Genomic DNA, 140,224 nt, shown 5'->3' with positions numbered 1-140,224 from the left:
GCACCAGGCAAAGTGGCTGGGCGCCCCTGAGGGCAGAGTCAGAGTGCTGGCTCAGCACCCCAAGACGTGCAGGGTGGGGCTCAGGGAGAAGCCTGCACCCAGTCTCACCCCCACCCCCCCCCCCCGCAATAGGACCAAGGCAACAGGGTCCATGGAGCACAGGTTCTGTTCCAGGCCCCTCCCCCTGCCAACCTCCGGGCAGCAGGTGCAGCAGGCGGGCGGCTGAGCGGAGATGCTCACGAATACTTGGTCTATCCCCACCCAGTACCCAGCTGCTCCTGGTAGCACAGACCCGGCCTCACACAATCTCTTCTTTCATTCAACACACACATCTCAAGGCTCCTCCAAGTGCTGTGTCTCTGCTCTCCGACGGTGGGCAGAGCAACATCCCCCCACTCCCATCCCCAGCCCCCGATGGGGGATGATGACTTCCAGATCCCGGAGCCTGTGTGGGTTATTCTATATAGCAACAGGGGCTTTGCAGATGAGGGTCAGTTGAGAACGGTGAGCTGGGGAGACGGTCCTGGGTTATCCAGGAGGGGCTGGTGTTGTCGTGGGGTCCTCACGAGAGGGATGCGACAGAGACAGAACCGGCTCCAGTGATGGGATCGCTGGGAGAGCACAGGAGGAGCTCGTAGAGGCCAGAAAAGGCAGGGAAAGGATCCTGCCTGGAGTCTCCAGGAGGAACCCGCTCCCACTGACGCCTTGATCTTAACCCAGTGAGACCCAGTCCAGACCGACCCCAAGACGTCTAAGAGAACTTGCTCCCACCGCCGGCGCTCTTCCCTCTGGCTCTCCCTCCTCCCGCTGATGGCCCTGCCGTCCCTCCTGCTGGCTCTGCCTTCCTTCCTTGCCCCTTCAGCCTCCCGGACTCACTGTCCTGGTTCTGAGAATGGACACCCCAGGTCTGACCTACGAGCCCCTGCTCTAACCGGCTGGGTTTCTAGCGGGGACTTCCATCCCCGCACCTGCATACCGGTAAGTTCCCTAAGGTCTGCCTTCAAGGTCTAGGGCAGGAAACCAGGCCCCACCCGCGTGTGGAGAGGAGGCCTGCGCCCCTTGGGGTGCACTTCCCCTCTGGCCGAGACTCACGAGTATAGACGAGGCTGTTCAAGCCTTCCGGACCCTGAAAGTCACCTGTTCTCTGCAAACACCCCACCCCGGCTGGGGGACCACGCAGCAGACATTACTTCTCCCCCCGTCTGTAGGCTGAGAGTCCAAAGTCGAGGTGTCCTAGGATCGCTTCTTCCCCTCCACGTGATGTTTGCAAAGTTCATCCACGCTGCAGCGGCTGTCAGGGCTCCGATTCCTTTTTACGGCCAAATAATATTCCCGGGTAGGGAGAGACCCCAGTGCACGTATCTGCTGGTTGATGACACTCGGGCTGTACCCACTTCCTGCCTGTCATGCATAAAGCTGTGGCTGCAGACGTGTTCCCAGGCCGGTGTTGTGTGGACCTTTCATTTGTCTTGGGTGCGCGTCCAGGGGCGGATCTTCTGAGTGACACGGTGCGGTAGTAGCTACTGCTCTGCCCTGCGGTTTTCCAAGGCAGTGACCCCATCCCGCCCCCGCCGGTATCCAAGCCCCCTTCCTCATCCCTGCCGGTGTTCTCTCCCTCCGACAGGTGCACAGTCATACCTCCTGTGGTTTTGACTTGCGTTTCCCCTTACGACGAATGAGGCTGAACATTCCCTCGTGGGCTTATGGGCCATCTTTATAACTTCTTTGGGGAAAGCAAGAACAATTTTGAAAAGGATCAGGTGGTCCTGGAGACAGCAGGGTGTGGGAGAATCTTTGGGGTTTTAGAGGCTGGACTCCCGGGTTTGAACGGGTCCGCCGACCTGGCTGTGTGGTTGGGAGTCAAACATGACCCCCTCCGAGCTTCCTGGTGCGTAAACCAGAACAACACTAAACTCCCGGGAGGTAGACGGGTTAGAGGTAACGTAGATCTAGAATCTGGTGCTAAATAAATCGGTATTTATTATTATGAAGCAGATGGGGGCCAAGGAGCAGATGAGGAGGGTGTTTGTGTCCTAAGTTGTCAGCCACGGCTCGATTTGCTTCCAAAAGATGCCGAGATCAGAGACCTTCACTGCTGTGTGACAGACCAGCACAGACCAGCAGCTCAGAATGGCACCTGCTTACTTGCACCCAGCTCTGCAGCCCAGCGTGGCTCCTCTCCCCTCCCCCCACCAAGTGGGGCACAGTTTGGCAACAGCCCGGCCCAGAGAAGAACCCATCTCCAAGTTCACCCAGACCCTGGGGCTGCAGGACTGAGGTCCCCGTGTCCTTGCTGGCCACCCTCGGGGCCACTCTCGGCTCCCGGCGGCCACCCACATTCCATTATGCCTGGGCCCTCCGTCTTCTCGGCCAGCAGTGGGAACGCCCCCTTGTACTGATCGTTCTCACGCTTCAAATCTCTGACTTCTCTTCTCCTGACCCCTGGACCCAGACCCAGAGCGCTCACGTGATTCTATCCGACCACTGGGTAATCTCCTGGTAGGGCCCACCGATCCGGGACCTTAATTACACCTGCAAAGCCCCTCATGGCAGCACCGAGGTCAGTCCGCTGTCGGCACAGCTGGAGAAGGTGTGTGCGTCCCCGGGACCAGAAGCCACAGGGGCCACTTCAGAATTCTGGCCCGCTCGCCTTCCACCCGGCCCCCGTCCCGCAGATCCGTCCCGAGAATGTGCAGTGGGCTGGGCTCCCTCCTGCACCAGGCACATCACAAGAAGGTAGAAAGGTAGCTGCCACTCCTGCCTACACTCCACGTCCGGTGTAGACAAGACACCATGCGGGGTCAAAAGTCGATTCCCAAGAGGTTGGGTGTGCGCTTCGAGTTCCGGAGGGTTGGAATTTCAGGAAGCCCCACACACCCACGCGCGTGCACATGCACACACACCACCTTCCCTCCCCCTTCTCGGTGCATGTGAAAGTTCATTATCCGAACGCCTACTCAGAGCAACCTGCATGAAAATCCCTTGCCCCAGCGCACGCCCTGGGCCGCCACCCTCTCCTTCTCTGCCTGGCCACCCACAAGCCCTGCCACTGAGTACACCCAGCTGCTGGCACCTGCCAGGAGGGAGAACGCTCGTCTCCCGGTGGGAGGTGCCCCCTTTATGGGGTTCTCTGGTGCTTTGGGGGAGAGATGTCCCAGGAGACATCTCTGGGTCCTTCGATGCAGACACGTGGGAAAGCATGATCAGGGGACGAAGGGCATCCTCCTACGGGGTCCAAGACAGGGACATGACACGCCTGGGTGTGGGCCGGGGAGGCTTCCTGGAGAAAGTGGCCATGCCGGTCCAGGAGGAAGGGCGGGTGGGGCTGCGGGCCAGGCCAGATGTACTGGGAGGAGGGGACCAGCACGAGGCTGCTGGACCCCCGGGGGCAGGGCTGGAGGTCTGGGATGGTGACCAGCAGTGGGGCTGGGGACGGGTTAGAGGGGAGGGGGCCCTTCATGGGGCAAAGAGGCTGCTGAAGGATTTGCGGGGGCCTCAGGCCTGGGGGTGAGTCTATTTCCCTCACTTAGTTCCCTGCGAGGGGGCAGGCCCAGGAGGATGAGACGGATGGACGCCAGGAGCCCCTGAGCCTCTCAGAGAGATTGTCCCGGCCTTGTCCTCACTTAACCCCAGGAGCTGGTCGTGCTCACCAGAAGGGAGAGACCGAAGTTCCCGCAGGCCTGAAGCAGACGCCCCTGGCCAGCGGCTGACGGGAGGCCAGCGCTCACTGTGGGCCCATGGCCTTTGCACTTGGCGCCCAGAGCCCGTGGAGTCCTGCCAGCCCCCTCGTGTGTTCTGCCCCCTCCTAACCCTCCTGGCCGCTCTCAGCCCATCGGCATGTGGCCGCGCTTGGCCCTGGTGCCCTGTCCCTGTGCTCCGTGCGCTCCCAGGGCTCGCCACGGGGCCGGCAGCCTCCGCCCCCTGGGGTCGCGTCTTCCTGGACCCCATCACATGGGCAGCACCCCAAAGTCCTTGGCCTGTGGTGGCCAACACAAGGACTAGCCATTAAGGGACTTCGTTTTTTTGTGTTTTTTTTTAAGATTTTATTTATTTATTTGACAGAGAGACAGAGAGAGAGAGGAGGGGCAGAGGCAGAGGGAGAAGCAGACGCCCCGCTGAGCAGAGAGCCCGACGCGGGGCTCGAACCCAGGATCCTGAAGTCATGACCTGAGCCGAAGGCAGAGGCTTTAACCACTGAGCCACCCAGGCAACCCAGGACTTAACATTGTGAAGAGACCCAATCCGTCCGTTTTATTTCCGCTTTTGCAAATAACAACGAATGTATTCTACATAAATGAGGTAATAAAACGTCTTCAGTAACAGTTACGGGATGTGCCGGTTATGGCGAAGCCTGTAGAATGAACTTACTTGGGAGAAATCCAAATTCTGGAGCATTTAAAAACAAAGGTTTACACTTTTCAAATAACTAAGCATTGTTAGGAACATGTTATAAAAGCAAGATTGCCAAATACAATACAAGGCACGCAGTTAAACGTGAACTTCGGATGAAAAACAATTTTAGCATAAGCATTTATAAATAATAAAGTACAAGTATAAATTATAAATATTCAGACTTTTATAAATATTCATAAACTATTTATCAACTTTTATAAGTCCCATGCAATATTTGAGATAGCCTTACATTTAAAATTATGCATCATTTTTTTTTTAAGATTTTATTTATTTATTTGACAGAGATCACAAGTAGGCAGAGAGGCAGGCAGAGAGGAGGAAGCAGGCTCCCCGCTGAGCAGAGAGCCTGATGTGAGGCTCGATTCCAGGACCCTGGGATCATGACCTGAGCTGAAGGCAGACGCTTAACCCACTGAGCCACCCAGGCGCCCCTTATGCATCATTTTTAGAACCAATTTCAAACACAATGTTAGTAAAAAGGAGTTTGAAGTTTTAATAAAAATTGATAAACTGTATTATGCATAACTTTTTCCTATTGCCTTATGCAATATTTGGGACATACTTTAAAAAATGATTCATTGTTTGTGGGAAATTCAGGCGGAACCGGGCACCCCATCTTCTTTCTCGTCTGGTGTTTTTATTTGCTAAGCCTGCGAGGAGTTTTAACGAGCCTGTGATGCCTGGGGACGGGCCTGCCCTTTGTAAGGACCGGCTGTGTCTGGCCACCACCAGCAGCTCACACATTCCCGGGGGCTGCCCGGGACAAGCCAACGTCCACACGCTGGACAAGGCCATCCGAGAGGGGTGGGGGCCGTGGCAGGTGCCCTGAGCCCCGCCCCTGCTCTGGACCTTGGGCTTCAGCCCTAGCCCGCTCTGGTCTTAATCTTACCACCTGTGAAGCAGGAGCACCAGGTCCCTCCCAGGCTTGCTCCCCACACTCCCATCCGCGTTTCTCACATGCAGATCGGTCAGGCACGATTCCAGTGGGAGAAGGTGAAGCCGTGCCCCCCAACGGGACACAGTCCAGGACGTGCCAAGCCTCGATGTTGGGGAGACACCGGCGATCCTGTCCCTTGGGGGCACTTCCCTCCATGAGCGAGGGTCTAGCATCACAACAATCTGGATGTTTTCCACCCAAGCCCCCTTCTCGTGACGCATGCCGGTCTCCTTTCTGGAGGGTTCTGGAGCTTTTCGCAGTTTCCCTAAAAGCCCACGTTGACCTGGCCAAGTCAGAGGCATTGTGGAGGATGGCGTGGGGTGGGGGGGTCTCACAGCCCAGGGCTTCTGGGCCAGCGCTGGGTCTCGGGCCTCTATGGGCCTCCCTCCCCACTTCCCCGTCTCCCTGCCACCCTGAGCCGGGCTGCTCCCGGGGGGCTGGCTGGACCCTCCCCGGGGAAATCGCTTCCTTCCCCGGGTGCAGAGGGGCCGCCGCCTGAGACCAGAGCTGGGAGCCAGGCCGACCCGCTGTGATGGCGGAATAACATTCAATCCCCTAAAATGCGTGGAGTGCAATGGCCTTGTAGGGGGTCTGGGACTCTTACTTTCCCCTCTCCCCCCCCCTTCCCGCTCCCTGCCTCGCTTCTGCCGCTTCTGTGATGCTCTTCCTTCCTTCCTTCCTTCCTCCTTCCTTCCTAAGGTAACCACAACCAGAAGGAAGCAGAAGCAAATCCCACGCCACAGAGAAGTGCTGCTAATCGAGGACAACGAGGACATCCTCTGCCGGGACAGAGGGGCTGGGGCCATTTCTTGGGGGACGTGGCAGGTGGCCTGAGGGGCAGGCAGCGTGTCCCAAGAGGGAAAAGCAAGAGCCAAGGTGGGGCAGGGAGGAAGATACTTCCTGGGAGCCGATGTGCCCCCTTCCTGGGAGCCGATGTGCCCCCTCCCTGGGGACTGGAGGCTGGAAGGCCAGCTGGGCTGGGGCACAGTGCCCTGAGCCTGCTGAGGTCTCCCTCACCCACTGGAGGACGTGACAGTCCCTGGTGGTGTCCCAGAAACCGCTCTAGACCTTGGGCAAAGGCCAGGCAGAAAGCAGAGGGCTAGTTCTAAAAGCTAAGCATCAGAGAGGCAGGAGGGCAAGGCTGAGGGATACTGCAGGAGTCCTAGCCCAGATGGCTGCAGGACACTGGTGCCCGCAGTAGAGACAGGGAAAGAAAAGGCAGGTGCGGGGGGAAAGGGAGGTGGGAGAGACTAACCCTTACGGGTGGTGGCCCTCAGGGGTCCCATGTGCCAGGCACTGCAGTCACCTGGGAGTCAGCCCCAGGTCTCCCCGACACCCAGACCTCATGCCCTTGACCATAATTCTCGCTGTATGTGAGCACCCAAGGCCGAGGCTCCCACTGCTGTCCCCGGGCCCTGACACACACTCAGGGTCCTCGGTTGGGACAGACAGGAAGCCCACCCCCTCCTTATCCCTCGAAAGTGGTGGCATCGGCTTCAGTTTTAGGGAACAAAGTCAGGGCAAGCTGGCCCCTGGCCGTGATGCCCAGACCCCGGCCAGCCCTCAGAAGCTTCCCTCCAAGGCGAGGTGGGACCCAAGGGAGCCCTTCCCGTGGGTGGACAATGCAGGGAGGCTGGCTGTGAGGACAGTGGGGAGGCCGCCAGAAGGTGGAGGCCGGCTGCCCCGGGAAGGCCTTGCTGGGACAGGTCCCGACAGGCCACCGCCAGCTTTGATAAACAAGACAAAAATGTGCCCAGATAAGTAGAAGCGGTTCTGGTGACTTTCCTCCCCGGCAGCTGTGTGGTGACTGGCTCACCCCTCCCACCCGATGCTCTTCTCCAGAGGGGAAGCACGGCCCAGCACCAAGTGGGGCCCCCAGGCCACACCGTGTCCTTAGGGAAGCTGGTCCCCTCGGTCCCCTGAGCTCACCTGGATGCCAAGCAAGGACAGGGACACCCATCCAGTGGCAGGGGGCCCAGGAGGAGCCTGGGTTGAATATTTAGCAAACTCAGGTCACCCTTAGTGCCCAGGGCTGCTCGTAAGGGTCCGGAGAATGTGGCCATTCATTTTATGTGTCAGTTCGGCTGGGCCAGAGTCCCCAAGCATTTGGTCAAACATTAATTCTGGATGTTACTATGAGGTGTTTAAGGATAAGGTTAACATTTAAATCTATGGACTTGGAATCAAGCAGATTGCCCTCCGTAATGTGAGTGGGCCTCATCCAATCAGTTAAAGGACCCAACAGAACAAAAAACTGACTTCCCCCGAAGCAGAGGGTGTGCTGCCCGCGGGCGACCTGCAGACTCAAACTGTGACACCGGCTCTTCCGTGGGTCTCCAGCCTGCTGGCTCACCCTGCAGCTTTGGGCCACGCGAGCCACCATAATTGGGTGAGCTGATTCCTTAAAATAAACCCCTCGATATTTATACATCCGTCCCCTCTTGCTGTGTTTCTCTGGAAAGCCCTGACGAACGGGGTGTAGCAGGCCCGCTGAGCCGCTCCTTCCCCCACAACCAGGAAGAAGGTCAAGCCGTTGGAAGTGTTGGTGACAAGCCTCAGACCCCCAGCTCCCCAGGCTCGGCCAGGGATGACCTTTCGGCCTTCTGAATGGGTCAGATTTGAACCAAATCACCTGGAAGACCCCTCCCCCACTGACTACGCCAGCCCCCCCCCCCACCCTCAACATCCCCACGGCCGGAGTGGAGACCGTCACCTCCATGACTGTCACTGCTAATAAACACCAAGCCTTTGTGGCTGCACAGCGCTTCACACCCCACGAGCTCTGCGTCCACCTCCTCTGCCTTCTGTTTTGCTGTTTTAGAAGCACTCCCACCAATGCTGCGGCTTGGCGCGGATCGCGGGGTTTGCCTGGGGAGGAACGCTTGCAGGCAGGGAGGAGGGTGGGGACGGGGAGAGCCAAACAGCCACCTTGGTGGGAGCCCGCCCTCCAGCCCAGAGGAGCGGGGCCCCAAGAGTTTATCGACCTGCTGGGGAAAGACCAGAAGGGGCTGGGAGGCTCACCCCTCATTAGCAGCTCGCTCCAGAAAGGTCCAGAATTCACTCTGGGGGTGGCCCCAGGATGCTCCCTGTCTTTACAATGCCCATTTCCCACCAGAGTCCAGGTGAGTCCCGGCGGCCCAACCCCGACAACCCCCAGCATGCTGGCCTCTAGGCCCGTGGCCCAGCGGCCACACGGAGGCTCACTCCTCAGACTGGGGATCTCTGGGCTTCTTCCCTTCGCTCTCCCCGAGGCCAGCTCTCTCCATCACCCGCCGTCCTTCAGAAGGTGAACAGAGTGACAGGGGAGGCGGTGGGCTCGTTATAAACGAGAGGAGAGGACATGATCCACGGTGCTTGGCGGGAACGTGGTCCTGGGAGGTAACCCTTCGTCTGGCTTCTTCATCTTGCACAGCTGGGTTCCATGACTTCAATGCACCTGTAAAAGCAACTGGGCAAATCATAAAACAATCATAGAGTTGATGCAAGGTATGGGAGCACCCGGGCTCAGTTCCCGGAGCGCCGCTCCGACACCCGCCTTGTTCGCAAGAGGGACTCGAGCCACAGCCACCGGCTCGTGCTCTTCGGGTTCCGGCTTGTCGTCCGACTGGCTTCTGTTGAGGAGTCAAGATACACTTGTTTAGTGTATTGACATGAAGTGCACATGACATACAGGAAGCCATTTCCAAGTGAAAATCGGGGGCAGCACGTTCACAACGTTGTGCAACCACGGCTCTGTCCAGCTTCTGCATCTCCGTCCTCCAACATGACCCCCTTGACCCATCCCGCCATTTCTCCTCTTTCCCCATCCTCCGGCACCCACTGACCACCCACCTGTCTCGCGGATCTGCCCGTTCTGGACATCTCACGTACGTCGAATCGTATGATATGTGACCTTCCATCGGGACTCCGCTCTTTTTATAGCTGACAACATGCCGGCGACTGGATAGAGCACACCTGTCTATCCATGCATCCACTCGTGGGCATTTGGTTGTTTCCCTGTTTGGTGCCATGAGCACGGTGAATGTGAACATATTTGCATCCCTACTTGCAATTCTTTTGAGGTACGTACCACCTGTGGTGTTCCACTGGGCATAAAACTTTCGATCTGCTCTGTTTTCAGGCATCAAGGCTTGACCGAGGACACCAGGTCAGGACAGGCAGGGCCAGGACTGGGACTGAGGTGTCCTGACCCAGTACTGTGTTCTCTCTCCACGGCAGCCGCCGTCATGATAAAGGTCCCCGTGCAAGGCAATGGGAGGTGTGTTTTACTCACTAACGCCCACCAGGTGGGCCACGGGCGGTGTTGGCAAAGGAGGGGCCCCACGGCCTTCCAGCACCCACCGAGGCCACGTGAAGTAGATGGGTTTGCCCTGGTTGGGGCCCGAGAGCAGGATCCCACGGTCCGAGGCAAAGGCTTTTGCTTCCTTGGGAGGCTAATCTGGAGTCTGGGTGGAGGGAGGAGAGCAGGAGGAACGAGCTCGGAAGGGAAGCCCCACCCAGTTACTCAGAGCCAAGTAAACATCTGTGATTCCCACCCGGGGCAAAAGGGATGAGAAGAAAAGTTCCCTGGTCATGCTGCCTTCCCAGGAAGCCACCACAGCCTTTGCGGTGTCTCTGCAGGGAGGGGAGAGCTGCTGTGGACTAATCACAGAGCCAGGCGACCAGGTCTAAATCAGTGGGGCAGGTCTTGGGGTCAGCTGGGATGTACAAAGGGGACATCACTGCTACGCACATTCCCTTTTCCTGCGTGAGAGTCCCGAAATTCTCCACACCTGCCCCGGTCGCCGGCCACGGGAGATGCTGAAGAAAGTTTGTTGTGTGGATGGTGAAAGTCACGGCAGCTGCCCTAAAAACTGAAAGCAGATCCCCTTGACCTGGGTACTTCAGCACCCCACAGGGAGAAGGTGTCCCCTGCTCACGGCTGGCCCACCCCGGGCTCACTCTCCCATGCAGGCAGCCCGTGTTCAAATCTTGTCACCCTCTCTTCTCGCGCTCGCCCATCACACGCTTACCTGCCATTGGTTTGCCTCTTCTGTTTGGTATTTTAGGAATTAATTTCTGGCTATGGAAGATGAAGATTTAGCTTGTTCACAACAACCCTGCCCACGCCCATAGCCACTCAGTGAGTCATGCCACCACTTACACTGTTTCTACACCCCTGTGATGGTCAATAGGATGAGACCCGCCCCTTGCCTGTATGGGCTCAGATGAGAACTTCCCTACCACACAGCCAGGAAGGTCGGATAAAATGTGGGACTCCCCTTAAACGACCAGCTAAAGTAAAGGGGCGAAACGTCCAGTGACCAAAAGAGACAAGAGACGTAAAGGCCAGCGCCATCTCTGCACTCGGAGGCTTGTGTGATACCCTTGAAGGGCCCGCAAGGGACCACGCCCGCCTACCAGCAAAGGGAAAACACCCAAAAGCATGTGGATCTTGGCCTCTGCTGCAAATGGAAAAAAACATGGCCCTTGGGAAGTGACAGTGTTGGCCCCTTCCTGGCCCTGGAATCCTCACAGGGGTGATCACAGGCTGGCAGGGCAACCCCAAGTCTGAGCACCACGAATCCTCAGCCCGGGCACGGCAGAGTCCCATGGGCACGGCCCCACTGAACATGAGCTCGCAATCCAAAATTATGATGCACAAGGAAGACAACTCGGCAGCAGACCCGACAAAGACAGAATGAGATTCCAGAGAATCTCAGGTAGTAAGATGCTCGGATAACGGCCTCAAGCAAACACACTGACAGTTACTACAGATGCAAACCACAGAGCTGAACACCAGACCCTGCTGAGGAAAGCGAGGCATTTTGGAAGGAATGAAGTAGAACTTTTGGAAACGAAATGCACAGCGACTGAGGGAAACACGCCCGTGGCCGGGCTGACTTCAGATGGGACGCAGGCTCCTCGCGGCTGAGTCAGCTCCACTCAGCAGCGGCGAGAAGCTCTGGTTCCTGCGTGGCAGCCGGTGGTGCAGAGAGTGGCACAGGGAGAGGGGAGTGTGGGCGGGATGCGGAGACTGGAGAACATCAGAGCGCTTTGCTCAGCATGTCCACGGCGCTGTTGTCTGTCCTCCAGCTTCTCCTTTGCTGTCTCGAAGTCCGAGACTGTGGATGGCTGCCCCAACCCTGGGAGCTCTCAAGACAGCCTCTGAGCCCCATCCTGCTGTTCCAGGGCACTGCTGTCTGGGCACGCGCTGCCGCCGCCACCGCAGGCCCCTGTCCTTCGGCTCGGGGATGCCTCCTCCCTCTGTTGCCTGGACTCCTGCCATGGGGTGTCTGCGCCACCTGGAATGTTCTTACCGTCCTTCTCTTAAGACTTTTATTTCTCGGAGCACCCGGGTGGCCCGGTCGGTGAAGCCTCTGCCTTCGGCTCGGGTCATGATCCCTGGGCCCAGGGCTCAAGTCCCGCATCGGGCTCTTTGCTCGTGGGGAGCCTGCTTCTACCTCTCCCTCGGCTTGCCTCTGCCTGCTTGTGCCGCTCTCTCTCTCTCTGTCTTTCATGTAAATAAATAAATAATCTTTTTTTAAAAAAGAGGTTTATTTCATTACACTCCCAAATTTTTCGATTTCTATTCTCTAAATGTCCACGCACACGTGCACACACACACGCACACGCTCCCCTTCTGCTTGCCATTTATTTAAAATGTCCTGTTTCTCTCTGAAAGAATTGTAGATTATAAAAACTTTTCTCGGGACCCTTTGTCCCCACTTTCTCTTTGTTCCCTGCTTGCTGGTGGGTTGGGGTGCTGTCTCGGCCCCCTCACGGGGAGTCTAGTGGGATCCCTGATGACTTTCCAGACACGAGTTAGTAACTGATGTTTGCAGACCCCGTGTGCACGGGGTGCTGGTTGGCAGGGGAGGGTCTCCCTGGGATGATGGGGGTGGGCGGGGCTCTGCCTGTCAGGGCAGTAGATCTCCTCCCCGAGAGGAGCTGGGTGCTGAGACAGGGGTGAGGGCTGGAGCGCGGGGCTGGCCCGGTCCTCACCCTCAAAGACGTGGACTCGACTGGATCTCCTCCACGGAGCCCCTTCCCCAGCCCCACTCCCCCCGTGCCAGAGTCACGGGACCCAGGGACACCCAAGTCAAGCTGGTCCTGTCTTTGGAGCGGGGCGGGGAGAGGGCCTGCGGCGGTGCAGGGCCGGGTGGGGAGAGCCGTGGTCTAACTGCTCCGGGAAACCCCATCAGCGGTCCCCCCCTCGGCCCCATGCTTCTCCTTGCCCTCCGGAGGCTGCGGCTTCACCCCTGACGGCTGATAGTGTTCTCGCCGGGTTCAGCGGTCATGACATGACTCTGTCCGAGGGCGCTACGTTTTCTAAATGCTCATTCTCAGGCTCTGGGCTTCTCTCTCCGTGGAGCGGGGAGGAGGAGTTCGCAGACCACGCAGCCAGCAGGCAGCCTGACTCACGCCATCTCCGGGGTCCCCCAGCCCGTGGCCATCCAGACAAGGCTGGGACTCGCTTCCCCAGGTGGACCAGGTGGGCTCCTTGAGACACACAGGTGTCTGGTCTTGAGAGCGCGTCCGGTGTTTGCACGCTCCTCCCTTGAGATGCGTCTATGGATGCCTGCCGGATCCTTCCCTCGGAAGGGAGGGCTCTGCTCCTCTGTCCGCCCCTTCCTCCACCCTGGAAAGACCCGCTCAGCCAGCTGCTGTCTCCCCACTCTGGGCTCACAGAGCCAGAGTCTGGGGGCCACACTGCCCTCCACGCCTCTGCATCAGTCCCCCCTCCCTCACCTCTCCCTCCCGCACTGCCACTACCCTGCGGGCAGGGACGGGGAGGGTGTCTCCTGCTGCTCGGAGCCCTCCCAAGGACAGAGCCCGGCAGCCCTCACAAAGCAGGGGCCTTCTCCTCGCCTGGCTTTGTTCCTGGGAGGCAGTGGAGAGACGGAGGCAGGGGAAATTCTCTCCTGGTGTGAAAGCCTGGGCTTTCACCGTTCACAGCCTCTTCCCCCAGCCACCCAGGAAAGACAAAAAATCGAGGTCCCGTGGCCACAGCCACCCAAGGGCCACCCCCACCCTCCGCCGACCCCACTCAGTTTCCTCCACCTGCCACCTCCCCTGGTCTCGTTTTTCCAGTAGCACAGTTGGTCCAGGAGGAAGAAAGTCACCTGCGGGGAGACCTCATTCTTGTTAGTTGCCAGAGGGACTGAGGCTTGGTGCAACCTCTGGGCTCCGTTCCAAGCAGCAGGGTCTGACCCAGATGCTGTCATATAAAAAGGGGGGGCCCACGCCCCGGGTCCCCAGTCTCTGGGGCGGCACCACTCACACTTGGGGAAGGACGACACAAGCTCTGCATGTATTGTTTTAACTGCGCCTTCCCCTGCGTGGGGAGCGGTGAGCAGAGAGCAGCCCCGTCCCACAGCCTGCTTGCCCCCGTCCCCAGGGCATTTTCTCTTCCTCGCCAGCATCGAAACACACTCCTCAAATCTGAGTGCCCTTCTTTAAGTGCACACCATTTTTCATCTCGGTCTTGGCACTTTGGCTCGGCCAGAAAGACAACTTCCTCTATGTTAGGCTCTTCGTCATCATGGCCCACAGCAGCTACCCACCTGGGAGGTTCCAGAACGTTCCTTCCCTCCTGCACGCAACAGAGCAGCTACCCCGAGCAAGGGGGCTGTTCCTACAGCCTCTCCCCCTTAGTCTGTACCTTCGTCCCCTCACTTAGGTGGGTGGTCTCTCAGGTGCCGTTGGGGTTAGGAACGCGGCCCCCGACCCATCCCCTGAGCAGAGACGCCCGCCCTGTGCCTTCCCATCCAGGCAGAGCTCCGTGGCTAAAGATAACTCTCCTCCTCATTCTAGATGTCATTTGGGGGCTCCACTTAGCACTGGTGTCTGGGTCTCCTCTCTGATGCTTCTAGGAGGTAGTCCCCAGATTGTCTCTCTGCCCTACCTGCTTCACTTCCAAAGCCACTGGGCAGTGTCTCTGCTCTTGGGCTTCTAGCAACACCTTTCCAGAACATGTGATGCCCTTCTCCCAGGGTCCCGAGAGGGGGCCCTCTGGATCAGAGAGCCTACTGTTTTCCTGAGAAAATGCAAAGACACACCATCCGCCCAACTCCAAGTCACTCACAGGGGGCTCCAAGTGCTCTGTGGGCTCTCCACAGAGGGTCCCCCATGTGAGGATACCTGTGGCCGTCACCACCCAGCCCCTGGTCCACCTTTTCCATTAAGAACATTCAGATTTTCCTCTAGCAAACTACCAGCCCCACCTTCAGAGGTGAGATCAATCAGCCTGACCCAGCCTGGTTGACCAGAACATTCTCTTCCCCTGGCTGTCATGATGGGTTTCAGGGATGGGCACAGACAGGCAGAGGGGCCACCATATTGCAAAACTCCTGAGATACCATGAACTATAAAAATGTACCATTATCTTAAGCACTGCCAAAGGAGAAAATATGCTACGAATTTCACTTGTAAGATGCCATCAACTCTCTCATAGCTGTTAAAACGTGAAGGTGGCAGGGGAAGGGGGTCTAAGAATCTATGAATTATGTTTAACTTGGGGTTTGGGGAAATGGCTGGATCCAGCCATTCCTGACACTGGCCTTTCATGAGGTAGTACACCATCTTTGTCAATGCGCCTAAATCAGTGACTAGCATCATTTCATGGAAGAGAATCCCTACCCAGTGCCTCTCCCCATGTAATAATTGCTGTGGATGCCTGAATCCACCTGATCTCAGATGTTAGGGCACGGGCATGGCAGGAGGCCTAGAGCTCTCCCCCCAGGAGTGTCTAGTACAGGGCCCATGTGTCCAGCACAGGGCCACTTCACAGGATAATTAATAATAAAGGGAGGTAGAGAGGTAGGGAGGGAAGGAAGGAAGGAGGGGGAGGGGAGGAAAACTCATCCAGGGTTAAGAGTCTCTTTTTCCAAGATACGACCACCAAAGTGTGACCTTAGGGGCAGTACTTCTCTCTCTGAACGTCAACTTCTACAAATGCCTGCTCCCTTTTAGCTGCAGGGTCAACAGGAGGCCTTAAATCCATGGGCTGCCACACCCACGCTTTTGAAATAAGCAGTTAGAGGACTCAGCACCGCGAACTGCCTCCAGCAGAGTCCCAAAGAACTGGATTGAGGTTTGATGGCCTGGATAAAGATGGTGACTCTTGGCTCATCAGATCTTGGATGGGGCAGTCAGGTGGTGAACCAGTTGTCTGCTAAGGAAGCCAGGTGGCCAGGCTCTCTCTGGCTTCAGGTGTACATCTAGGAAGGAGACGTACTTGCCTGTAGAGTCACGACGCACCTGAGCCCAGGGCCCACATCTCTCACTGCAATGGAGGTGAGCGGAGATGAGCATCGGAAGAAAGTAGTGCTCAGACTTGGGTCCTCCGTGCCTGGCTCTATGGAGTGTGAACCGTAGCAGGTCTGAACCAGAGGCTGCGGTTGAGACCTTGGCCACTTGCCAGGTCGTCCCCAAACTGGACATCATGGTCATTAACAAGAAAATGTTTGGTGCCATGTCCCCTCCTGGTTCTGACATCATCCTGGGCTGCTGTGGGCGGCAGTCTGTGAACCTAAATGCCGGAGCAGGAGGGCGTTGCTCTTTACCTGCTCCAGCCAGGGCTGAACCACTTCTTTTCTAGAATCTACCATCTCCACATCTCAGAGCTGCTGAAGAAGGGCTGGTATGCCTCTCTGCTGCTGCTCAGGGGTAGGGCCCAGGAGGGATGAGCTGGGGGTGTCCTAAGGGACCCTCAGCCCTAGAGCAACAGCACAACACATGAAATATAAGACTCACTTTTGTTTCCTCCCAGGAAAAAAGGGTCAAAGAGCAGAGGGTCTAAGAAAAGCTCATGCAGTCCTTAAATCAAAAGATGCTTCTAAAACACAAAAGCATGGAATGGGGATCAGGGGGAAAAGAGGGGGAAATGCCCAAGTTTTCTGAGAAGTGAAGAAGGAGAAATGTAATGTTAAACTATCGCTACCTCAAGACAGGAAGTAAAATGAGGTGGGTACCTAGTGCAAAAAAAAAAGAAGAAAGTTAAGCCAAGCAGCAGAGTCTTAGTAAGAAAAGGTTCACACGTCTTTATCCTGGTGTGAAATGCTTTTAAAAGGAATCCTCATTCCGCAGGGCTGGGGGACTTGGCTGGTACACAAAGGAGCACAAGGCTAAGTGAACCCTGGCTGGCTCAGCCCATGTGAAGGGACACAGGCTGAGCCAGCAGCCAGCAAGGCAGGGAGGTCTGTCACACACGCAGGGGCTGAGCAAAGGTGCACTTATGTTTGGGACGATGGGGACTAACCTCACCACCAGAGGAAGTAGACACAAATATGGACACGCCAGATGAAGCCCCAGGGTGTTGGACTGAAATGGAGGGCATTGGTGTGAAACTATGCTTCCTGATAAGATACGGAGATCTGCATGTGTATTACATGTCAACTACATGGATCTCTTGCAGGTCTGTCAGCTGAAGCCTGGAGGGAATGACACCCCGGGACAGTGAGCACATCTAAGCCACAGATCTTGGTGTCTAAATACCATTCCTCACAAAAAGAAACCACTTTCCTTAGAGAACTCGGGGTATCTGAGGCTGGGTTCGTGAAGGAAGGACAAGACGAGTGTGGACTCCCCTTGTGTCAGGAAGCAAGACAGGGACACATCAAAGGGACATGAGCACTGGCATGACAGGGACACATCAAAGGGACATGAGCACTGGCATGACAGGGACACATCAAAGGGACATGAGTGCTGGCATGAAGACACTGGAATTGGTCAAATTGGGGATAATTTGAACATGAAAATCAATGACAATAATGGAGTAGAGCCCACTGACTAAACGGGAATCCACAACTGCAGACCAATATAAATAAAGTATTGAAAAGGGAGAAGGGAAAGCTATGCTTTATGACCCTATCACATCGGTGGTGTTTGTGCCAAAAATACTGAAGGAAAGGAAATGGTGAAAATTAAGACAAACCTATATTGAAGACAGTCTACAAAATAACCGACTGTAATCCCCAAAAGAGGCAAAGTTGTAAAAGTTAAGGGAAGACTGGGGAGCAGAGGACTGAATACTCGGGGGGGGGGGGTGTCAGGACAACAAAGTATGGTGGGGTCCTGAGCCAGAAAGGGGGAAGGAAGATTTGCTGGTCGTTCCCATTGGTTGTTTTTCCTACGGAGAACTTTTTTGAGACTGTCAACAAAATCTGAAAGGGATTTATGGATGAGATGGTATCGTATCAATGTTGATTTCCTGCTTTGGATGGATACACTGTGGTTATGTAGTAGAAAGTCCTTGTTTTTGGAAAATACATATTAAAGTATTTAGGGGTGATGGGACACACTCTTTGCAACCTTAGACAGATGGATAGATGGTTGGGCAGACGGACGGATGGTTGGTTGGATGGGCAGGTGGATGGATGGATGCATGCATGGACGGGCAAGTCAATGGGTGCATGTATGGGTAAACGGGCAGGTGAATGGATGGGAGCAGGTGGGCAGGTGGATGGACAGATGGATGGGTAGGCGGGAGGACGGACGGATAGAGAAACAGGTGCACGGGTGGGTGAGCAGGAGATGAGAAAGCAAAGAGAATGATGGGGCTAATGAGGGAAACGTAAATGGACGGGATTCCAGGTGTCAGGTGCCATGTATGTATGTAACTTTCCTGTAACTTGAAACTATTTCAAAATATAAGTTTGACAAACAAAAATAAGAATCGTAAAGACTTATAAAGACATCAAAACACTGGTGTGAGGAGCTTCCTCTGCTAAGGTCAGAGCATCTCTCTGCCGGGTCACACGTGAGGATGGACCTCGCTAAGGAGGCAGGAAGCCTGGGGCCACCCTCCCCTCCCGTCACAGGTTGATTCAGTGCGCCCAGACTACCCTTCTAGAACGTCATCTCCAACCACAGGACTGCCTGAGACGTCTGGTTTTCAGAGATCAGACGATTCGCGCTCTTTTATAAGAGGAAGAAGTCTCATGGACGCTGGAACAATTAGAAGATTGTTTTGTTTTATTGCCAAATGGTTTGTCGTCCACACTTCCTACATCCTACTGTAGCGCACCGTTGTGAAAGCGTGAGGCGTACTAAAACACAGCCCGCTCTGGGCAGAGCAGATGTTTCCTGTCACAGAAAAGCATCCCGTGCACAGGTTCACATTAACACACACGGTACATTAACATCCATCCGTACTGTATCCCAGGCCACGGGCACGTCTGCCCACAGGGCCACGCCCCGCAGCCAACCTCTGGGCTTCCGACCAGAAAGCCAAGGCTCCGGCACGGCGTAGGCATTCGTCCGGCAGCTCCCACTCCCCACGAGGCCCCAAGACGGTAGCAGTCCACACAAACCGCCACCGCACCAGACATCAGTAAGCCGGTGGCCCATCTAGCTGGTCACCCCGACGGTCGTCGCAAACCAGAACAGCAGCGCTCTAGGCGACCCGCAACGAGCAAATCGCACCATCAGGGCACGTGTGCGGCCACCCACGAGGACCGACACGTTTGGATGGAAAGGAGCAGGTCACGTGACCGTTGGCTCGCATTTAAAAACCAACCTTATTACTTTACATCCTTCACGGACCAGACAACCCAAGGACGGGAGCATTTTTAACAAGTTTCAGGCAACAGTTAATACCATGTCCGTTTCTCGAACACAGTCTGTAAGACAAGGATTCCACCAAAACTTCCTGAAACAGGCTTTTTTGCCCGCTGCGGGGTCTGCGGATCCAAGACACAGCTCCTCCCGGCTCCTCCCGCACCTGCTCCCCGCCGCAGCTTGCCACCCCGGGGCCCCGCGGGGAGCGAGGAGCACAGAGAAATGATTCCGACCCATCGTCCGGCTGACGGCGGGCGTGCGACCGGGGGAGGGGCCGACAGCCCAGCGCGCTTCAGCCGACAGCCCTGGGAGGGGGACACGCCCGAGCGGATGTCCCTCGAGACCCGGAGTCGGCAGCCGCCTGCCTCTCGCTGGCCCTCCCGGTCAGGGTTCCGCCGGGCCGCAGACGTGGCGAGCGGCGCCGACCGGCACAGCGTCCTTCCGTCCCCGCGGTGAGCACGGCAACGGGACAGGAAGCCCACGGGGGCCCCCGGCGTCCGGGGCGGCCGGCTAGGTCTTGCTCCGTCGGAGGAGCGTGGCAGCGGGGCCGCGGCCGCCCTGGAACTTGAGGCTCTGCAGGTTGACGAGCGCGCCGTGCTTCAGCAGCGTCTCCACCGTCTTGGCGTGTCTGCCCTGCGCGGCCAGGTGCAGCGCGCTCAGCCCCTGCGCGTCGGCCAGGTTGAGCACGTCGGCGCTGACCAGCTCCTCCACCACCTCCGCGTGCCCGGCAGCGGCCGCCAGGTGCAGCGCCGTCTGGCGGTGGGGCCCCCGGGCCAGCACGTCCGCCTTCTCCTCCACGAGCAGCTTGACAGTGGCCAGGTGCCCGTGCCGGGAGGCCAGGTGCAGGGCCGTGCAGCCCTCCGCCGTGGCCGCCTCCTTGTCGGCCCCCCGGTGCAGGAGCAGCCGGGCGGTGCTGGTGTGGCCCGTCTCCGCGGCGACGTGCAAGGGCGTCTGCGACAGCACGCTGCGGACGTTGACGTCGGAGTGCAGGTCGATGAGGACGCGGGCCACGCGGTAGTGGCCTCGCTGGGCGGCCAGGTGCAGCGGCGTCCTCCCGTCCAGCGTCTGCGCGTTCACGCTCACGCCCGGCTGCCTGGCCAGCAGCTTGACGATGGGCAGGTGGCCCTGCCAGGCGGCGTAGTGCAGCGGCACCCAGGCGTCCTTCCCCGGCAGACTCACATCGACGCCTCGGCGCAGCAGGATACGCACGATGCTCTCCTGGCCGTGCTGGCAGGCCACGTGCATGGGCGTCCGGCCCTCGCAGTCCACCTCGTGGACGGACGCGTTCTTCTCCAGCAGCAGCCGAGTGCTGCACTCGTCCCCGTTCTGGGCCGCGAAGTGCAGCGCCGTCCACTGGTCCTCGTCCGCGGCATTGACGCTGATCTTACGCGCCAGCAGGAGCTCCACGACCCCACGCACCCTCTTCTCCACGGCCACGTGCAGTGGGGTGGAGCCCTTCCTGTTGGTCAAGTTGGGGTTGGCGTTACTGAGCAGAAGCCACTTGACGCACTCCTCCTGTCCGGCCTCCACGGCCAGGTGCAGCAGGCTGGCGCCGCCGTCCAGCACCAGGTCCACGTCCTGGGGCTGCAGGATCTTCATCAGTCTGCTGGTGTCCCCGTTCACGACGGCATCCACCAGCTTCCTCTTCTGGACGTCGGTCGTGCCGAGATCTGCGGGGAGAGAGAGGCGAGGCTCAGGCTGCCAGCCACTCCCGGGGCCTGGCTGGCACCCGGACGTGGCCCCCAGGTCGCCGTGCGGCCGGAATCACTCAAGAGCCCGTGGGGCCGTGTTACTAGGTTTCAGACGCAGCAGGGAGACACATTTGCAAAGTGAAAGTCATGCTACCGACCTACAGGGTCGTTGTGAGATAAGGATGCCTCGGCCTCTGTGTATTCAGAAGCGGCCGTGATCGCTACGCTTCCTTCATCAGGAAGAGAAGAGGGAAAGAAAGGACGTATGCCCTGAGTCTACTGGAGCTCCGAGGCCGGGGGCACCTTCCCAGGCCGCCGGCGGCCTCCAAATGCAGCGTCTCACCCAGGAGACGTCGGAAGGTTTCCTAAAATAATCCTCCAAGGACTGAGTCCTCCCATTCCGAAAGGACCGTTATTCATGATGAAAAGGTTAATCCTACTACAGTGTCTGCGCTCTCATTCGCAGGGCGCAAGATCCCCTCCCCGCCTCTCTCCAGGGGACCTGCAGGGGGCGGGGGTTGAGGGGGACGACGGACAGGCTGGAATTCAAGAAAATACAGCCCACGCAGTCCGCCCAGTCTGGACTAGCGTCTCTGCACCGGCTTCGGAGCCCAGCCAGGAACGGATCCTCCGAGAGCGTCGGACCCAGAGAGAGCTCTAGGACCCGTTTCTCCCCCCGAGACAGGGAGTCTCTTGCCTGGTCCGTCTCTCATCACCCAGTCAAGCTGTCTGGACCCTGCCCACAGATGTGTCTCTGTAAGGCATTTCCTCAACCCAGAATGCCCTCTTTTGCCCCAGAGTCCACTCTAAAAATCCCAGGAGGCTCCCGGCATGCGGGAAAAGCCCTTCCTTCCAGGAAGGCCCTGATCCACCGGGAGAAACTGACTTCCCCTCCTGCCGGGCTCCGCACCCTCCCCACGGCCCCCAGGCACTTGGCCGCCCCCACACCACTGTCCTCTGACCACGACCATCCGTATTTGCCTGGTGGGGCCGCAGCACCCTGAGGGCAGGACAGGGCTGTGTCTTCCCCTCCCCATGTCGGGGGAGACAGCCCCTGCGCCCAGGGACCAGCATTTGGGCCAGAGGCAGGGAAAAACCCCTTTTGAAGGAAAAACCCATCAGAATTAACATAAAAATATAAGATGACCTAACTGGGAAGGACCCTATCCTAACAGGTAGTATAGGACGGGACCAACATGTTAACACCTCTAGGAGCGACTCACCCATTATAACTCATGGTTAAAATGAACAGGGGGTTACAGACATTGGGGAGGGTGTGTGCTATGGTGACTGCTGTGAAGTGTGTAAACCTGGAGATTCACAGACCTGTACCCCTAGGGATAAAAATACATTATATGTTTATAAAAAAATAAATAAAATTTAATAAAAATGAAAAAAAAAAAAGAACAGGGAGGCTCACAAATAAGAAAGTAAAGGGGTTTCAGGAAAAGGGGGGACAAGGCTGCCCTCTACAAGAGAGAGCTCTCCGGGTGTGGGGTTTCATCCTCCGCTGGCCTCACTTAACAGGACTCAGGGTTCTACAAAGCTGAGGTCAGACCCTACACCTGGGGTCGGCACAGGTACGACCCGCACAGCCCAGGGGACGGCCCGCTCCCTCTGCTCTGAAGTGACAGCCCGCAGAGCCGCTCGGCCTGCCCTCAGCCAGCACGGCTCTCCGGATTTGGGCTCGGTGCGCTAACTACGCGCTGATGCCCCCGACAGTCGGTTACAGATACAGACGCGGACAGCAGCTCCAGAAGCTGGTGCCCGGCGCTTTCCGAGGCACACGGGCTCCTACACACACTGCCCGCCCGCGGCCCCATCATTCTGCACGTTACTTCCCAGGAAACAGGGTCCTCGCTTACCGCCCGCTGAAGGCTCCCGCTCAAACGACAAGGACAGGGACCCTCTGGAGGAGAAGGCGGAGTCGACGGAAGACACCCCCGAGAGCCTCTTGCCGCTGCTGGCCGACGGCAGCCGGGACTCGGAGCAGCTGCGGCTGAGCTCCTCCGGGCCGTCGAGGGTCTGAGAGGTGCCCGAGTCCAGCTGGGACAGGAGCTCAGACAGGCTGTAGTCGCTGTCGAAGGTCGGCGCGGACGCTCGCTTGAGAGGCGTGCACACGGGCTTCTGCGAACCAGGCAGAGGGGGTGGATGACAGCCGCCCAGGACACAGGCAGTGCCGCCGGAGAGGGAAGGGGCACCGGGTCCCCGGGCAGCCACACAGGGTGCTCTGCCCGTGGCCACGTGCACAGGCGCGGGGAAGCCCGAGGACCGTACGCGGGGCCCGCCGGGTGCAGACACACTGCGAGCACAGACAGATCAGACGGACACGGGAAGCCCCTCGAGCCAGGCAGGGAGTGATGCGCAGGGAGTGTGGGAAGCCCGAGTGCTGGGCTGTGCCCACCTGGCCGGCCAGCGTGGGTAAGGAAGGACGGACTCGGGACAGGGGCTGGGAGCCCCTCACTGACAACCACCCGTGCCCCCTCCTCCGAGTCCCGTGAGTGGGGCTGGGGGGCGGCGTGGGGGCAAGTGCACGGGGCAGGCCCGGCTCCAGCAACAGCAGGGCCAAGCTAGTCCACGTGCACCAACGGGGCCTTTTCGAGGGTGTCCCGGGCAGGCCTCCAGAAAGGCAGATTTCTGGGGAGGGATTAAGCCCAAGGGCGGCTTCCGACCCCTCCTGGTTCAAGCCCACCGGTCCCCGGTCCTCCCTCTCCTGGGGACCCGCAGATCCACTCTGACCCACTGGCTCAGTGCGCAGTCGCGCCCTCCAGCCGGGGGCCCTCTTCCTTATCAGTGGTGAGGTCACCGCCCCCAGGCACCTTTGCTCCCCAACCTCACACACACGCCCCTTTATGCTGAGACAAGGGCACACCTTGAATGCTTGCTTATCTCCTGGCCTTGCACGGACAGCCTGGCCTGCATCGACGGACACCAGGCTTCCCCCAACACGTCTCCCACGCCCTCGCCACCCCCAGGCCCAGCGAGCCCTTAGTCGTCCTCGCACCTCGCTCAACCCACGTGGCTCTCCGGGAAGGAGCCAGTTACAAGCAGCGGACACAACGGGGCCAGAGTTCCAAGCCAGGGGGCAGAGACAGCAGAGCCCAGACCCCCTACCCCAATGGGGCCTACACGGGCCTTCTGTTCCCCGGCTCAGAGAGCATCCGGCCAGTAGCCCTCCAGTGCCAAGAGCAGGCCCGCACTGTCCACTCTGAACCACAGACAGGAGGTGGGGACGGGAGCAGCTCGGCAGGAACAGCACCCGGGGCTGCCAGGCCGGGGTGACCCGCCTGAGACCTGCCTGAGACCCGCCGTCCTGCTCCTGAATGTGGGACCCCAGGTGCTGGGTGAGCTGGGGGACCAGTCCAGGCCGGCAAGGGAGACTGCAGAAAGGAGGGGGGCCCTGAGAAATGACATCCAGGAAGGGGGCCATTACCGGGCTCTCGGGCTCCAGTGGCTGCTTCGTGTCCAGACCCTGGGCCGGCTCCTTCACGGCCCCGTCCGGCTTCTCACACAGCTCTTCGGTTTCACAAGTGATTTCTATTGGGGAGGAAAGAAAACCGGGCGTGTCACTCGGACAATGGCTTCCATATTCACTACAGAAGCGCGTGACCTCGGGCGGGGACAGAAGAGGCAACGGCTGGGGCCCCTCAGCCTCCCGGGCCGTTGGCCCCGCAGACCTCCCAAGCTAGCCCCCGCAGCCTCTGCATGGGCCCCTTTGGGGCCTCCCATTAGCCATCACTAGCAGGGTCTGCCAGACCCCAAGTAGGACCCACGGCGTCCCAGGTTCCCAAAAAGGCTTGCCCCGGGGGAGGCCCGTCTAGCAGAGCCAACAGCCCGCATGCCCACGAAGGCCAGGGCAGCCGACGCCCGGCAAGGGAGGCCCCTGTAACCCCCTGGTGTGTTCCCAATGTAAGGACCAACCCGAGTTACATAAGAATCACTTTCCTGCCGCAAGATACGCCCATCCCAGGGGCACAAGACCCCGGGAGAAAGACAAAGAAAGCCTCAGGTGAGTGGTCTCACCAGTCCCCTAAGACGCACCGCCAAACCTGAACTTGCAGCACTGACTGCGGGCCCCTCCGGGCAACAAGCCAGCCACGGGCTGGAGCTGGGGTGGACGGCCACGACCGTCCCCAGTGCCAGACGCCCCGACCCAGCCCCAGGTGCTGCAGGGCCCCGGGCCAGTGGCCAGCCTGTCCGCACACCTGTGTCTGCTCCCCTCCCCCTCCTGCCCATCTCCTCCCTCCCAGGTCCCGGGGCAGGTCCCAGGGAGCCCTGGGGCACTCACCCTGGAAGGTGGGCCGCTCGCGGGGGTCCCCGTGCCAGCACCTCTCCATGAGGCGCAGGAGGGCCCTGCAGGCCCGCGGCCGGGCTCTGCACACGGGCGGCAGCTCCGGGCGGTGGCCCTTCACCACTTTCACCATGATGTGCAGAATGTTCTTCTCATCTGCGAAGGAGAAGCGGGCAAGTCAGGGCAGCTCCGGGCCGGGGGCCCCGGGCTTCCCCTTCAGGAGGCGGGACGCGCATCACCAACACCGTCCGCCGGCCCCACGACGGCACCCAGAGGCCACTTCATGTCCTTTGCGAAGCACAGAGAGCTCGCTATGCCTTGCCTTCCAGCGCGAGTCTGCGCTCCCCCTTCCAGCCTTTAGAAACTCCCTACGACGTTCCAGATGGAACCGGGGCCCGTATCACAGGGAACATCTTCCTGGGCATCCAACTCAAAGGAAAACGGGGTTCAAAGAAGAAAACTATCTGATGAGACATGTTCCAAAGTGGCCCGGGCATGCCAAAGGGAGGCAACGTTCACAAGTCATGAAGTCACCTGGTCCAGCCTCCACGTGAACCCGGATCTCCCTGTGATGATGCAACACCCTTCCTAAGCTCTGATTTCTACGCCAAAGCGCAGGCCCCGGGGGGCCCCGTGCACGGAGCCGGCCAGAGCGACACTGGCCAGGACGCCTGGCCTCCCCCAAGCATGCTCGGGTCTGGAGAGTGTGAACAGGGGCCTTTCCCCACGGTATGTAACGTGGGGCCCACCCGCCCTCCTCTGCAACCTCCCTGAGCACAGCAGACTCGTCACTGTCACTATCCCTTTGGTCACAGACCAGGGAGCCCAAGGTGACCCTCGGTGAGCCAGACTTTTTTCTCTGCTCAGCCTAAAATCACAACGCCCATCAGACGGGACCCCAAGCTCCCTGCTCCCAGAGCCCCTCTGCCCACCCCCCCTCCCAGCTCCCAGCACACCTGCAGCAGGGAGCTCTGCCCAGGCAGCAGACGTGCGTCGGCAGGTGTGGAAAACTGGCCCCAAGTCCCCGCCGCTGGCCGGGGTCCCACTCTGACCCTCGGGGCCGCCTTCCCATCGAATCCCGTACAACAGCTCTCTCCAGCAGCTACACATTATTGCCACGACGCACCCGCCAAACCCCAGCAGGGCCCCCAGACAAAACCGGGGTAAAGACCTAGAAGACTTGCTGCCGCCGAACGGACGGAAAGTTCCAGAAACGCCTTTCGCTCCCGTACCGTGAACTCCCCTACGTCCCAAGCAATAAAGCACACAGGCCTTGGCTCCCGACCTTCGTGTCGTGCACCTGGCCTTGGATGGCGTGTCAGACAGTCACGGGCCAGAGCGGCGCGCCGCCAGACCACACGGCCTCACGCCACGGCCGCCACGGAGGAGGAGGCGCAGGGAGGCAGGCGACAGGCACACAAGCCCGCACACAAGCCCGCACTAGCGCTCCCGGACCTGCGGCCCACGCTGACGCTGCTCTGAACTTCCAGACCGTTTTCGTCCAGTTGCAAAGTAGCATGAATGACCCACGTTCACCCGTAGAGGAAAGTGATGAGGGTAAAAAGTCCTCGATTTTTCTAACGCGTCAAGGCACGAGCACCTGGAGGACAGACATCGGAGTGGCTGCCTGAAGGGGGACGAGATGTCGCAGCCCTCAAGGGGGACGTCAGGGACCTGGGTGCACCCAGCGGTGCCAAATCCACCCAGCTGCCCTGGAGACTGGTCGCCCCGCAGCGGCCGCGCCTCATACCACTCCATGACACACTTAAAGGTGGCTAAGGTGGTAGAGTTTACATGTATTTTGCCATGTTTAAATTAAAGAAAAGGACTGGCTGGAAATATCCACAGCTGGCAAATCCAGAGAGACAGAAAGCCGCTGGGCAGTTGTCAGGGGCTGGGGGGGGGGGGGGGGGGGTGTGGCCTGTGGCCTGGACTGGGGGTGGGGGGAGGGTCCCTTCAGGGGGGTGAGAATGTTCTGGTTCTAGGCTGTGGGGGCGTCTATGCAGCGGCAAATGTACTTGATGTCCCCGAATCAGACACTTTAAAGGGATAAAAGGCTGTTTATGTCACGTGTATCACGTCGTGTGCACACGCACAAGCATGCATGCGCACACACGCACACACACACAGGGGAACGAGCTGGTACAAACAGAAACCCGCCGAACAGAGCCCCTCGGGTGGCAGCCTTCCCTGGCCCGCGAACCGCAGTGTGACCGTGCTCGTCTCCACACAGAGAGGCCTGCAGCGCGGGCTGTGAGGTTCTGCAGGACATGCTGGGTGGGATGGACCAGCGCCCCCACGGTGCCCCCAGGACAGTCCCGCCGGCCCCGTGGCCCTGAGCCACCCCCCATCCCCTGGGAGCGTGGGTCGCAGGCACAGCTTCAACGGAGACAGGACCACACATGGCGCGCCCTCCGCTGTCCCGGGACAGACGGAAGCACGGCCCCCAGAGCCGAGCCCACTCACCTGCGAAGGGCTTCTTCTGTGTCAGCACGCCCCAGATCACGATGGCGAAGCTGGAAGGAAAATCGGCCAGGTCAGTCTCTGCGGGCCAGAGGCTCACCCACACGGCAACGAGCCAGAAGGGAAGCGCTCCAGCGCCTTCAAGAGCGAGGCAGTGGGAGAGGCGAGGGGGAGAAGGGACACCGAGACCTTTTCCACGGGTTCGTGCAACGGGGGCTCGCCCCACGGAGCCCGTCGGGGTGGTGGCTCCGACGTCAGATGCTGCCTGACGGACACACGTGGCCTCCTGCTGCCCCAACACCGTGCGCCGGGGGCGGGGTTGGGGGGCGGCAAAAGGAAAGGAACGCCGCTCTGTGGCTGGCCAGTTGGCTCCGGGGCAGAAGGGCCTGTGTCTGCTTAGTTGCCCTCCATCTTCCGGCGGGCACCGGGCACGAGGTGCCGATGCCCGCTCCGGACGGGGCGAGGAGGCTGTTCGCTGAGACGTCACACGGGGCTGGGCAGAGAGTGGGGAACGCGAGAGCCGGGCCGGCTGACCTTGCTCGGGCCCTTCCTGCGTTGGTGGAAATCACATCCACACTCACTCACTCTCTGTATACATACACAGTATACAAAATTACTCTGACTTGGAGCGCCTGGGTGGCTCAGTGGGTTAAAGCCTTTGCCTTCGGCTCAGGTCATGATCCCAGGGTCCTGGGATCAAGCCCTGCATCGGGCTCTCTGCTCAGCGGGGAGCCTGCTTCCCCACCCCCGCCTGTCTCTCTGCCTGCTTGCGATCTCTGTCAAATAAATAAATAAAATCTTTAAAAAAAAATTACTCTGACTATACCCTCCAAAAAGCACAATCTAATATATTAAAATTTCAATAAGTAAATAAAACAAGGAGCCCAGACACCGAGCTAGCACCCTGCCCTGAGCAGAGAGCAGCTACCAACAGAGAGGCCCAGAATTCTCCACTGAAAAGTAACAGAAGTCTCAACGTTTCAACGAAGTTGAAACACTCACCTCCAAAACAAATGCAGAACCTTATCGTCCCCAAACTCTACGAGCTGGGACAGGCCCCCACCATGCCACCGACAACAGGCGGACAGCTCAGAGACCGGCAGAGCACGCACACAAGGGCGACGGTCAAACCAGTCTGCCAGGACCCCAGGCACAGGCCACGTCACGAAGGCAAAGCTTCGTGCTCGGGGGCTCAGGATCACAGTCACCATGCGGAAGGCCCATGCTGAGGGGCTTGGGCGCGCCCTCCCACCCTCCCTCTTTTCTCCTCCAACAGGTCTGGGTGAGTAAGACCTTTGCAATTTGGAAAAGGCAGGTAACAACGGCGTGGGGATTATGCTCGAGGACCTCAATCCCACGGACGCTGGTTTGTGGACAACCCCCAGCAAGCCTGCGTTCCTCCGTCAATGCTAAGTGACATTAGAAGTGTAAGCTGCTGGGCCGGAGGGAGGGGCCCGGGTAGGAGCCCACGTCCTCGCACGTAGAGACACACAGAGCACCGAGGGCAGCCGGCTCCTCCAGCAGACCAGCTAGAGGAACCCACACTTCACGAGAACACCACCGCTCTCCCAGTGCGGGAGCCTGTCGTGTTGCTAGCGGTCTCTAACTGGCACCAAGCATGAGCACTCCCCACCCCCGCTGGCAGCACTCGCAGGGGACAGCGGTGTCGCACGTCTGGGGCAGCCTGGACCCCCAGCTAAAAACCCCAAACCTCTGACTGGCACTGAACCTCGGATCTGACTGCAGCTCCCGGGAAAGCCAGCCCTCGGTGCCCGAGGAATCGAGGTGCGGAGTCCCAGCTGGGGCCACTCACACGTCTGCCACGCACCTGTACACGTCGTGCTTGGTGTCAAAGAGCCGGCTCTTCTCCCGGATGCGCTCCGGAGGGAGGTAGGCGATGGTGCCGAACAGGCCGTCCATGCTGAGGTCGTGGGAGTGGGACAGCCCGTTGCACTTGGCCAGCCCAAAGTCAGAAATCTGCAACACAGCGAGGAGACAGCGCTCAGCGAGCTTCATGGGGCCCCCCGGGGAGGCGCTGGGGTTTTCCCAACCCCTCCCCTCTGCAGGGCCCCACGGCTCCGTCCCACGCTGCGGTGTCGGCACGTTCGGGAGCCCACAGCGGAGCGCAGGCCTCCGGCTCCTCCAGGGATGGCACAGCCCGGCTTTGGAGGAACCGCGTCCCGGCCACTGGGAGCTCGACGCGCAGGAAGAGATTACGCTTTAAGGAAAGAATTCACTGAGAGACAGAACCCTCGGAGATTACAATCCTACGCCTGCCACCGGGGACGGCCCGAGTCGGCCTAAAGGAGAAGAGCGACCCTCTGGGTTTTCGGGGTTTCAGATGACCCGGGAGAGCAAGGCCCGGTGCTGAGGCCGCGAGCCATGCCGCAGCCGCCGGTCATGCCGCAGCCCGGCTGGGGAGGCGGGCAGGCCTCGGCACGATCTTTAAAGGGAACTGGGCCTTCAGACGCCCTTTAAAGCAAACAAGACACACACCACGCAGCCTCGAGCAGGCCTTCTGCCCTCCAGCCGGAAGGAACGGCCTGCGATCAGCAGACACTCGCGGTCTCCTTCCCCAAACGCAAGGCATCCACATAAAAGGCGTGACACACCTCTCCTCCCAGTGCGGGGCCCACCCCCCTGAAGGAGCGCCCGGACCCCAGCTACGCAGGCCCCACACCTCCGCCTTCCCTCTCCTTTGGGACAAGGTGTCCGGAGAGTTCAGGAAGCTCGGGGGACCCCACGGTGAGAGGGAAGGCGTCACCGGCTCAGGCCCCGCTTGCGTACGTCGGGACCCTTGGACCCCGGCTGAAGCTCTGTGCGTGGGCTCAGGTCTCACTCCCTGACACAAAGGGACTGGGGATCCACATGGAAAACTGCCCCTTTACGGTCTCTTCCAAGGCCTACGAATTATTGTGAAGCCTTCCAGTGAACTCCAGGGCCCCTCCTCAAACACGCAGAGGGAGGGAGAGGGAATGGGACTGAGCTGGGCCTGACTTCTGGGCTCGTGTGCCCTGGAGGGGAGCCCAAGCCTGGCGTCAGCACCGCTGAACACAGGGAGAACGTACCCCCGGTCACCCGGTCCTGCAAGGGCGCTGGGACCACACCAGCAGGGAGCGGCTGGACAGAACGGGAGCGGGACGGGGCCCAGCGGGACCGCATGGGGCCATGCCAGGAGGGTCAGCCTGGCTGTTGCTGGGCCCCCCGCTGCTTGCTGCCCATGTCGGCCTTCCAGAAACTCCCGCCCACCGCCCTGCCCTGCACGTCCACAGAGCTGCTCAGGGCCGAGACAGAGCCGGCCCGGGACCTCTCCAAGTTCACAGTGCGGATGTCTCAGTTCGAACTCTCAGCCACTTCAACGTTTCAGGTTCAGAAGTGGAGACCGACTGGGGTCCGGGGTCCAACCCCGTGCCTCCTGTCCTGCTCGAGCCCTTACCCTTCCTTTCTGCATTTCCGCTGTCCACCTCAGAACGTCCTCGGTGTGAGAAAATAAGCATAAATTTCACGTAAAAGCTACGGCACCAAAATGCAGATCAGAAATCTGAATTCTCTCCCCTGACCTCCCGCGCCGCCTCCCCCCACCCCCCACCGGGTATCTCCTCGCCCCCTTCCTGCCCTGTCCTGCCCAGGGCCTGTCTGTCCTGATCCGGGACACTGGGGCCCAGGCCATCCCAGTGTCTATCGTGTATACAGCAGGTGCCCTATAATTTGCAAACACACTTTCACATGCAGCACCCGCCTTAGTACTGCTTAGTACTTAGTACTGCTTAGTACAGGCCCCCAGGACATGGCCCTGCTCCTTCCGGGCCCAGCTGGACGAGACCAAGGAAGGGTCTGGCCAGGGCTGTGCTGGCTTACGGAGCCCACAGGAGCACAGGACCCTCAGGGTCCCCCTGCATACGGTCTGGTCTGGGCCGACTGGACCAGAGAAGCCTGCGATTTTAAACTAAACCATTTCAGGGGCCGCCTGGCCCGCTGAGTGGGTGTGGTACGGGACTCTGCATCTCGGCCATGAGTTCAAGCCCCACACTGGGTGTGGAGCCTGTTTTAAAAAGAGAGAAAATACAGTAACAATGTATTAAAATGAAAAATGTAAAAGTAAAGGAAAAGTAAAAACGAAGCTTTTTCTTTTCAGCTTGAGATGGGCTTGCTTCCCTGGTATTTCACGCAGTTCACACTAACGAACATGTTAAATCAACATTAAGTCTCTGCACCGCACTCTGCGAAGTAGGCGTTTGCTCCGAAACCGTGACCTCTAGCCACCCCTGCTGCGTACAGAAAGGCAGTCTTGAGGGGCCCAAAGGGAGGAGGGAGGCTGACGACTTGGTCTCATTTCAGGATTCCAGATTCAAGTCTTCTCATCCAGATCATCCCAGACCACAGGCCGCCCCGAAATCTGGGGGCCCGTCCCTTGATACAGAAGCTCAAACACTTCCCTCCATGCCGCACCTCGGGGACTCGGAAACGTGTGATGCAAATACGTCATCTGTCTGTTGGGCTAAGCGGTGGTCCCCGAAGAGCAGCCCCCCGGCCCCAGGGCCTTCCGGGCTGATGGGGGAGGGCCCCGGCTTCAGTCGCCCCTGCTCCTCGGGACCCACTGGGTTCTTCGAGGAGCTTCGCCCGTTTCCTGAAACGGCCACCAGCGCCAGGCTGCCCAGCCGGCATGCGCGTGAGAGGGAGAAAACCGTGTTCAAACAGAGGAAGCTGGTGGCAGAAGCAGGACGACCTACCAGGAACGCAAGCCCCGGCGCCTGGCGTGGAGAACGGCGCTCGTTTCCCTACTGAGGAAGCATTAAGTGCGCACCGTGCACCCTGCACCAGAGACGCACCGCCCCGCGTACCCAGCACCGGAGACGCGCCGCACGGGTGCACCCAGCACCAGAGACGCACCGCCCCGCGCACCCAGCACTGGAGACGCACCGCCCCGTGCACCCAGCACCGGAGACGCACCGCCCCGCGCACCCAGCACCGGAGACACACCGCACCATGCACCTAGCACTGGAGACGCGCCCTGGACGGAGGTCGGCACCCCCAGGGGCAAATGGGACTGTCTGGCCACCCATGTCCACGCCGCCAACAGCAGCGCCCTCACCGAGCACCTCTGCGGGCCAGGCGCTGAGCTGTCAGCCCACCATCACCTCTGATCCTCACTACAACACGGAGGGGGACTCCCACCCCCCAGGTGACAGCTGGGGGTGGGGACTGCACCCCTAGGATCTGCTTACCTGGTGAGCACCCAGCAGCCCCTCCCCTAATCTAACTTAGCCTTCTGCTAAGAAACCTAGAATTTTCCATGACTTTTCTGCCTATGCCCCTGCCTCCTGCAGCAGGAAGTCTGATCCTCTCTGCAGGCCCCGTACCCCACCCCAGTAGCACCCCCATCCCCAGCCGGAGTCCCCTGAGTAACTCCTCCCCCACCTGGTGGGCGGCCTGTGGGGCACCTGCCACCCGGGCCCTGTCCAGCTCTCGTGTGACACTGCTCAGTTTGCGTGAACCTCGTACAGGCACAGACCCCGCGGCTACTGATGATCGACAGCGGCCGAACCCCTGAGCCACAGCTCAGCAGGACCCGGGCCCCCACCCAGGGCACCTGGCCAGTGGGAGGGACCTCTGACTCACCCCACAGTCTGCCACTGCCTCCTCGGGCTCGCGTGTACTCAAGCCCGAGGTCGAAAGCGGTGCTCTTCCCTGGGTGCCCAGAGGACCGTACGCTCCCTGACACAGCCCTGTGATGTCAGTGGGGGCAGAAGGTCCCGGGGAAGCCAGCACACCGGCCGGAAGGAAACAGGGCTCCAGCAAAGCCCGGGAACCACCATGGCACCCGTTCACACCTGACCGCTTGTTAGCAGGAGGGTACCTCCACCCATTACCTACACCCATTCAAGGGACAGCTCGCAGTGGACGGCAGTCTCCCTGTCGGCCTCGGTGCACAGATTCGGGGCCCGGGGAGCCGCAGGAGCGGGCAGCCTGGTCGCGCCCCTCCTTCCAACAGAGCCCTGGAGCAGGGCCAGACTGCACTCGGTCCCTCCGAGCCCTCGGGCCAGCACGGGAGGGGGTCCTGTGAGTGCGGGGCGACTGGGCAGGGAGAGCAAGTGTCCGAAGGTGAGTGTCTTCCCGGAACAGTTCCCACGGGGAACAGAAAGGGACTCAGGCCTCAGCTCTTGGCTCCCTCCCGCGCGCTCTGGGGCCCGCGCAGGAAAAGCGCAGCGGCGAGCGCATCCCGCGGGCCAGCACACAGCGCCAGGCCTCCCAACGCCAGGCCTCACACGCTGGGTGAGCCAGCGTCACCCCGCGGAGAAAACGCATGAGATATGTCCACCCTGGTGCCCACAACAGGACCCCGGGCACCAAGGCCCTGCAGAGGAGAGCCTGAGTCAAAGAGCACAAACCCGACAACGTTACTAACTGTAATTCCAGATGGCCCGTACCTGGTTTTAGCTCTATGATCCCTCGTGCTCTGTTTCATGAACTTAGCCCAAAAAAACAAAAACCAGGAGCAGCCCTCAGGGGCCTGGCTTCATGAGGACAGAATGAGCCCCCTTCGGAGCGCTTTCGGTGGAGCCTCCGTTTCAGAACACCCCATATCCCACCACCGCCGTCCCGGGGACCACGGAAGGGGGTGCAGCCGTCACCACGGAGCCTGCGGGCCCACGGAGACAGCCCACCCACAGCGCACCCAGGGGTGGACTCCTAGCCGGATTTCAGGGAGACCTAAGAAAGACCCGTGTTGGCAACCCCGGGAGCCCTTTTTTCCAGGGTGCCCAGAATTCAGGCTCCTGCTCCAGGATCTAGGGGAGCGACCCAGGAGCAGAAGGGTCCATTTCCCTGCTACGTGTTCTGAGGGGCTTACATTGCCCACGACAAGACGGGGGTTGCTGGAGTCCTTCCGCTGACGGAGGCCTTTGCTTCGAGTGCCCCCCGAGCACTGTGCTCTCTCCACCCTTAATGCCCCGGCCGCGGGGGCCCTGCCCATGGCGCCGGGCGCATCCTACCTTGACATGGTAGTGGGCGTCCAGCAAGATGTTGGCGGGCTTGAGGTCCAGGTGCAGGAGGGGCGGCGCCATGCAGTGCAGGAAGTTCATGCCCACGGCCGTCTCGTGGATGATGCGGAAGCGCAGATCCCACGGCAGCGGCTCGGACGCCAGCAGCTTCTCCAGCGAGCCCATCTCCATGTACTCCATGACCAGGCCCACGGGCTCCCGGCATATGCCGTACACGGGCAGGATGTAGCGGAACTTGGCCATCTCCATCTTCTTGGCTTCTTCCAGGAGCTCCCCGCGCTCCCTGAAAGAGTCAAAGACGTGAGACGTGCATGGGGCTCCCCCAGCCACTGACACAAAGCACCACGGCCCAGAGGCCACCAGCTCCGCGGGTGGAAAAAATGACCCACACGCACGTTGCGTGATCCCATTCGGAGCCTCCCAAGGTCACACATCTTAGAGCTACCCAGGCACTTCTGTGCGCTGCAGGGGACATAACGCTGATTATTATCCGAAAACCCAGGGGTTACTGAGCGAGGCGGCCGATGCCGGCGATCCCGTCTCCTGGGACAACGGAAGAGACGTTTCCTTGAGACAATGCATCCATCCCACACTCACGTCAGTGGCAAGTCAGTCAGCGAAGCCACTTCTTCTAAAACCATTGTCTTAGTCGTAGTAAAACATACGTAATGGAGTTTTTATCTTAACCACGCGTTAAGTGTGCAGTTCGAAGGCATCACGTACACTCACGGGGCTGTGCAACCATCACCACGCTCCACACCCAAACCTCGTTCATCGGCCCAAGAACTCCGTGTCCGTTCAACAGGAGCTCCGTCCCGCAGGCCCCACTCACCCCAGGCTACCTCCTGCCTGGACGGACCCGTCTACGCATCTCACGGAAGTGCAGCCCCACGGTGTCTGTCCTCCTGTTACTCGGCATCTCAGCACAACGTGCACGTGCGTCAGCTGTGCCGCAGTGTGCGTCCAGGCCCCGTTCCTTTTCAGGGCTGAATAATGTTCCACTGTAGGACCGTGTGACCCTCACGTACCCGCTCGTCTGACGGTGGACACGTAGGTGGTTTCCCGCGTCAAGTTACTGTGACTAAAGCTGTATGTTGCACACACTGGCGCACAAGTGTTTGCGTCCCTGTTTCCAAGCCTTTGGGCTCCACACCCGGGAGCAGGATGGCCGGGCCATCTATGCCAAACCTTTTCAGGAACCCCAAGCACTGCGCACAGCCTGCCCTCGGTTCTGACGGGAAGACCGTCTCCCCCGTTCAAGCCACACGGCCGTGACTGCTTTCCCACTCGCGGCGCAGACCGGCAGCTGTGGGTACAGAGCTCCGGACCTTTGCTCCCGGGCCCCCCACAGTGTGCCAGCCCCGGGTCCAAGGTCACACCTGGTGTAGTCGCAGACTCACAGCCTGGAGTCCCCGTATCCTGGTCTGTGTCAGCAAAACGGGGCAAACGTCCCAGGGTGCACGCAGGAGAAAGGGCTGAATCACAGGAGGCGGCCTGGTCACGTGCCCTCGAGGTCAGCGGTGGTCAAAACGGGGCACCGTCAAACGCACCCAGAAAGCTGGCTGAGCGGAGGACTCCCAGCCCCCGGGTGCCGGGGCGGGATCTCAGCCCCTCGGCCCACACACCCCTCGGCTGTGGCTGGGGTCTCATGAGCATCCACCAAGAAGCTGTACACCGGGTGTCGCGGGGAGAGGATCCCTGAGTGTCGATCAGGGATGCTCGCGTACGGGCAGCTGTCCCCCCGGGGACACGGAACAAGGTCTGGGACATTTTGGGTGTCACAGCTCAGGGCTGCCACTGGCATCCAGTGGGCGGAAGCCAGAGACGCTGCTCGGCGTCCCACAGTGTGTAAGAGAGCTCCCGACGCAAAGAGTGATCCAGCCCCAAACGAGAACTGCGCCAAGCCTGAGAGCCCTCGATACAGACCCAGCTTCAGTGCGCCTCGGCCAGCTTTAAAATAAACCACCCCCCAAAAAATAAAAAAAAATAAAAAATAAAATAAAATAAAATAAACGCCCCCAGACCGGAACTGCCCATGTAAGCACCCCCAGCATTCATTCTAACTTCACTCTGTTTCCACAAGCAGCTCACACTCAACGAGGGAGCCACCAACACCCAGCAGGGACCGGGGCGTCTTCTTGACATGCAGTGCTTGGGAAACTGAGGAACACGTGCAGAACAGTGACGCAGTGCCCTGGTGTCCCTGCTCACAGAGATGAACTCAACGCGGGTCAAAGCCGAAAAGCACGGCTGGCCACGGTGGAACTAGCAGAAAACATTAAGAAGCTCATGAATATCCATCCTGGCAATGAGCTTTTGGACACGATACCCAAAGCACAAAGCACCAAAGCAAAAATCAGCAAATGGGGCTGCATCCAACTCAGAAGCTTCTGCGCCGCCAAAGAAACAAGGAACAAAATGAAAGCCTCCAGGACGGGAGAAAAATCCTGCAAACCACCTAATGGAGAGGAAGTTAGTATCCACAATCAATAACAAATGGACAGAACTTAATTAAAGAAAAAATGTGATTTAAAAATGGAAAGAAGAACTAAACAGACATTTCTCCAAAGAGGACATCACAATGGCCAACAGGCCCATGGGAAGATGCTGGGTATCGCTAACCATCAGCAAAGTGCGAATCAAACCCGCAGTAAGCGCCTCACACCCGTCAGGAGGGCTCGCATCACGGACGTGGAGGAACAGGTGCTGCAGAGGACGTGGGGGGAAGGGGAGTCCTTACACACCCCTTACACACTCCTGGTGGGAACGCACACTGACTCGACCACTGTGGACGACAAGATGAAGGTTCCTCCAAAGAGTGAGAACAGAACCGTCAATGTAGTGAAAAGAAGGGCCGTCTGTACCCCAGTGTTCATAGCAGCCATGGCCACGGTCGCCAAACTGTGGAAAGAGCCAAGATGCCCTTCAACGGACGAATGGATAAGGAAGATGTGGTCCATATACACTATGGAGTATGATGCCTCCATCAGAAAGGACGAATACCCAACTTTTGTAGCAACATGGACGGGACTGGAAGAGATTATGTTGAGTGAAATAAGTCAAGCAGAGAGAGTCAAGTATCATATGGTTTCACTTATTTGTGGAGCATAACAAATAACATGGAGGACATAGGGAGATGGAGAGGAGAAGGGAGTTGAGGGAAATTGGAAGGGGAGGTGAACCATGAGAGACTATGGACTCTGAAAAACTACCTGAGGGTTTTGAAGGGGTGGGGGGTGGGAGGTTGGGGGAACCAGGGGGTGGGTATTATGGAGGGCACGTACTGCATGGAGCACTGGGTGTGGTGCATCAACAATGAATTCTGGTACACTGAAAAGAAATTAAATTTAAAAAAAAACAAACAGAACTCGCACAAGGCCTCTGGGAGGGGCCCCAAAGGTAACGAAAACAAGATTTCCACAAGAGAGCTGCGCCCCCACGCTCATCGCGGCATTATTCACAGCAGCCACAATACGGAAACAACCCAAATGCCCATCAGCGGACAAAGGGGTAAGAAGCGAGCTGTGGTGCACACACACAACGGGCAGTCACTCGCCCACGAGAAGGCAGGCTCTCCCTGCATCTGCCTGAGACGGACCTTGAGCACATTACCTGCGGTGAGGTGAGCCCGATGGAGAAAGTTCTGCGTGATGTCACTTACATGCGGAATCTAAGAAAGAATAAAGTGGCGGTGACCAGGGGCAAGAGGGTGGGGGGGTAGCACTGACGGTGTTTAAGGGTACAGACTTGTCACGAGTGTGAAAACAGCCACATACAGGTAAACAAACATAGTCTATTGCACACAGACAATAAGTATGTAATATGGTAAACATCCCTCTGCTCCGAGCTATGTGAATGTACCAATGTATGAATGTTACACGGTCTTCACCTTAAATTTACACAATGTCAAATGCATCTGATTAAAAGAAGCGAATCTGTCTGTCCTGAACAATGGGTCGCAGGTATGTGCTGGGGAACGTGCTTTCTAATCAGCTCCTAAAGGAATGGTCCCGAGCCACATGCCAGACGCGTCCTCTTGCATCTTGGGAACTGAGCAGGTCCAGTACTGGCACACAGCCACGCATGCAGCAGGCCAGGGTGGCCTCAGGGACGCCCCCAAAGTGCAGGTTCTGGCACAAGCAACCCAGAACCCGCCACAGGGGCTCTTCCAGGGCCCGGACGCACCTGGTCCTGCCGCCCTCCCCAGCTGCCCTCATGTGCCGGCCCGACGGAGAGTCCCGTGCTGTCCTGACCCGATAAGGCCACGTCGGACGGACCTCCTCTCTGAGACTACGAGCTACCAGGTATCGCACACTTAGGAAAACCCCTCCCAGGGAGGAGGGCCCGCTGGCGAGGAGGACCCAGATCACACGCCAAAGACAGCAGCACCCAAGGTCCACCTGCCCTGAGCACCTGCGCTCGACATGGTCGCCGCAGCTCCGGGCAGAGAGAGAACTGGGCAGGAGACCTGACGATTGATGGGTATGGAGGAGAGAGCTAGCAAGGATGCCCTCGATCTCTACTGGGGGCCAGTGGGGGGTACCCTGACTGATACTGGGGGAGCACCCCGGAGAAGGTGGAGAATCTGGTTTGGAACACACTCAAGGAGCAAAGAATCCCAGTGGCCGTAGCAACCAGGGACCCACAGATGGGGAGTGGAGAGGAGATTACTGTAGCACAAAAGTGAGGTCAGCAGAGCTTGCTTGCGCAGCACGCTGTTAAATGACCAATGAAAAGAAGGCCGAATGCCCACAGGAGTGCAATGCTGCCTATGGCTGGGGGGCCGGGGGAGGGGGGGGTCCCTGTGCAGGGCTGAAGAGCTGCTCGTACCCTCCTGAGGAAACTCAGAAGGTCCACCAGCCCGTAGCACACAGAGGCAGACCCCAACCCTGCCCGGGGCTCCGCAGGCATCAAGGAGGGAGAAGCTGGGGGCCAGCATCAAGCACCAAGGAAAGGCTGGTCATTTAAAGAGAGAGCAAAGCGATACCCCTAGGCCCATCTCTTCCGTCCTCCTCCTGGGAAGACCTAGTTACCTGCACTGAACAGGACAACCACCGCTCCCAGCGCTCACTACTCCCACTGCCTACCGCTGCGACCAGCACTCACGCCCCAGCTGCTGCCCGCAGATGTAACACCGGCAGCCGCTTCTGTTTCCCAGTTGGTTAGGAATCCGCGTTAGAACTTGTCTGATCCTACTGCTTTTGTTTTCTTCTAGCGCGGCTGGCTTGCCACCCCTCCCCTCCCAGTGTGTGTCCATGGGGCCCCGCGTCCTTGTGTCCTGCCCAGAGACCCACCTGCCGTGGGAAAGCAGCACACGGGGCGCCCCTCCTGGCCCACAGGCTGCGGGAGCCGATGGCTCGGGTGTAACCAGCTGGACGGTGACCAGGGAGGGTCACTGCCCGCGCAGGGCATCCAGAGATGAGCCCTCCAAGCCTGACTGATAACCAATCGGATTCTGAGAACAAAGTCAGCGACACTGAGGTGGAATTTCTCATTACCTGAAGCTCTGGGCTACTCTGCAAATAGAGGGTTTTCTTCCCTCTGCCCCAAGGGCGCAGCACCTAAAACCAGGGTGACTTCTGATCCCTCGCCAAGGGTGTGTTGCCAGTGGAACAGCGCCATTGGCGACACACCACTCACCCTCGCTCCCCCAGCAGGTGCAGCTCCCCCGACCCCAGGCCCTTTGCACCCGACCCAACGTGCCTTGGTTCAAAAACTCAGAAAGGGCCCCCCTCTGCCTCCCCACCACCCCCACCCCCACCCCCATGCAGGTCTGCTCCCAAATGCCGGTGGCAGCTGTGTGTCCTGAGAGCCCCGTGCCCTCTCGGGAAGAACGCCAGGCAGGCTTTGCACAACCGACCACTCATGTAAGGACATTTCACCGGGGAAAACCAGCCAGCCTGGAAAATGGTCTTCTGGCAACTCCGGGAGAATGCCCTGGGGCATAGTGGACCCCACCCGTGGCCACAGCACCCCGGGGCAAGGAAGGGGGTCCCAGGACAACCTCAGGGAGGTCTCAAGGGACACGGAGAGGAGACGCCTCACACAGGCCTGGGGAGGGGGGTTGACCTGGGCCTCCAAAGCGCTAGCATTGCTTTTGTTCAGAAGGGGTGGGCTGACCCCACCCCTCAGCTTTTCTTTAATTGCCCCAGGGACCCCCCCACACCTACGCCCCCACAGGAGGCATAGGCATCTGCAATTCAATGAGCCTGGAATGAGCCCTCGCAGGGAGCCACCCAGCAGGACTGAAAGTGCTCCCCGAGTGGAAAGAAACCAACCACTGATTGTTTTGTTGTCAACAGCAGTTATTTATTTTCCGTGTACTTCCCCTCCAGCTGTGTCTCTGGCTCCTGCGGACGACAGAGAAGAAACTACAGACCCAGGGCTCCCGGAGGACCCCAGCGCACAGAGCTCCAACCCCCGCCTCTGCCATAGGTCACGGGTCACGGTCCGCATGACCAAACCCCTTTGTTTGCTGTTAGGAGTCAAGCTCGCAGCCACCCGAATCCACTGACCTCAGTCTTAGTCAAAGCACCCTAAACGTCGTGACGCGCCTACACAGTATCTAAAATCGGGCACATTTCGGCAGGACCAGTGTCACGTTTCTCTCCGGGGACCATTTCAAAAGCAGCTCCTTGTGGGGAAGGCTTACGAATTCTGTTTCCCAGCAGAACCGACAAAGCGCCCCCACGCCCAGCACCTCCTCTCTTGGTCCCCCATGGAAAAATCTCGAGTGTTAACAGGACCGAGGTGGGGCTCCACTTGTCCCGTGCTCTTTCTCAACAGCACTTACGGTAATTCAATTTTTTGCTCACCCGGGGCTGGCCGAAGCTACCCTCTCCCTCCTGGGGAGGGCACGGGGCGAGGGAAATACCAGAAATTCATCAGACAGACCGTTTCTAGAAGACACTTTCTAAGACGCTGCGGGCTCTCCTCACCGCTCGCTCAGAAATTCCAAAGAGGCCGATGGTGAGGGACACCAAGGGTTCCCTCTCTGGAGGAATTCAGGGTGGGACAGGGGGAAAGGTGGTTGAGGCGCAGGGCAATACGGGGCGGGGGGAGTCCAATGTGGTGAAAGGGGACGAGGAACCAAGAGCTCCTGGGAGGGGGACCCAGGAACCAGCTTTGGGAAAGGCAGCGGAATAAAGTTTAATCACGTGCGAGCTGCTGCCTCTGGGCCCGGCCTTCTCACCTCGCACCCATCCCAGTGCGCTCCCAGGGAGCCTCCGAGGGTTCCCACACGGCTATTTTTAAACCCGACAAGAAACGGGCTTGTCAGATTGTCAGCTCTGTAGCTGCAAACATGGGGTTTGCTCAGGCTCGTCCAGACTAGCCGGGGCCCGGGGGCCTGGGACGCAGTGGCTGTGGGCCTGGGCTCTGTTATTCAGGGCTTCCTCCTAGCCCGGGGGAGGGGCGGCGGCCTCAGGAATGGGGCCTTTGGGGTCACTATGCTTGCTGAAATGGAAACACGCCCAACCCTAGACTCCACCCTGGCCCTCGTGACCCCCTCATCAGGGTTCACCAGGGAGGCCGCCCGTCTCCCCAAAGCCACCAGACCTGCCCATAAGGAGTGGGAAACGCAGATCGATCCCTGAAATCCCTGAAGACCCCCTTGGAAGCTCCCTGGGCAGGGGCTTCTCTGCCCCCCGCCCCACCGCCGTCCCCGGGGATCCTCCAGCGCTGTCTGGGGTTGGGCAGCCCCTGCCTCCCCGGCACACAAGCCGGAGGCGGCCGGCTGCTCCGAAGGACCTGGGGCGGGGTCTGGGGGTCGCGAGCAGGGGCTGTTCCCAGAACCCCACAAAGATCCTCTTTCCCATGTCAGGGAACATCTTGCAAACGGCGGGGCAGGGAGAGAGCACCAATTTGGCAGGACAGGTAGCAAAACCACACTGCGAGGTCTAGCCGGAAGCCCGCAGGCCTGCAGTGCCACCAGCCCGAGCTGGGCTACTGGGCAGCCGGCCCCTTCCTACCGAGCACCTGGAGCCGAACACCGTCAGCCATCAGCCGAGCAGAGCCAGCTTCTCCAAGAGCAGAGAAATCAGCCACCGAGGCACACGCTGACCTCCAGCCTGCCCTACCGGGCCGGCCAAGTGTAAGAGGTGAACCTCTTCCTGTTGGGTGATGCTGACCTCGGCCTGGCCGCCCCGGACATGCCAGCGCCTGCCTGCTCGGGGCAGGGCAGGAAAGGCTTCCAGTTAAAGGACAAAACACTTTTCACCCAGGCTACGCAACATCCTCAGTGATCTGCCTCGCGTGGAGAAACCCTGGCTCCCTCTGGGCCACCCAAGAAACAAGGGCCTGGTGGCTGGAAATCAGAGTCAGGGGATACAGGAGGAGGCGTCCGCCTGGGGATGAGCCTGCCCACTTTGCTTGTTCTGCCGACACAAGAAACTGGCATGACAAATGTTGCTGATGAAGAAAGCTCACTTTGACCCAGACTCCATCGACACCTGTCCCTAAGACCCTAAAAAGCTGCTACGGCCAGGGTCTTGCCTTTCCGAATCTAAGCACTAGCTGGTATTCGAAGCGGTTTGGATTTTATCAAAATAACCACAGCGCCCCTCCCGGCCTGCGAAGTTACCAGGATCTGGTGGGGGTTGGGGAGGGGAGGGTTTACACAGCATCTCACCATTGTTGGTGCTATTTTTATGACACCTGCCACCACTCAGAGGAAGTTTCCAAGAAACACTGGGTTTGAGGCTTAGAACGAGGAGCCTCCAAGAGCAGTACAGTCTCATCTCCTAGGCCCGAAAGAAAACATGCGGTGGGGAGCACACGGGGCTGAGGGCACCGGCAATCCTTCTAACCCAGGCCTGGGGACTTAGACAGCCCCTGCGAAGGGCATCGCCATCATCCCACCTCCCAGACGCCAAGAATTACAAACCAGGCGTTTGAGACAGCAGAGGCTATATGGAGTTTAAAACGAGCTGTTTTCCCTAGTCTGTGTGTCCGGGACTGACTTTGTAAGGGAGATCTCCACACAGAATACAAACATAACTTTCATGCAGAACGAAAACTTTCACTAAATGATCTTTTAAATGTGTCCAACCGAAGCTTACCTATAAACTCCTAAAAGGCAGATGTAAAAGGAGCTTCTCGACACCCCCTCTCCCATCCCCCCCCCCAAAACGATGCACAGATCACACCATCCAGCAACTGTGTTTAACTGGGGTGGCCCTGCGTCCTTCCCAATCGTCATCAACTTGAACACCCCTGTTAGGCAGGGACAGGCAGGTTCCGTCCCGGCTTTTGGACTGCAGCGTGGGGGTTGGAGGGTTTGCAAGGAGGGAGGGAGCTCTGACTCGGCCACAAAGCAGGTGAGTGCAAAGACCCCTTCCCAGAGGCTGGGTGCAGAAATAAAGTCGCTAAAACTAGAGTGTGCCGGGAGGAAGCGCGGCGAGGAACACGACTCCCAGGGCCACCTGCCGGACCCCAAGGCCAAGCCCGAGCCCCGCAGCCCGGAGCAAGCCTGGCCAAGCCAAGCCAGTACTTCCGACCGAAATAATTACCGTCTTACACCAATTTGTGCTCCAGCGTAAATTACTAAGTGAGGCGAACGGAGTGTAGCTAACTCACAAAGCCCGGATCCCCACACGGCAATTTCTCTAAGCCGCGCGCAGACCGCAGCGCCCAGGCGGGTCCCGGGCGGGCCGGACGCGCCTCCGAGGGGCGCGGGTCCAACGCCCCGAAAACCCGAGGCTTCCCGCAAAGCCAGGGCGCACCCCCGGGCGCCTCACAGCGCTTCCACCCGACGCGGCCCCTCGAAGGGCCCCGGAGGAGCCGCAGCGGGGCCCGCAGTGCGCAACGGGACGGTGGAGCGCGCCACCCGGCCTCCGCGCCCCTCGGGCCTCGCCCGGCGCCGGCTGCCCCCTCCCGAGTGCTCCGGCGGCGACCCGGGCGGCGAGCAGAGCCCCCGGCACCCCGGCGCCCGCCCCGGCCGCGCCGCCCGCCCCAGCACCCCCGCCCGGGCGGCTGACCTGTCGTCGACGTGCAGGCTGGGCGGGCACTTCAGCGCCAGCCAAGTCTTCCAGTGGACGTGGCGCACCTTGTACACCTGCCCGAAGCCGCCCGAGCCGACCTTCTCCCAGCCCGCGAACTCGCCCGCGTCGAACGTGCGCAGCAGACCCAGGGCCCACGGGCTCCCGCCGCCGCCCGCCATCGCGCGCGTCCGGCCGCCTCCCCGCGCCGCCGCGGCCGCCCCGGCCGCCCAGGTGCCCAGGTGTGCGCCCCGCCCGCTGACGTCACTTCCGCCGCCGCCGGCCCCGCCTCCCCCCGTCCCGGGGCGCCGAGGCCCTGCAGACCCACGGGGGCGAGCGCGGGCTCACCGCGACCTCCGCCGCGCGCGCGGCTGCCGGCCCGAGCGCGCGGGTGCGGGCGCGTCGATCCCAGTCGATCCGATTTTCCACGCGGCTGTAGGAAACCCGCGACTCTGCAGGTTTTCCCGGTGCTACCGCTCGGCGACACTTTGCAAAAAAGGACAAAGGGATCCAACGACCGGGAGGTGGGCTTTCGTGCAACCCGCGGATCTTAGGCAGACTTGCCCCGTTTTACGTGTCCTCGGTCGCGTGCATGAAGGTCTGTACAACGTTATCACCCGCGTGAGCTCGCGTATCTACCACTGCTGTCTAGCTCTAGAGCAGACCACCACGGAAGGACACCCCCCGCGCCCCTTTTTAGAACCGAACCCCCAAACCGTGCCCACCACGAGTCTTACCTCCATTTCAAAAATCGTGTTATTTGCAAATATGTTATGTTTGCACACAGGAATGACCTCGTGTGGGATCTTTTGGAACCCCCCCACCACCACCACCCCTGGGCGTAATTCCCTGGAAATTAGTGTCTCGCTTTTCTACCCTGAAGTTTCCACTTTGGAATTAAGTTTCTTTCTTTTTTTTTTTTTTTTTTAATCACCCCAACAGCAAATCTTAAGTTTAAAGGCAGGAAGTTACCTCCATCCTGTCCTAGAGAACAGTATCTTTTGTATGTGTAGAACAAACTGGGGAGAAAAGGTTTTCCACCTTTGGGGGAAAAAAATCCCCAGCCTTGAATGAGCTCAGATCTTGGACAGATGTATGAGTCAGAGGTCGAGAGGTGTGATTGCAAACTTCCATGCTTAAACACCACTCACCCCTGTAGGACTGTACAGTGAGGGAAGGTTTCTTCTGGGCCAAATGAGAGGAATAGTGGAGGTAGGGTGGGGGTGGGGAAGAGGGGACCTAGGAGGGAGCATGATACTAACTGTATTTATGTTACCCAAAGAAGGAGATGCTGATCCTGGCTGGCTTGTGGTAGCCTCAGACTTACACAGGCTTTCATTTCCAGTGAGCATATGATAATTCTATATTATTCCCTGTAACAGAGCCCTGGTGCGGCTTTGGAAGCCACCTACTGTCCCCTCCCCCACAGGGCTACTCTTTGGCCAGTGCTCACCTCCAGCCCCCAACCCCTACCGTTGGGCCTCTTAGGAAGGAAGACCACTAGCAGACTCCTCCTTCGCCACATAACCTTGAACCCAGAACTGATCTGGGGGAGCCTGGAGTGGCAAATGGTTATTGATTGTAGCAAATATAACTAACATTTACACAAACCTTCCAAAAATAATTGAGATTTTAAAGATACAAAGATAACTTAGAAGTAAACACAGTGGCTGTTTTGCTGCTGAAAAACAATGAATCGACTGGAAAGTGAGTCACTTGCGGGACGCGGTTTCCGGGACTCAGCGAGAGGCACCTTTCTCCAGACTTCCTCTGCTCCCAGATCTTACTGTACTAGGCTCAGCAACACAAGTGACTAACAGCCCACACTGGTCTAGTAATAAAATACAGCAATTCCATTTATTTAATTATCTGGTGTTTCACTCAACAAATATTTATGGAGTGTCTGCTGCAGGCTCAGCATGGGGTTCCTGAGCCCACAACCGGAGCCCATGGCCGCCTCCATAGACGGTCCCCGAGGGCAAGCGCAGGGGTTGAAGATCAAGGCCAGCGCTGGGTGAACCGGGAGGCTCTTCCTTGGACTTGGCCGGGCTCCTGGAGCAGGCCACTCAACCCACTCTCAAGTTCTGCTTTTTCACCCGTAAAATGACAACAAAGTCCCCCGCAGGAGCTGTGAACAGAGCCCAGGCTGCAGACCCTGTGGGGTTAAAGGAGAGCACTGTTGTTTGTGTTAATGGTCACTGGTCCTAGGAAAGGCCGGCCTTCGTAAGTGTAAAAGTGACTTACAGCCTCAAAAATTTCGTGATTATTTTACTGTTGTTTATTTTATAATGCGAGGGGCCAAGCCTTTGTGGCTACGCTGTGGGCCATCCAAGAAACCCCAAAGATAGCTGAAATGTAGAAGACACCTTACCATTTTTGACAGAAAAAAACTTGATATTATATGGAGGCATGTATAAAACATTTACAGTTCTATTGTGTTGTGCAAAATACTTAGCATAAATACATAGCAAGTATGAGTGACAGATGAAAAGATTTAAAATGAACCCAGCGGATCAATTTGTTGAATTGCTTTAAATCACTAGAAGAGCACAGAGCATAAAGACTGCCATTTTTTTTTTACCTGTAACTGTTTTATCACTTGTAAGCTTTAAAAAAATTAATACTAGCATATCCTCTTATGTATGAGATTACACATATACACATTGAAATTGGAAGCCTTTAATGTTAGCTTTAAAATACAGTAAGTTACCATAATATTAACTAAAACAAAATGTATGTTAAATTGAATTTTCCATCTTAATGAGCTGTAGCAATTTTCTTAATGAACAGAAAAACTCATCCATAATTTTATAAGCACTCGTATTATCGGAAATGATTGAGCCCATTACAGTGTCAATAATTTCTGCCAATGAAAACCTTTCATCGAAGCATGAAGTTTCCGTTTTAAGGTATTTTAAGTAAAAACAAAACTGGGCTGACTTAAAGAAAACTCTTGGTGCAAGTTTTGCATCTCAGCCTCCGGAAGTGGCCGTCGTGAACATTAGTGACCGCCTTGAAGATTAGTGGCCGCCTCTGTGCACCGCCCAAGGGGTGGCCCCAGCGCGCGGAACTCAGCGTCCCAGTGGGCACCTGCAGGGGCTCGAGGGGGACGCCATCGGGAGAGGTGAGCCCCGAGGGCAGGACGCTGGGCGAAGTGACGGTCGACCTGTCCGGGAACTCGGGTGGGGAGAGCAGAGCACCCGCGAGGGCAGGGCAAGCCCCCGGGGACTCCGCCGCCCTTCGCGAAAGAAGTGCCAAGTCCGCGTCCTCCTACGCGAGGGCCTGGCCAGCGCTGTTCCGCCGACGTCCCCCACCCAGCCCAGGGTCCTCCGGTCCAGTGTGCCCGGCTGGGCGGGGATGTCCCTTTCTCCGCGCGCTGCCCCTGCGTCCCGCTCCGGGGAACCCACGGAGGCCCGGGAGCAGGCGGCTGCGCTCTCCTGCGGCAGGGTCCCCGCGCCGGGACCGCGGGTGGCTTTGCGGGCCCTGGAACCCGGGGAGAGGGGTCCCTGCCTCAGGATGGCCGGGGGGCTCCAGGGGGCCGGTAGGCGCGGCGTGGGCCAGGTGCTGGATACACAGTGCGGGCGTGTGTCACTTCTGCCGCGTGCGTCTGCCGCGTGGTTGGTCCTGCCGGAGGTCCCCGGAGCGGCGCGCCGCCCTGACATGCCCTCCTAGGCCACCGGCTCCCTTAGTCCTGGTTCCAGCCCGGAGCCACCAAGCCCGGGGCCCAGGATGACCCAGCGCCACCAGGGTCCCCTGCGGGACCGCCCCCTGGGAGGGGCAGCGGAGCCCTGGGAGCCTCCTCCCAGCCGCGCCGGGTCCTCCCCTCCCCCCTCCCTACCTCTCCCCTTCCTCGCCCCCTCCCCGCCCCTCCCCCTCCCTCCCGGAGGCGCCCCCTGGTCCAGCCCCCTCCTGCCGCGCGGGCTCCGCCCCAGGAAGGTGGCTTTGCTCTCCTCCTGCCGCAACTTGCTCGCTGTTTCTGAGAATTCCCTGCACGACTTGAGTGTTACTTGCTGAAGGGCAGAACTTGGTCACCGCTGCGAGTCTGCCCTCCTGAGTCCCCACAGAGCACGATCCCGCGGAGCAAGGTTCTGCCGCCCGGGCTACCGCAGCGCCCCGGGGTTTGGGGGGAAGAGAAGGGGAGAGGGACCGACTTCTTACTCCCCACTCTCAGCAAGCAGGCATCTTCCCTTCGTTTCGCTGAAGGATAGTGACACACACGTTCCACCGGTCTCGGGCCCACAACGCAGTGATTCAGCATCTCTCCGTCATGCCGCGCTCAGCACGAGGACAGCCACCGGCCGTCCCCACTCCGCGCCTTGTCAGTACCATTAGCTCTACTCCCGGTGCTGTGCCTGTCACGCCCTGACTCACTCACTCCCCACCTGGAAGCCTCTGCCTCCTGCTCCCTCCACCCCGATTTAGTCCGTCCCCCAACCCCCCCCCCACCTCCCACTCATGCCCCCCACTTCTGGCAACCACCAGTTTGTTCTCTGCGTTCTCTTTTTCTGCCTTTTTTTTTTTTAAGATTTTGTTTATTTATTTGAGAGAGAGAGAATGAGAGGGGAGAAGGTCAGAGGGAGAAGCAGACTCCTGGTGCAGCTGGGAGCCCCATGCGGGACTCCTGGATCATGACCTGAACCTCATGACCTGAGCGGAAGGCAGTCGCTCAACCAACTGAGCCACCCAGGTGCCCCTCTTTTTCTGCTTTCTGTTTGCTTGTTCATTTGGGTTTTTTTAGATCCCACGTATAAGTGAAATCATATGATATTTGTCTTTCTTGGTCTGACTTAACACTCTCTAGGTCCATCCATGTTGTCACAAATAGCAAGATCTCATCCTTTTTTATGGCTGAGTGATATTTCACTGGGCATGTATAGCATTTCCTTGTCCATTCATCTACCGATGGACGCTGGGATTGCTTCCATATCTTGCCTGTTGTAAATAATGCTGGAATAAACAGGGGGCATCTATCCCTTCAAATTGGTGTTTTTGTATTTTGGGGGTAAATACCCAGTAGGGGAGTTACTGGATTGTATGGTAATTCTATTTTTAATTTTTTGGGGACCTTTGCTACTGTTTTCCACGGTGGCTGCTCCAGTTTGCATTCCCACCAGCAGTGCAAAGAGGGTGCCCTTTTCTCCACATCTTTGTCAACACTTAATGTTGCTTGCGTTGTTGATTTTAGTCATTCTGAAAGGCGTGAGGGGATATGTCATTGTCTTTGGATTTGCATTTCCCTGATGATGAGTGATGTTGAGCATTTTTTCATGTTGTTCTTGACCATCTGGATGTCTTCTTTGGAGAAATGTCTGTTCATATCTTCTGCCCATTTTTAAATTGGATTATTTGGGTTTTTTGGTATTGAGTTGTATCAGTTCTTTATATATGTTGGATACTAACCCTTTATTGGATATGTCATTTGCAAATATTTTCTCCCGTTCCATAGGTTTTCTTTTTGTTTTGTTGATTGTGCAGAAGCTTTTGTCTTGATGGAGTCCCAATAGTTCATTTTTGTCTGTTTCCTTTGCCTCAGGAGGCATATCTAGAAAAATGTTGCTGTGGTCAATGTCAGAGAAATTACTGCCTTTGCTCTTTTCTAGGATTTTTTTAGGTCTCACATTTAGGTCTTTAATCCATTTTAGGTTTGGTTGTGTTTCTTTTGTTTTGTTTTTTTTTTTTTTTAAGATTTTATTTATTTGACAGAGAGAGAGTACGCAGAGAGGCAGGCAGAGAGAGAGGAGGAAGCAGGCTCCCCGCTGAGCAGAGAGCCTGATGCGGGGCTCGATCCCAGGACCCTGAGATCATGACCTGAGCCGAAGGCAGAGGCTTAACCCACTGAGCCACCCAGGTGCCCCTCTTTTGTTTTGTTTTGTTTTGCTTTTGTTTTTGAGAAAGAGCACAGAAATGAGCAGGGTGGGGCAAGGGGTAGAAGGAGAGAGACCTGATCTAGAATTTTCTTGATCTAGAATTTTCGGCCATTTAGACACTCAGCACGTTGGCCTCAGTGGTATCCTTCCTCTGGTAAAAATGTCATCACAGTCTGATCACCAAAACACCAGAAACAAAACACCAAAACACCTCCTAAGCATCTCTTGATGGAATTCCTACCCCCAGGCCAGCCCCTGGGCCTGTCAGGGTCATTTCCTGTCTGGGTCCTTGGTAGCCCTCCCCAGGGGTTCTTCAGGGAGGTTGTGAAAATGCAAATCAGATTTCATTGTTTTAGGATGGAAATGGGCCCCCCCTCTCTAGCCTCACCCTCCAGTCTCTGCTCTCGGTACCCCCTCTCCCCCTGCACCCCCACCCCAATTCCTCTGCCTGAGGCTCCACAGGGCCTTTGCACCAGCTGTCCTGTCAGTCAGGAAAGTTCCTCCGATGCCTGCTTTACTCCCACTCCGCCCGCCTCTCTGTCTTTCCCCATGTTCCAGGCTCAGTTTCCTGGGACCAGCACACGGGGCATTGTGTGAATGCCTGCTGGTGAATGCCTCTTTCCTCCACTCTGGGCCGCTCCTCTGGGAGGCACCCCCTCCCCCCTGTCTAGGTTCATCACTCACCACCGCGCTTCTCTGTCCGGACCTTCCTGGCCTTTCTGTTCTTCCACAATCTGAGCGCCGGCCTTAAGCCTCTGCAGGTGCAGCTCCTCTCGGGGGACAGGCTGGTGCTCACCCCCAGCGGGCCTCACCTGCCTTCTCCTCTTTTGTTCAATGTCGCTGCCTCCCCGAGGCCTTCCCTGGTGACCCAAGGAAAGCAGCACTCATCCAGCCCAGCGTGATGCCACCCCCCTGAGAGCCGCTCAGGGAGGCTGCGGTGGGGGTAGGATCTCTCTGTTAACCACTCCTCCTGACATGCACGGTGGGCTCGCTTACTCGGGGGTGAGTCCCATGGGCTCGCCGCCCGGAGAGCGCCCGCCCCCAGTGCCTGGGCCCGCGGGATATGCTCCCTGAGCCCAAGGCTCTCAAGCTTCCTCTGCAGGCAGAACCCCTTGTCCGGGGGGACAAAGAGAGGCCTAGCACGTCGTTTATGAGTTAGTTAGGATCAAACAACCTGGGAAGTATTTATGGGAAAACAGTGTAGCAGTTTCTTAAAAAGTAAAGCATAAAGTGATCACACGACCCAATTTCACCTGGGTGTCTACCCAGGAGACGTGAAAACAGGAATTCAAACAAAATGTGTACACAGGCGTTCCTAGCAGCATCGTTCACGAGAGCAAACGTTCGGAACAAACAGCCCGAGCGTCCCTGGGTGGAGGGAGGGGTGAGAGCTTGTCATAAACACACACAGTGGGAGGAAGGGGACCGTCATTCTCACGCATGCGCCTGTGTCCCGCAAAGACTTCCGTCTCCCGGTGAGCACGGGCCAGGGGCTGAGAGCTGGAGGTACAGCCGACTCCTCTGGGCCGTAAAGATCCGGACCCGATCTTGGGTCTGTAACGGTGATCTCAGCGGCAAAGCGGGGACCGGACCCTTCTTACCTACGGCAGGCGAGGGGCCCGGGGTGGTCCAGAAACACAGCCAAATGGTCCTTTCCAGCAACTGGATGCCTATTTCGAGCCGTTTTGCAAAGGCAGAGGTGACTTCAAAAAGCAGGTCAGCAGACCCCAGTAGCGGAGTGGGACCAGAGGGTAACCCGCAGCCCCTGGTCTACGTTTACTGGACACACAAGGGAGATCGGCTGAGTTAAACCACCCGCCGGGAAGACCGGGGGGCCTCCCTTGCTGAGCTCATAGCCTTGGGGATGAGGTGGTCGCGGATGATAAACCAGGCAGGCCTGGAGGGAAGGGCCCTGCTGGGCAGGGCCTACCCGTGGGGAGTAGAGCACAGAGGCCGGGCGAGGCATGGGGAGCCGGGCCCCCAGACCAATTCCTGGGCCCAGGGCACAGACGGCAGAAAACAATGGGGCAGCGACATTGACCAGAATGTTCTACTCGCTCCTGGAGGGGAGCGCTCCGCATTTTGTCAGGACCGTCTTGAAGCTGGGGGCTGCCCGTGGGGTCTTCAGACCTATATGAAGGATCTTGGCAACCCAACCAAGCAGGCGAGTCTGCAGGGACCCGACCGCAGAGGAGAGGAAAATGTCCATGTCAGGGGCGAGGCCCGAACCCCGAGAGCCTCCCACAGCCCCCCGGAGCAGCAGGGGCAGAACTTGGGGGCCGGGTGCCCACAGGGCCTGGTGAGATCCACTGCTTGGGGCTGAACTGTGCCCCTCCCCACCACTCCAAGAGGACATGTTGTATTCTTAAACCCTAGTATCTGTAGAGGTGACATTTTTAAAAAAGATGTGTTTATTGATTTGAGAAAGAGGGCATGAGTGATAGAGGGGAGGGGAGGGGGCGAGCGAGAAGCAGACTCCTCACCGGGCAGGGAGCTTGAACTGGGAGTCGATCCCAGGACCCTGGGATCATGACCTGAGCTGAAGGCAGAGGCTTAACTGACTGAGCCACCCAGGCGTCCCAAGCTGACATTATTTTTAAATGGGGTCTTTGCAGATAATCGAGTTAAGAAGAGCTCACTGGGAGGGGGGCCTTCTGCAGTGTGGGGGTCCCTACAAAAAGTGGATATTTAGACCGATGTGTACAAAGGAGAGATGACACAAAGACACAGGGGGTACGGTGGCCATGTGACCTCAGAGAAGTTTCCACAAGCCAACAAGGGCTGGCAAAGGCCAGGAGCTGGAGGGGGCAGGAAGGATGCCCCCCACCCCCCAGCGCCTTCACGGGGAGCCTGGCCCTGCCGAAGCCTACATCTCAGACTTCTGGGAGAGAACAACTTTCCGTTGGGTTAAGCCCCCCGTTCGTGGTGCTTAATACGACAGCCTCAGGACACTAACCAGCTAGATCAGTGTCTTTGTCTCAGTTCTAAGGATGTTTATTTTGTCCAAAAACGGGAGATACTAAATTTCTCTGTGTGCACCCTGGGCTGACGGGAGCTGATCCATAAGTCATCAGGGGCGGGGGGTGGGGGTTTGTGATGGTTAATGCTACATGTCATCCTGACTGGCCCACAGGGTGCCCGGATATTTGGCCAGACGTACTGGGTGTGTCTGTGAGCTGTTTTAAATAAGACTAACATTGGAATCAGTGGACTGAGGAGAGCAGATTGCCGGCCCCACGAACGTGGGTGAGCCTCGTTCAATCAGTTGAAGGTCTGGAGGAAGTAAGTGCCTTCCCCCGCCACCTGATGGCCTTTAAGCTGAAATATCGGCTCTCCCCGGGGCGTGAGCTTGCCCAATCGCCCGCAGATCTTGGGGCTTGTGAACCTCCAAAGTCATGTCAGCCGCTTCCTAATGATAGATCGATATGTAAGGCCCCGCGGCCTGGCTCAGGCGCGGCCGTCAAGGCTCCTGCTCGGCTTCGGTACTGTTTGCTGAAGCCAGGCCAGTCTTCCTGGCACAAATGGCAGCATTTTTGCAGGCTATTGGTATTTTGTATTTTTTTAAAAGATTTTCTGTATTTGAGAGGGGGAGATAGAGCAGGGGGAGTGGCGGAGAGAGAGGGAGGACCCCAAGCAGACTCCCCACTCAGTGCAGAGCCCGCGGCGGGGCTTGATCTCGAGACCCTGAGATCACACCCTGAGCCAAAAGCTAGAATCAGACGCTTAATTGACTGAGCCCCCCAGGCGCCCATATTTTGTTTTTTTTTAACCCATTTCTAAGCCATGACAGGAAGGCTTGATGCTACCGTTCAAGGCCGGTGAAATGAGCAGTCAGGGTGGCAGACTCCGCTTGTCAGGACAGGTCCTCTGACAAAAAGAGGCAGAGAAGTCAGGTGCTGTGTTTCTGCCGCGAGCCGGCTGGACCGTGAGGATCCTGAGACAGGCGTCTGCCGGTCGGCGGCCTCCCGGCCCTACTGGCCACTACGGAGGGCTGAGCTTTCCCACCGCCCGAGGCCCAGGATGGGGCTGCCCCCCCCCCCCGCCACCATCCACCATGGGTCACGCCCACCCCAGGGCCTTGGCTCTGCCAACGGGGTCTCTCCTATCGCGGCTGACGATCAGACGTCCCTAGCCAAGACTCTTCTCCCCAAGACATCTATTTGGAAAGGAATGCTCCCCGGGTACTCTTTCTCACACACACCCTGGCGGCTGTGCCAGATTCTCAAGGGAGCGTTTCCATAAGGTGGCCCCCTGCCATCTGTGGCCCGAGCGTGGGAACTGCGGCCGTGGGGCTGGGGAATCCGGAGGGCCCCTCAGAGGAGGAGTCAGCCCGGCTCCAGACCATGCGCTCTCATTCACTCCATGAGTATTTCTGGCGCACCTGCTGTGGGCCATGGCTGCTGGGGGGGCGGGGGGCAGTGAGCGGGCTCTGCCTCGTGGGTCTCTCAGTCCAGCTCTGGGTGAAATCCCAGGCGTCCTCCCTGAAGGAGGCAGCAGCGTGAGCTACCGACGGTGTTCGAGCTCTGACCTGCCACCTCCCAGCGACGCCCCAGGCTCTCTTGCCTCAGTTTCTCCCTCTGTAGAATGAGAAGGTGACACTAAGGGTCCCTACCTCACAGAACTGCGGGGATTCATAAATGAATGTGTCCCCAGAACAGTGCGTGTCTTGTGCCCTGCACCACGGCGGCCTCTGACCGTCTTCCCTCCTGGACCGTCCCAGCCTCCACACATCCCATAGACGTGGCCACATAGAATCATATCAAATTATAGTCAGTGAGAGAGCAAGCTGCAGCCGTTTGCGTCGTGAGACCCATTTCTGTTACGGTACCACATACTTCGTAAAAACAGAAGGTCAGGGGCCTCCCAGATCCCCATCGTGGGTGACCTTCACTCACCCACACGCGGTCACAAAGAGGGGGAAGGGCAGTCTCGGCCCCCGCTCTGGAGAGATGGCAGAGATCTCTGTGAACAGAGCAAGCAGAGGAAAGCGTGAGATGTGCGCTGCCCTTTATCCAAGACAAGGGGGGAGGCAGAAAAGCAGCCCGATCTCGATCCGTCTCTCTCTCTACCTATCAACTATCTGTCTACTCTCTCTCTTCTATCTTCTGTCTATCTATGTATCTATCACCTCTCAATTTGCTTCTATTTTAAAAATAAGCAGGGGGAGAATAATCCGTAAGTGTTTTTGAAGGGTGTAGGATGGAGACACAACTTCTTTGCACCCACCTTCTCTTACAGATTGGGCTTGGGACCCAGGTAAATAGCTCTCACGCTTACAAAACCAAATTAACTTTTATTTATTCATTTTTAAAGATTTTATTTATTCATTTGAGGCAGATACAGAGAGAGAGCATAAGCCGGGGGAGAAGGAGTGAGAGAGAGCGAAGCAGGCTCCCCGCTGAGCAGAGAGCCCGATGTGGGGCTCGATCCCAGGACCCTGAGATCATGACCTGAGCCGAAGGCAGACGCTTAACCCACTGAGCCACCCAAGCTTGTCCCCAAAATTAATTTTCAAAAAGCAAAAATAGATCAACTATGTCAAAGGCATATCAAAATATATAAACAATAGAATAAGATAAACCAAGTGTGGATCCGTGGGGTGGGTGGCCTGGCCGACCGGTGGGGCCTGGCCGACAACGTGGGGGTGAGAAGGTTCTTCTAGAAAAAGACATGACAAAGACAAAAGAACGCGGGGAAAAGAAAGACCCACCTTGGACCTTCCCTAATAGTTACTCGTGGTGTTTCCGCCGCGGGCGGGTGTTCGTGTGGAGGGAGGAAACGACGGACACCATCACCGGTGTCACGGGGGATGGAGACGTTCGCTGTGAGAGAATGGAGATAAGGAGCCCTGAGTTTGCAAGGGAAATAGCACAGAATAACAAGCAAAATTAATGTAAAAACCTGACCATGCCAGCCTGCTGCGAATGGGGCCAATTATCCAACATCATGCGCGTCTTTCTGCGGAGGTCGTGTCTCCGACAGCGCCGTGCACTCTTCCTCCTCCGCCCCTCCTGCCAGCTCACTTCACAGAAACAGGAAACTCCCGTTTCCACCAAAATGAGCTGCCTCGTGTTCCGTGGAGTGAACCTTGAGGCCCTTCTAAGGAAAAAAAGGAGAAAGAGACTCGGAGCCTTGCAGCCCGAAGCGATGGGGAGATGGTCGCATTTTATCTCTGCCCACTGATTTGAGAGCTCAGAGAACCCAGATTCACTTTTCTGTAATAATCTGCCACTTGAAAGTCACGAGACAACAGCGGGTCCGAGTTACACGCACCACGCTGCAGAGTGGGCCCTGCGGAAATCAGGGTTGATCTGCTTTCCGAGACCAATTCCGGGTCCGACCTCGATCGGAAGGTGCGGAAGGTGCGGGCGGCACCAGCGCAGCCATCCCGTCCCAGGGGGTGGGCCGTGCGCCGTCTGGACATGCTCTCCGACCGAAGCCGGCGAGGTTCTGTGGCTGGAGGGAGCTCGGAAGAGAGTGACTTGAATTACATCATCTTTAAATTATTTTCCAACACAGCCCTGCTTTATGACGGCGGGTTTCATGTGTGCTCTAAAGCCTCAACAAATGGCGCATTAATTAAATGCTCATTTTGAATTTGTTGAGACAAAAGTCAGCATTTATTTTTCAAGAAAATGGCTCAGACGTGAAACCTATCTCGTTGGAAGAGGGAGGAGACCACAGGAACGACGGTAGAATGCATAAAAAAACTAACTTCCATAAAACTTTATCTGTGGACGGCCTCCCTCCTAAGGTCAGAGGGACTTTACCCTGTGTGTGTGCACGTGTGTGTAAGTGTGGGTGTGAATTTGTAAGTCTGTGCACGAGTGCGTGTGCATACACGTGTGTGCATTTGTGAGTGTGCACGTGTGTGCATGTGAGCGTGCGTAACTGTGTGCATGGGTAAGTGGGTAAGCGTGTGTACATGTGTGCGCGCATGTGCACATCTGAGCCGGAGTGTCCCCACTCAGCCACACCGACCCCCAGCCCGAACACAGCCAGGAGCACCCCACACCCACCGCCCACACACAGAAGCCCCTCACAGTCCACATCCGGCATCTGGGGGCCCTCGGGAACGGTGATGGCCAGAGCACATGGGGCTTTCCTGTCCCCTAAGACCCTTGAGGGCTGCCGGAGATTTGGGGAGATCTGGGGAGCACCTCCAGTGTGGCACGGAGAAAGCAATGAGGACAGCAGAAGCTGGAGAACCCAGGGCAGACCCGGGCTGGAGGGCGGGGGTACTGACGGCAGGAGACCTGTGACCCCGGGGAGAGGTCGCACCTGTGACATTCAAATACAGCGGTGGGAAGAGAGAGGATCCAGACACCAGAAAGAACTTCTGGAGATCTACACACGATGGTCAACACTAAAACATTTTCAAGGCCAAGGCAGAAATCCGGAGAGTACAGCACGAGGCCAAGGGGAGGATAAGCTGCCGATGGAGACACAGAGCGCGTCAGCACGAGGCCGACCCCCAACGACGAGGAACCCCAGAGGGAGAGCAGGGAAGACGGTCGGCGGGCAACCATCATGGGAGGAGCGCCAGGCGGCTCCTGGCCAACGGGGTCTCGAGCCCCTTAGGACCACGGTGTGTGTGTCCGTCTGTAGAGTGAGGATCCGTCAGAGAGGAAATGGGGGAGACCAGGCAGCGCGGCACCCCCGTCTTCCACGCCCTCGCCTCCCACACACCCTGGGGCGCCCGCCTTTGGGGACCCCCATGAGGTGTGTGCATCTCCCTCAGGCAAACTCCGAGCCTCAGTGCTGAACTGCAGGGGGGACATGCGGGCCACCCAGGGACGGTCGGTCACGGGCCCCACCGTTCTGATCTCCCAGGGACGCTGCACGTAGATCTGTGCACACACACGCACACACTTACATGCACACATATACGTGTATACACGGCACATACACTGGTACACGTCTATACACACATTTAGATCTATATATAAAATAATTGCCTTTAAACAAAATTAACACACTTCATTTCTCAAAGCAGTTTGAGGTTTTTCTTTTGAGGTTTCAGAAAAATTGCACAGAACGCACAGGATCCCTGGGGGCCCTCTTTCCCTGCCCCCCTACCCTCCCGCCAGCTTCCCTCGTTCCTGGCGTCTGGTGTTCATGCAGGTACCTTATCACCGTTTATGAAGCAGTATTAATAAATGATCATTAACTAATAGTTTTTAATGAATGTTTAAATTAACTAAACATTTTATTTATTATTTTTAAAGATTTTATTTATTTGACAGAGAGAGAGAGAGAGAGCAGCAGAGGCAGAGGGAGAAGCAGGCTCCCCGCTGAGCAGGAGCCCAACGTGGGGCTCGATCCCAGCACCCAGAGATCATGACCTGAGCCGAAGGCAGACGCTCAACCCACTGAGCCCCCCAGGCCCCCTAACTAAACATTTAAACACGTGAGTAACTTTTTAAAAGGCTCCCGTTTTTCCACACGTGTAGATCGGTGTTGAAATACTATTACTTTCCATGGAGAGAATTTTCCCGCAACTAGCAAGTGTCCACGGACAAGCACAGGAAAGGGGAGAGGCATGCCCGGGAGAGGGAGGCTTAGTCCACACTGCCAGGGCCGGGGACCAGGGCGCTGGCCGGCCAGGTGGATGCGAGCCCAGGGGGCTGGGACACAGGCCTGAGGTAGAGACCCGGGACGCCGGCCGTCCCCCAGGCCCTGCTTGCGGATTCTCTGGACTCTTACGTAAAAATCCCACCTGTTTACTTTCCTGCGTGACAGTGAGAAGACTCGGCCCCCATGGACATTCTGCAGCCTGGCCACCAGCGTCCCCTGAACCCTAGCCTGGCGGGTGCCCTGTCTTCTGACCTGCCCTTGACGCTCCCCGGTTATCACAGAAACCGCAGCTCAAGGGCCACTCGTGTCCGCGGGGCACCGTGCTCCAGGGACAAACGAGAAAGACGTCGAGGGAAGCAGGAAGACAGTATGGTTTTTCTAACCTCGATTTGCAAAACAAAAGCATCCAGCATGACATCTGTATTACTTCTCAAAAAGCCCACTTGGGGCGCCTGGGTAGCTCAGTTGGTTGGGCGACTGCCTCCGGCTCAGGTCATGATTCTGGAGTCCCGGGATCAAGTCCCGCCTCGGGCTCCCTGCTCAGCGGGGAGTCTGCTTCTCCCTCTGACCTTCTTCCTCTCATTCTCTGTCTCTCACTCTTTCTCAAATAAATAAATACAACAAAATTTTCTAAAAGCCTACTTTAGGGGCCCCTGGCGGGGCTCAGTCGGTTAAGCTTCCAACTCTGGGTTTCAGCTCAAGTCATAGTCTCCGTGAGGTCGAGCCCGGCATGGGGCTCCGTGCTCAGCAGGGTCCTGTTTGACCTTCTCCCTCTGGCCCTCCCCGCTTTAAATAAATAAATAAAATCCTTTTTTAAATAAAACTCCTACTTTAGGGACGCCTGGGTGGCTCAGTCGCTAAGTGTTTGCCTTCAGCTCAGGTCATGATCCCAGAGTCTTGGGTTCAAGCCCCACATCGGGCTCTCTGCTCAGCGGGGAGCCTGCTTCTCCCTCTCGCACTCCCCCTGCTTGTGTTCCCTCTCTCACTGTATCTCTCTCTCTGTCAAATAAATAAATAAAAATCTTTAAAATAAAAAAAAATCTTTAAAATAAATAAATAAAATTTTTTAGAAAAGACTAATTAGTATCAAAGATTTCTAAAGTAACATCCACTGTTTTGAATAAATGTAGTATTCTGTTTCCAATAAACTCTAACTGCTTGCCGGGTACCTCTGGCATATTTTAAGGCAATGGTTTTAAATATTTTAGCCTACAGTCCAGAAGGGCCCGTATTTCCAGGACTGACTCTCCAACAACATGCAGGGGTGAGCGGTGCAGCCCCTCCGGGTGTCCCAGACAAGTCCCCAGCACAGGGGAGCGGAGCGCCTCCACACGGCAGATGGGCACAGAAGCTTGCAAACAGCCGTTGGGCAGGAATTAGAGAGAGAGAGAGAATGAATAATTGCTGTGCAAACCGTACGTGTCTCTACACTGAACTGCTCAGCATCAAATCGTGGGCCGAGAGCCAAGGAACAGCTCCATAAAAACCCTCATTACAGGGAAATTCAGGATAGACATTCACTGTCTTAAAAAATTAAGTGTTTTAAAAAATTAAGCGTTCACTTTCTCTGGGGAGTCATCTTAGTTCTTTCCGTGGCCTCGGTAGACTCTAATTAATCACATTTCAAAATCAGCCTTCCCAGCGCCTTCACAGTGGACTGCTCCGGTCTCGTGTTCCAGGCTAAAAGTCCCCGCAAAGCTGATCTGGGCCTCTAGGAAAAGTGCAAAGACCCCTATCTCACCGTCTGTTGGTTCCTGGCTCCCAGGAATTCCTTCACTGGGAAAGCGTTTGCCCCCTACTCACAAATGCACACTCTAATCTTCAAACTGAACTCATCACAGGGGTATAATTTAATAGAAGATTTTAAAAGGCGATCATTCATATGTGTCCCTGAAAATTTGCACAACGTAGAAGTATCAGTCAAGGTTCCATAGAAACAGAAACTGTAGCACAGATAGAAATGATTTCGATAAAAAAACATTGCAGGGGCGTCCGTCTAGCCTTGTCACGCGATCTCAGGGCCGTGAGTTCGAGCCCTGTGCTGGGTGTAGAGCTTACAGAAATAAAGATCTAAATAAACTTAAAATAACAACAATAACAAGCAGGCCAACAAACTTAGACTCGCTTTTAAAAAATAATGTCACAATAAAAAATTACAATTAAAAATTTGTTTGGATATAAACTTGCAATCATAGATCAGCAGACCCAGATATTTCAAAAGGCGTTTGTACCTGTACCCTAATTTCCTCCTGTTTAACACTCATTTGCAAAGACAAACTCAATGAATATTTAAAAATCTATCCTAAAATGCTAATCGAGGGGCGCCTGGCTGGCTCAGTTCACAGAGCACAGGACTCTTGGTTTCAGGGTCATGAGTTCAAGCCCCACACTATCATGGAGATTACTCAAAATACAAACATGAATAAAATAAGATTTGAAAAAAATAAAATGAAGTGCTAGCCAAACATCTTGGAACTTGAGTTGAACTTGTGAATGCGTGTGCATGTGTGTGTGTGTGTGTGTGTGTGTTTGAGAGAGTGCATGGAAGAAAATGTTTTCTTTCAGCTGACATTTGCCATGAAAAAAATTGCTGTGAACAGGGCTCGAACTTGGAAACCATCCTTAGGCCAACCGCAGATTTTATCACGGGTCACTCGAGCCCAGCCACGTGCTGCCTGATCTTAGAACATGCCCACATGCGTGCTCCCCATACAGAAGTGGGGTGATCGAGGATCAGGGACTTTCTGACCGTTCTGACTCATCACCGATGCTCAGACCTAAGTGGTTCGTGAGTGGATGAGGACCTGCTGCTTCCCACATCAAAATTAGGGAGGTTCCTAGAAAGAAGAAGAAAGCTAAGTTCTCCCCTTGCTGCCGTCCTCGGAAGGCAAGACCAGCCTGATTCTGCACGCGGTCTGACGCTGCCCCAAATCTGTCAGGCCCACAAGAGTCACCCAAAATTGTAAGATAGAAACACCTTTAAAGGTACTGTAGCTTTTTGGTAAATGGCTTTCCTTAAGGTAACACCCAGGAGCAGTTCTGCGGTGACATGAAGACATCAAGGGCTCTCCAAGCAAGGGGGGAGCTATTCTCTGGACGGATGTCCCAAAGTACATGCACTTGACCTCTAGAGAGAAAAAAAGACCGATTCCTTTAAACGAATGAGAACAGTAACTGTAATAAAATATGCCACTCCCTTAAAAACTCTAAACCTTTCTAAAACTTCTAGTTTCTGAGCTTCCATTCTCCCCGCATCTGAGCAGCAAGCAATGCCTTTTCCAGACCTTTCTTAAGAGAACTTCAAATCAAAGTATAATTAACGGGACAAAGAATTCCTGCCGGACTCGCACACAGTGTCTTCCCAGGGGCAGCTGGGAGGAAGGCAAGGCTGTGAATGTGGCCTAGAGGGGCTCCCCCCACCACGGCCTCATCTCCTCCCCTCACCCACCCACCTCCGCCTTCCTAGCCCATCCCATGTGACGCTCACTCCGCAGCTGGACACTTCCCTGTGGAGTAATGACGTCACGGTGACGTCACAGCCTTGCGCCTTCGGTTCGACTCTGGAAATTACTCAAGGCTTCCTGCACGGCGACAATTAATTAGGAGTTACAGGCCGATCTGTCCAGAACAGCTGTGAGTGCGACACAGTCATCCCCCGCCTTCAGGTTCAAAAGCAGGTGCCGACTTAAAGCAGAGCACCGTGGTTCAGGAACCTTCCAAACTTCATTCTTTGAATGTCCTAATTAAATCTGGATCGCAGAAAAAAATATTTTGCAAGGGTATTTCATTTGTTGACAAGAAAAAAAAAAAAAAAGCAATGGACTTTACTGCGTTCTGGAATCTCTTGTCTCTCGAGATCAAACACTTAACCGTTTCGGAAAACTTTCCTGGACAAGAGGGACAAGCAGGAACGTTCTCCTGAGGGCGTGTTTCTCACCCTCAAGGCCTGCCTTGTGCATTATAAAAAGAGCTCCTTCGACCAGCTGATGAGTCCCTGGCTGTGAGTGAGGTACCATCACTCTTTGCAAGGCATCCGGAAAGTGAACGAAAGATTAGTAACACAAGCAGTGTTTGCAGCCTTTGTCTCCGCCCACGGCAAGGCGAAGGGAAGGCGAGTGTACATCGTCCTAGAAACAGAGCAGCGCGTGAGCTGGAGAGCCGGGAAGCTGCGCGCCCCCTCCAGGCCTCATGGGGCCGTGATGAACTTTAGCATCCTTACAGACTTAATATCCGAGGTTTGCAAACGCATTCAGCTCTGATGTACCACAGTGCTTCGGAGGCCGGATGGGTCAAACATTTAAATTCCCCTGGAAAACCGATCAGCCAAGAAATCAAGTTCAAAGGTGTAGGGAGGTAGGTTACAGGCCTAGAGAGGAAAGCAAGTCGCAGATACGCACGACGATGAACCGTTTGCTTGCAAAAAAAAGAGATGGCATTTAGCCTGCATAGAAATGAGCTTATTATCCGTGCATAGGCAAAAACAGGACCCGAGGCGAGCAACAGGTCGCTCCCCCTCAGCCCGCCGTCACAGCGGCTTGCAGGTGTGGGTCAGGACTCCGCACCGGAGCAACACTCCTCGTTCCGATGTCCTGGGGCCGCCGCGCCTCCTTCCGGGCCTGCACGCGGACTTCCGCCGCCACGGTGGTTCACACACGCTCGGTTTCCCTTCGTCAGAACGCAGGAAGGTGGCGCAGACTCTCGTGGTTTTATCACTCCTGGGAGAGCGAGGATTTTAAAAACGTCACCCTCTCAGAGAGGGTCGGTGACCTTTACTGCCAGAGGCAGGACGAGAGTCAATATATTCTAGAAACTCTCCATGCACTTGTCATGTTTAACTTAAGTGAAATGGTTCCGAGTTCCTAAGTCACCAGACTTCAACAGCCCACGTGGCCCTCGTCGGGAACACCCTTCCCTACAATAAGTGAAGTTTAGAGTTTACAGTCAATATTTGGAACCCCCGAAGGTTCAGAGGAGAGCATGTCTGGAGAAAACGCAGAAGGACCAGGGCTGGTTAGCGCGTTCGTCGGTGGGTGGACAAAATGAGAGGTTGTGGGACATTGACTCTACTTTAGTGAGGACAGAGAGGACGCACCCTCCGTCATCCAACATGAAGATGTTTGGGGACAGGGATACTCACATGGCTGTGTGACATTGTGCAATCTCTTCCACTGGCTTTGTTAATAAAAACACATGACATCCGGGGTAGTTCGGCCACCTTTCTGGTCTCGGTTGGAAATCGCGGTGCCAAATTGTAGCTAAGGGCTATAAAACTTGAGCTGGTCCCAGCTGAGGAGAAAGACGCTTGGCTCAACCCTGAGTCACTGGAAACAGGGCTGAGCTGTCCACCACAGAGAAGTTCTCACGGCAGTTTGTACTGCACACGGGAGGTGCCGGCAAGCCCTGGAGAGTCAGACGTCTGCCGGTGCCGCTGAGGAGTCAGTTCAAATATTCAGGCTTTGACTCCACTCGGAGGCAGGGGTGGGGTCGAGGGTTAATTATAACCAGAGCGGGAAAGCTCACTGATGATGGGAGCCAGTAAAGTCATTTAATTTTGTTGCGGTGGTAGCCTTTTACATTAAAAAGGAAAAAAAAATGGGCCTCTTGTTTAAAAAAAAGAAAGTCTCTGTACTATCAGGTGTCACATCAAGATGCTGGTTATTTCGGGATAAATCCTCGTTCCTCAGGAGCCGAGGAACGACCTCCTAGTGTGTGTGGTTTTCTCCACCAACCAGGTTCTTGTCCTAAAATTATCTGGCCCAAGTCGCGGGCTAGCAGCTTCTCAAGCCACGACTTCTCCAAAGTCCTGACACTGTTCTAAAGTTAGGGGAAGAAACCCATTCCACGAATATGCCGACTGCAGATACATTAAGAAAAGGTTCTAATGATAGTTCACTGGCAAAGAAGTGAACCCCACAGCTGAGAAACCCCATATCACCCCATGACGAGATGACAGCCATCTCAGAAGGTCACTGTGGGGGTTAAGTGAGCTCATGTTTGCGGAGCCCCTGCCCAAGCAAGCATCAACGGGCTACTCCTCCTGTCCCAAACTGGTCTGCTGGATATTTATATACAATTCTTTTCAGTTACATATTTTTACTGATGCTTACAAATTGTATGTTAAAAACTAAAAATCCGGTGACAGCTATTTCTCATTTCAGCTATTGCTAAAGAAGTAGAAAAATCCGTGTGCTGGCTACCAAAAATAACCTGCTGCAGAGAAAGGTCTTTACCTGGGATGCCCAGAGACAAAGAACAAGACTAAGAGGCATGGCTGGGTGTTTTTTTCACTATGGTCTTTACGGGAAGCTTTCGCTTTCTTCCGTTTCACGCATCAGGAGTCTCCAAGCCCATGATAGGGAGGGTGCTAGAAAGCTGGACGGCGGTGACTGGGATGTGCGGAGGCAGTCCAGGGAATAGGATTTTTTTTTGACCGAATCCTTCCCTAACACTGATACGTACCCCCAGGGTCTTCAAAAACGTATTGCAGCTTCGGGCGTTAGACTTACATAATTGTGTCCCATAAATATTTTTATTTTTTGCATTTCCATTCTGTGATCACTTATCCTAACGAAGCTCTCTTGTGCCCTGGAGTCTTCCCATGGCCTGAAGGGCTTCCTTTAGGGTTGCTGCGGTGCTGGTCGGCTGCGCATCACTCTTCCATCTTTTCTGCGTTTGAAAAAGTCTTTCTTTTTTTTTTAATTTTTTATTTTTGGAAGATATTTTTGCTGGGTATAAAATTTATGTTGAAGGGGAGCACCTGGGTGGCTCTGACGTTTAAGCAGCCCACTCTTGGGTTTGGGCTCAGGTTCTGATCTCAGGGTCATGAGATCAAGCCCCATGTTGGGCTCCGTGCTCAGCGGGGAGTCTGCTTCTCCCCCTCCTCTGCCTCTCCGCCTGCTCGTGATCCAGCTCTCGCTCTAAAATAAATAAATAAATCTTAAAAAAAAAAAAAAGAATTTATGTTGAGCGGTTCCTTCAACACTTCAAGGACGCTGCTTGCCTCACTTCTGGCTGGCACTACGTTCCTGAGCGGTCGGTCAACATGGTCCTTGTTCCCTGGATGTCACGGGTCTTTTTCTTCTGGACGCTCTTAGGTTTTTTCCCTTATCATTGGTCTTAAGCAATTTGCTTATCAAATGCCTTGACGTGGTTTTCTTCATGATCTTGTGGTTGGGATTCACTGAGCTTCTTGAATCTGTGGGTTTACAGTTTTCCTCCAGTTTGGAAAAATTAGGGTCATGATTTCTTCAGGTGTTTTTCCAGTCTCTCCCAACCCCACTCTGAGGACTCTTAAGGGACCTCTTGAAATCATCCCACAGCTCACTGGTGCTTGCTCAGTTTTCCCCCAAGCACCTTCTTTGTGTATTTCATTTTGGACAGATTTTATTGCTGTAAGTTCACTGATCCTTTCTTCTGCCGAGTCTGACCTTCCGTTAACACCATACTGGCATACTTTTTATGTCATCACTGAAGTTTAGCTTCCAGAAGTTCGATCAGATCTGTTTTTAAAAACACATCTTCCATGCCTCTAACAAGAGTAAGTCTCCCTCTAGCTTTTTGAACGCATGGGAAACAGTTAAATTCACTCTTTTAATATCCCTGTCTAGTAATTCTATCATTTCTGAGCTGGGTTTTATAGTTAATCGTGCTCCTCATCAGAGCTCGTATTTTCCTGATTCCTCATGGTCTGGTGATTTTTGATCGGCTGCCCCCCATGAATGTGACATCGCTGGGGGGATGGATATTTTTATGTTCCTAAAAAATATGCTTTAGGGGGTGCCTGGGTGGCTCAGTCCATTAAGCATCTGACTTCAGCTCAGGTCATGGTTTTGGGGTCCTGGGATCGAGCCCCATGTTGGGCTCCACACTCCATGTGGAGTCTGCTTGTCCCTCTCCCTCTCCTTCTGGCTCTCCCCCTCCTCGTGCTCCCCACTCTCTCTCTTTCTCTCAAACAAATAAAAATGCTTCAGCCTTGTCTGGGAGTCAGTTAAGGATCTTGGAAATAGTTTGATTTGGTTTTTAAGCTGTTTCACTTTTAAGGTTTCATGTTTTGTTTTTAAGCTTTGTTAGGTGGGACCCGGACAGAGCTTAGGGTCGCTTTCCCATGACGTTTACACAAAATGTGTCTGCGAACTCTGCCCCAAGGGCCCCAAGTTATGTAGCTTCTCGCTCAGTTACCTTCTTCACAGGCGTGCCCCAACAGTGCTCAGTTCAAGGTGCAAAGGGGATGTTCTGAGCTCTGGAATTTTCTCTCTGCACAGCTCTCTCATCTCGGGTCCTCTGCCTGGGAAACTTCAGCTCCCTTGGCCTTCCTGGACTGCCAGGTCCATCCCATCGGTTCAGAGGCTGCTGTCCTCCACCTGGGTTCCCTCTCGCTGCAGCCCAGAAACTCCTCCCGCTAAAAGCTGGACGGTCACAGGACTTGTCTTGCTGGTCTATAATCTCTCGGGGGGCCAGGGCGCTGTCCTTCACTCCTGGTGCCAAGGGCTCAAGTTCTCTGGTGTCCTCAAGTTCACCTGGCTTTTTAGTTTTCATAGAGGAGGGTAAACCCAGTCCCTAGTCCCCTGTGTCCAGAGGCAGGAGTGCTCTGATCAGAGAATTGCATGTGTGAGACCCCAGAGCTCTGTTTTCTGTTTGCAAGGTCAACCAGCAGCACATGGGCAGGGGAGGGGGGTGGCGGGGGCTGTTTGCTGAGTGACTGAGGAAGGAGTCTTTAGCAGTAAGGATATTTGCTGTTTTAAGCTGCCAAGATTTTAGGGTTGTTCATTACTGCCCCATAAGACAACCCAGTCTGACCAATTTTGTAAGTACACTCAGAGACAGACTCTATGGGGAGGACATCGTATGTGATGGATACAGAGCATAGGACGGGAACGAGGAACAGCACTTCGGCCGCAGGGCGTCGTGTGAAGGCGTGCAGACCGAGTGTGAGACGACGTCAGCAGGGGACAGCCGTCCACTCCACAGTCGTTGGCTGTCTTGGCTGTGCCTCTGGCTTCACTGTCCTGGGCAGACTCGGGAAAGCGACAGCACGATGAAGAAAGCAGCACAGTCCCTTCCTTCTGGAGCTTTACCGAAGAGCGGGGACGTGCGGATGGGGACACAAAGGCTCCCTGGTGAAGACTCCATGTCATGGCCGGCTGGTGAGAGCCAGCAGAGAGCAGGGCTCGCCCGGAAACACTGGCTTCTGGAGGATTCGGGAAGGGTCTCTAAGGAAGGGACGTTTGAGCCGAGATCTGAAGGACAGGCAGGCATTGACCAGGTGCACAGACCCCCGGAGGGGAGCGGCTGGAGGGAGGCAGGGCCAGCGCCCAGGGGCCTCGAGCCACAGAAAGGAGCCACAGAAAGGAGCCGGTTGTGTCCAGAGAGCCCTCGGAATCCACTGCAGGGCACCGGAGTTGGTGCACGGATGGCACCATGGAAGGGTACCCTCACGAGGGCCATCGAGGTGGCCTGGAGAGCAGACTCCCGGGATGGGGGTGGGTGCTGGGGCCATCGGCTGGAAAGCTGGGGTGGGGACAGTCACGGATATGGTGAAGCCTGATGGGTCCCTAAGCACTCAGACGTCAATGTGGGACACGGGGACACGTCTGGGTTGGCCCGGGGTGAGGAGACGGGTGACAGGGCTGTTGGCTCGCATGGGCGCAGGGTGAGGGGCCAGCTTTGGGGCCAGGGTTCATGAATCCCACGGATTAAACGTGTGGAGCTTGACGCCAAGGACGCCGCCGGCACCCCTCCCCGCTCCCCACAGCACAGGGCTGGGGGGGAAGCACCCACAGACTTGCTACTCGAGACAGAGTCCCCTCCCCTTCTGGGTCTTCGGGGCACTCAGGAGGGGAAGAAGCTGCAGAGCTCGGGCCGGGCTCCAGAGGGTCCCTCAGGGGGTGGCGCAGCCGCATGCTGGGGCTGAGCTCCCGTGTGTGCCACGGTCGGCGTGCGGCACGCACACCCAGCGAAGCGCGCTGGGCTGGGCTCTCTGGCGGGACACAGGGCGGGTCTACACCCCCCAAGGGGCACCTCACCCTGCAGGGCTCCTCCTGGGGCAGATGTGGGCAGGTGACCCTGCCGGTGGGGAGAGAGCAGGCTGCTCGGGGCCCCCCCTGTGCTGGGGACCACGGGGAGCAGGGTGTGCAGGTGAGGGGCGGCTCTTCGTCCGAGCCACCGAGGGCCCCGTCTGGATTATTCTGCCCAGGAGATCGTGCGCCCCGTTGTTCCCGAACCGGGACCCTTGGATGTCAGTGCGCTCAGGTCCCCCCTTTCTACAGGACTTTTCCGTGCGTGGGCGGAGGAAGAGTTCCCAGGTTGCTGCTGTTAGTTTCGGTCCCACCATGTGATGGTTGCGGAGGAAATGGCTCCTCGGGATCCGTACTTCACAGAGAACTCAAGTGTGCCTGGGCAACGTGGCCACCTCTTCCCTTGAAGTGTTCTGGAAGGTTGCCTCTGTGCCCAGGGAGCCCCAGAGGCCTGGCACGCACCGGCCGGGGCCCCCCCGGTGCTGGATGACGGATCAGGGAGCCGCCCCCGGAAGCTACCAAAAATACAAGGATGCAAGACAGTTCTCAGGGCTCGGGTCACTAGAGGAGTGGATGGCTCCTGGGGCGCATCCTACCTTAACAATGACTGTTCCTAACAAATCAGAACACATCGTTAAACGTTTGATAACGTAAGGCATCGTTCCAGGCCCCCTGGCCAAAGAAATGCCCTGCTTCTCGGTTTTCCCCTCTCTGGCTGCTTCTCATTTCCGTTCCATTCTCCCCTGATCTAAGCTTTGCAAGAAATGCCCACATGCACCTGCTTCGTTGCCCCTTTTCAGCCCCCTGGGAGAGCTTCTGATGCCTCGGGATCTCCGGGAACATTTCAAATACCCCAAACACTGCATGGGTTCTGGGCTGGGCAGGAGTCACGATGGGGCTGGCAGCCGGAACCACAACCGTTCTCAGATGACGCCAAGTGTGTTGACGACGCGGAACGGGCACTCGGGGCAGAGGGCCAGCAATTGAAAAACACAGGTCACCGCACTTTAATTTGTCATTCTACAAACTGACGGGACACGAAATACACGCAACTTCTCGAAACAGTCTCAGTGCCTTTCAAAAGTGTGAAGGGACATCACCGAGGACACCGTCTTGAGCTGAGGAGCCACGAGTGCCACGCCTGCGGATGCCGTGGCCGGAAAGCACGCGTGAGGTCCGTGACTCTGCCCCCCACACCTGGGATTTCACACTGGGCACAGTGAGGTGGCGGCCGGCACACGCGACATGTCCCCCGCCAGCGCCGCTCTGGATGCCCAGCCCCCTCCTCGGCACGGGGCGCACGGGCTCTGGGAGAGTCTCACTGTGACGGCAGCACGGACCGGCACGACTTTACAGATGCACAGGCCACAGGTGAGTTCCCGTGGTGCCTTAACTTGGAGTAAGCCCAGACGCACAGAGCCCGGGGGCTGCGACGGGGCCCGCTGTGGCTCCCACGGACACAGCTGTGCACCGGGGATCAGCTAACAATCTCAGCGCGTCCCATCAGTCCACAGTGACCTTGGCACAGAAGCATCTCCGGTCAAGGACTCTGGCTGGGCGGCACTTGGTTCTTCTCTCCGTCTCTCGTATGCAAATTCCCAGCATCGGGTTTAAGACCCCACAGACCCATTCTGTGCCCGATAGTGACCCTATTAAGACCAAGTGCGTCTACAGGAAACTCAGGAGTGAATCAGATTTTTATTCAGAGTCCTCACTGAGGGTTACACGGAGGGTCTTTCCACAGGCGTGGGTGTGAAGGAACAACGAGAGACCAGCCGGGCCGCGCGGCCGACTTGAGGTGCTTTAGAAACATCGGAGGCCTCCTCACTCCAGGCACACAAACGATGTCTTTAAAAAAATAAAACTGTGATTTAAAAGGCCTTTATTACACCGAGAAGAGGAGTAAGAGATAAAGGCGAACAGAGGGTTAATCGTGTTCAAATTTTTAGTCGTTCACCCCATCTATGCTTCAAGAGCAAAAAAAAAAAAAATTGTCAGTGATTTTTTTTTTTCTTTTTAAATATGTTAGGAACCTCGGTGTTCTTGATCCCGTGGGTACCCAGCCCCTTTATATTTGGAGAACAAAGACGGCATTTTAGAAAATATATCACTCCCAGCCCAAGTTCATTTGATGAAACTATTGTGTAGAAAGCAGTTAATTATATACATAAATAACATAAAAATAATTATCATAAATTAAAAAGTCAAATAACCTCCCACTGTGAACTCAACCGCCAGGCAGGCGACGGGAGTGTGACGGAGCCGCGTCCGGGGACACGCTTACGTGCGGCGGGCGCAGGCCTCCCCGCGGTTCTGGACGCGAGCATTGCACGAAACACATCCTAGCCCTGTCCTCAGACTCCCGCTCCTGGGAACCAGGCGAAGTGCTGGGAAACGGATTTTGCAGAACGAATCGTCCTCGGCCTCGCCGACGGCACACGACTCCTCCGGCGTATCCACTACGGACGCCTTGCTCGTCCTTCCCCGTGGGTGTCCCAAGAAGACAGGACGTGCGGTAACGAGGGAGCAAGGCCAAAATAAGGGCACGTTAGGATGTGGTTCGGACGGCGCTACGGGGACCAGGAGGGTGAACGACGCGCCGCTGTGTCCCTGGCTGAGCCGCGAGAGGGCGTGGGCCTGGCCCCGCGCCACTGACGGGCGTGCCCGCGCGTGGAAGCACGTGTCCCGGGGACGCGGCGCGGCTGTAACTCGGCACGTTCGTTCCCAAAGGCCGTTCACGCTTCTGCTTGTGAGCGAACCTCTTCTGCTTTAGTCGCCGCCTGGCAGGAGAAGGCGGCCCCGCTGGATTTCGGAGACACGTGTACTTCGCCGCTGGGAGAGTCACGCTCTCTCGACGTTTTTCTAGAACATTGGTCTTGAAACACATCAGCCTTTGGAATTCAGTTCAAGCAGAAAGAAAACACGGCTTCTTCCCTGTCCTTCGCTGGGATCGGCTGAGCCTCACCGTAATAAATATATTTGGCCGAGGGTCCCCGGGCAGCCGTGCAGGAGCCCCCGGGAGGGATGCGTGCAGCGGACGTGTCACCCACGGCGGCGTGTCCCTCGCACTCGGGCAGCCACGCAGAGCTGCACGCAGACCGACGCTCCTACAGTGCAAACGACTTGAGCGTGTTGAAGATAGAGAACAGCGTGGCCAGGACAGTCCTGAATACATAACATGGGCTCGAAATACAGTAAAAAAAAAAAAAAAGAAAAAGATATGAAAACTTGATCCACGTTATGTTACAAAGAGGCCTCTAGGGCCCGAGTCAGCGACGTCTGGGACCCCCAGCCCGGGCCGACTGCGCGCAGAGCGTCAGTAGCAGCCACAGGGCGACGTTAGCCCAGAGTTGGGTCACAAATTCAACTCAACTCAAATTTCAAAGAAAATAAACGTCACTTTAACGTCTAACTGCTCATTCGCCAAAAACACCCAGAAGCGAGAAGTGGGAGCTTCCTCGCCCCCGAGTCCCCAGGTGGGAACCCCGCCCTGAAGGAGGAAGGTGGGCCACTGTGTCCCTCCTGACACATCGCTCGCCTCTCTGCTTCCACCTGCCCCCCTTCCCTTGACCCCGTGTGCCCCCAAACCAAGTTCTACTGGGTGCGCGTGGCCACCTGCCGGGGGCACTCAAGGTGCGCCCCCAGACCGCGATGCCGGGACAGGGGGGGTCTGGAGAGAATGCTGCAAAGCTAAGTCAACCTTACAGACGTTGTGATAATAACTTTTTTTTTTCCCTCGGTTTGGTATCCAGCAAATGAATCTCAAAAATGAGAAAGGACACCCGTGTGTGGGTCTCCGTCTGCGCTTTCGGCCGCGCAGCTCAGTAGCTGTACATCTGTGGCTGGGGCTCCGCCGGCACCTGTGGCGGCGGCGCCTGTGGCGGGGGCGCCTGTGGCTGGGGGGGCGGCAGCACGTCCGTCTGCGGCACCGCCCGCCACGTGAGCGGGTGCTGGTCACCGAGCTGGCTGCCCAGGGGCGTGATGGAGTTGACCAGCGTGGTCAGATTGATGAAGTGCGCCACCGACTGCGGGTTCGTGGCCTCGGGCTGGGGGTGGATCTGGATGTCGTTCTGCCGGTTGTGCAGCATGGCGGAGCCACTGACGGTGTCAAAGGTCACGGTCAGGATCGAGTTGTCCAGCTGCAGCTGGCGCTCCGGGGTGGTCAGGTGCCCGACGGCCACGGGCTGGAGGCTGGTGAACTGAGTCCCGGCGGCGGTGGTGATGGGGGTCACGGTGATGTTGGTCAGGCCCACTGAGCTCGACGGGGTGGTCACATTCGGATCCCCCAGGGTCACGACCACCTGCAAGGGTCACACACAATGCAGGCCGGTTAACAGTCTGCAGAATGGCCAACGGCAAAGCCTTCCGCTGCAGGAGCCCCACGCCCGGCCCCCGCCTGGCCTGAGGAAAAGAGGAAAACGTCCTTTGGTGAAGGATTAAACCAAGTTAGTTTTGTCCCAGAAAAATAAAGCCAGTGTGACAGAGCAGTGAGATACAGACGGAACCACAGAGCACCGGCTAGAGCCAAAATCAAACGATCTCATGGGCCAGGAAAAGAACAGAGGCAAGTAATGACGAGAAGGAAGGTGCGCCCTGTGTTCGCTCCTCTCACGCGCTTTGCTGCCGGCGAACAAAAACCCCAACGATCAAGCTGAAAAGAGCAACACACAAATCTGTAGCTCCCGGAGTGAGAAGGCGCAGAGAAGCAGCATCTGCTCCACAGAGAGGAATGAGCGGCCAAGTACACGCCGCGACCGTCAATGCCCCAAACCAGGCATGAGACACACGTCGGGGAGAGGTCTGCGAGCCTCAGAACCAAAGTGGGCGTATCGGAGGCTTCCGTTAAAAGCAGCAGACGGCCGGCATCTCTGCCTCCGCCGACCCTCCCGGGACCTCGGGTGTGACCTCACGGGGGCAGACGCGGCGGGCCCCCCTCTCACGGTAAGGAGACACACAGGGGCCACTTACAACCTCCCAGAAAGCTCCCGATTCCCAAGCGGTGGGAGGTGCCTACCCTACACACGCACCACGGTCAAGCTGCTAGTCCTGGTGACAGCTGTGACCTCTAGGTCTGAGCTGGGATGAGCGTCGCTGGTGCTGGCTGATGGGAGCAGCGCCCCGTACAGCACCCACCACCGCAGGACCCGGGCCAGCATCAGCACGTTTGCAGGGCACAGGCAGGGTCCCCGCGGCCCGCAGCTGCTCCCGGGGACGCCCCGCCCCCGCAGGAAGGGACCGACCTGCTGGATACTCTGCACCGCGGAGTCCGTTTCGTCCCCCACGCCCGACAGCACGGGCTCCTTCTCCGCATACTCGCTGAAGGTGGCCTCTTCTGGCCCCGGGGCTCCCGCCGCCTCGGCCTCCAGCTTCTGCTTCCTCTTGTGGGCCCTCCTGGAGGCTTTCCCGTGCTTCCCCTCGGCCAACTCCTCCTGCTCCAGACTCAGTTCAGGCTGCGTGAACACAAGTTTTGGCAACGTCCGGGTCACAGGACTGTGTCCCCACGGTGGCCTCAGAGGTCCCAGTGCAGTCCCCGGACATCCCCCCAGGTGGCCCCAGGGAACAGATGACCATGGCGTGGCTGCTCATGCGTGCTCCCAGAGATGGGGCGTGTTCCTGTTGGGTTCACTTTCTCTTAAAAAGTGAAGGAAATTACATACATGTCCTATTTTTAAAAGCCACATTTTGTGCTGGGATGTGAACGTCTGTAAAGACAAGTTTTTAACGCCCGTTTCAGCTCTGCTGAGCTCTACCTGAGGCTGAAAATCCACTCATGCCCGTGCTCTTATCCCCAGGCTGAAGCAAATTCCCGACAGAAATGACCTTGGATCAGAATGGGTTTGACCGTGAGAACATTACACGGTCTCCTCTGGGGACGGCTATCGTGCCAGCCATAGGGTGACCCCAGACAGGCACACTGCACGCTTCTTGGTCCGTCCAGGGTGCACTGCTGCAGAGTGACCAATTTTCAGAACCAGGCTGATGCCACGACTAGCTTGGGTGCCCGAGAGGCCATCCTGGTCACCGACCATGCCTCCTGGGCCTCCGACGCCATCCCACATGCTGAAATCCCACCAGCGGCAGAGAGACCCAGTGGAAGCCCGCGAGGGCAAGGCCATCATGGGATCGCCCTCATCGGGGCAGGACGCGGGCCGTGGGCCTCTGGGGCGCTTGCAGAGAGGCAGGGAGAGGCTTCTCAGGCTCACTCACTGTGACCCAGCACCTGAGTACTCTGTTCAAAGGGCTGTTACAAACAGAGGTGTGGCCCGTGATTTTAAAGCAACCGAGACCATGGCATATTCCCGTTATAATAAAACACCACTTCAATGAACACAGTGGCTTAAAATATCTTTAAAAACTAAGTTCACTTCGTGAAGTTATTTTAGTTACAATAATCTAATTATGCTGAGTTTTTATGGACTCTAACTGGGATAGTTAATTTCACATGTCAGCATGGCTGCGGTGGGATACGGTGGGGAGCCCACGTGTTTGCCTGTCCAGCAAAGATGCTGAGAAAGTATTTTTTTAGATGAGATTAACATTATATCAGTGGACTCTGAGCAAACCAGATCACCCTCCTTATCGAGGGTGGGCCTCATCCAATCAGTTGAAGGCCTTCAGAGTAAAGCGCGAGGCCCCTGAAGAAGAGGGAACACTGCTTCCAGCTGTGCACAGCTCCTGTCCGAGCCTCCCCGCCCCAGCCCACGGGCCTGCTCAGTGCCTACCTGGACGATGCCAATGGAGGAGGCATCGATGGTGGTGGTCTCCGGGAGGTGGTCCAGGTCGTCGATCCTCACGGCCAGGACCTACAGGTGAGCACAGGTGATAAGCCCGGGATGCGATACCTGCATGTCTCACAGGCACCCCCCCGTTCCCGACCCAGCTCAGCTCATCTACCTCCTGTTCTCCCCCACCTTCCACGCCAGACCGTCAAGTCCAGGAGGGCAAGATCCATCCCAGACAGCGGGCTCCCCCGGGCTCCCCACCAGTAACATCTTCATGTGTGTGCATTTGAACAACACGAAATGAAATGAGGGTGAAAGGATCCAAAGGAATGGCCCCAGAGCCTTGGGACACAGGAGCTGAGCAAAGGCACGGGCAAGCGTCCTCTGCCCCTCATCGGACAGCCTTCCCCTCCCTGCACGCCAGCCCTGCCCGGTGTGGGCGTGCTCAGGCGGGTTGTGGCAAATGCCGCCCCCACTGGAGAAGCAGGCATGAAAAGGGGACCTTGCAGAGTGATCAGTCCGCTAGGGAGTGATCTCCGATCCTGGTGAAAGGACTCGCTGGAGAAAAGGGCTCGCTGGGCCCCTCCGCGCCGGCTGCGGCCTCTCTCTGCACCCGGTCTGCAGAGACCGACTCCCGGGCTCCTTGTGAACACGGGTAACAACAGAAACTCACACAGCAACAGAGAACTCGCACGAACTGCAGAGTCCCCATGTGGAGGGCCTGCGGCACCTGCCCTGGGCCCGGAGACCCGGTGCCACAGTTGGCTGACGGCGGTCCGCCAAGTGGACACTCGGAGAGGCCGAAACCCCGGCTGGCTGCTTGTGGCAGGCAATTTCAACACCAGGACCCTGTACAACGCCGTCTTCTGTCCCTCCTGTGATCACTTGCTTCACAGAGGTGAGCATCGCACACGCACACACGTGCACATGCAGCTTGTAGGACGTGTAACCACGGCCACTCGCGACTGTGTACTGGATTCCAAGCACACGGCTACACTGTCACGACTTGAGCCGCATGGCTCCTACTGGGAGGAGGGATCCAATCCGGCCACGCTGCCCCCAGGAGGACGTCCGTGACCAGGGTGCCTGCCTCGAGCCAGCCCCAGCCCAGCACGGTCACTTCCAATCTCAAGTTCCCCTGCTGAGCCAACAGACGAAGGATGGCATCTTCGGCGAACATTCCCGTTTCTGGGATTCGGCGAGGTTGAAGACTTTTCTCTGAGTTTTAACCTCATACGTATCCTCTCCACGTGTGTGCACGCTCGGTTCGAGTCTCCTCCTAGAACAGCATCCCCCTTCCTACCAGCGGCTCAGAGCGGCTGCCGACAGGAACGCCAGTCACCTGCTCCCGGGCTGCCTCCTGCTCCCGGGCCGGACCTACCGCATCCCGAGTGGGGGCTGCCCTGCCCGTCAGATCGACGGATGCTCTCATTCGCGACTTCTTCCCCCAGCGTCATCTGACAGCTGCTGACCCGCGCTTTTTTCTACCTGTGTTTTTGTTTGCTTCTCTTTAAAGCACGTGAATTATTTGATGCCCCAGATCTTTCTCTGGAACCTGTGCCCGGGTGGGCAGAGTCGGCTCCTCTGTGTGACTGTTCCCACCGGTGCTGGGACCGGCCTCGGCCCCTTGCCACAGGGAGGCCCCGTTCTGTGCCCCGGGTCAGCCACCCTGACGGGAAGGACGGAGGGAGGGCACCGGGGTCGTGCTTCTGTCCTGCTGTAATTCTAGTGAGAACGTAACCCATGACCTCAGCGAAAAATATGTCTGAGGTTCTCACTCATTCACTCGCTTGGCGCCTCCCAGAGGCAGAGGGAACGTAGGGGCCGGGACCCGCCCCAGGAATCCTGGGTCTGCAAGGGGGATCCTCGAGCCAGTGTGGTGTGGTCTGCGAGGGACAGGGCGGGGGTGGGGAGGGAGCACGGCTGCCCACCCCCGGCTCACCTCCGGGTGTTTGCGCCGTATGTGTCTGCTCATGGAGGCCCTGGTGGACACCTTGGTCCCACACAGCTGGCAGCTCTGCGCCTCCACCTTGTCGTGCGTGAGCTGCACGTGCTTCTGCAGCATGTACTCGGTGACGTACTTCTTGTCGCACACGGAGCATGTCCACTGCTTGCCCACTGCCCAGGCACGCGGGGAGGAAGACACAGGCCCGGGTCACCAGCGGGGTTGTCCTGCGGCCCACAGGACAGGCAGGGGGACAGGTGGCCCAGGCCGAGACGAGCACGACGGCGGCCTTTGTCACGGAGCGTGGCATGGGATGCTGCTCCGGCATCGGAAAATTCGGGAGTGGACATCGGAGAGTCCCGGCGGGCTGACCTTTAAGGGGCAAGGGGCCACCCACGAAGACAGGACAGACCAAATGCTCTGAAAAAGGCCTGCCCTGCAGAGCAGGTGGACAGCTATCCCCACTCTGCACACGTGGGGGCGGGAGGGGTGCACCAGGGACCGCGGCGAGGGGCCGAGCACCAGGCCCGCCGCCCTGCTTACCTGTGTGGATGAGCTTGTGGGTCTCCATCGTGTTCCTCTCGCTGAAGGTCTTCCCGCACAGCTCACACATGAAATCTTTAATCCCTGCAGGAGAGGCGCGCTGACCTCAGAGGCTCCCACCGGGTTTTAACCAGACCCCTTGGCCAAGGGTCTCGGTGTGCGCAGAGGCTGTGGTGCGGCCAGGGGATGGCGACGGGGCCCCAGAGCACAAATGGTGGCTCCCACACTCAACCGGACAGTTGGGCGGCTCAGCGAGCACCTCCCTCAGCGGGGCTGGCGAGGCCACTGGGCCCCGGGCCCTCCGTCCGCTCCGCACCAGCAGAACCATGTGGTCAGCCTCACTCGGCACCGCATTTCTGAAGCTTTCCGGGGCTCCGTACGTTTTGCCCCAGACCCAAGAGCTCATCCGTCTCTCAGGGGGGCCATGGGGGAGGTGGGCGTGCAGGGAAGCTGGACCAGATAGGGCAACACTCGAAACCCAGTTTGCGGGGGACACAGGGAACCACGGCGAAGAAGTTTCACACAGACACAGCCGGTCAGCAGGGCTCCCGTCCCGCAGCTCCCGTGTGCCCTGCTTCTCTCTCTCACACGTGCTCATCCACACGCCTGTCTCTCCTGAGAAGGAACTCGCAGTTGATACACAGGCTGTCTTTTCCCTGCCGCATCACAAGCCTCTAAGTAAATTAACACATACGACAACTTTTAACAGGTGCAAGCTGTTCCTTCTCGGGGACGCACAGACACTTGGGACGTTCCAGTGTCTCCTGCCCCAGACAGAGCAGTGGCGGACAGCCAGGCCCGTGCGGTCAGTTGGTGGGCGCCCGCTCGGGCACACGGCTGCGTGCAAGGCGTGAGCAGGGCAGCCCTGGGAGAGCTCAGCGAACACCTGGATGGTGACCGTGGGGGCACGTGGGCGGCACCTTGCGGATGGGATGCCCGCTGGGAGGGGACGGTCGCCGGCAGAGGCAGCGCCCGAGAGCCCAGCTACAAGGAGCAGAAGCCGGGGGCAGCTCCCTTCCCGCCGTTCCCGGCTCCCCGCCCAGCCCGGCGCCCGCCGCGGACTCACCCGTGTGCCGCTTGTAGTGCTTCAGCATGTTGACCTTCTGCGCGAACTTGCGGTGGCACTCCTTGCACTCGTACTCCTTGATGCCCTTGTGCAGCTTCATGTGGTGGCGCAGCGCGTGCTTGGTCTTCATGCCTGCCGCGGACGTGTGCGCTGAGCCGGCCCGCCCGCCCGCCGCGCCCCTACACGCCCCTGCGGCACCCGTGCCCCCCCCCGCGCCCCCACCGCGCCCACGCCCCCTTCCACGGAGCCCGCATCCCCGTCCCGTGCCACGCCCCCATATGTTCTCCCCTGCGGCACCCGTGTCCCCCAATATACCCCCCACAGTGCCCACACCCTGCCGTGCCCCAAGTGCCCCCCACAGCACCTGTGCCTCCCACGCGGCCTCCCATGCCCGCACCCACCACATACCCCGGTGCCCCCACGCGCTCCCCCATGGCACGCGCATCCAGGACCCGTCACAGTGCTCGCACCCCATACCCCTAAACGGCCCGTGATGCGGACCTGCAACAGTGCCTGTCCCCCAACCCCGGGCCAGGACACCACCCCCAGTGCCCACACCCCCACCCCACACCTAGACCACGCCCCACAGTATCCACACCCCACTCCACACACTGCCTGAAGCCCCCACAGGACCCTGCCTGACCTGGACCCTCGGGCAGGCACAGGTCTCGGAGGGAATAGAACAAGACAAGTGGGGGTCAGAGCATGGGGGTCAATCTCCTAGAGGAACCCCTCCACCAAGGGCAAGACGAGCACTGACGCCCTCAGAGGCCCTTAGGGATTTACCGTCTGTGTGGAGAAGCTCACTTTCTCAGGGGCCTGCGCAGACCTAAGGGTCAGTGCTCACAGCAACAGGGGGTGAATGTGACCGGTGTGACACAGCCCAGTTATCTGAGGGCGGGGGAGGGGGGTCAGCCTGCCCGAGCTGCTGTGGATCCAGACGGCGCGAACACTGAGATGAGAAGTCAGTGCTCCGGACCGCCGATGCCAAAAGGTGCGGGCTCCGACCTTCACGCCGCCTCTAGCTCAACGCCCCTTCGCTAAAGGGCGGGCGATAAATTACAGCCTCACCAACTTGGGCCAGTGGAGAAGGGATGACCCTGGTATACGGTGTGAGTCAGCGGCGGGGGGCCCAGTATGGGGCAGGAGTCAGAGGTGGGGTGGGGGGGTCCCAGTATGGGGTGGAAATCAGCAGCAGGGTGGGGTGGTCCCCTATGGGTGGGAGTCCGCGGCGGGGGTCCCAGTCCAGGACACCCACTAGGTGGGCAGGGCCTCATGAGGAACGCTAAGGGGGCCGCAGAGCAGGTGGGCGGTGGCTCCCATGTCCAAAGCCGGCGGCATCCAGTCCCGCCGGCCGCAAACTGAACCGGGCAGGGGCAGTGGGCAGTGGGCAGCAGACTCGGAACCACAGAGACGACCAGAAGGGGCACCAGAGCGGGGCAGACGCAGCCCACCTCCAGGACCGTCCTCGGTGACAGCGGCGGCAGATCCGCAGTGCCTGAGCAGAGTCCCCACCAGGTTCCCGGGGGACTCCCTACGCCAGGGAGATGGGGCTGGGCCTCAGCCACCCTGGCCCCCAGCGGACCCCAGCCCGCCGGACCGGGCCCGGCTAGGCTGCCGGAAGCCCCGAGAACCGCGCCCCGCCTGGGCCAGCCGGCAGCCAGGAGTCTGAGTGACCGTCCACCAGAAAGGCTTCGGAGGCTACAGGACGGGAAGACACGGGTGGGCCCAGTGCTGACTTCAGAACAGCGCTTTCCCCTTAAAAAATTATTTGTAACTTTTGGATGAAAAAAGTCCCACAGACTCCGTGAAAAAGGTACCGGCAATGAGAGGTCAGGCCCGAGGATGGTGCTCAGCAGCGCCACCGGGTCCCACGGGCACCTGGGGACCCTGCTGAGCGCGTTCGGTTACTCAGCGTGGCCCCCCCCCCCCCGCCCGCCACGGTGCGGCCCCATCTGTGCCGCCGTTGCCCTTCGCCTCGACCCATGGCCCGGCTGGTGCACACCCACCACCACGCCGCTCCCAGCACTCAGGCCCACTCCCGGCCGGTGTCTGTCCGTTCTCAGACACCTGCCACGCCAGCGCCTGCCACGGGACCAGCTCTGCTCCGGGGGCCGGAGGCTGGGCTGTGCGCCAAGCCCGGCCCCAGCTGCACAGGGACAGGCCAAACAGAGGCCAAGCGCCACGTGGAAAGGGATGAAGAGAAGCAGGGTAGAGTAGGGACAGGAAGGGAAGGAGTGGACGTGGCCCAGAAGCTAGCGCATTCTGGGGGATAGACGGGGGTCCCCTCAGAAGACGCATCTAAACAGTGGTCCGGAAGGAGTGTGGGAGGGGCTGAAAGCTACTTGGGGGAACAGCATTTCTGGTGGAGGGAACAGCCAGTGCAAGGGCCCTGAGGCCAACGGAAATAGCACCCACATTTCGAGCTACTCTCTGTCACAAACAGTGCTACATTACGTTTAAGCTGCAAATAGATCTTTGTACCCCAAATAAGCAAGATCCATTTCTAACTGCAGCTAACAGGGCCCAACAGCTCCCCCCAACTGTAGCAATGTACACTCCCACCCAAGGTCCACGAGTCCGCCTGCCTCCTTCCCTTCCCCTGCACCGGCTGCCCCCAGGCTGTGCCAGGCACAGGGGCATCTTGGCTCTGGCCTTGATGGGACCATGGCAGAGATGAACAGAAGAGAACCAGTCCCTGCTGTCTCGCCCCACACCTGCATCTCTCCCACATGCATCTAAAACGAACGGATTCTGTTACAAAATAACACACGGGGGGCACCTGGGTGGCTCAGTGGGTTAAAGCCTCTGCCTTCGGCTCAGGTCATGATCCCAGGGTCCTGGGATCAAGCCCCGCATCGGGCTCTCTGCTCAGAGGGGAGCCTGCTTCCTCCCCACTCTCTCTCTCTCTGCCTGCCTGTCTACTTGTGATCTCTGTCTGTCAAATAAATAAAATCTTAAAAAAAAAAAAAAAAAAAAAAAAAAAAAAAAATAACACACGGTCATAAAAAGAAAATGCATAGAAGGAAAGACTCCCCATTCTGACCCCCCCGTCGCAGCCCACGTCAGTGACAAACCACACTTCTCTTTTCATTTTAAAAAAGATCTGCGAAGAGCTTTAAAATAAGCATGACCGCCACGCAGTGGAAATCTAAAGCCTCCTTCTGTGGGGCCTGGATTCACTCTGCATCCCATTTACAACTTACTCTGGGCCAGCTGCTGGGGTTTTAAATGGGTAGAATTCCCAAATCTGGAACGGGATGGGGGGGGCGGCCCTCTTTACATCTTTAAATCCCCGGTGGCTTTCTGCACACAGGCCCCCCAGCTGCCTCCCCAGGGCCTGACCCAAATACTTCACGGCACGCCGAGCAATTTGGAACCCGGTATTTTCCTGGGTATCCTGACTCCTCCCTGCTGCTGGGGCTGAAACTCCCGTCACTCCTAACAGCCTCTCCCCTGAATAAATCCCAGGCAGGCCTAGGATTCTGGGGAAAAAGAAGTAAAGTAACAAACAGTAATCAGGAGTATTTCCTGCAGCACTGTTCATAATGAAAGAAGACAAAAAAGCCCTTAATACAGAAGCAAAGGTCTGGTGACAGGAATCTTCAGGACAGAGCCGCTATCCGGGTTCTGAGAGCCACATTAAGGCCATTTCACCCATTCTGACATGAAATCGCTCTGAAATGAATTTCTAAGTAAATAAAAAAGCAAAGTACAAAAAAAACCCCAGATAAACCCAAGCATTTGCTTGTACGTGGTAATAACTAATCTGAAAGCAAAATGACCACAGCGATAATTTACTTTGTGTGAGATAACACGTGAGCCCCAGTACGAACACCAGCATTTATAAAAAGTCCTCAGAATTCGTGGACAGAATCACGGAACTAAACTTTGAGCACACTTCTGATATGACCAAGTATATAACATTGTAAGATGTGGCTCTGACCTCAGTGCCCACCCTGGGCAGCTGCCCCTGTTCTGCCAGGCCCCCTGGGGGAACCCAGGTGTGGCGTCTGTCCCCTGGGGGGGAGCATCCCTACCAGGCCTACCTCTGACCCTCCCCGTCTCTGTGGTGCTCACCACTGTCCCTTCCCGCAAGTGGGGAAAGGGGCTGGGAGAGCCAGGACATCACTAAGAGAAGCACTGAGACTTCTAGAATGCGCCTGCAGAATGGTGACAATGGTTCTCTGGAGCGTAATGGGTCTGAGGCGGGAGCGACGACGTCACCTTGCACGCCACTTTGTTTCGGGCTAGGGGCCTGCACTGCTTTTCCAGGGGAGGAATCTGTGCGTTTCCTTTGCACAAAGTGACCCTGGGGGACGGACAAGAAACCGTCACCTCTGGAGAGGCAGATGGCGGTCAAGGGCAGGGCGGGGGGTATGGGGGAGGATCACGTTTTGCTTTCCCTGCAGGTCACTCTCCTGAGCTTCTACGCATCGTCTAATTTTACACCTGCTAACAGCTTACCCAGGGAGAGGCACGATAAGACACGGATGTCCTCTTCGGTCTTTTTTGTTTAATTTAAAAAACCAAATAAAAGGGGGAAAAAGGCTTTATAAAAATGCACAATTTTTAAAAGAACAACAGCAAAGCCAACATGTGCCCTGTGTCCTTGTGTCCCTGTGGGGACGGTCCTGCTGCCCCCGCCACAGATGGCGCTTGTGGCCACTGGTGACAGCCTGAGAAGCTCCGCACTCTCCTTCTACACGGTTTTGTTTTGTTTAAACAAATGGGTTAAACATTTACCATGTAGCAGGATGACCTTTTCTCCCCATTTTACTTAGGGATGTGAGATACTTTGTTAAGTTTATTATTATTCAACTAATTTCATCTGATTGAAATGAAGGTCACAGCCCTCACTGGTCACAATAAATCGCTGTTTAACATGTAGCCGCTGGGGGTTAGCAGGCAGGGAGAGCTGGGGATTCTGCGTGAACCCACGGCGGTTCTCGGTGCTTCCGACGACCTTGGCCGGGCTGCTTCCCACTTTAAAACCCCTCATGTTCTCTCCTTGTGGTGAGCTTATTTTTCCTCTAACCTCTCACTTAAATACTGTCCTGGCAGGCGCTCCCTGGCTCCGATGTGCCCCTGCGCCCGCAGGTGACAGCCAACGCTCGTTTCCCCCGCACCCGGTGCCCCCATACCTTTCCTGTCCCCCGTACCTTTCTTGCGCCTGCCCTGTGCCCACTCAATCCGTGTGCCCCCGTACCTCTCCCGCACGTGCCCTGCGCCTGCGGGGCCCGTGCCCCCCATCTCTCCTGTGCATGCCCCGTGCCCACCCAGCCCCCCGCCCACCTGATCCCATGTCCCCGTACCTCTCCCGCACCCACCCTGCACCCACCCAATTGTGCGTCCCTGTACCTCTCCCACGCGCGCCCCGAGCCCATCCAGCCCCGTGCCCGCCGGGCCCCGGGCCCCCACACCGTACCTCTCCTGTGCGTGCCCCATGCCCACCCAGCCCCGCGCCCACCCAATCCGCGCGTCCCCGTACCTCTCCCGCGCGCACCCCGCGCCCGTACCTTTCCCGCACTCGGCACACAGGTACTCCCGGATGTTGTCGTGCACGCGCATGTGCTCCTTCAGCATGTCCTTCCGCGCGAAGGACTTCCCGCACTGCTCGCAGGCGTGGCTCTTGACACCTGAGCGACGAGCGCACCCGACCGTGAGCCCGCAGGCCCGTGTCCGCGCTCACAGCACGAGGACAGCCGAGGAGGAGCGGGTGGCAGGAGCACAGCGCGCGGCCTCCGGCGCTCCCTCGGCCTGCACAGAGGCCTACCACGGGCGCCGGGGCGCCGGGAAGGTCCCCAGGACCCGGGGCCACGGGGCAGGGGTCCAAGCCGGGGTCAGAAGCGGTGACAAGGGCCCCAGGACGGGAGAAGCCAGAGAAGGGCATGGAGGAGGGGTGTGGGGCTGCGGGAGCAGGGAGCACGAGGACACCCCGGCCCGCCCGGCCCCCGCGGCGGGGCCCTACCCGTGTGGATGAGCTTGTGCCGCTCCAGATTCCCGATGCTGTTGAAGATGCGCCCGCAGATCTCACACGGGTGGATGTACCTGGAGGCGGACCCGAGCCTCAGTGGGCCGGCGGCCGCGGCACCCCACGCCCACGCCCTGCCTCGGCTAAGGGCAGGCAACAAAGCCGCTACCGGGGCAAGACACACGAGGACTTTCACCTCCAACAGGGCTGAACTGTGCCCCTCAAAATGCACAAGCCGCTGCTCTGATACTCAGCACTTCAAACCCCAACCGCATTTGGAAACGGTCTTTACAGAGGTTGCCGGTGAGACACAAGGTCATGGGGGTGGGCGGGGTAGGAGGACGGGTGTCCTCAGGCCCCAGACGCACACAGATGGAAGACCACGTGCGATCAAGGGAAGGCGGCGTCTGCCCGCCAAGGGGGGAGGCCCAGAACCGCTGCTCCCTCTAGAAGGAGTCAGCCCTGCCGACCCCTCGATCTCGGGCCCCCAGAACTGAGACAGTGCACCTCACTGCTGGGGAGAATCGGGGGCCCTGTGCCCGGCAGCCCGAGCCCGCTACTCCAGCCTCTGCCCGGGGCGGCTGGCTCGCAGCTCTTGAACCCAGCACTGAGTGTGGGCTACAGCAGACGCGGGGCTGCACCCCAGGAGCCCGACCTCGGTGGGGAGAGGGGGTTTCTGGTGACTCTGCGGGCAGGCGGGAAGCACCCTGTTATGCTGTGAGGCCAGCAGGGCAAGGGAGACAGGACCCACGATGAACAGGACGGACAAGGAGGGCCCACTTCCCTCCAGGCCCGGCCGCGGGGCTCCCCGGGGAGACGGACTCGGCGTCAGAGCACCTGCCTCCCCGCAGGGAACGCGCCCCCCCACCATGGCATGAGGCCAGCCCCTGCAGCCCCCAGGCCCGGGCGGCCTCCTCACTTCTGCACGTTGGGGTCCGGCAGGTTCTCGCGGTGGATGACCATGTGTGCGTGGTACGTGGCCTTGAGGGCGAAGCGGCGGTTGCAGATGCTGCAGCCGTAGCCCTTCTCCTTGTGGACCTCCATGATGTGCTTCAGGTACTCCTTCCCCCGGCCGAAGGTCAGCTGCCGACGGGCACACCCGTCACCCCCAGATCACCCCCGCCGGCGGCCTCCCGGCCCCCAGCTCCCGAGGCCCCGCCGCGCACCGAGGCGCCCCGGCCGGACAGAGGGGGATTCCTCCAAGTGTGGAGTGGGCAGGGGTGCCGGAGATGGGCGCCAGCTGACCTGCCCTCCGGACCGCCACAGCCCTGGGCCTCTCAGCTCCCCACCCAGCTGGCCACCCGCCGCCCTGATGGGTCCACAGCAGGTGCTGCGACGAGCACAGAGCTACCTGGTCTGCGACCGCCAAAGCCTCACACAGGGCCCTGTGCTCACCCGGCCAGTGGCTGCAAACGTGCAGCTCGGCCTCCGGCTACCAGTCCCCCACCCAGGCCAGCCCCTCCGCAGCGTGGTCAGCCCCCAGTCTGAGACCGTGGTCGCAAGAAGAGAGCCACCACCCCTGCCCCGCCCAGGAGGCCCGTGGCCCGGGCCGACTCCCACCCAGGCCTCTCTGCAGGACGACAGCCGGGGCGCGGAGGGGCTGAGGGGTCGGGGCTGTGGGGGGGGCAGGGGGCAGGGTTACCTGGCACCGCTTGCAACTGTACTTGTGAGGCTCCGAGTCCGCGCTCGTGTCTGAGTTGTCGTCGTTCTCTTCCGAGGAGATGCCGATCTTGCCGATAAACTCCTCCCTCTGGTGGTCGTCCATCAGCGCGATGTCCTGGAGCACAGGGCGGCAGAGGCGCTGAGGGGTTAGCCGTGCCCCCAGCAGTAGCGGGACTGCCCCGCACGCAGAAGGCAGCAGCGTCACTCGGCCGCACGGAAATCCCACACGGGGGTCCTGCTTGCCGCCTCCCTTGAGGCTCCCTGAGCCCCTGCGTGCACCCCACATCCCGGCAGGAAGCCCGCCAGGCTCCTGCCTGCGTCCAGACAATCCTTCCCGGCCTGGCAGCGCCCACCAAGCCTCTGCACCGAATCCCTGGGTTGGAGCCTGGCCTGGGGCTGCCTGGTTTGGGGATGCTAGTGTCCCCGGCTGTGATGGGATCGGTCCCACCCCTCGCCCCCTGGGAAGGGATCGGTCCTCTCTAAGGCCTGTTCCCATATGACCTGGCAAGAACTGCGCTAAAAATTATTACTTCTCTGAAAAAGACCATGAGAAACACTTCAGTCGTCCCGTCACAGGTTAGAGAAGCTCCCGCGAGCAGCTGAGGGGCCCTACAGCGGGGAGACGGCGGGACGGAAGAGGCCTTGCCTGCGGCGGGAGGGGGATGGGGGGGCTTGGGTCCCCGTCTTGGATCTTGTCTACTCCTGCCGGGACCCCGCGGACCTCCCTGCCGGGGCCCATTTCCCAGCCACGGCCGCCAGGGGGCGCACCAGAGCGGGCCAGGTCTCCCTTTTAAACAGGACCCGGGATTCCGAGAAGGGTGGACAGGCTTCCTTTGGGAAGTTCGCTGTTCTGTCTGTCCCCTCCCTCTCGGAGCAGAGGGGAGGTTTTCACAAGGGCCTGCTGCTGCGTTTCTTACTCCAGCTCCCGTTAGCGGAGACGCAGCAGCACCTGCGGGAGGAAGGCTGCCCCAGGACGGGCGCCTGCCGGGCACCACGCCCCTGCGGGCGCTCAGACTGGCCGGGCCCTGCGCCTCCGCTGCGTCTCATCGAATCCTCGGGAAACCATCCTTCCCTGGCAGGTCTCCGGGCCCCCATTCCCAGGGCTCAGGCGGGGGCAAACGGAGCTCTAAGTCCCCCGAGTCCCGGCCGAGGCCCCCACATGCTCCTGGGCCCTTCCTCTGGCCTCAGCTTCGTCCACGTGGCTCAGCCCCGCACTGGGGGGGCCTCCCCTACTCCTGCCTCGCCTCCTCCCCGGCCTCGGATGTCCGCCGGCCCAGCGAAACCCCAGCCCGCAGCCGGGGCTGGAGCCGCCAGGACCGGTCGCTGCGCTGTGGGCGGGCGCGCGACTCCGGGGCCCGCGCTCACCGTCTCCACCTGCCCTCAGCGCCACCTAGAATGTCCTCCTTTGCTCCCTGGATTGGCCCTTCTGCCCTTAACCATGACCCTCCTCGCTGTCCTCACCAGGGAGCACCCAGAACGGAGGAACTGTCACGTGAGCCCCGCCGCTGGGGCCGGAGATGCGGCAGGGGGTCACGAGCGCCCGTCGGAAGAGAGGCCGAGCGGACAGGTGTTTTGGGACGCTGACCGCGAGGGCCTGCCATGCTGCCACGTGAGCTCCCCGGGCCAGGGCGGCGCTGGGCAGCACCTTGAAGTGGACGTGGATGTGGTCCCTGAGCACGTCCACGCGGAAGAACTTGCGGCCGCAGATCTCACACGTGTACTTCTTGTCGCCGTGGGTCAGCAGGTGCTTATTCATGTTGCTTCTGCAGGAAAACACCTGCGGGCAGAGGAGCGGGACCTCACAGACCGGAACCGGGCAGGGACACACCGGACGCCTGCCCGCGACCCACCTTGGGGCTGGAGTCACGCACGAACGCGAGCCAGTGATGGTCTCAGTACGAGCCTGTGCTGTCCCGGGAACCAACTGTCCTCTTATCTCCACTGGCAGTGCGATCTGGCTCCGTTTTATTCACTCACTTAGATATTTCACTAGGACGGGGCCTTTCAAGAAGCTGGTAAATCACAGAACCGGCCGGGATCTTCTGAGAGTCCGTACCGAGGGAGAGTGCCACCCGCAGGATGGGCACTGGGCTTCAGGCACAATTCATGCCAACTCCCCCAACTTGCTGTCTCTGGTCTAGTGTGGTGGGTGAGGAGGCTCACACGCCCCCATACTCCCCCACTGGGGCTGGGCTGGGATGCTGGGGTCGGCTGGGCTGCTGAGGCCAGGCTGGGATACTGGGGGCCTGGCTGGGATGCTGGGGCCCCATGCCCTCTGGCACAGAGTCCCATCTGAGAGCATCCGTCTGGATGGCTAGTCCCAAGGGCACGTAACCCAGAGAGCAGGTCTCCTCCAGCCTGCCTGACCCCACGCGCTCCAGGAGGAGAACATGAGAGATGAATGAAGGGAAACGATTCACAAGGCGTAAGAGGCTAGTGTCTTCACGGGACATCTCTTTTCCAGATTTTCAGAGGACTTGGGGCCAACCACCCTGTGACCACGGCCCTGGGGCGCTGCGTGGGAGGAGGGGACAGTAGGGAAGGCCTCCTGGGGAGGGGCAGAGGCAGCAGGTACCGCCAACAGCCAGTCTTCTCAAGGCCAGACTCGTTGGGAGCAGTCAGGAATTCAGCATTAGAAATACCCGAGCTCTCTCCCTTCCTGTCTAGACCCTCCAAGCAAACGCAACTAACGTGTCATTGAATAAAATGTGTCTGAACGCCAGCCAAGGGCTAGGTGGTTTCACCCACGTGATCTCCCACGGGCATCGAAGGGACATGGTGCCTGTGCTCCCCGAGAGTCCGTGATTAAGGGCGGGTTGACCAGGACACACGGACACGGACACGGGCTGTCCCGGCGGACAGCAGGGAGGGTGAGCAGGACACACGGACACGGACACGGGCTCTGTCCCGGTGGACAGCAGGGAGGGTGAGCAGGCAGATGGTTCTGCTCCGCACCCCCCCCGCCCCCCGCCGCACGGCTGGGCCTGGCTGCTGGGCTCATGGGAAGACCCCTGGCACCAGCTCCCCCTCCCACTAGCCTCACCAGCCCCCAAACCCACACTCCAGGGCACACACCAACATGGGGCTCCCAGGCCATTCTATCCTGCTGACCGGTTTGCTTTGTGGTTTGAAAAAAGTCAGGGGGCATCTGGGTGGCTCAGTGGGTTAAAGCTTCTGCCCTCGGCTCAGGTCATGATCCCAGGGTCCTGGGATCAAGCCCCGAATCAGGCTCTCTGCTCAGCAGGGAGCCTGCTTCCCCCCACCCCACCCCGCCGCCTGCCTCTCTGCCTACTTGTGATCTCTCTCTGTCAAATAAATAAATAAAATCCTTAAAAAAGAAAAGAAAAGAAAAGAAAAAAGTCGGGAAATTCCACGAAGAAACACGGATTTCCATTTTCTCCCTTGAAAAGTTCAACAGAGGTGGCCACATCACCCCCTGGCTGCGGGCTGGGCCGCGTCACAGCAGGCCATGGGCTGGTAACCCTCACTTCTCTGGTGTCCAGACCCGGGGGCAGCGGGGCTGTACCCTGGCTTCAGGGACCCAGCAGCGGGCGCTGGTGGGGGAGCTGGGGGCGGGAGGGGGGGAACTGGGCAAGGCTGAGACAGCAACAGCTCCCCTCCCCCCACTCCAACCCCACGCGCCCACTGGTGGTCACACACCGCCCCCTTGTGGCAGCCTGGAGCCCACGTGGGCGCCCCAGGAACCGCTTGGCAGCAGGTGCTCTGCATAAGCGAGGGACAGGAGCTCCAGCCCCAGGGACTGGATGAGCTTTGCAAACTCCTGAGTCCTGGGGTGCGAGTCTGAGGGACGAGCAACCACACTCTCGTCTCGCTCACAAAGAACAGCACCATTTTACGTGCAACCTAACGCACCCTGGACGGCAGTGCCGGCACGGGGTCCCCGGCACGGTGCCGACAGAAGGCCGCCCTGCCGGACATGGTCCCGGATGGCCCACCTCGGAGGCACCTGCCCCTAAGGGTGGTGTCCCGCCTCGCTCACCAGGAGCGCCCACGGCCATGGGGCTGGTCGGCACTTAGAGCGGCTCTGCTGGGATGAAGGGAAGGCCCCGGGCGCCCCCGTGTCTGCAGGGCCCCACGCTCAGGTCCTCTGCCACAAGGACGCGTGAGGAGGAGAGGGCGAGCACCAGGAGGGGCTCAGGGGGAAAACCAGGCGCGGAGGAGAAGACACGTCCTAGCTCACTCGCAGGAGACGCATCCCAGCAGCTCGCGAGGACAGCGACAGGTGTAAGACACGCATGGGCGCGGGCGCTCGCGATGACCCTGCATCTGTTTGCACACTAAGAAACCTCTCCTGCGGCGTGGGGCCTTAGCTGCAGGCCGGGTGGGGCTCCCAGCTCGGTTCCAGAAGGGAGAGCGTTACCTTGCCGCACACGGGGCATCCTGAGGGTTCCTTCTTGTAGCGGACCAGGTTCTCGCCGCCAGCGTCCAGGTCCTCCCGCTTCACCCGCCGCACTCCTGGAACGCCCGCCCCCCCCCAAAGCGAGACAGTGAGCACACGGGAGCACGCACGTGCTGGGCACCTGCTGCTCGGCCGGCGTGGCTGCCTGGGCGGCGGGGGCAGGGCTGGCGCCCCCAGCACGCACCATGGGAACCCGCGCTCCTTCGGGCACCAGGGCAAAAGCGGCTGCGCGTGCCCGCAGGAAACCGTGGCACAGCTCGTCACCCGAAGCGTGTGAAAACACAAGGGGGTTTGGAGTTTTATGGTGTCGAAGAGCTACACTGAGCTAACGCTGAAGAAGGGCGTCTCCTTCGATCCCAGCGCTCAGGGCCAAGGTAGGATTCTCAGGGATGACTGTTTTGGTCAAAAAGATACTGATATTCCTCCTTGCAAATTAAATCCGTCAATCGGGATCAGGGAGAAAAACCAAGTGACAAAGGACTCCTTAAGGTCTGAAGACCTCACTGATCATAACTGGGATCAAAATGGATTTTTAGAAGCTCACAGGAAACAGGGAATCTTTCAATAAAAGAGAAATTCGCTCTCCATGCCTTTCCACCCAGTGGACCCGTTCTGGAACATTCCCGCATCCCACTGAGGGACCACAGGGCCGGACTTAAGAACGCCGAGTCAAGGGAACGTGAAAACCCATCATCCCCAAAGGCTCCCAGCGGCATAAAGTGCACCAGAGCAGAAGCAGTGGCTGAGACGAGGCTCTGACGGGAAGGGGGAACCACGAGACTCGTCCATTCGTTCCCGCAGAAAATGATCAGCCTCGTCTGTCGGCCGTCAAATGTGGTGAAAAGTCGTTAAAAGATGCAGCCCGCATGCCCGCCCGTCAGGAGACGCTGACCCCGGCAGGACCGCCGGCAGCGGGCACACGGGGCTTGGGGCTCCAGCAGCAGGGGCTGGCTCGGCCACCCACCAGCCTGGGGGGAAACCAAGACACAGTGGGGCTCGCCCAGGGCCCTGCAGGCACAAAGTGGGCACCAGGTTCAGCAGGAGAGGCCCAGCCGATGGGTCACAGAGGAAAAAGGGGTGCATTTCCTGAAGCCACGTGAACAACCGCCGAGCAGAGAAGTGGCTGCAAAATTCCTACAGGGCGGACCCGTCTTACTCGGAAGAGGCAGGTACGCGTCTACGCACAGCTGCGTGCCCCAGGTACACCTTACACGCGACTCTGCTTTCTCTTTCAACACACCTGAACGTCATCTGTCATTCTTTCTCAAATGGCTCTTTTCGAGCTTTTATAGAAAGGTCCTCCGGTCTGTCAGGGCCGCTTACTGCGGGCTGGTCTGCAAGGGGGACGTGGCTTTGGGGGGACGAGTCAGGACGATCACAACGAAGATGCCGATTCAGAGGGTCTGTCTGGGCCAGTTCTTTGAGAGAGTCTGGGCGGGAGGGCCCGGCCACACCCACGGCCCAGGCGCCCCCCCATGCGGCGCTTCCGTCCGCCCTGCACGGCCACCCCCAGTCCCATCCTAGCTCACCCCCTCATCGTGCGGCACCCTCCCCCCACCGTTGCTGAACCCACCGCCCCGGTTTCCCCTGCAGCTGGCTTCCTGCCAGCCCCCCAGCGGACAGGAGGCTCCCCAGCACGGGCCATCGGGGGCCCGCAGAGCACCTGAGGGACGCCCAGCCGCAGCGTCTGCCCAGAACATTCTGCTCCGTGCCCGTGGCTGCAAGGTCAGCCCCTCCCCAATTTCATACGCCGGTGACTCTCTACATTCTGTCCTATCAAAAGCATTTTCTCAAGAGAGTGAGAGACTCTGAAGAAATGTTTTTAAGGACTGCGTAGTCCTCAATCCTATAGAGTCCAGATTTCTTAAAAAAAAAAAAAAAAAAAAAAAGAGTCCGGATTTCTTAACTCTTCTCAGTGTGGAACATCCAGATGTTCCTAGGGGTTCCCGCGAAGACACCGTTAGGCCCCCCACCGGCACCAGGCTGGGCCTCACCGAACCCCGACGGACGGCGGCATCGCAGGCGGCACCCCACGAGGCCGAGCCCCCGGCCCCGCTCCGGGGCCCCCGGCGCGGCGGCGCTCACCTTCCAGGTGCCGCCTCTGGTGATCCAGCATGACGTCCTTGCGGTAGAACATCTTGTTGCAGACCTCGCAGGCGAACTTCTTGTCCCCGTGCTTCTTCTTGTGTTTGGAGAGGTTGCTGTTGGTGGAGAAGAATCTGAAACACATCTCACATTGGAACGTCTTGTCATCTGTCCGGAGAGCAAGCAGACACACGGCGGCTTTTAGGTAAACGGCACTCAAGACGGGATCAGCATCCTGGCCGTGGGGGCGGAACGGCGACGAGGCCCGGGGTCCGGGGGGCTGGGGGACGGCAGAGCTGTGGGGGGGGGGGCCCGAGCCCCCGGGGAAAGGTGCCACCGCCCTCGGCCGAGCACCGGGGACCACACGGCGGAGCGCACAAGGGGCCCGAGCCGGCTGGTCCTCGCGGAAGGAAGTGAACACCGGCTCCGCGGCTGGCCCCGCCCAGCCACACTCGGCGCCCCCCCCTCCGCCCCCCGCCTCACCCCTGTCGCACACGCCTCCCTGGCATCTGGGGATGTGTCCCGGAGGAGCCAGGACTGAATGACCACCGGTCTGGGCCTTCTCCCTGCACCCGACCCGACTGCGGCCCTGACCCCTGGTCTCAGAGGAGGCGGTGTCCTTCCCCCAACGCCCCGGGCTCCGTCCCCACCTGCCCCATCCCTTCCCTGCCACCTGTCCCCGTCCACACGCACAGACGCCCAGGTTCTCCCACCGGGCACACAACCGTCTTCTAGATCCCTCTTAACAGCCACACACCCATACTCACCCACACCCGACACCCACACACACACCCACACACCCCACACTTACACATACACACCTATACTCTCACACACCCCATACTCTGACAAACACCCCACACTCACACACACACACACCCCACACTCACCCCCTCACTCTCTCACACACCCACACGTGCACACCCACACTCTCATACACCCACTCACACCCCACACTCACACACACCCAACACCCTGACAAACATCTCACACTCACATACTCCCCCTACACTCTCAAACCCCACTCACGATCCCGTACAACCACACACACACACACCCGCCGCGCACATGCCCCCCCCAACCCCGGGCTGGCATTTATCAGCAGCGGTGAGCCCCCACCCCTGAGCAGGTGGCCCGTGTCCCGGGGCCTGCGAGCCGGGGAAGGGGCAGTGCTGTCCTTGGGCTCCGGCCTTCTCTGTCGCGAGCGCCGGCAGGCGCAGGCAGAGAACCCGCTTACAGCCGTTCCTGAGGGCTCGGCGGCTGGAGGCCAGTCCGCCCCGCGCAGGCGGCCTTCCCCGTCGTGGGGCGGGCACGTCCCCAACTCAGGAAGCCAGACAGGCGCCCGGTCCCAACTGTAACCTGCTACCAGCAACCCCCTGCCCTCGAGGTCTGTATCTGTGTTTCCACAAAATGCAGCAACGAAGAGCAAATGCCTGTTACCGGGGACCTGGTGGGGGCGTGGGGTCACGGGGGGAGGGGGTGCAGGGACCATGGGGGAGGGCGTGGTGGATGCTGGGGGAGCTGGTAGGGGTGCAGGGAGACTGCAGGGGGGGCGGTGGATGTCTGGGGGAGCCGAGATGCCCGGGAGGCTGACGGTGCATGCTGTGCTCGAGGGCTTGGGCGTGAGCCCGTGCTGCTCTCCAGCTCTGCCTAGACAGTCAGGGACAACGCCAGGACCGCTGAGATGAGCTCCGGGGACAGGTCCTGCTGAGCAAATGCCTGAGCAAAACCCATCCGTCTACACATCTCCAAAAGCTCCTGCTGCATCACAGAAATCTGTGGTTTGACGGTCTGCGGAGGACACGTTCCCGTGACGGAGTGTGGCGGAAAAGTGTGAGGCTGCAGATGATGCGTTACAGAAAGGACCTCGGTTTCCTGGTTTATTCTGTTTTCCGTCTGAAACTCCTAACCTTGTAGAGTGATTCAGTGCACCTCTGCTATTTCCATATAACGAGAAACAGTACACGCCCGGTTAACAGGACCAGAAGCTGGCGGGCACAAGCAGCGGCTCTGACTTCTTTTATTACTCTCTGCTTCGCTCACTCTGCGTCCAGAGAATCTGAGATCAAAGAGGACTGACTAGTGGCTCTTCCTCCCCCAGTGGCCGAGGGCACAGACGGCACAGAGACCCCGCGGTCGCTCCTACAGAACTGCAGGAAGCCACATGGGGCGCCACCCCGAGTCCGGCCACACCGGCAGCCCATGCTCCAGACAGACCCCGCACCAAAGGAGGCAGTGGGGGGGGCTCTCCCCCAGATTTGAGGGCGCTCTTGGGGTGCAGAGCTCAGCATGCAGGGGGTACAGCACACTGCTAGTTCGCTTGGAAGCTTCCGAGGCCACCCCTTCAGGCCACGGCCACGGACCCTGCAGGCAGGGAGCTCAGAGGAAACGGGACGCACCCGCCACGCACCGAAGCCCCATCACAGGAGCAAGGAGCGGTGAAGAGACAAGCCGTGGGGCCATCAGGAGCCCCCAGACCCGAGCACACCTAGGGAGCCACGGATGCCGGGAGCAGTGCCGGCTGCCCGTGGGGGTCTCTGAGAGACGAGGGGCCAAGAGCCAACACAGACGGCTCAACGGCACCAGAGTTCAGGACCGAGGGCCAAGCCGGTGGGCCTCTATGCCACTGCCACCGGGCCCAGCCTCTCCGGGGGGGGGTGGGGCCACAAGCAGACAGGCCTGACACGCTCGCCCGGGCCCACAGAGGCCACCAGCCACAGGCTGTCCAAGCACACGAGCGAGCGAGGCTCCAAACGGGGGACAGAAGTGGGCTCGCAGCGCAGCTGGTCTGTGCCGGGCGGCCACCTCGGGTTGTTGTGGCCGCCACCAGGCATCGCGGCTAACAGAGAGCGGACGGTGAAGGCGGCAGGGAGGCAGAGCTCTCCTCCCAAACCCCCCCCCAACAGGTCCTAATCCCAGGGTCCTAGGACACTCACACACCTCTGCTCGCTCCCGACCTCACGCCAGCCTCGGGTGGGGGCACACACGGCCGCCCGGGGGCACTGAGAGGGTGGCAGGAGGTATGTCCCCCTTCCCATGGCAAATTTCCAGCCGTGTCTCCTTCGGGATAAGGAGCAGCTGTTCTGAAGCAAGTGGAGTAGAGGGAGACGACAGACGCAAGGTGGCGTGTCCTACCTGCCGCGGTCACCACGCGGCCCCAGGAGAACCCGCGAGGCGCGGCGTCCGCTCACCTGTCCTGCAGTTGTGAAACTCCAGCGCGCTCTCGATGCGGAAGGTCTTCTCACAAGTGCCGCACCGGTACCTGTACTCGCCGTCCACCTGGCGACAGCAGCACCGTTAGCGTGGGAGGGGCGGGGGGTGGCGGGCCACCTCGACACGTGCTCCCTGACCTGCACTCTGGCATCTTCCACGAGCCTGCAGTCTACAGCGCTGTCTGCTCCTCTCCCACATGGTTGAGGAACATGAGCCCGTTTCCGCTCTTCCCACCCAGGTGCCCAGGAAGAACGTCCCATTCCGGGACCACAGGGCAAACGCCAACCCGGGGGCCCTGCCGCCTCCTCCCCGGGGCCCACGGCCCACTCCTGCCCCACACCCTCCCTGCCTCCTCCTCCTCCCCGCAGCCTGCCCTGCCCCCTGCCCGCTGCAGCCCAGACCAGCCCCCGTTCCCGGCCCACCCACCTCGTTCCTGCTGTGCTTGTAGGAGACGTGCTGCTTCAGGCTCTCCTTGCGGCTGAACAACTTGGCACATTCCTCACACTTAAACAGCTTGTCGCCTGCGAGCAGACCAATAAGGAGCCGGTTCGCAACTCCAGGTGTGTCCCGGGGCGCGTGTCTGCGGGGTCCTCGGCAGCCCCTTCCCCGGCAAGTGCCCGGGGCGCGTGTCTGCGGGGTCCTCGGCGGCCCCTCCCCCCGCAAGTGTCCAGGGCGCGTGTCTGCGGGGTCCTCGGCGGCCCCTTCCCCGGCAAGTGCCCGGGGCGCGTGTCTGCGGGGTTCTCGGCGGCCCCTTCCCCGGCAAGTGTCCGGGGCGCGTGTCTGCGGGGTCCTCGGCGGCCCCTTCCCCGGCAAGTGCCCGGGGCGCGTGTCTGCGGGGTCCTCGGCGGCCCCTCCCCCCGCAAGTGTCCGGGGCGCGTGTCTGCGGGGTCCTCGGCGGCCCCTTCCCCGGCAAGTGCCCGGGGCGCGTGTCTGCGGGGTTCTCGGCGGCCCCTCCCCCCGCAAGTGTCCAGGGCGCGTGTCTGCGGGGTCCTCGGCGGCCCCTCCCCCCGCAAGTGTCCAGGGCGCGTGTCTGCGGGGTTCTCGGCGGCCCCTCCCCCCGCAAGTGTCCAGGGCGCGTGTCTGCGGGGTCCTCGGCGGCCCCTCCCCCCGCAAGTGTCCAGGGCGCGTGTCTGCGGGGTCCTCGGCGGCCCCTCCCCCGCCCGTCCCCGGGCATGTGTCTGTGGGGTCCTCGGCGGCCCCTCCCCCCGCAAGTGTCCAGGGCGCGTGTCCGGGGGGGTCCTCGGCGGCCCCTCCCCCGCCCGTCCCCGGGCGCGTGTCCGCGGGGTCCTCGGCGGCCCCTCCCCCGCCCGTCCCCGGGCGCGTGTCCACGGGGTCCTCGGCGGCCCCTCCCCCGGCCCGTCCCCGGGCGCGTGTCTGTGGGGTCCTCGGCGGCCCCTCCCCCCGCAAGTGTCCAGGGCGCGTGTCTGCGGGGTCCTCGGCGGCCCCTCCCCCCGCAAGTGTCCAGGGCGCGTGTCCGGGGGGGTCCTCGGCGGCCCCTCCCCCGCCCGTCCCCGGGCGCGTGTCCGCGGGGTCCTCGGCGGCCCCTCCCCCGCCCGTCCCCGGGCGCGTGTCCACGGGGTCCTCGGCGGCCCCTCCCCCGGCCCGTCCCCGGGCGCGTGTCCGCGGGGTCCTCGGCGGCCCCTCCCCCCGCAAGTGTCCAGGGCGCGTGTCTGCGGGGTCCTCGGCGGCCCCTCCCCCCGCAAGTGTCCAGGGCGCGTGTCCGCGGGGTCCTCAGCGGCCCCACCCCCACCCGTCCCCGGGCGCGTGTCCGCGGGGTCCTCGGCGGCCCCTCCCCCGGCCCGTCCCCGGCGCGTGTCCGCGGGGTCCTCGGCGGCCCCTCCCCCGCCCGTCCCCGGGCGCGTGTCCGCGGGGTCCTCGGCGGCCCCTCCCCCGCCCGTCCCCGGGCGCGTGTCCGCGGGGTCCTCGGCGGCCCCTCCCCCGCCCGTCCCCGGCGCGTGTCCACGGGGTCCTCGGCGGCCCCTCCCCCGGCCCGTCCCCGGGCGCGTGTCCGCGGGGTCCTCGGCGGCCCCTCCCCCCGCAAGTGTCCAGGGCGCGTGTCTGCGGGGTCCTCGGCGGCCCCTCCCCCCGCAAGTGTCCAGGGCGCGTGTCCGCGGGGTCCTCGGCGGCCCCACCCCCACCCGTCCCCGGGCGCGTGTCCGCGGGGTCCTCGGCGGCCCCTCCCCCGCCCGTCCCCGGGCGCGTGTCCGCGGGGTCCTCGGCGGCCCCTCCCCCGCCCGTCCCCGGCGCGTGTCTGCGGCTGCGCGGGACTCACCGTGCGAGCGCACGTGCCTGCTCAGGTTGCTGCTGTTCTGGAAGACCTTGCTGCAGACGCTGCACTGGTAGACGCGCCTGTGCTCGCCCAGCTGCCTGACGAGTTTCCTCCGCACGCCGTGCCGGCTCGACAGGATCAGGCTCCTCTTGAGGGTGATGGTGGTGCTCTGGTGGTGCGGGAACCTGCGGGCAGACCCGCGCCCGGTGAGACGGGGCAGACCGCGCCACGGGAGAGGGAGTCCCGGGTCACCGTCATCTTGGAAGGAGCTCCTGCCAAAGCCTCCTCGCGCGACGCGACACAGGAGGGAAGGACGCACACCGTGTGTGTACAACGGCGTCCGTGTGGTCTGGGAGGCCACACGGTGGCTCTGCACCTTCACTCTGGCCGCCAGGAAGCTCACGGCTCAGTCTGCGCCCAGAATAACCCCAGCTGTGCGGTTTTTCTCACGGGGTCTGGCCTCTACCCTGCTTTATCCTTTCTCTGACCCTGATTTTTAAAGCTTCTGCTCCCTATGAAAGGTCCATCCGACAGTCAGCCACAGAACCGCCCTGGGCAAGAAGACAGGGCGGACAGAGAACGGGGGCCCCGTGTCTAACAGCACGCTGGTCCCCACTGTATCTGCACAGGTTCCAGAAGCAACGGGACCAGGCGAGTTGTGAGAACTACAAGAGGCACGCCAATAAAGGCCAAAAAAGAAAAGAAAATTTATCACCGGCTTATTCAGCATCAGAGCAAAGATGTACCCAAAAATCAGCATGGGAATCTAAAATATTTTCGCTGTTCACAAAAATGAAAAGAAAAACACAGAGCAAGTTGTGAAAGTGACAGAGATTCAAACACAGCCTGTTTTTGTTTTATAAAAGCATCATCGCTCACGACAGCCAACGTGTGAAAGGAACCCAAGTGTCCATTGCTGGAGGGACAGATAATAAAATAGGGCCCCTACGTACGTCTCTGTGATGGAACAACGTCCGGCCTTCCCGGGGGGGTCAATCTGACAGCGGAGTGAGACAGCCGGTCACAAAAGGACAGACACCATGCAGCTGCCCACGCACGAGGAACCTAGGGACCCAGCGACCGCCTACAAGGCACTTCTGTCTTTGCAGAGACAGAGGTCGCAGGGGTGTCGGGGAAGGCAGACTTCCCATTCGGGAAGATGTACGGGGGTGAAGGTCACAGAGCTCCGTGCAAGGACTTAATGCCGCAGGACTGGGCACTTAAAAGTGGTTAAGATGAAAAATTTTAGGTGATGCAGGTTTCACTAGGATAAAAAAATTTTTTTTTGCTTTTAACCATTTTCACAGAGAACATATGACTCTGGTCCCGAGTTTGGGAACGATCCTACTGTTACCAAGCACACCCGTGTCCTCACACAAGGAGGGAGCCAGTCTCCCTGACGGGGGTGCCTTCCCGTCGGGTGGCACGCTGTCCGCACCGGCACCCTGAGCACTGCGACAGGACTTACTTTGGCACGGAACCGGTGTCGCCGGGGCTGGTGGCCAGCTTCCCCAGGACCAGCTCCATGATGCGCTCATCCGGCGCTGCGGCCACGGGCTCGTCCGGCGGGACCTCAGTAACGATCTCAGCCACTGTCTCTGTGTGAAGGGGGTGGGACAGGGCATGTCACTGCCGGGGCAGGGGACTGACCACAACCAACCCCAGAGGACACGCCAGAGCGGACCGCGGCCAGGCCAGGGTTGTAGGCACGGATCGCAAGAATCACACACACGGGGAGAAAGAAGAAAAACTAGCGAGGGGACCCAGGGCTCAGTGTCCTATCTGGTCTCAAAACGAGAGATGCCCCCCGCCGGGAGTCTGCTGGTACCAGGCGCTGCTGGCAGAGGCCACGCGAGGACCGAGGGGCCATGGGCCCTGCACACCCAAGAAAGTGGGCCAGAGTCCCTCCAAACTCAACTGAGGAAACCATCACAGAGAATGGCCCCAGCCGCGGCCCGGAAGCAAGCCACAAGCCCGTGCACGGGTGCTGCGGGTGCTGCGGTGCTGCGGGAGCGGACAGTGGGACATTCGCACCAGCAATGACCCGGCTCGGCAGCAAAGGAGGAGCAGCCAGAAAGCCGTCGTGGGTGAGTCTCGCTCTCCGTGCCGCGAGCAGGACTCTGGACGTGGAAAGACGGATGCACGCGAAACCCCAGGAGGGGCAAGGCTGATTCATGCAAGCCAAGGAGGGTAAGTCTGGGGAGACAGCCACGCTCCCTGTCCTGACGGGGCGCTGGTGACACGGGTGGAGCCCTGGCCACTGTTCACAACCTGCACGCTTCGCAGCGCCCACTGTGTTACATGCGATTCGTGCTCTAGAGAGCGGATTCAGGGGGACGGGAAGGCTGGCTTCCTCCCCCACCCGGCCTCTCTACCCCGAGTTTTCCCACAGCTGAGGCTTTCAGCGCAGGACCACCCTCCCCTGCGGGGTCCTCCCCCAGGACCGGCCCTTCCCCGCCGGCTCCTCCCTTAGGACCACCCTCCCCTGCCAGGTCCTCCCCTAACAAGCTCCTCCCCCAGGACCAGCCCCCATCTGCCGGCTGCTCCCCAAGGACCACCTGCACCTGCCGACTCCTCCCCCAGAACCCGCCCCCACCTGCCGGCTCCTCCCCCAGGACCTCCCTCACCTGGCGGCTCCTTGCCTTCTATGATGTCTAGAGGCTGTTCAGGTTTTGATGCTTTGGGTTTTCTTCCCCTTCGAGGCTTTTTCTTCTGCTCTTTGGTGGCACTGACACTCTTGGGAACCGCAGGAGGCTCCCCCCGGGGCACATCTGGTTCCTTCTCGGGCGCTGCTTCGTGCTGGCTGGCCGGGGGTAGGCTCTTGGCTTGTTCCAAGTGACCCAACAGGTGTTCTGCAGGGAAGGGAAGGAAATGCCCAAGGACAGTGAGGCAGCCCATCCCGACAGCTGCTCCCTGCCCCCATTTTTGTTTTTACCCTCATCTGCTGAGACTGTGCCCTTTCATAGGCAAACAAAAATTTATTTCTGTTGCTTTTGAAAATTAAGCATTTTCACTGCACCAAACAGGACTATTATTTTAAAAGCTAAATTAGGGGGCGCCTGGGTGGCTCAGTGGGTTAAGCCTCTGCCTTCAGCTCGGGTCATGATCTCAGGGTCCTGGGATCGAGTCCCACGTCGGGCTCTCTGCTCAGCAGGAAGCCTGCTTCCCTCTTTTTCTGCCTGCCTCTCTGCCTGCTTGTGATCTCTGTCTTCAAATAAATAAATAAAATCTTAAAAAAAAAAAGCTAAATTAGGCGATGAAACCAGGGCAAGTTTCCCTGGCACGTGGTTTTACAGAAAGTACAAGCGCGTGCACACGTGTATGTGCAAGGAAGAGGGACAGAAGCTGTCCCGGCACAGCATCACGGCCCTCTCCGTACGGGGACGCTATGGGCCATGCCCCTTGTGGCCCTCTCCGGATGGGGCTCTATGGGGAATGCCCCTTTCCTTCCCTACACTCCCGGTTTCCAGCGTTTATGACGAAGTCATGCTACACTCACTCAGGAACGGAGCCTCTGAAGAGAAACTCCGAGAAATACTCAACTCACGATAAATGAATTTATCTTAAAAACGCTGCACAAAAGCAAAAATTCTTTGCTTTATTTTCAAGTCAAAAAAACCCTCCAAGATCTCCCAAAAAAAGACCACAGAACCCCAGGAGGCAGGCAGGGGTGGGTACAGAGCTAAGAGCAGACAGGCTCCCCTCAATGAAGGCCCGGACCGGCTGGACCTCAGCTCATGGGCAAGGTGGTCCCGGGGAACGACCCACGAGACGGGGGGACCGACCCGGAATTGACAGACGGCGCCTGTGCGCATTCGGGCCGGGGACTGGACTCTGCCCCCCGCCCATCCCCCCGGCTCAGCCCAGGCCTCCAGCACGAAGGGGCTGTGACTTCTGTTGGTTCCACACGTGGGACCGTCGAGCTGGGCGAGTGCCCTCCAGGAACTGGGCCCAGGGAGGGAAAGAAAATGAAACAGCAAACACAACAGAACGTGACGTGTGCCTCGGGAAGGGCTCGGCAGGCCACACAGCAGAACCAGTCCGGGACGAGCCCACCCGGCTGAGCCACCTGGAAAGACGGAAGCCAGCACAGAGCCTGAGGGCAAGAGGACGGGAGCCCTGGTGCCAGGCCAGGGGTCCCAGCACGAGCTGCCGGAGGGCCTGGGGTGCTCCTGCGCGTGCGGCTCTGGGGACGCGGCTGGGGTCTATGCAGCGGCCCGGGAGGGAGCTGCTCGCACAAGGCCAGGGAGCGTCCTCCTGGCTGGCCGTGGAGGCCACCCGTCCAGAGGGACAGGGAAGCGACAGCGCCCCCCAGAGCTCGCCCCATGCACCGCCCCCCCCGCCGGCCCCCCGCCCCCCGCCTCCGCCATGTCCGCAGGCGCGCGCACACACACACACACCCGTGTCCGCAGGCGCTCACCGTTCAGCAGCTGCAGCTCCGGGAAGCCGGCGGAACACACTCTGCACACCCACTGGCTGGGCTCGGACTCCACCGCGGCGCTGCTTTCCGGGGCGCCTGCAGCTTCACGAGAGCAGAGGGAAGGGTGACGCATGGGGCGCGACCCCGAAGCCCGTGCTGCGGGGACACGCCTGTCTCCCCGGGGCCGGTGCCATCCAGGCGGGCACAGCTCCCCTCTCGGCCCTGCTCCTGGGGCTTCACGCGCCGACACCTTCGGTCCCCAGGGACGCCCCCGTTTCACAGGTGAGGAAACTGGGCACAGACAGGTGGCGTTGCAGCAGCCCCGGTGCGGGGTCTGTCCCAGTCACAGGAACGCGACTCCCTCCCTCCCTCCCTCCCAAAGCAGGGCCAGTGGGAAGGACCCATCCCTTCCCAGGACTTCGAGAAGAAAACACCCTCCGGAGCAGAATGAATTCCTCAGTCTCTCTCTGGCTTGTACGAGAGACCGGCCGGCCGTCAGGGGGCCCTGGGCCTGGTGTGGCCGCAGCTCCCGGCCAGTGTCATCCCCCAGAACTTTCTGGGATGACACGATGGCCCTGAACACTTGTGCTGTCTGGGGCGGCAGCCACTTGAGGCCAACATGCCCGAGGAGCCAAGGTTTAAATTCTGTTTACTTTGCACTCGAATTTAAGTGGGGGCCCCAGGCAGGCAGCCGCTGTGACGGCCCTCAGTCCCCCTTCCTCAGTCTCCAAAGACAAGCGGCAGTGTTCCTGGGACGGGGGAGATATTGGCTGTGCAGAGGGGAATGGCAGCCTCCTTTGCCAAAAATACTGCTAAGGCTCCCGTGGGACCTAAAAACTGGGGACGTTCTCCAGTCACGACCTCCTGGCCCAGCCCCGTCTCTCCAGGTCCCATCGGGCGGCCCCACGCGCCCTCGCCACCTCTCCCACCCAACCACCGCGTGGCCTGTGCTGACGCTCACGACCACCACCCAACACTCCGGGGGACACTCATTCAGCAAACTCCTGCATTCTTAAAAAAAATCACCCAGAGTCACGACTGCGCATGTGTTCCGAGCGGGGACCAAGCACACCTCTTCCTGTGTCCACGACTAGCAGCAAGTTCGCAAAGACGGGAAGGGAAAGACGCGTGGCACCCCCAGAACTGTTTGTGTCCATCTCCTCAGTCCTCCCCAGCCGATAAGGGGGAAATGTGTGATGGGAATTGCCCAGCCAGTCCTCTGCTCTCCCTCGCCCCCCGCGAGTCCACCGCCTGAAGACCGTCTGCGTGAGATCAGGGAGGAGCCCGAGCCAGAGCCCAATTCCCGCTTCTCCCGCACCTTCCCAAGCACACGTGGCTCAACAGAGGGGAGGAGACACTCGCACGTGAAGGGCTCAGGCAGGGAGGACGAGTGGGTTCGCTGGAAAGACACTGGTGAACCCGGGCCACTTCCCCTGGTCCCAAGGGGCTGCCACGTCCAGCAGGATGGTCCCCACCCCCACGAGTGGGATTCACACTAACGGGACGCAGGAAGCCCTTCTCCTCAACCGGGCTCCGAGGCCAGTCAGGAGGGCCAGCGAGTCGTGACCCGTCCCTGCATCAAGGGAAGAACCCTCGTTTTCAAACATTGTCGCTAGATCAGAATTTTTAAGAACAAAAATGAGCCAACCATCGGAAGGCGGTTCTTGACGGCCCGACACCTAAATGTCCAACACGAGAGACGCATCCAAGTGACCGTAACGCCATCAGGCCGCAGGGGAAGCCACAGAGGGAGCCACGGAAGCGTGGATACTTGGGGTGGGACAGTGAGTTCCAAGTACGTCCAGAAACAAAAGCAGGACAAGGGTCCGTGGAGGGAGACCTCACCCGCGGGGAAACGCGGGGCTTTCCTGGAGACCAGGAGGGACACAGCTCAGCCGCAGGGACAGAAGGCAGCCTGCGGGGCGCTGAGTGCAAAGCCACACTAGGGAACCGTGAGAACCTTCGGGCGGAGGAGATGTTGTCTCTCTCGGCTGTGGCGTGGCTGACACCACCGGACACCTCCACCGAAACTGAGCGGCGAGCCGAGAACTGCCAAGTCTTCTCGGCATAAACTGTACGTCAACTGGGCCGATTTTTAAAAAAACCATAAAACACTAGTCAAAAGGGTGAAGAGTCATTCAAACGGTGATTGAAAACCGTCTTCCAAATGTTATAGATGCGTGTGCGTTTTATCTTTCTCATTAGAGAAGTAGTTTTGAAAATCGGACGACGACATCGGAGGACAGCCGCCGACCTGAGCCCTCGCGCCCGCCCGTCCAGACCAGGCATCCTGGGCCCCTCCTGCGTCTGTCGGTGGGCCTGCCCGTGCACAGAAAGGAAACCAACTTCAATGTCAAACCAAGAAAAAAGGTGAAAAGGAAGTCTCCTACCCGGAAAAAAATAGTAGAAGTTATTTTTTTTAAGGATGTGTCTGTTCCTCCAACTCTGCTATGTTGAGAAGTTGGCTCTGCCATCTGCAAACTGATTTCTAGATTTCTAGAACAAAGATGTATTTTGAAGCAAATGGGAAAAAGAGACAGAATGAAATGAAGGAGTCTCCCCAGTCCTGACGCTCACCAAGAAAGACTCTGAGTAACTTATGGGAAGACAGCTCCTTGTCCGCTGGCCCCCAGTGTGATTCTTCTAGAACGTGGTGGTGCTCCCTAAGGCCCCTTCACCTTGCTCTGCCCCTCCGCCACGGGGCCCAGCGCACGGTGATGGCCCCCAAAGGGTCCCTCCCTCCTTTCCACTGCGGGGGTCCCAAGGGCGTGCAGGCCAGAGGCCTGGTCGCTGGGAAGGAGAGGGTAAGCCCTCTCCTGACCCCCTGCAGCTGGGTACCCAGAGTCACACAGATGACCAGCTCTCTGGCTCGCCCAGGCCCCAATGCGCAGGTCTCGGCCCCTACTCTAGTGTCCAAGACGCGGGCATGGTGGGCTCCCATAAAAACACTTCAGCCGGGTGAGTCCCCAACACTGCTTGGCGGGGCCCCAGCCACTCAGGGCGGGCAGGGCTGGAGCGGGGTTCCAGAAGCTCCGCTGGGCCAGGAGGGGGCCCCTGGGAGGGGGCGGCAGGGCTTTGGGAGGGGGCTGGGTGGGAGAACAGGGCAGCAGAGGCAGGGCGTGGCGGCCTGGGGTGACGCACAGTGGCCAATGTCACATGTCCTCTGGGAGGTTCCCAGCACCACCCGAGCTAAGCCACCATTCAGCAGGTGTAAGAAGTGAGGAACCCCAGTAACCCACCAGTCAACAGTAGTCGAGAACTTCTACTACATTTCTACGAGCTACTTTTTTGCCATTTCCCCCAAAAGAGAGTGAAAAACCATAAAAAGTTATTTCTACTGCTTATTTGCTGTCCTGATTCAATACTCATTTAGGGGGATTGTGCCTTCCAGCGGATGGGGACGTCATGGCCCACCGTGTGCCGTGTTCTCAGAAGGAACACACAGAGAACGAAGGACGGGCAGCTCAGGGCTCCCCAGGACGGTGCCTGCGGGAGAATGAGGCGGCAGTCCGGGTCGACACGGTCCAGACAGATTCCATCAGAATTGCCCTTGCAAACGCAGCTCCGGGGGCGCCTGGGTCGCTCAGTGGGTTAAGCCTCTGCCTTGGGCTCAGGTCATGATCCCAGGGTCCTGGGATCAAGCCCCGCATCGGGCTCTCTGCCTAGCAGGGAGCCTGCTTCCCTCTCTCTCTCTGCCTGCCTCTCTACCTGCTTGTGATCTGTCTGTCAAATAAATAAATAAAATCTTAAAAAAAAAAAAATGCAGCTCTGGCTTAGAGAGCCCTCCCGGAGGGGAAAGCAAGCAGAACCCCAACTCTGGGAGGGGGCGGCAACCTTGCTCTGACTTTGACCTGAGAGTCCTGATGGGGGAAGACATTGTGCAGGACACAGCTGACAAGGTCAGCCTCTAATAACACAAACCTGACGTGCGGCTGGCTGGTCCCGGGGCCCGGGGCACACACATCAGCTGCTGAGGCCGGAAGGAATCCGGGAACTCGAGAAAGCCAGATCGGGACGATCCCGGAGCACGGCCCCGGTGAGCCCGGCCGCACCACACTCCGAGGGGACGCCTGGCCCAGCGGGACACGTCGGTGCCTCCCCGGGGCCAAGCCAGGCACCTGGTTTCGGCAAATCCTAAAGGGCTTGGGAGCAGCCGGGTAAAAAGCTGTGGGTCTCTCCAAATGCTTCCTGTGAACTTCACCTCCACAATAAAGTCCACCGAAACGCTCCCGGCCTTACTCTGCAAACATCTCCGTGAAGGCGGCCAGCCCTCCACACCACCAGAGCCGGCGTGCAGGCCGTCTGGCCATCGGCTCCCATCGACGTTCCCCAAGGGCACCCTCAGTGGCTCCACACTCCCCCCACGGCCACCCAGCCCATAATGCGCGTAAGAGTGGCCCCGGGATTCACATCCACCCTCACTCTCCGGATGGGACCTTGGCAGACGTCATTAAGAGGAGGTCACACCGGAGTAGCGCGGACCTGAAATCCAGCGACCGCCATCCCTCCAAGAGAGCAGGCCACATGAGGGCAAGGGGCAGCGATCGGGCTGACGCCATCTACGAGCCACGGAGCACCACGGGCTGCTGGCCACACCCGAAGCCGGGAGAGGCCTCCAGAAGGAACCAGCTCGGCCAACACCCGGTCCTGGCCTTCAGGCTCCGGGGGTGTGAGGCAGCCCCCTCGTCTGGCCTGAGCCTGCTTAAGGTCTGCTTGGTGTGGGCGGCCTCGCGGGTGCCTCTCGTCCGTCACATGCCGGCGCGGGCACGACCAGGAAGGCTCCAGGGGCGCGGGTCACAAGGTCACAACCACGCAGGACACGCTAGAGCCTCACAAATACGTCAAGACCCGCTTTGTAGCCCATCATGATCGTAAGAGAAAAGAAACCGTCTTCTTGTCAGGATCCTGCAGCGCGGGGGGCCGTCAGAGGACAGAGGGTCACGTCTCCCCCAGAACAACAGGGCGTCCGCCCGGGGCGGCATCAGGCGAGGATGGAATGGGGGGCTTCGCGGCCACAGACGTGGCGTGGCGGGACATGGCCTCAGGCTGTGCACAGAGCCTCACGACCGGGCAGGGGGGTCTGAAGCACCACGGACCCCTTCACACCGTGCTGCCCCACACCCCGGGGCAGCAGGACACAGTCTGGGTTGCTTTTCCAACGGGAATGCTGGATTTAGGCAAATCACACACATGGCCTTCGCCCGGTCTTTCCTGGAACACATGTGCACATGCACGCACACACACGCACATGCACACGTGAGCACACGTGCACGCGCCCCCACGCCCTTGCATAAACCCCTAGACCTGGAAGAGACCAGGGCCGAACCCGACTCCTACATCTCCGGCACCGTGACTCAGGGCGGGTTCCCCAGCCTCTCTGTGCTCTGTCTCCTCTGCCCGAAACACAGCGGACCACCAACCCCCCGCCTTCACAGGACAACGGGTGGGGAGGGGTCACCGCACCCAGAGCCCGGAGGGCGGGGCTGCGGATCAGCCTGTCGTGCTCCAGCACCCGACTTCCTGGCTGGCCCTGGCTGGCGCCCGGCTCAGGGGCGAGCCCTGACACTGAACAAGCAAGGGCAGAGCCAGGCCCGTGGGGTCAAGAGCAGCCCGTCCCGCCCGACACCGCACCGGCTCGCCGGCACAGCTGCCCCTTGGCTGCCAGGTGGCCAGGCCGCGCGTACCGTGGGCCCCGGGGCAGGCCTGCTTCAGCATGGGCTTGTCCATCTTCTTGGCGTAGAAGGCGGCGTACCACACGCGCAGCTCGGCGCCCGGCGGGATGTCCCTCGACGTGGTGAAGTACACGTCGTTGCCGTGCTGGAAGGCCGTCAGGTTCTGGTGCTCGGGCCCCACCGCCGGCCGCACCAGCATCATCCAGTTGCAGTCGTCCTCGTTGGAGGTGTCGAAGCACACGGGGTGCCCGTCCTTCTGGAACACCTGAGGGGGGGCACGGCCGCCAAGGGGCCAGGGAAGGAGCCGGTTACCCACCCGTCAGCAGGGCAGCATGTGTGTGCCAGGAGGGGGCGCAGCCAGTCCAGACAGGGCCGCGTCGGAGGGTAGGTCAGGCTCCACAGAACCCGTTTCCGGGCTCATCAGGGCCCCCGAGTTCTGTGCGCAGCCCAGGTGGGAACTGGGACACCTCAGGCCTAGTCCTGGTCCGGGTCCAGAGGCTGGACACTCGGGGTCTAATCAGGTTCCGAGTGGGCATAGTGACACCTGCTCCAGGCATTACTGGGACACCTGAGTGCCCCTCGCACAGGCGTGTCCACCAACGCCCATTAGTCCCGACAGGCTGCGCCCTCGCCCGTGACACCATCCCACAGCCTGAGTGCCTGGCGGGTGGCAACGGGGAGCAGGTCAGAGTCACCACAGGAGTAGAGGACGGTCTGGCCCTCTTTTCTGATGCCATCACTGCTTCCTTGCTCTCCCCTCTCCCAAGCTTTTCCCATAGGGGCTCCCCACTGCTAAGGAGCTAGGGGCCCCCTCTGAGGACGGAGCCCAGGGTGCCCAGGCCCAGCTGGTGTGGGGACACGCTCCAGTGAGCCTCTGTCCTCGCTGTGGTGGGCAGAGAGCCGCCCCCCCAACACACAGGTGCTCGGGGCTGAGGCTGTGCCGAAAACTGTGTCAGACACAGACCTTGAGCCCTGAATCACAGAAGGAAGCCAAAACGGGCACAGAGGACTTTTTCAAGGGGGCCTCAGCCCAACCACGTGCCCACAGCAACTATGCGTGCCCAAGGGCCCCGGGGCCGGCAAAGGACAGCAGCCGATGTCCCTCGTGGGGCTCGGCCTCCAGCATCTTTACTCCTTCTTATAAAACAGCCTCTTTTTTTTCATTCCCCTTGTTGGGAAACAAGTCAAATACTTTTCCTTTCTCCCCATTTTGCTGAGTTCTGCCCGGAAAGCTCAACTTTTCCAAGAACCGCCAGGAACCCGGGGCTACCCATCTCACACCTGTCCTGACCACGCGGGTCTCTGCTGAGGGCCTCTAGGCAAAGCTCGCTCTGTGGGTCCCCATTGCAAGACCAGCGTCCTGGTCCTCACTGCTCACGTCAGACGTTTCTGGAGGCGCATGTGGATGGGGCACGTGCTAGGGCTGGGGACAGACCCCGGATATCCGGCCTCGTGGCCCGTCCACACACCTTCCTCCGAGAACTTAAAGCCTTGACTGCAACTGACATCCATTCTGTTTTGTTCCATTTCTTTCCTTGGTCTGATGCACCTTTTGGGGCCGCTAAACCCTGCACCGTGTCCCATCGCCGCCTGAACGACACCCCTTCCTTTCGAAAGAGCTCCGCCAAGTCCCAGTGGCTCCACGAAGCGCGGAAAGCAGCGCCCGGCGGCTGCACGCCAGCGCAGGTCGTGAGAGAAGCGAGGACAGCCTGGCGGGTCTGCGTTCCCCATCCCCTCTGCAGGGGCTGGCGAAGCTGAAAAGTACAAAATACTAGCTCCGCGCCGGTGCTTAGGGACAGAAAAGCAAAGGGATAAAGGAGAACCTCAGCGGACCTTAGAAGCCGCAGAAGACACCATCCGTCAGTGGAAGGCGCGGCTCCCCTCGCTGGGGTTGGGGGCAGGTCCTGCCCGACCCCTCCCACCACTGGCCCGGCCCGTACCTTCAGCGGAAACGCGGATTCCTTCTCCCATTTGGCCACGCGCCTCGACTCGAACGGACCGAACTGTGTTCTCTTGACGAGCTGAGTTACAGCGAACACTCCTTCGGCCCCGTCTTCCAGCCGCCGGATCTCCAGGTTGGAAGGGAGGGATGATCTGGAAATGGAACGGGAGCCAAGCAGCCCCTGAGTGCGCTGGCTGAGGACAGCCACTACCCCGGGGACAGCTGGGTAGGGCCCAGAGGCTCACTGTCGCCGAAATACCATCCTCGAGGGTGAGAAAGAGCTTCCCACTGAGGACAGAGTGGGTGAGGGCCCAGCGGCCTGGGCACACCCAGCTCCTTACTGGCCTGAGCCAAGGGAGACTGGCCCCAGGGCCCTAGCACGACTCACCCAGATCACACGCAGAGGGAAGGGCCATTTGCTAAAGGACGTGTTTGACATCCCCACCAGCGCGACGGGCCAGCGGACATGAAAGGGACTGAGCTCTCACCCCCAGAGCCGCAGAGCCCACGGGGCGGGGGTAGCTCCATGATGAGAAGCCACGTTCAAAGCACCGTGAGAAAGGGGAAAGGGCCACGGCATTCCCGGGGGCAGAAAAGGGTTTCCAGCTAGGCTGAACGGGCCAGTCCATTGACCTAAATGATGAGCGTCAAGGACGGGGCGCTGGAAGCAGAAGGCCCGCGGGCTGGAGCCCCGGCATGAGCCAAGGCTTGGGCAAGCCCGACCCACGGCCACGAGTGGGTCAGACACCAGGGGGCCCGGGGCGCAGCCCCCTCCCGGGGCCGAGCGGAAGGGCTCCTGCCACGGGACTGACAGCTGCCACTGTGGGAAACCGGCAGCCAGTGGAGGTTTTGGGGGAGGCTGACGAGATCTCTACTTCAGGCAAAAATAGTCATGTGAGAAGGTAAGTGACCAGGAGAAAAAGGCACTAAATAAAGAGGCTGGGAGAACCGGCTGGGAAGCCTCTAGAAAGAGCACGAAGACAGTAATGGCGCCACCACGTGGCAGGTGCTGTGCATAACACAGTCCTGAGCACAACTGTGCGGGGCACAGGCCGCTCTCCCCACTCCGCGCACCAGGCAGCGGAGGGTCGGAACACCGAGTGCCAAGAGCTCCCACGTGGTTGACCGGGGCTGTGGACCGACCGTCCCTCAGAGCCCTGGCCACGGCCCCTCCGGGTGCCCCGGCCCCGCCGGTGCCCGGAACAGGACCCGCGGAGCTACCCAGCCTCCTTGTTAGATCTGCCCGTGTTTCTCCAGGACCTGGGACAGCTTGGCCCGGCGACCCGTGCTCGCTGCCCCGGGTCCCACGCAGCCCGCAGCAGGCATCTGCCGGACGGCAGGCCCGGGTTCAGGCCACGGGGAAAACCGGAAGATGCAGACCAGCAGCCTTGGCCCATGGGCTCCTCCACGGCTGCCGTGCTCGGCGCCTAGGAACCCTGAACTGGAATGAGACACCCCCTGTGACCCCTTCAGCACGTGCCCCGGCTTGTCCCGGCGGCAGGCCGCTCCATCCGCCGTGGGACGGACTCACGGGTGCCCTCCGCACCCTGAGGACCGGCGTGTTCCAAGTCCTGCCTTCTCTGTTTGCAGCTTCCTGCTGTGACGGCGCGACTTACAAGAAACCTGCACTTGGTCACTCCAAGGACGAAATGCATTGCTCAGACCGTACATGCTCGGTCCACAGTTCCTGAAAACCCGTCAGAGTCATAAAGGCGAAACGGGTGTCTTGTCACTAACAAAGGCGACTTGTAGACCCTACCGGGAGGACCAGCCATCTGGATAGAGGGTGGAAACTTCCAATCCCGTCCCCGTGCCCACAGTCGGGGCGGGAGAGGGGCTGGAGGCCGGGTCAGCCAACAGCCGATGACTCAGTCGGTCAGGCCTCCATAATGAAGGCTCCTTACAACCCCGAAGGGCCGGGTGGGAGCTTTTTGGCCGGCGAACATCTGGAGGTGTGGGGCGAGGGGTGCAGGGAAGGGCAGGAAGCGCCTTGCCCTTTCCTGGGACCTCACTCTTCCTGTCAGTCCTGGGGGTGTCTGGGTCGTGTGGGGGTTGGGGAATTGGGCCGGGGACTCTAAAAGACCTCCCCTTCCTGCCGAGGTAGGGTTCGCGTTCGGACAGCCCCGCTGGACAGGAAGGACCAAAACCAGCCCCAGGCAGCCACTCACCGTGCCCTGCTCAACACAAAGGAGTCCTTGACCATGACCACGGGGCCCAGCTCAGGACACTCGGAGTCGTGGTACTGACTGCAGTCCTCACACCCTGCAACAGACAGGAGAGCGTCAGGGGGGATGGAGGGCTGGGAGGGGTCCCCCGGACCTCGCAGGCTCCGTGCATGACGGGGTGACCCACGGTGCTCCCCACACACACGGACACGGGGCAGACACAGCACGTGGCCCCCCAGGGAAAGACCTCCGCCTGCGGCACATTTCAAAGTACGCAGCGACTCCACGCCGAAAAGAACAAGGTTTTCCCGAGGATACACAAAAACTCGCATATTTAACCTGTTTACCATAAATCTAACATTTCATAAACCTCCTTGTAAACCCCCGGGCCTTACTTTTCTGAATCCAGGGCCCCCCGCAAAGCGCCCTTTGCCCAGCGTTCTGAGAAAGACGATCCTTTTTAAAACCACAGCCCTGCAGCGCTGCTCGGGCAATAAACGTGCTTCGCGGAACCAGACGAGCCATTTCAACTCAAAAAGCAGCAGCTTTTCTGGCACATGGAAACACAACACGGATGCGGCTTTGCTGGGCAGGTGAGCGGTGCGCCCGCGGGTCCCTGAGGACGGGCCGGAGTTACTTACAGATGAACATGATCTCCTCGCTGCCGTCTTCAGCCATTTCGGACACCTGCCGGGAAACGAGGGCCTGGTGTTAGTGTCGAGCTTCTTGCAAAAGCAACATTTATTTATTTACAAAAGAACTGGATTTTCTTTTTTTTTTTTTTTAAGGTTTTGTTTATTTGAGAGACATAGAAAGAGATCAAGAGCAGGGGAGAGGGGTAGAGGGAGAAGCAGACTCCCCGCTGAGCAGGGAGCCGGATGCAGGACTCTGGTCCCAGGTCCCCGGGATCACGACGGAGCTGAAGACCGACACGTCACCAACTGAGCCACCCAGGCGCCCCCCAAAGCAATTTTTTTAAAGATTTTATTTATGCATTTGACAGAGAGAGAGGGAACACGAGCAGGGGGAGTAGCAGAGGGAGAAGCAGGCTTCCCGCGGAGCAGGGAGCCCAATGTGGGGCTCGATGCCAGGACCCTGGGATCATGACCTGAGCCGAAGGCAGACGCTTAATGACTGAGCCACCCCAGCACCCCCCAAAGCAATTTTTAAAGAGAAGTCCTGTTAAAGTTTCCTTGAGCTCGTGTGGGGATGTTACCTGGGGGTCTTAAAGGTACCTAGCAGTGGGGTCCCCTTTACTGTGAGGAGACTGGGAGCTTTGAGCTATTTTCTCACCTAAAATAACTTTTTTTACTATTAAAAGCAATTGATTTGAATGTCCTCTGGATTAGAAAGTCCTGATGAACTCAGACTTTCATCTTTTATATTAGGCACCAGTTTCCATCTGTAAAGCAAATATATCACCATTTCTAAAAGCTGGTTTCACGCTGTCACCTCTGGTTCTCTTTCCTCTGTCACTGGACTGTCAGCTCCTCAAGGGAACTCACGTCTAGTATGACCTCGGTCTTCCTTCAGCGGCTACCCTAGGCCGGACACCCAGTGCACAGCCACGTCTCCTGGGGACCAGACCAGCACAGGGCGTTGTGGAGGACAGTGCCCTGCTCGCCTCGTAAAACTCTGATCAGGTCAGTCGCTTCTGTTTTCTGTTCATCCCGTGAGGCAGAATCCCCACTTACTGGAGGGATGATCTGGACACGGTAATTCTGGGGCCTCGATTCTTTTACCTACAACATGAAAATAAAGATGCCCGCCCCCGTGCAAGATTGGGACTCTGAAAACTAGAAAACCCCGAGGAAACACAGTGAAGAGGACACAGATGGAAAGGCGTCCCATGCTCACGGAGAGGAAGAGCAAATATCGGTAAAGCGTCCGCACTACCCAAAGCAGTCTACAGATTCAGAGCCGTCCCTGTTAAAGTACCAACAGCATTTTTCACAGAACTGGAACAAACAATCCTGAAACGTGTGGATCCAGAGAACCCCCCAAACAGTCAAAGCAATCTTGAAATGAAAAACAAAACTTGGGGTACCTGGGTGGCTCAGTGGGTTAAAGCCTCTGCCTTAGCTCAGGTCATGATCTCAGGGTCCTGGGATCGAGCCCCGCATCAGGCTCTCTGCTCAGCAGGGAGCCTGCTTCCTCCTCTCTCTCTGCCTGCCTCTCCGCCTACTTGTGATCTCTGTCTGTCAAATAAATAATCTTTAAAAAGAAAGAAAAAAGAAAAACAAAACTGGAGGAATCGCGATCCCAGATTGCAAGATACACTCCGGAGTGGTCGCGATCGGACCTGCACAGAACCAGACACAAGTCAGTGGAACGGAACAGAGAACCGAGAAATAAGCCCACAGCTGTACAGTGAACTCATCTTCAACAAAGGAGGTAAGAACAGGCAAGAGGAAGAGGACAGTGTTGTGAAAACGGTCCTCTCGTGCAAGAGAAGGAAACTGGGCCACTTTCTTACACCAAACACAAAAATAAACTCAAAATGGATAAAAGGCCGAAATGGGGGAACCTGACACCGTAAAAATTCTGGAAGACAGCCCAAGCAGTACTTTCTCTGACATGGGCCGTGGCGACGGTCTCCGAAAGCAAAGGAAATAAAGGCAAACATGAACCTCCTGGGACCACCCCAAAATGAGAAACTTCTGCAAAGCGAGAGAATCAACAAAACCGAAAGGCAACCTGCGGAACGGGAGAAGACGCTCGCAAACGACCCACCCAATGAAGGCTTTAGCATCCGGAAGAAGGGATGCGACTCAACACCCCAAAACCAAAACGGTCCAATTAAAACACGGGCAGAAGGCCTGAACAGACATTCCTCTAAGAGGACACCCAGACGGCCAACAGACGCACGGGGAGATGCTCCCCATCCCTCATCGTCTGGAAAGTCACGTCCCACCTGTCAGGACGGCTGAAATCAACAACACGAGAAACGACAGGTGTCGGCGAGGATGCGGAGAAAGGGGAGCCTCGCGCCCTGCTGGTGGGAACGCAAGCTGGGGCAGCCGCTCGGGAACACAGTACGGAGGGTCCTCAAGCAAAAACAGAATTACCGAATTACCCTACGATTCAGTAATTCCACTACTGGATACTGACCCAAAGAACACAGAACACGAATTCAGAGGAACACGCACAGTCCACCTGCATTACCTACGATAGTCAAGACATGGGGAGAGCCCAAGTGACCATCAGCTGAGGAGTGGGTGAAGATGTGGTGTGTACGTTTATACGTGTGTATCGGCTCAGGTCATGACCTTGGGGTCCTGGGATCGAGCCCTGCGTCGGGCACAGAGCCCAAGTTTCTCCCTCTCTCTCTCCCTCTGCCTTCCCTGACCCCTCTTAAAAAAAACAAAAACCAAAACAAAGTGCCAGGATCAACCAGGCTGTTTATTTTCCCAAACACAGTCCAGCACGTTCCTGGAACACCCATTTAGGCTAAAAGGCGTCTCACGCGGCCCTCGCAAGTTTCCCTTGGGGCTTCCTGGCGGATGGGTACCACGGCTGTGGTCAGGAGCCAGTCTGGAATGGGGACAGCCGAGGGTCACTGAGCAGGAGGTGGAGAGGGACAAGGAAGCAGAAGACGCACGTGGGGAAACCCGCTCTAGCGCGTTGCTGCGGGCCCCGGTCTACCTGCGAGTCCGGACCTTCCCCTGCCGGCACGGCTCCCGGTGCAGGAAGTCAGGCAAAGGCGAGAGGAGGCTCTTTTTTTTATTATTTTTTAGATTAACTGATTTATTTTAGGAGGAGGGGCAGAGAGGGAACCCTCGAGCAGGTACTCCGCTGAGTACGGGCATGATGCGGGGCTTGATCCCAGGACCCTGAGATCATGACCTGAATTGAAGTCAGGAGTCAGATGCTTAGCTGACTGAGCCCCCCAGGAGCCCCAGGGGCAGGCTCTCCAGAAGCTGCCCAAAGGACACGGGGTCCCTCCAGAACCCGTCAGAATGGGTGAGCACAGACGAGGGCGACTGCCTCGGGCAGGCCTCCCAGAAGCCTGGCTTGGCCCACTGAGCCCCCCAGGGGCTGCCTCTGTTCCGCACCCCTCCAGGGAGGCAAAGCTGACCATCTCCTGCCCCTTGAATGTCCTCAGAGAAGTGGCTCCTCCAAGCACACAGCGAGGATGGGAGACCCGGCTGACTCAGTGAGCCACGGCCACAAGAGGAAAACGAGAGCGGGCAGGAAACAACGGGGGTTTGTTTAGTCTTTAACTGCTCGCGCCGTCGATATACTGAGACACGCGCATCCCGGGAACGAACGTCCTTCCTTCGTAGCATCTGATCCCCGAGACCCGTCCCCTAAAACGGCTCTCTGAAGCCAGGAAAAGAGATCACAGACACCCCCGCACAGTGAGTGAGGCCTGAAGTAAGGGGGCAGCTTGAAGTCTGTGCTGGGCTCGCAAAATCCCCTTAGCGCTCAGACGGTCCCTCTGCACAGGGACATCCGTCCTCTGGACGTTCGTGGCACGCAAGAAATCCCAGGATGACGGATTAAGGTAGTGTTTTAGGGGAAAGAACCCAAAAGCTCGTAAATGTGAGATGTGGCCATTTGAACCCCCTATCCTGGGAAAAGTCACCTTAGGCCGCGGGTTCTGCGAGGGTGGTCCCCGCACCAGCACCGGCAGCACCTGAGAATTTCTCGGGAATGCAGAGTCTCGGGCCCCTTCCCAGACCTGCTGGAGCAGACTCTCTGGGACGGGTCCTTGCACGCTGCCCTCACAAACCCCCAGGTCGTTCTGCTGAACCCCATGTCTGAGCGCCGCTGCTGACCCTCACATCTGTCTAGCACCGTGACAGAAGCCAACGAGCCACGGCTGGGGTCACGGGAGAGCACACTAACAGCCTCAGGAAACCAAATTTCCACGAACGGCAGCTGGGCTCAGACCAGGACCTGTCAGCTGGGGGGCGACGGGGTGAGGGCCATCCCGGACCAACGCTCTCTGTGGGGACTGGAGCTCACAGGCAGGTCCCAGGGATGACTCAACCTTGAAAAGGAAGAGTTCCCGGAGGACCCAGTCCACTGGATGCTGCCAGGGGTAAAGGGGACAGACGCACAGGTCAGCGGAAGCCGAGAAACAGACCCAGGCAGGTAGGCTCAGCGGGCTTTCGCTGGGCGCGTAAAAGCAGCTCGTGAGGGGGTAGCGCTGGGGTAAGTGGACAAGGGTTCGGGCCGACGAGCCGTGATATTGCATCTCACACAAAATTAACTCCTAATGGGTCCTAGACTTCAAACATAAGATAGTAACATTTTTTAGAAAAACGTAGGAGAAAACCCTTGAGAGCTCGGGTAGACGGTTTTTGGACTCGTCACCAAAAGAATCCTCTAGAAACAGAAAACTAATTAGACTTTATCAAAATTCAGAAATTTTGCTCTACAAAAGCCCCGGTGAGGAGGGCACCGGCTACAGACGGGGAGGCATCTTTGCAAACCACACATGCAAACCTTGAACGTGCAGAGAACCCTCACAACCCAACAGTAAAACACAAACCAGCCAATCAGTAAATGCGCAAAAGACCCAAAAGACATTTCAGCCTAGAAAATATACAAATGACAAGCGCAGGAAAAGGTGGCTACCGCCATCTGCCGCCATGGAAACGTGGTCAGCACGTCACTGGGACATCGGCGCACCCCTGTCTGAGTAGCGCAGGAAACCCGGGCACACGGGGGCGGCTGGCGGGAGTGGAGACCAGGATGGTGTCTCTTGTAACCAGCAAGCACCTGGCCTACGACCTTGCCATTGTGCTCAGGGGCGCTTGTCCCAGAGAAATGAACACTCGCACCCACACGAAAACCTGCACACCTGTTTGGAGCAACTCTAGTTACAACAGCCCAGACGGATGGCACCCCACGGGTGACCCCGGTCCATGGTCCAGAGGGACCCACACCTGGAAGGCTCACCCGAGATGAAAAGGAGTGAACCACTGATACGCTTCAGGCTCTGGGGAACTCTCCAGAATGGTGCTAAGAATGCCAATCCCCAAAGGTCACATACTGTCTGACCCCATTTATATAACCTCCCCGAAATGTTGAGATACAGAGATGGGGACTAGAGTCGTGGCTGGCGGGGGTTCGGGAAAGACGGCGGGTGAAGCTGTAAAGGGGTAACCGGGGGGCGCCTAGGTGGCTCAGTGGGTTAAAGCCTCTGCCTTCAGCTCAGGTCATGATCCCGGGGTCCTGGGATCGAGCCCCACATCGGGCTCTCTGCTCCTCGGAGAGCCTGCTTCCTCCTCTCTCTGCCTGCCTCCCTGCCTACTTGTGATCTCTGTCTGCCAAATAAATAAATAAATAAATAAATAAATAAATAAAAAGGGGTAGCCGGGGGGACTCCCGTGGGGGGTGGCATGCTCTGTACCCGCGCTGTGTCACTGTCACCCTGTACCTGCAGGGTGTCACCATCGGGCACCTGGGCAAAGGGCATGGGGGATCACTGTGCAGTCTTTCCCACGACTACATGGGAATCTACAGTTACCTCAAAATTGAAAGTTCAATTAAGAAAAGACACAGAAGGGCTCCTGGGTGGCTCAGTGGTTTAAAACCTCTGCCTTCAGCTCAGGCCAGCGTCCTGGGATGCAGCCCCGCATCGGGCTCTCTGCTCCGCAAGGAGCCTGCTCTCTGCCTACTTGTGATCTCTGTCTGTCAAATAAATAAATAAAATCTTTTTTTTTAAAAAAAGGAATAAAAAAAGAAAATACATGGAGGGGAGAGCTACAGATTTGAATTGACTTTTTAAAAAAAGATTTTATTTATCTGATAGAAAGTGCACAAGCAGCGGGAGTGGCGGAAGAGGGGGAAGCAGACTCCCCGCTGAGCAGGGGCCTGACGCAGGGCTCGATCCCAGGACCCCGGATCATGACCCGAGCCCAAGTCAAGAGCCGGACGCTTAGCCGACGGAGCCCCGCGGGCGCCCCATAGAAGCGACTTTGAGCACAGTGTGCGGGTTGGGGCCAGATTCCGATGAAAACAGCGTGTGTGGCTTTCGCTGGACAGCTGGAAACCTGAACCCTGGTATTCGAGCACCCTGAGCGACTAGCATGAGAGGGTTCCGACGGGCTGGGGATCGTGGCCCCTGCGAGGCTCCTTCTGCAGAGCTGCGGACTGAAACACAAACTCAGTCCTGGGGCCAGAGACTGGCCCCTTCTGCTTCCGTGCACGACCCGCGGGGACTCGCGGACAGGGACACGGGGCAGATCAGCCGGGTGATGGGTCGGTGGGGGCCAGGGCCTGCCAGCCGGGCTACTGTTTTGGGTGCTCAAATTCCTCATGATAAAATGATCTGTAAGTGGTGTCCACGCACGCTCGTCCCGTGCCTCCTCTTCCATTTGGACAGGCGTCTTTTCTTCACCTCACCTGATTGGTCACCTGGGACTCGGCCAACCACTGTCCTCCCAGCCACTCTCCCACTGGGGGGTTCCTCCTCCACCCCATCTAGTCTGGGCTCTCCTGGGGCACAGCCCGCACCCCTTCTCACAGCTCCTCCAGAGGACCCCTCCCCGGGCAGCCACACTGGCTTCCACGCCTACGTGCATACCATCGGCAGCTGGTGGTGCTCCCAGGAGTCCGACGCAGATATCCAGCTGCCCCCACACCTTCACTTGGAGGCCACAGCAGCTGAACCCGCCAGAAGTGAGCGCCGGGCCACTCCCGGCTTCCCTGCCCAACGGGGCCCCCTGTGCCTCCCACATCTCAGAACATGGTGGTCAGAGACGCGTTCGTCCCGCCCCGGGGCCAGCGGTCCCACAGACCTACCTGCAGCCTCCACGGACCACACCCCACCTCCTCCCTCCTGGAAGCCGACAAGGAGCCCCGAAGGCTCTTCCTGCTCCCCCCCCTGGCCGGCCTCGATTTCCCACACCGCAGAGGGGGCTTCATTGAGAACTGGAACCCAATCATATCACCTGTCACCCTGAAAGCCGATGGCTTCCCACTGTCCCCGGGACAAAAACCAAGCCCACCAGCCTCCTCTGCCCACCTCCCCCTCGCTGACCTCTCAGGCCTCTGTGGCCTCCTGATAGTTCCCAGAAGCACCCAGCGCCTTCCTGCCTCCAGGCCTCGCACATGCTCTTCCCTGTGCCTGGAACCTCCCCCGGGCTCTGCCGTGGGCTCACTCCTACTCATGCTTCACATCTGAGTTTAATTGGCACATCTTTGGGGAAGGGTTTCCTGGTCTACCTGTCCAAATTAAGGCCTTGTAACACTTTCTAAAAGCACCCTGCAATTTTCCCTCACCGCACTTTGACCACTGTAATCACTTCCGTGTGTCATTTATCCAGTGACCCTACAGGACCCACAGGGCAAGAGTCATCGATCAGCCTTGTTGGGCCCCTCTCGGGCCAGGCCCAGGGTGGGATGGCACGTGTTGACAGAGCCGTCTGCTCCTCCGTGTATGTCCCTGCACGCACCCCCCACCCCCAGCTGAGGACTGAAGTCCCCTCCTGGGGTTCGTCCTGCCTCCCCAGTTTGCTTCCCCTGGAGACCCCCCACCCCGTGCAAGCCCCACTCCTTCAACACAGAGCCCAGGCTCACCCTCCAGATACCTCCCTCCCCATCGACTCCTCTCCCTGCCGAATCCCAACACGAAGTTGACCTTCTTTTTAAACAGTTGTCTCAAGTTGTCATAGATCATGGCCAATGTCTATGGGTTGTTTGTTTTTTATGCAGATTTCCAACAGAACCTTGATCTTGATCTTTCTACTCTCTCCCTTTTCAAATTCTTACATCCCTTGTGCGCCACACGCCATCAACAGTAAGCCTCGATATCTTTCCACTGGGCTCCTCGGTACGGCCAGATAATTAAGAGTTGGTCGGAAGGCTTCAAATGCCTCATTTGTCAAACTTAGGACGGGAACTTCAGAAATTGGGGTAGATCAGTGGGGAGACCCGGAAGAGACTCCCCACGTTCCCATCCAAAGGGACCATAAATGCTTATCCCACTTCCTCAGTATTTCCAGAGCACCTGCTCGTGCAAGGCTCGGCCACCCGCCGCCCAGGACCCAGGGCCTGCCTGCTCTGTTCCCCCACGCAGGCCGGCCGCAAGGCCCTTCCCCTGTGCACCGTCTGGGGGCGGCGGCGCGGGCCTGGACTTGCTTTCCCGGGGCTCCTGCCTTCCCCCTTCCCTCTCCCTCGGACGCTGACCCTCTTTGAAGGGTTTCCAGCTCCACGCACTTGAGAGAAAGTCTGAACAGAAAATCTGTGTTAGCGAAGAAAGCTTGCAAACTGCGATGCCGTCACAGGAAATGGCAGCTTTTCAGGACGGTAGCCGGTGCCCGTGAGAACACTCCATCAGCTCACACAGGGCCGCATCTGTCTCTTGCCCCAGTATCCACAGGCACCCGCCGGCGCCGCGTGGTGAAGCTCTGCTTTGTCTGAGCAGCAGAACAGGTACGAGCCTTCTCTCCAGCCACCACATACGACCGGGCAGGCGCACCCCGCAGCCCGCCGGGAGGAAACTTGGAAGGGCCACGTGTGGGACCCGGGCTTGGCCAAACAAACGGATCCTCGCCCTCCGCTTCCGGGGACAGGGCTCCTGCCCCCCAGGGAAACCCCACGCACGCTGTCCTCAGTACAAAGGGGGAAAGGTCTGAGCAAGGTGCACCTGCTTCCCCTGGGGTTACCAGGCAGCTCCACCCCACCCAGGTCAATCACAAGGTCACAATCCGTCTGGGACCCAAGCCCGGCTGCAGGAGAGCACCAAGCCAGCCACATCTCTCCAGTGATGGCCACTGGTCACCCGAGGGGCCCGAGCCTGGCTGTCTCCGGCAGGTGGGGAGGGGACCAGAGTTCATTTCCATGGTGACAAATGTTCACCAGTCGGAACTCAGATGCGGGGAAGACGTCCCACCACTGCCCAACACTCAGAAAGCCCAGACGCCTCATCGGGCTACTCTGAGTTTTGCAGGAATCTTCTATAAGGACACAGCACGGCTCTACGGAACCCCCGCCATCCGGAGGCGTCTACTCGCCCTTAGGGAAACACCGGCCTGGAGAGGAGAGAAGCAGCACAGGCCACACAACTCAAATTTCCTCAGGAAAACAGGTGTGGACACTTTTTACAAAGATTACTTTGTGCGAGTTTGACTACTGGAGACCCCTCTTGCAGGTGGGATCCTACAGAACGTGTCCTTTTGTATCTGGCCTGTGTCACTTGGCTCGACGTCCTCCAGGCCCTCCAGCGGGGCAGCGGGGGTCAGAATGCCCCTCTTCCTGCGGCCTGGGCACCCCTCCCCCGCGCGGACCGGCCACAGGGCGCATAGCCCTTCACCCGCCGTCGGACACGGGGGTCTCCACCCCTCGGCTATTGCGAATGATGCTGCCGTGAACGTGGGGTACAAGCACCTCTCGGAGTCCTCGCTTCCGCCCGTCCGGGTGTGGACCTGGACACGTAACTCTGGATCGCAGGGGACTCTGTTTCATGGGCTGAGGACTCGCCACACGGCGCCCACAGTGGCTGGGTCACCGTCCGTCCCCACCCGCGCTTCCCAAGGCTTCCCGCTGCCCCGCGTCCCCCCAACACCTGCTATTCTGCTCATTTGTTTTTATAGTCGCCATCCTGGGGGGTAGGAGGTGGAGAAAAGATCATCTTTTAATGGGACCTGCAAAAGCACCGATTCAGAAAAAGCAACCCGGGTGGAAATATTGCACAACGAACACATCACAACCTTAAAACGCAGGCAGCTAAAAATAACTCCGAGAAGAGGCGTTTTCAGGGCGGCCGGTGACGTAAGTGTGAAATGAAGATTCTCTCTGGTTTCTTGGCCTGGCAGGGCCTTCCCTGCCCCTCCCGGGACCATCTATGTGACAGGCGACAGGGGGAGGGTTCCAGGAGCGAGAGGAGCGAGGCGATGGCGCACCGCGAGTCCGTTCCCGGCTGGGACGATTGACAGGATCCACCCTAGCCGCACCCTCCAACGCAAGTCTCGGGTGAGCCACACGCACAACGTGCTGGGAGCTGTTTGTGTTACATTCGGAAACAATTATAGAATCACAGGAAATTTCCAAAAGAGCACAGAGAGGCCCCAAATACCCTCCACGCGCTCTTCCCCGACGGTCCGGCTTATGTAACGACGGGCGACGGCACGGTTCCCCCGCGGCCACGGCGCGGAGTGCCTCTGTGTCACTCCGTGCACCACCACCACAACCGCAGCCCTGGGTGGCCTCCCCCACCATCCAGGGGCAGGAGGACTGCTCCATCTGGAGAGGACCTTGCCAATGGCCCCTCAATGTCACCCCCCACTCCAGCCACCCCTAACCCCCAGCCACCTCGAAGCCAGGCTCCACCTCTGACACGCTGTCATTTCAAGGATGTCGTACGGACAGAATCGTGCATGACAAGACCTTCGGACACTGGCTTTTTTTTCCTCAGCAAAATGCCCCAGAGGTCCATCCAGGTTGTCACAGGGATCGGGGCATCCCTGTTCGGAGCTGTAATACTCTGCTGTGAAACGGTTGGTTTAATCACTCCCGTGCCGGGGGACGCCCCGGCTTTCCCTGACTTGAGGCTTTTGCTTATAACGCAGCTGTGAACAAGCGTGCATGGCTTTGTGTGGACTCGGCTGTCACCTCTCTGGGATCCATGCCCTGGAGTGCGAGGGGTCAGGCCAGGTCGCCGACAAGGGCATGCTCCGTTGACTAAGAAGCTGTCACAGTGTTTGAGAGGCCCAGCGTCTCCGCGTCCTCACCAGCATCTGGGGTTGCCATCAGGTCTGATCGTAGCCGCTCTCACAGACGGACACTGGCATCTCCCTGGGGCTTCCCTTCGCACGTCCCTAATGGCGAAGGTCACCGGACTCTTTCTCGTGGCCACTTGCCATCTGTAAACCCTCATCCCTAAGTGTCCCCCACGTCCTTTGCCATTTTCTCAGACTGCCTGGGGTTTTTTTCCCTGTTGTATCTCGAGGGTCCCCACATATCTAGCCCCTCTGTCAGAAACGTGGCTCCCAAGCATTTTCTCCCCGCCTGCAGCTCTGCTCGGGATCCTCCCAACGGGGTCTTGGCAGAACGAAGGTTTTTCACGTGATCAAGCCCCACTCACCGATCTGCGCTTCTGTGGGTTATGTTTCTGGTGTCCTGTCTAGGACCCGTGTGCTGAGCCCTGGCTCCCCAAATTTCCTCCGAGCTTTCTCGGGAGAGTGTTACACTTTCACACGTTAAGCTGCATTCTCCCATTTGAGTTAATGTCTGTGTATGATGGGACGCCGAGGGCCATTGTGCCCACAGACGAGCAGTGGGGAACGCTTCTGCGCCTCTGCCCAGAACCAGCTGGCCCTACTCGTGCGGCAGGCCCTACTCTGCCTTCTCTCTCCTGTTCCGACGCCCACTGCGGTGTCTGTCCCCGGCCAGCACCAGGCTCGGCAGACTGCAGGCAAGGCCGGCGGAAGGACCATGGTTTTGGAGTAAGTCCTACAACGCAGTGGACTGTTTGCTCTCACTTTATTCTCCTTTGAGATGGTTTAAGCCATGCTCGTCCCTTGACCTTCTATACAAACTTTTAGAACAACCATGCCTTTACCTGCATCAAGTCTTGCTGGAATTCACACATGTAATTTTGGTAACATTTTAGTTAACAGAATATAATCAAAATATTATCATTTCAACATGTAATTAATATAAAAATAATTAATGATTTTTTTCCATACGTATACCCTATCTTCACTCAGATCAGCCATTTCAAGTGCTCAGCCCTGGTCTAGAGGCTCAGGGAACGTTTTTTAAGCAAGAAGGACGTTTTCCACTGGGCCCGTGTGCCGTAAAATATTAAAAGCTTTAAGGGAAAAAATAATGAAAAGAGAAAAGCAAACAAACGAGCTATCTTGACAAACGTGTGCTGCAGAATGTTCCTGAAAGATGGTCTTGGGTGGGGTGTGGACCCCCGGGAAGTAGCAGGTGGGTAGAGAGGAATTCTGTGGCCAGTAAATTGGTGAGACATTGCAGATTCTCAATCTGGAGTCCTGATTCACAACGGCACCGTAAAGGCCCTGAGAAGTCCTGTAATAAAAACCTGCTGGAAAGTGTTTAGCCCAGCAGTGTCTGAACTTATCTGGGCAAGTACACTTGTGCACACGTTGTTTCATGAACAAGAGAACCACAGCCCAGAGCACAGACTGGGTGTGCCAGCGCAAGGGAAGGGGCTGGTCCTGCTGTAGGGCACAGGCACCAGGGACCAGGGTGTGAATCTGGCTCTGCCCTGTTCTGGACGTCAGACACCTCCGTATTAGCTATTTCCTCTCCGGGGGCCTCAGTTTCCTCATTTGCACAATGATTCCCCCTCCAGCCTGCACAGGTACGGTTTTGAAATTCTAGCTCATCGTGACAATCCCATAAAACAGTAGCTCCCTAGCACTTTCCATGGGCACAACCCCATGCCCCCCATGACTCTGCCATCTGTTTATCGGGAACAAGCCTTCGGTGTCAGAGAGAAGCAGCACCATACAGCAGTCACGCCTGGTTGCTTAGTTCAAACCCATGAACTTGACATTGACGATTCTGTGAACTGGTTATAATCTCCAGTGCTTTCTAACCTTGTCTCCCATCACATGTGACTCTGCTCCAGCCCAGTGCCATGACTGCCCACACCCCAGAGTTTTCATTTCTGGACCTTCCCAGAGCCTCCCTCACCCGCCCTCCCGCCAGCCCCACTGCCTCACCTCGCCTCTGTCTGGTCTCGGTGCATCTCCCCCTCCCTCCCGTGCGGCGTGCATGCTCTCTCTGGGCGGACACCGTTTTTAAAGCCCCAGGCTGCCACTGTTCACGCCCATGCCCCTCTCTCCCACCACCGTGACGCCACCAGGAGGACCAAGTTTGAGTGCCACAGGCCACTGCTCGGCCGCACGCAGCCTGGGGCTCAGTGACCACTCGGGGAATGTTTCGCTGCCTGGAGACTAATTCCCAAGAACCGCTTCACCCACCCGCTGGTTCCCACTCCAGAATCTGCAGGCTGACGGGGGCTCTCGAAAGCAGACGTGGGAAGCCAGTCCCTCTCTGTGTGTCTATGAGGGATGGACACGGAACACGGGCCTCTGCTGTGGCCACGGGACCTTATCAGCAGCCTCCTGACTTCAGGATGGCCCCTGGCCCCCCAACAGGTACCGTGTCTCCAGATCCGGGACCCGGGACGTGGGAACAGGAGGGCCCCCCGGGGGGGGCGTGGCACATACCCAGGTGACCTGCGGGAAGAAAACTGTCCCCCACCTAGCTCAAGCCACCTCTCAGGGCGGGGCCCTTGGATGATGGAGCAGCTGGACCTCTCATTCCCACGACTTTCTCTTTTTCTCATCCTAGGTCACTTTCCCCTCTACTAAAGTGAATAGTTACAGGGCGCCTGGGGGGGCTGGGTGGGTCAGGCGTCCGACTCTTAATCTCGGCTCAGCTCACGATCTCAGGGTTGTGGTATTGAGGGCCCTGCGCTGGGCTCTGCGCTCAGGCGGGAATCTGCTAGAGATTGTCTCGCCCCTCCACCCCTCTCCCGCTCGCTTGCGCGCTCTCGCTCTCTCTCTCTCTCTGGAATAAATAAATCTTAAAAAAAAAAAAGTGAACAGCTACAAACTATACACCCACCATGGAAGCCAAGAGACAACCGCTCTGCCTGGTTTCCTACGGCGACTCCCAGGCCGGCTTCTCTCCTGTCTTCCTGCCACATCTGCCTCTGCGTCTGGGAAGGACAGGCTTCTGCTGAGGCCCCGGACGGCTCCCTCTGGGGCTGCACCCTTAGTTCTCACGGCGGCCCACTCTGTCCCCCTCCCAGCATCCCCGACGTCGTCTTGGTTAAATCAGTGTGTGTAATATTATGACTCTGAAAATACTACTACTGCTTGCTCAAGCAAATTTATTACTCATACACTTCCAGTGTGACCTGTAGGAAGGTAATGATTTACTTTTTCATATTTTCTTAGTTCTTATTATCTGCACGCACTCTGTCGCGGGATACGTAGGTTAGACTTTGTTGTTTTGTGTCGGTCATGTTGTGCGTGAGGACCTGGTGCACTGGTTCCCCTGGGTGTTGTGTGAGTGTGGACGTGTGTGTGTGCTGGCGTGTCGGTCTCATGTTACGTGTAGCTCTGGTTGTGTGTTGAGGGCGGAGGTCTTGTGTCTGTAGGTGTTGTGTTTTGCTGTTGTGGGCAGGCCTTGGGTTGTGTGAAGATCTGGTTGTGCGGGCTGGTGTATAGACCTCATGTCATCTGTGTGTAGACGGTGTCGCGTGGGGCTCGTGCCGCGTGGTGGTCTCACAGCATGTGTACGTGTGCGGACGCTGCTGATGGCCAAGGCGCTGGGGCCAGGTGCCCATGGCCACACCCCCGCGCCCTGCCACGGGTCCTCCCTGCGCTGTCCGTCTGTCCGCCCTGGGGTCAAGCCCTGGCCGGGGTGCAGGGGGCCCACCCGCCCCGGAGGCCGGACACAGGCTGGGGCCGGGCGCGTCCCTCCGTGGTGCCCGGGCTCGGGTGGTGAGCAGCTCCGGACTCCTGGGCGCCCTTGCCTCTATCCCCGGGTCCCCTCTCTCCATCTGGGGCACGCGTCCCTGCGGTCTCCTTGGAGGGCTGCGCGAGAGGCCCATCTTTTGAGAAGACTTGCCGTGTCTGCAGATGTCTTCCTTCACGCCTCCAACGACCGCTGGTCTGCGGGGCCGCGGTCCTGTCCACTCAGGCCGGGAAGGCGGGACGTCCAGCACCACAGGGGAGGGGGGACACCGTCCCCGCCAGCCAGCCTCTGCCTCCAGAAACTTGCAGACCTTCTGTCTCCCTCCACTGCCCTCGCGCGTCCCAGCCTGCTTCGGGCTGAGCGCTGGTCCCCCCGCCCCCGCCTGCAGATCTTCCCGCGTTCCTTCTTTTACAGCGTCTCCTGTTTTCTCTCCCCAAGCCCCTTCGTTTCATTGGAGACGACGTCTGTATCTCTGACGTGCACGTCTGGTTCTTTAAGAGGATTTCTGAGCAATGGGGAGAGACAGAGGTCTACACTCTGCCCCCCTAAAAATGGAAACCAAGGTAGTATGGTCCTTCTTGTGCCGATCAGAGCCCCCCCCCCGCCGGTTTCTATGCAGGCGGCCGACACTTTCCAGCGGGGCCCCCGTGGGAGCTTTGGTGATGAAAAGACCCTCAGGCATTCTCAGCAGGAGGTGGGGAAGCACCGGGGCCACAGTGCGGGCCAGGAAGTCAGGCGTGCCGGGGAGAGGGACCCCCGGGACGCACGGAGACCGAGAACACAGAATCAATGAGCGGGATGGACGCGGCCGGCTCAGAACCAGGCCTCTGCCAACCTCGGGGCTGACATGGTGCTGAAGTCACACCTGTGTTTCGGGTCACGATGGGACACAAACATATTCTGAGTGCTCTAGCCTTACGCAAGGCGACATACATGGCCTGCTCCTCCTGTAAGAGTCCTTGTCCTGCGGGGACAGTCCCCTGAGGGGACTCCTTGTCGTCCTGTCCCCAGAGCGCAAGTGGGCAGTACAGTCCTGCTCCATCATCCCGCGCGGACCACGACAGGAGGACCCCGGACGCATGGAGACGGCGCCTCCCGCCGCATCAAGGGCAGACGGCTGTTGGACAGCAGAGTTCCGCGGACGCGAGCGATCCATCAAGGCTCACGGCTGTGAGCTGGAGACGCCGATCACGCGAAACATCAAAAATCAACCAAACAAAGCCAGTGACCCCCAGCACAGAGCAAGCAAAGAAAGGCATCATCTCGGGCGCCTGGGTGGCTCAGTGAATTAAGCCGCTGCCCTCGGCTCAGGTCATGATCTCAGGGTCCTGGGATCCAGTCCCGCATCGGGCTCTCTGCTCAGCAGGAAGCCTGCTTCCCCCTCTCTCTCTGCCTGCCTCTCTGCCTACTTGTGATCTCTGTCTGTCAAATAAATAAATAAAATCTTTAAAAAAAAAAAAAAAAAAGAAAGAAAAGAAAAAAAGAAAGGCATCTCGGAGAAATCCAAGTCTCGGTTTGATGGGAGTTCATGGAATTGCGACCTGAGGCCCCAGAAGGCTTGGGGGAGGGACCAGGGTTGGGTTTCTGTGGATTTGAGGAGGATGAGAGGCCTCAGCTGGGCCCCCACTGTGACCCAGAGCTGCCCCCCTGCGCCACTCCAAGGGCTCCTCGACACCCCAAATTCTCCACGGCCAGCTTGCAGCCTCTGTGACCCCTTGTTTCCTGTTCCAGAAACTCTCTCCGTCCTTCTGTCAAACGTCATCCAAAGGGCCCCTCCTCCGAGGCGCCCTCCTGCCCCCGCCCCAGGCCGGCCACGCCCCCTTTCCCCTGGGAGACCCAAGGCCACCTGCGCCCTCCTCAGGACCCACCTCTCTCTGCAGCAAGTTAGGGCCCTGGACCGTCCACAGGAGCCTCAACCAGAGCTCACTCAAAAATGTTTTCCTTACGTCAGTTCCCCCATGGCTCTCAAGCCCTCCCTCTAGAAACTCCCAGTCTCCCTTAGTTTCTCTGGGGGTGCCCTCCTGAGCTCCCCTCCCTTCCTGTCTCCTGTCTAAAGCCACCCCCGGTGGTGGGGGGGGGTAACCCAGGCTACCCCCGAGTCCCCTCTCCCTCCAGACCCAGCACCTACCCCACATCGCCTCCCATGCCCGTGTCCCCAGCCCAGACTCGGTCCACCCTCGGCCCCGGACCCCACCTGATGCCTGGTTCAGGCACCGCCGACCTCTCTGCTGACACTCCCTGCACGGGAGCTGATGGCTTGAACTGCTCGCCCCTAGCTTTAACAGCTGCAGGGGACATAATTTCCAGCATATTATAAATATTGGCTTCTTAAAATAAAACCGTTAGGTCACTCTTCTAAACACGTCTATTGGAATCGAGCACCACAGCGTGACATGCACAGCCATCTGTGGAGCTCTCCCTGCACCGGCGGGAAGTTCACGGCCCTTCCTCGTCTGAGATCTCCACGCCCCTCCCTGCCGACGCCAAACCCATGCTCCACCTTCCTGCCCGAGACCAGACCAGACGACGCCCACCCTGCAAGTATGCGCATCAGTTTATGCACATAAATCAAATCAGCGTTTAGGACCAGAGCGTGGGATCCCTTCTTCCGGGTGAGTTAGCACTGCAGTCACCAGAACCCCGCTGATCCGAGCAAAATGACAGCACACGTTCGATCAACTGTCCTCTAACGGCCTTGGTGAGGCAGAGAGGCCCTTCCCCAGCGGCTCACCTGTCACGGACACGCGCTCACAGCTGTTCCCACTCTCCGTCGCTGTCAACGAGAGCGCCGGGAGCCTCGTTCCGCAGACGAGTGACCGAGAGGGAGGTAACACGGCTGTGACCGCGGCGTCTCCCGCAGCCACTCATCAACGACCGCTGTGACCCCCCACGGGTCCCCACCAGCTCCACATCCGCTGAAAGCCTGAGGTCTCTTAGCCACCGTGAAGCCACGGCCCCCACACCCACACATCCGTTGTTTCCTGACGATTCTGCGCCCGGGGCCGAGGCCCAGCCCAGGAATGGCGATGGGGTTGCCCATCCCAGAGTCTCCCGGACTCTAAGTGGAAGGTCCTTCCTCGGGATCAGAGTGCGTAGGGGAGGTGAGGACCCAGACTCCAGGCCTGAGCAAGGGTCTCTGCCACCCCAGAGGGGTGGTTAGAAGATGCCACTGTCTGCAGGGCCCTGATTGCCTGGGGTCACCACTCCATCCTCCCCAGTCTCCACCCACCTGCCCCCTGCAGCTCCCCAACGGCCCCTCCGGTCACCCACCGCATATTTCCCAACCAAACCCACAGCACGGCCTCCCGGCTCTAGACAAAACTGTCCTGGTTCCTCCTTTGCCTCCTGCTTCCACCCTGTTTGTAATGGAATCTTGTCAGGCCCACTTTCCCCACGGGGCAGGGACGGGGTCATCGAGAAAAAGACACAGATCCTGTCCCACCCCTGCCCAAAGCCCGTCTGTGGCATCTGTGGGCACTCGGGATACACGCTGAACGGCTCACCCTTGGGCACACGAAGCTCGTTCCCCGCCAGGCCTCTGCACCTGCCACTCCCCTGCCCACGACACTCTCACCCCAGACATCTAGGGGGGCGCCTTGCGGCACTGATCTCAGCCCGCGTCCCCTGCTCAGACGGCATGTGTGGCCACCCCCACCCACGCCCCAGCTTTCACCCGCCTCCCGTCCCCTACGTGCTCTAACCATGCTCCACCGAACCGAGTTCGGGGTCGACTGTTTCCGGTCAATGCCGCCCTCCCACCAGAATATCAGATCCAAGAGACGGGGCCTTCTCCCCTGTTCTCTGCAGTGCCAGCACATGACAGGCCCACACTGAGCAAATATTTGTGGAACGAATGGCCAAAGGGACAAAAATGCACCCGTGAACTGTTGGAGGTGGGCGGGGGCCGGTGCAAGCCACCCCTTCCAAAAGCGACAAGGAGACTGGGAAAGCACGGAAGTCGTTGCTTAACCAACCTGCCCTCTGAAATCACGCGTTATCAGAAAAGGACCTCAAATCTCCCTTAAGTCTGCAAAATGGGAGGAGTGTTCTCTTCCTGGCGTTCTCCCCGGATAATGATATCAAAAGAATGATAATGAGAGGTTGATCTGAGGCAAACAGGGTTCTTTCTCAACTATAATTACTCCGAGGAAAGGTATTAGGCCTTGTAATTGGGGTTGATTTTTTAAATTTATTTATTTGTCTCCTGGGAAAGAATAACCGTCCTTTCTGCTTCCAAAATAGAAGAGACCATTATACCCTCTGCTGGGAACTTTTTCTGGCAGAAACATGAATCAGAGATGTCAACAGGGAGAAGTCAACGAAGGAGGCATTTTGCTGGGTCTCGCTTTCCACAGCCACACCACAGCCGTCCGTCTCAGCCGCTCCGCCTAAGGCCGAGACGTCAAGGAAATTGGGAGAAGCTGCGTGGACGATGGGAGAAGCTGCGTGAAGCGGGGAAACCGCGGACGATGGGAGAAGGTGCGGCTGGGAAACAAAGTATCCCGGGTGCTGTCCCGGGACTGGGACACTTGTCGCCGCAGCCGCTGCCCCCTGGCCTGTTAAGGGTTATCCGGGAAACCGGGTGCTTCCCTACTTTCATGCCCAAACGCGCTGGACCTGGTGCGTCCGGACTTCGTGCAAGGGGCTTAAGCGAAGGTGGTTTTGTGCGGGCGCCGCGGTCAGCGTCCCCGATGTCACGCTTGTTTCTACCATTTTAACGTGGGGGGGGGGGGTCGGGGCAATTTCCGCGCCTTTGCGGGGAGGAGCCCCCTCCGCGGCTTCAACAGCGTCGCAGAGGCGAGCCCCGAGCTGTGGGTACCGGCAGGTGCGTGTCCCCCGCGAGTCCACGCTGGCGCCCCACGCCCGACCCCCGCCGCGCACCTGTCCCTGTCGCGGAGGCCGCGTGGCCCGCGCCTCCGCCCGCGCCGGCCGGGCCTCACCTGGGCGGCCCGCAGCCCCCTCCCCGCGCAGCCGCGCCCCCCGGGTCACCGCGCACGGGCTCCACCCCCTTCCCCGGCCGCCCAGGGGGTGCAGGAGAGGGGGCGGGGCGGCCCGGGGGGCCGCGGGAGCCCCACCGCCCCGACCGCCGGGTCAGCGCTCCTGACCGCCGGGACGGGGCGCCGCGGGGCCGAGCCCGACGACGGGGACGGTGACATCACGCCGGGCCGTCGGCGGCGAGGGCGCCCGGGGGCGGGGAGCGCGGGCCGGGGCCGGGGGCGGAGGAGCCCCCGCGCCGCACCCACGGGCGAGCGCGGCCCACGGCGGCCGGGCGGCGGCGGCGGCGGCGGGCGGCGGGCGGGGGGCGGCGGCGGGCCCGGAGCGCGCGGGCCGCGGGGCGGCGGGCGGGCGGCGCGCAGGGCGATCCCGGAGCGGCTCCGCGAAATCCAGCCGGGTTTTGACTCCGATCGCCCACGGAGCCCGCAGCCGGCGAATGTAACAAAGAACAGTCGGCATGGCGGCTGGACCGGGGCGGGCGGCGGGCGGGCGGGGCCGGGGCGGCGGGCCGGGCGCGGGGCGCGGGGCGCGGGCGCGGGCCGGGCCGGGCCGGGGCGGCGCGCGGGGGCGGCGGCGGGCGCGGGGCCCCGGGCTTTACCTGCCTGTGGAATGTGCTGAGCGGGCTCGGATCCGGACTCCGGGTTGCGATCCGCTCCGGAAACTGCGCAGCACCGGAAGCCGGGGGGCGGCGGCGGGGCATTGTGGGAGTTGTAGTCCGCGGGGGAGAGGCGCCGGCGCGGGCGGCGCGGACCGGGGGCCGACGGAGAGCGGGGCCGCGCGGACGGGGAGCGGCGGGGTGCGGACGGCCGGGGAGCGGCGGGGTGCGGACGGCGTGGACCGGCGGCAGCCAGCGGGTCGCCGGCGGCGTGGACGGGTAGTGGGAAAGCGGACCGCGCCGGCGGGGGAGGGGGGCGGCGCGGGGTGCGGACCCGGGAGCGGGCGGCGCGGACCCACGGCGGCCGGCAGGTCGCAGGCGGTGTGGACGAGGAGCGAGAAAGGCCGCGCGGACGGGGGAGTGGGGGAGCGGGAGGCGCGGACCGGGAGCGGCGAGGCGCGGGCGGCGTGGGCCCGCAGCAGGCAGGTCGCAGGCGGTGTGGACCGGGAGTCGAGAGCGGGTGCCGCGGACCCGGGGGCGGGCGGCAGGGACTCGACCGCGGTGCGGCGTGGCTGTCGGGGGGTACCGAGGGCAAGGGCACCGTGGACAGAGCGGCAGGGAGCGGGCAGTGTGGACCGAGAGTGCGAGAGCGAGTGGTGGGAGAGCGGGCGGTGTAGACGGCAGGGCGGCGGGCTGGTTCTGCTGTCCCTTCCCGGACGCGTGCCGGGGCCTGACCCTCGAAGCGACAGGCGCCAGGAGCCCCTGGGCCCCTCCAGGTCTCTTGTGGCGGCCGCTGGAGCCTTGATTTCCTCTGCGGGGTGGGAGAGGTCGGACTCCTCCTCGCCGGCGTCCGAGGTTTGCTGCTGGGTCGCCGGGGTGGGGCGCCGTCCTCCAGGTCCGCCGCGGACGCGCAGGGGAGCCGCCCTCTGCCCCACAAGCTCGGGGGAGGCCGACCCAGGCACCGCGGGCTCCCGAAAGCCGCACCGAGACCGGTGCCCTGCGGCTGCATGGGAAGTTCGGGAACAGCACCGCCCTGGTCAGCGCAGCTCTGAAGGCCACGCTGCTCCCTGGGGCTGTTTCTGCCCCCTCCTGTCCCCCAGGTCCCCGAGGCCTGCGAGGCCTCTGGACACCCGGCCTGGAATGTACCTGTGGCCGCAGAATATCGCAAATAGAAGGGACTAGAGGGGCCTTTAAGGGTCAGGGGCAGGGCCGGAGAGCTGTCCTCTTCGTTCTGCTCGCAGAGAGCTGCGGCCGTAGAGTCCAGGAGGGGATGAGCTGGTGGGAAGTGTCCGCAGCTGGTGTCAGAAAGGGCTCCTAGGAGTCGGCAGGAAATCGACAACCGTGTAGGAAAAGGGACCCTTCCTGGTAAGGGAAATAGGGTGCTTCTTAGGCGTCGGCCAGGCTGTGCGGTCAAGAGAGAAGAGGCAACGTTGAGTGCAATCGTCTTTACCTGTTACATTAGCAAAGATTTTTTTTTTAAAGCTTAATAGCATAATTTTGAAGAGACTGTAGAAAATAAGGTGTCTCATCTTTTCCTGGTGGGAGACTGATTTGGCTCAGCCCCCATCTGGGCCATTTGTTAATATGGAAATTCCAAATGCATAGAGCCTCGGGCCTGGCAGCCCGGCGAGCTGGAATTTATTCAACAGCCGGGCGAACTTGTGTGGATTGGTAGTGAGGACCCATCGGAGGGACCCCACTGTAGGGTGGAAGGTTGAGTAGGTGCGGGGGGGGGCGGTGGTTATGCAGAGTGCCCCCCCCCCGCAGGGGCTCATGGGTCTGCCCTCCCTAGGTCTGCAGCCCAGCCTCCCACACCTGTCTTGATCATCTCACCCTTACCCTGCTCATATCCCCGCCTCCCTCCAGCCTTCTGTCCCTGAACCACGTCCTCGAGGTCTTTTGCACAGATTGGGATGCTCTCCTGGCCTCTCCACCGCCATCTTTTCAGCATTCGGGTCTCTGCTCAATCCCCAGGAGCCCCAGACTGACGACCGCTACAGCTAATAGGCGCCCCTCGACTACCTCCCACCCCTTGAGTGACCCCTCCCAGTTCTCAACGCCCAGGGGGCAGCTTCTCTGGGCCTCTGCACACCCGAGGTACTGGCAAGCATGAGCAAAAGCAGGTTGTTGGCAGAAAAAACGGACAGGTTACAGCAAGAGTGAACACCTGTAAAAGTGGAAGACCCGAGCCCCCCTGAAGCCGTTCCTCGTGTTAGTGCGTAGCACAGGGCTGGGATTCGAATCCGCGATGCTCATTAAATCTTCAGGAGAATGTTCGGTGTGTTCAGTGTAGCCTTCTACGAAGGCTGGAAGCAGTTCCTTTCAAGGCAGGCCTCTATCCAGAATTTTACTATTTTTTTATTAATTTCAGAGGTAGAGGTCAGTGATTCATCAGTAGCATACAACGCCCAGGGGTCATCACATCCTGTGCCCTCCTTCGTGCCCATCCCCCACCCCTCCCCTCCAGCGACCCTCAGTTCTTTTCCTAGAGTGAGCGTCGCTTCTGATTTGCCTCCGTTTCCTCTCGTTTCATTTTCCCTTCCCTTACCCTGTGTGCGTGGGTTTTGTTTCTGAAATTCCATGTATGAATAAAATCACGTAATTGTCTTTCTCTGATCTATCAGAAATATCAAAATTTTTTCAAAGTTGTGTTCCTGAAAGCGTCAAATTTTATGATTAACGTAACAAAAACAATGTAGGAACCTTGCCTGAACCCCAAGCAGGAAAACAAAAGAAAAGCCACCTGTAAACGATGTTCCTGGGCAGCTGGGGAGACCTGAACGGAGCCCCTGATCCCGGGCAGCCTCAGTGCCCCGCTCCCCAAGCGTGATGACCACTGGGTGTGACGATGCCGTCCTTCTCAGAAAACGCATTTTGAAGCATTTCGGGTAAAACACGATGTCTCCACACAGCAGTGGATCAAGAGGTCATGGGTAGGTAGCACAATTATACCCAAATCGGTGAATCTCTACATGGGTTATTCTGTAGGTTTGACATTTTTATTTATTTTATTTATTTTTTAAGATTTTACTTATTTGCCAGAGAGAGCGAGTGAGCACAAGCAGGGGGAGGGGCAGAGGCAGAGGGAGAAGCAGGTTCCCCGCGGAGCAGGGAGCCTGATGCGGGACTCGATCCCAGGACCCCGGGATCATGACCTGAGCCGATGCAGATGGTTCACCAGCGGAGCCCCCCAGGCGCCCCTGAAATTCTTAAAAGTAAGCTGAGGGAATTAAACATGAGAAGAGCTTCCGTCTCTGAGTGATTTGCCTACAGGCACGGTTCTTCCCGAGCGGAGACGAGCTGTGGGGTTGAGGCTTCACGACACCGTGTTCTCGGTCCTGACTTGGGCTGCCTCGGACGTGTACATTCCAAGTCCCGTGTCTCACCAGCCCTGGTTTTTGTTAATTGACTCCTTTCGTACCAGACGTTATAAAAAATAAATATCCTAAGCCACTTCTCTACACTCCCTCTAGCTTTGCGATCTTGCTGTTTTTTCTTGCCCAGATAAAGCGAGGGATCTAATCAGCAAGTGATTTTCCTCACTCTGTGCAAAGCGGTGCTTCTCGCTTTATGGTATTCCTGCCACTTAACCACTGTGCGATCTTGGGCAAGTCACTTAACCTCTCTGGGCCTCGGTTTCCTAATCTGTGGAGTGGACACGGATCATAACTCAAGGGGTTGTTTCAAAGAGTGTAGGAGTCACTAGATGTAAAACTCCAGAGTTCTTGCTAATAGTGTGTGCTCGATTCCTATCAGTTACCATCGCTGTGATCGTGAGTCTTTATCTAGCTTTTGTGTAAAATACCAAGTAGCCCAGGGCGTCTGAGATCAGGATGATCAGTAGTCCCGAATGCTCGCCACATGCAGGACGCCAGGTGGCGGCGGGGCGGTTTGCACTGTGGAGGTGGCCGTGGAGAGCCGGGGACAGTGGTGGGCGGAGCGTGACCGCGGGTGTCTCTCGAGCGCCTTGGGAAGAGGGCCCTGTGCCAGTCCTCCATCCTGGTGGCAAGACCTCTGCGGGACCAACCTGCCTTTTCTGCGAACGAGCTATTGACATCTACGTGCAGCCCCCATATTTGTGGAGGCGGCCAAGGTGAACAGTGGCACGGTTTTGTCCTCGGCTCCCCGTGCGTGGCGGGCTCTGTCCCCTGCGCCTGGGCTCCAGTGAGCCAGAGTAAGATGGGCTCCTAGATGGGGGCCAGGTGACACCGCTCGTTACTCACTAGGTCTACACTGCCCTCAGCCCAAGGGGTCCACTGCCCGCCTGGGAGCCGATGTAAGGGGGAGCGATACGGGGACAAGTGACAGGGACCGAAGGAAGCGCCTGGTGCTGGGGGCTGTCCTCAGTGGAGGAAGCTGCTTCACGGAGAAGGTGGGGCTTGTGTTCGGTGGGGTCATGCTGGGGGCAAGGGGGGCACATTCACAGACTGGGGGTGGCTGGCGTGGATTAACGTGGGCTGTGGGATGCGGGGCGCCTGGGTGGCTCAGTCGGCCGAGGGTCCCAACTCTCGATTTTGGCTCAGGTCACGAGCTCGGGTCCTGCGTTGGGCTCCACACTAGACGTAGAACCTGCTGAAGACTCTCTCCCCTCTGCCCCTCCTCCCACTCACGCGCTTTCTCTCCTCTTCTTTCTCTAAAAAAAAAAAAAAAAAAAATTTGGATAGTATAGATGGGTCGGGTAGGAGTCCAGTGTGTGCCTCGAGGTGACCGGCAGGAGATCCAGTCCATTGGGGCAGGGCTGGCCTTCTAGCAGGCCTGTCGGGCTCCTGCTGTGGCATTGGCCCGGAACGGGCCCCAGGTCACGCAGGACGCGGTGGTGCGGTCTCAGACTGCCGGACGCCTCCACCGCAATCGAGCCACCGGGCTGCCACGGCCTGCCGCATCCAGAGCTGAGACTGCGGACCCAAGCCAGGGACGGCTGGAGCCGCGCACGGGTACACTGCTCCCCTCACAGGCAAAGGCCTGAATCGTGGGCTCCTGCTCCCTACCCGGCGGGGCCCCCCCACCAAGGGGCCGCGTGCGCGCCTCACTTCTCCGAATGCTGCAGTGCCTGGCACGGCGAGGAAGGAGGGAGGGAGACAGAGTCACTGACCCCCAGGAAGGAGCCGAGATGCCTGCGGGTTTGTGCGAGACCTGTCCCTCTGTCTGGCTGTGCCCTGCCCTCCCCCCCACCCCGCCAGGAACCTGCACAAGCCCTGCGCCGGTGAGACACCAGGGGTTGGCTCTGCCGAGCCCACGCGGGAGCCCGCTCCCCGCCACCCTCTATGGGCCACCCGGGGGACGGGCGTTGACCGGGAGCTGAGGGATGTACTAAAAGATCGCCTCCTAGAGGACAGTGCCCCTCAGAAGGTCACTGGGGGTCACGCAGAGGCATCGCCCGCCAGCTTGCACCATGGGAGGACCCAGGCCAAGCTGACCCGACTGGTAGCACCCCCCATGCACCATGACCCCAGGGGTCCCTGGAAACGTTGACTTCCTAGTAAATGGTTGGAGCCCCAGGCCCAAAACTGGATGCCGGTATGTCAGAAGAATGTGAGGGAGCCTGTCTGCCGAGAACAGAGCAAGTGGCAGCGGCCACGCCTCGTCTTCCACGCCGCTGACCACGGTGGGCTCGCACGCCGGCCAACCACGAGCACCACGCAGCAGACGGACCGGGATCCGGGACCCCGGGACAGACGCGGGACCTGAGGGACAGCCCAGGGCTCAGCAAACACAAGGCGGTGTTTCATGTCCCACGTGCACGTTTATTTCTTTCAAAGACTGTTCACATCCCAGCCACGTCTTCCACCGTTTGGTGCGGGACAGGGACCTGTGTTTACAGAGCTACCGAGGAATATGGTCACCGTCCGGCACGTTCGTCACCACACTGAGCGTCAAGCCAGACCTTGCCACACACCTGGAAAACCTTTCGTTTCCTTTTTAAAAAACGCAGCTTTGATGTGACCTTGGGGGAGGGCGGCCTACAAGGCTGACTTGTAAATGGTACGTTTCTGAGCAGTTGGAAGCTGGCTGAACTGGGCGGGTCGACGTACCCCGGATGCCTCCTGTCACGTGGGACAGGAACGGGAGGAGGGGGGCCGGGAGGGGACCTGAGTTTGCTTTGCAGAACGTAGCAGCACCTGTGTGTCCGTGCCAGGTGCTTTGGTAATAGGGCCCGAGCAGGCGTGGGGCCAGGGTGGGAGGGCCCGGCGTCGGGGTCTACGCCAGCGCAAGACCGGTTTCCACCCAGCGGACATCAACGTTCTGACCTCCGGGGGCCCCCAGCTTGTGCCCTAAGGTGTCAGGACTGTGAGGCTCTTGCCAGGAAAACCCCGGCGGCTGCTGGCAGCCACAGGCGGGAACAC

General features: G+C 58.9%; 2 protein-coding genes across 3 annotated transcripts; both read right to left on the bottom strand.

Annotated features, from left to right (window-relative positions):
* Positions 1-18,293: 18,293 nt before the first annotated feature.
* Positions 18,294-44,516, bottom strand: RIPK4 (receptor interacting serine/threonine kinase 4). Of its 2 annotated transcripts, none has more exons than XM_080821828.1 (8): positions 44,316-44,516; positions 34,330-34,621; positions 29,166-29,314; positions 27,341-27,390; positions 24,872-25,030; positions 24,017-24,120; positions 22,449-22,710; positions 18,294-20,562 (listed from the first exon to the last, which is right to left on the bottom strand). In XM_080821828.1, the coding sequence occupies exons 1-8, from the start codon at positions 44,495-44,497 to the stop codon at positions 19,403-19,405; spliced, it is 2,358 nt and encodes a 785-aa protein (XP_080677954.1). In that variant the 5' UTR covers positions 44,498-44,516; the 3' UTR covers positions 18,294-19,402. The 2 variants fall into 2 exon arrangements, with proteins under 2 accessions (XP_080677954.1, XP_080677955.1); XM_080821829.1 differs by lacking the exon at positions 44,316-44,516 and adding an exon at positions 35,718-35,835.
* A 26,121-nt stretch (positions 44,517-70,637) lies between these two features.
* Positions 70,638-132,107, bottom strand: PRDM15 (PR/SET domain 15). The gene is made up of 24 exons (XM_080818769.1): positions 131,992-132,107; positions 113,512-113,557; positions 112,874-112,967; positions 110,704-110,857; positions 108,776-109,028; positions 103,092-103,193; positions 101,299-101,523; positions 100,140-100,269; positions 98,675-98,856; positions 96,829-96,923; positions 96,381-96,468; positions 93,190-93,357; positions 91,066-91,160; positions 88,330-88,461; positions 86,665-86,799; positions 85,942-86,105; positions 85,020-85,099; positions 84,568-84,687; positions 79,049-79,180; positions 77,983-78,066; positions 77,437-77,612; positions 75,495-75,575; positions 74,013-74,222; positions 70,638-73,073 (listed from the first exon to the last, which is right to left on the bottom strand). The coding sequence occupies exons 1-24, from the start codon at positions 131,992-131,994 to the stop codon at positions 72,594-72,596; spliced, it is 3,429 nt and encodes a 1,142-aa protein (XP_080674895.1). The 5' UTR covers positions 131,995-132,107; the 3' UTR covers positions 70,638-72,593.
* Between the last annotated feature and the right edge of the window lie 8,117 nt (positions 132,108-140,224).

The sequence above is a fragment of the Martes martes genome, assembly GCF_963455335.1.
Source record: "Martes martes genome assembly, chromosome: 1".
Lineage (NCBI taxonomy): Eukaryota > Metazoa > Chordata > Mammalia > Carnivora > Mustelidae > Martes > Martes martes.
This window is presented reverse-complemented; position numbering and strand designations above follow the sequence as displayed.

What these genes read in the sequence shown, in the direction of transcription:
- RIPK4 (XM_080821828.1), bottom strand. Translation starts at nt 44,497, where the DNA reads ATGGCGGGCGGCGGCGGGAGCCCGTGGGCCCTGGGTCTGCTGCGCACG. An exon ending in ACCAAGCACGACGTGTACAG is followed by an intron (nt 27,391 to 29,165) that starts GTGCGTGGCAGA and finishes TTTTCCTTCCAG; the next exon opens with CTTCGCCATCGTGATCTGGG. An exon ending in ACAGAAGAAGCCCTTCGCAG is followed by an intron (nt 25,031 to 27,340) that starts GTGAGTGGGCTC and finishes TCTCCTTCGCAG; the next exon opens with ATGAGAAGAACATTCTGCAC.
- PRDM15 (XM_080818769.1), bottom strand. An exon ending in GACACCGGTTCCGTGCCAAA is followed by an intron (nt 98,857 to 100,139) that starts GTAAGTCCTGTC and finishes GTCTGCCCGCAG; the next exon opens with GTTCCCGCACCACCAGAGCA. An exon ending in GTGTGCCGAGTGCGGGAAAG is followed by an intron (nt 79,181 to 84,567) that starts GTACGGGCGCGG and finishes CGTCCGCGGCAG; the next exon opens with GCATGAAGACCAAGCACGCG.